Raw genomic sequence first — 144,179 nt, 5'->3', positions numbered from 1 at the left:
GTTAATGATGTAGCATATTATAAAAAGTCTCTACAGAGAGATACTCATTCCACTTGTTTACGCACCACAGGAATGAACCTCATTATGTTGTGGGGGAATTTTCAAATACCAAAAGGCTCTATTTTTTATATATATATATATATATATATTTATTTATTTATTTATTTATTTTTTCTCAAAGTATTGTTCAGATTCTGTTTCTCTGACAAGTCCCAGACAGAATCCCTGGGTGCGGATATTGTTTCCCTTGTGCCTCAGTTTGGTGTGGAGACTAGCAGTGGCTCCCAATCTGGCCCTTTAGAATGAAATACTGAAGGGGGCTTCACAATGGATCTTTGTGGCTGAAAAACAGTGATGTCATAGTTTCCCAGGCTTTCCCCCCTGAGATGCCTAGCAATGAGGGGGAGAGGAGAGGTGGGGCTAGGCTCCAACTTTTTTATGGTAAACAAAGGAGCAGAATCCATCGTGGTATTACTCTGGCCTTCTAGGGGTCTTCTTCTCTAAGTCTGGCAGCGCTCCAACACAGCTGGTCAGCGTCACAGGTGAATTACGGGTATCCCTCTCTTCTTTTCCTTGTTTCCCCCATATCAGATTGAGCAGTTAAGTTTAGAAGCTGTTTTTAGAGAACAACCTCACTTTCTTCATGATGAAGGTGTCTGCCCTACGAGGTAAGTACAGTGCATTCGGAAGGTATTCTGACCCCTTGACTTTTTACACATTTTGTTACATTACAGCCTTATTCTAAAATGGATTTCAAATATAATAATCCTCAGCATTCTACACACAATACATAATAAGGTAAAAACAGGTTTTCAGACATTTTTGCAAATGTATTAAAAAACAGAAAAACGTTATTTACATAAATATTCAGACCCTTTGCTATGAGACTAGAAATTGAGCTCAGGTGCATCCTGTTTCCATTTCTACAACTTAATTGGAGTTCACCTGGGGTAAATTCAATTGATTGGACATGATTTGGAAAGGAACACACCTGTCTATATAAGGTTCCACAGTTGTCAGTGCATGTCAGAGCAAAAACCAAGCCATGAGGTCGAAGGAATTGTCCGTAGAGCTCTGAGACAGGAATGTGTCGAGGCACAGATCTGGGGAAGGGTACCAAAACATTTCTGCAACATTGAAGGTCCCCAGGAATACAGTGGCCTCCATCATTCTTAAATGCAAGAAGTTTGGAACCACCAAAACTCTTCCTATAGCTGGCTGCCCAGCCAAACTGAGCAATTGGGGGAGAAGGGCCTTAGTCAGGGAGGTGACCAAGAACCCGATGGTCGCTCTGACAGAGCTCTAGAATTCCTCTGTGGAGATAGGAGAACCTTCCAGAAGGGCAACCATCTCTGCAGCACTCCACCAATCAGGCCTTTATGGTAGAGTGGCCAGATGGAAGTCACTCCTCAGTAAAAGGCACATGACAGCCAGCTTGGAGTTTGCCAAAAGACACCTAAAGACTCTCAGACCATGAGAAACAAGATTCTCTGGTCTGATGAAACCAATATTGAACTCTTTGGCCTGAATGCCAAGCTTCACGTCTTGAAGAAACCTGGCACCATCCCTACAGTGAAGCGTGGTGGCAGCATCGTGCTGTGGGGATGTTTTTCAGCGGCAGGGACTGGGAGACTAGTCGAGATCGAGGGAAAGATGAACGGAGCCAAGTACAGAGAGATCCTTGATGAAAACCTGCTCTAGAGGGCAGGGGCGAAAATCTGATATCAACTTTGGAGGGGACAATTACATGAAATTTTCTCAAGAGCAATTCCTGAGGGGGACACCAAAAGTAGTGCTGTAACACATAGCCTACATTGTAATATGGTAAATGTATATTGAGGAACCAAAGAAATAAGTACTCCTAACTCCATACTCCTAACTACCGGTCCCCAAAACTACACAACTAATCACAACAGCAATACCATTGCCTTTAACAAATCTTAGTTCAGTCACCAGTTTAAGTTGAGAGTGGGGGTATCCATGGCATTTTCCAATTATGTTCCTATTTTACAAGTTAAAAAAATGGAGAACCTTTCATAATGTTGCCAAACAAAGACTCAACAAACTTACCTGAGACTCCCTGTCTCTGCCAGTCTGTCCCTGCATATCTGTCCCCAACTCTTATGTCTGTGTGCCATCTGTTGCCTGCTCTGCCTAATGACATCATTGTGAAACATTTCCATTAGAATTTCATTTCTTTCTTATGAACATTTTATCAACTAGTCTTTGAGATATTAGGCTACTAGGGTTCTTACTTAATGAAAAATACTCTGATGTCCGTCTTTTATTTTTCTGCCATTTTTCTACCTGGCTGGCTGGCTACACACACACACACAGTGTGTAGGTTATTTACAGTAGGAGATGGGCTTCTATCATCTTATCTTTTATCATTCTATTTGGGCTTCGATCTAAAAGGTAGCTAGCAAATGTGAAACAGATTAAAATGACAAGAGTTGACAGCTGTATGAGTTCACCATTTACACAACATATGCTGCAACCTTTTGTAATTTTAATAGTTTGTTTCATATTGGCTGGCTTCCAACAATAGCTGAATTTGCAAAGCTAGCGAGCACCAATTCCGTTTCAGTGGTGTTTGCTATAATCTTTGCTACCCGGGTTAAATAAAGGTGAAATAAAATAAATAAATAAAAGTTCCCTTGCGACAATTTAGCTTTTGTACCGAGACCATTAAATATATTTAAGACAATGGTAGAAGAGAGTGTAGTTCTGTTCAGTTTGGACTTCAGTTTATCGCTAACATTATCACAGGGACTTTGAAGCACTAATTTACATCATCTGCATGCTGATCTTGGAATAAATTGACGATAGAAAAGATTCCATCTTTGACGAGGCCACATAAATGAAATAGGTACTAGCTAGCTTAATAGTTAATATTTGCGCGCTAGCTATGCATATTCAGCTAGTGTGTGTGCGCGATTGACTGGATTAACCTCACGTCAGTTACGTTCATTGAGCGCCTTTCAGACAGTAGACACGACCCCTCTGTTACCTTGCCAACTAAGGAACTGGCAGTGGATCAAACCATTGTGAGGCAAAGGGTGGGGGGGTCGCAATCTTTTGAAACTTAAAAACGCGCTATTAAGTGTCTATAATCAGCACAATTGCTTTCATTGCGTATTATTAATATTATTTAAATTACATAGTTATGTTTCAGTGATATATTGGGGGGGACAAATCATATTTTTCCCAGGATGGGGGGGTCGTGTCCCCCCCGTCCCCCCCGGGATTTCCGCCCCTGCTAAAGGGCTCACCTCAGACTGGGGCGAAGTTTCACCTTCCAACAGGACAATGACCCTAAGCACACAGCCAAGACAACGCAGGAGTGGCTTTGGGACAAGTCTTTGAATGTCCTTGAGTGGCCCAGCCAGAGCTCGGACTAGAACCTGATCAAACATCCCTGGAGAGACCTGAAAATAGCTGTGCAGCAACATTCCCCATCCAACCTGACAGAGCATGACAGGATCTGCAGAGAAGAATGGGTGATACTCCCCAAATACAGGTGTGCCAAGCTTGTAGCGTCATACCAAACAAGACTCGAGGCTGTAATCGCTGCCAAAGGTGCTTCAACAAAGTACTGAGTAAAGGGTCTGAATACTTATGTAAATGTAATATTTCATTTTTATTTATTTTTTCAAAAAAAAGAAGCCTTTGACATTATGGGGTATTGTTTGTAGATTGTTGATTTTTTTTAAATATCTTTTTTTAAATACATTTTAGAATAAGGCTGTAACCTAACAAAATGTGGAGAAAGTCAAAAGGTCTGAATACTTGCCAAAGGCACTGTATATCTTTAACCATTATCATTCACATATTTTTCATTCAGACACTACTGTGTGGTAGAAGGTTAAAGGTCGCAATTATGTTTATGCATCAGCTAATACACTATGGCTAACATCTCCACTGAAAGGTTAATCCAGGGAGACTCTTAGGCCCTCCACTGGAGATGCAGTACAACACAGGTACAGTAGACCGTAACAATTTCAGATGGGCAGATATTATACAACGACAGAGGGTACACACACACACACACTGGGAACCGTGCTGTGTATTCTCCTTAGGCAGGTAGGTGTTCATCAGCCAGGAAATGTCTTCAGACAGCACTGGGCTGGCCAGTCGGGCGGAGGGAGAAACCACATCCTATTTTTAGTCATTATTCCTGGGGAGGCATCAGGGTCATGTTAAGAGTGTGCCTAGATGAGTGGGAATTTATGTTCTGGGGCTTAGAGAGACACTTTCTGTCTCATCTCCACAACAGATCAATTAGACTCTCCAGACTGACTGTTTTATCTCCACGCCTCATTTATGCACTAGAATGTCCTTATAGATGGAAGCACTGTGCCAAACCTACTCCCACACCCACTGACATAAGGCTCAGGCACAATTATGAGCTTTACTTTCGAGTGCCATCAGGGTAATCTAAAAACCATTAGCTAACTATATTCCAAGAATCAATGGAGGGTGATACGTAAACAATTTGTGCACCTGCTAAGACAACCTCGGACAATCTTGTGGGTTGGTAAAGCGATTAGCGAGGTGAAGAACAATGGACATTGTTTTCCATTTCAAAGTGTCTAGAGAGGAGGTTCTTGAATCATTATAAAATCCCATTTTTACTGTACCTTACATTGGTCTGCAGAATCCATATCTAGAAAAATTGCTGCATAAAATCGAATATATTTCAAGATGTAAGACACTAACACTAGACACTAAATACTATGGAAATTAAACCCCTACACCAAACTTTGCACCTCCAAACTGGGCATGAATAGTCACCTAATCAGTTACATAGTCATCCCCGAGAACAGGGGTGGGCAATAATTTTGGCTTGAGGGCCACATCGGTATTTCGAAACTCAATGGAGGGCCGCGTAGTTTTCTTCAGACTGATTTGTTTGTCAAAATCTATTTGTGGGCCAGAAAAAAAGGACAGTTATTTCTAAATGTATAGGTCCATTATCATTTCTACATAGTGTTTTTTAAGCATAGCCTGGAGTAATTTTTTAATTCCAAAATAAACATTTGTAGTGATGGTTTATTTTATGGCCTTTTAAACCATTCTAGCACAGATACAAACTGCAACCAAGTTTCTACGTTCATAATGGTAATAAGTCACAAAAATGTTGCTTCTCATATTCCCAGAATCATCTGCTTGTCTGATGCACCCAAAGAAGACATTGATAACGATGAATGAGGAGGAGATGAAAACAGAAGGAACCACCCAGAACAGAGTTCGCTGGAGATGCACCGTTGAAGACCTTTGCTTCACTAGGAACTGAAAGGAATAATACAAGTAAGTACATTATACTGTACCACCGCCATCCCCAAGTTAACATAGCAGAGGTGTGCAGGAAGCCTAACATACAAACATAACTAATTTTGGCACTACTGTAACAGATGATTTAGAAGGCTGCAAATGTTGTGGACAGTGCAAATGTGGTATAGCTTTAATTGGCTACGAACAGTTGAACCAAAAGTGAGAATCAGACGTGTGTGAATGATTTAGAATGGAGGACTGTTACTTTTCATTGTATTGTTTAGAACACTAAGAGGACTTTATATTTTTTGCTGTCTCTAATGAGAGTTTTGAGTTCCATCAATCCTACATTCTTTTGTTTCTACTGTGTTCTAGAGCATTTTTCACACTCGGGTCCTGCGCCAGCACAATGTTTAGGGCTCAGTTACAATAACATTGGCACAGCAAGCATTACATTCACATCTCTGGTGCCATGCCTAAAGCCAATATTCTGCTGTGTAACCCATTGCATAATTTGTGTCTATAATATCTCTATTTAGCAAAACAACAGCAAGGAAACTACAGATCCAACATACGTTGAGTGTGTGTTTATGTGTCCTTCATTTGATGATTGCTTTCCATCTAACATTTATTTGTATTTATTTTTCCATCTAACCAGAGAAAGATTGACTACTCCTGGAATGAGAAGGAGAAGACTGCCCAAAGTCAAGTTTGCTAGAGGCATAGTTGATGGCCTATGTTCCTCATAGGGCGATTGGCCTAAGTAAGTAAGCAATTAACCTTTATTTAAAGCAGGAAGTACCATGAAGATAAATAATGAGTTTTCCAACAGAGACTTGGAATGGAGTTTCATTGGTATTAAACTGGTGTAGAGGGTGTTAATGAATAATCCCAGTCACAGTGAATTATTGACATGATGGGCCCTCATATCTCCCATGGCTGTGCAGACCTCTGGAACAAAAAGCACCAGTCCACATAAGGATCGAAGACTTTTTTTCAATTTTTGCCTAAAATAACAAGGATATGCATATTCTTGATACCATTTGAAAGTAAACACTTTGAAGTTTGTAGAAATGTGAAATAAATGTGGGAGAATATAAAACATTAGATCTGGTAAAAGATAATACAAAGAAAAAAAAACTGCATTTTCTATTTATTTTTTTGTTCCATAATCTTTGAAATGCAAGAGAAAGGCCATTATATACCATAGGAGTCCAGGCGCAATTTACATTTTGGCCACTAGATGGCAGCAGTGTATGTGCAACGTTTTAGACTGATCCAATTAACCATTGCATTACTGTTCAAAATGTTGTATCAAGTCTGCCCAAATGCGCCAAATTGGTCAATTGATACATTTTCATGCTTTCCATCTGGCTACCCCTAACCTGGCCAACAGCTCGCAACAGCAACTTGCCCAAGCCTCCCCCCGCTTCTCCTTCACCCAAATCCCGATAGTGGATGTTCTGAAAGCGCTGCAAAATCTGGACCCCTACAAATCAGCTGGGCTAGACAATCTGGACCCTCTCTTTCTAAAATGATCCGCCGAAATTGTTGCAACCCCTATTACTAGCCTGTTCAACCTCTCTTTTGTATCGTCTGAGAGCCCTAAAGATTGGAAAGCTGCCGCGGTCATCCCCCTCTTCAAAGGAGGAGACACTCTAGACCCAAACTGTTACAGACCCATATTCATCCTGCCCTGCCTTTCTAAAGTCTTCAAAAGACAAGTTAACAAACAGATCACCATACATTTCGAATCCCACCGTAACTTCTTCGCTTAGCAATCTGGTTTCCGAGCTGGTCATGGGTGCACCTCAGCCACGCTCAAGGTCCTAAACGATATCATAACCTCCATCGATAAAAGACAGTACTGTGCAGTCGTCTTCATCGACTTGACCAAGGCTTTCGACTCTGTCAATCAACGCAATCACTCTGTCAATTATCGGCAGACTCGGTTTCTCAAAGCCTTGGTTTCTCAAATGACTGCCTCGCCTGGTTCACCAACTACTTCTCAGATAGAGTTCAGTGTGTGAAATCGGAGGGCCTGTCCGGACCTCTGGCAGTCTCTATGGGGGTGTGACAGGGTTCAATTCTCGGGCCGACTCTTTTCTCTGTATATATCAATGATGTCGCCCTTGCTGCTGATGATTCTCTGATTCACCTCTACGCAGACGACACAGTGTTAACAAACCTCCAAACAAGCTTCAATGCCATACAACTCTCCTTCCGTGGCCTCCAACTGCTCTTAAATGCTAGTAAAACTAAATGTATACTCTTCAACAGATCGCTGCCTGCACCAGCCCGCCCGACTAGCATCATTACTCTGGACGGTTCTTACTTAGAATATGTGGACAACTATAAATACCTACCGTAATGTCCGGACTATTAAGCGCACCTGAATATAAGCCGCACCCACTGAATGTCACAACATCCACAGAAGGGGGCGCCTCTCCTCGGTCGAGCGGCGCTCGGCGGTCGTCGTCGCCGGCCTACTAGCTGCCACCGATCTGTGTTTCAGTGTCTATTAGTTATGTCTGGTTTTTGTTTGCACCTGTTTTGTGTTTTGTCATTAGTGGGGGGGTTATTTAGTCTGTCTGTGTTTAGCTAGGATTTTGTGCGGGATTGTTCGTTGTTACATGTGGTGTTACTTATATTATCTAGGCATTAGGGTTGCCGGGCTGCGCCCCATCTGCCTTTTGAACGGAGCTTATTTTTGTCAATTTTTCTAACTGTTATGCTCCCAGCCGTATGTGAAACTTACCCGTGGATTTATTAAATTAAGATTGTTCCAACGGACCTCAGTCTCCTGCGTTTGACTCACTCCTTAAACTGTTCATTCCGCTCGTGACAGAATCCCGCACCAAAATGGAGTCGGCAGGGACAGGAACATTGTCAATGGAGGAACAAGTCGGCCAACATGCCAGTCTCCTCCAGCGACTGGGCACGGCCATGGACCAGGTGCTGACCCGATTGGAGAGCTGGGAGCGAGTCGCTCCATCACCCCCACCAGGACCAATTCATCGCCCTGCGCCCCTACCGAATCCAACCGAACCCAGTACAAGCGGGATACGGATAATGGCTCCCAGGGAGTTCGATGGGACGGCCGCTGGGTGCAAGGGGTTTTTGCTCCAGTTGGACCTGTACCTGGCGACCGTCCGGCCCTCTCCCTCCGATGAAGAGAGGGTGAGCGTCCTCGTCTCGTGCCTCAAGGGTAGAGCCCTGGAATGGGCCAACGCCATCTGGGAGGGCCCAGACTCAGCAAAGGACAACTACCCAGAGTTCGCTCGCAGCTTCAGGGCGGTATTCGATCATCCCCCGGAGGGCAAGGCGGCGGGGGAGCGATTATTTCATCTGAGGCAGGAGACGAGGAGCGCTCAGGACTTTGCGCTGGAGTTTCGGACTCTAGCCGCCGGATCGGGGTGGAATGAGCGGGCCCTGATTGACCACTACAGGTGTAGTCTACGTGAGGACGTCCGCCGGGAACTGGCTTGCCGGGACCATACCATCACTCTGGACCAGTTGTTTGATTTGTCCATCAGGCTGGACAACCTGCTAACTGCCCGGGGACGTTCCGATCGGGGCCTATTCATTCCACCTCCCATCCCTCCTGCTCCAACGCCCATGGAGCTTGGAGGGACCGCTGCTAGGAGGACCGGGGGGGGGCCTCTCCTGCACCCACTGTGGCCGTAGAGGACACACTGCGGACCGGTGCTGGAGAGGTTCTCCCGGGAACTCAGATAGCAGGCAGAGCACTCCATCGACCTCCCAGGTGAGTCCGCACCAGCCTCACCCAGACCCCCCTGTCGACCACATGTATGTCTCTGTTTTCTTCCCTGGTTTTTCCCCTCACTCCCAGTATAAGGCACTAGTCGATTCAGGCGCAGCTGGGAGTTTCATGGACCGAAGTGTTGCTGATAAGTTAGGGATCCCCCTGGTTAAACTGGACAAACCCTTCCCCGTGCACGCGTTAGATAGTCGACCACTAGGGTCTGGCCAAGTGAGGGAGGAAACAGTGCCACTGGTCATGGTAACGCAGGGGGGTCATGAAGAACGTATCAGCCTGTTCCTTATTGATTCCCCGGCGTTTCCGGTGGTGCTGGGACTTCCCTGGCTAGCCTCGCACCATCCTCTGATTTCGTGGGGGCAGAGGGCTCTTAAGGGGTGGTCGAGGGAGTGCTCAGGTAGGTGTATAGGAGTTTCCATCGGTGCAACCACGGTGGAGAGTCCAGACCAAGTCTCCACTGTACACATTCCCTCTGAATATGCCGATTTGGCTATCGCCTTCAGTAAAATGAAGGCGACTCAATTACCACCCCATCGACAAGGGGATTCTGTGATAAACCTCCAGGCTGGCGCGGGCCTTCCTAAAAGTCACGTGTATCCTCTGTCGCAGGAGGAGACAGTGGCAATGGAGACATACGTCACTGAATCCTTGAGACAGGGATACATTCGGCCATCTAAATCACCCGTCTCCTCGAGTTTCTTTTTTGTGAAGAAGAAGGGGGAGGCCTGCGCCCGTGCATTGACTATAGAGGTCTAAATTCTATCACAGTGGGGTTCAGTTACCCACTACCTCTCATTGCTACGGCCGTGGAGTCATTTCACGGGGCGCGCTTTTTCACCAAATTAGATCTCAGGAGCGCTTATAACTTGGTGCGTATCCGAGATGGAGACGAGTGGAAGACCGCATTTAGTACCACATCGGGCCATTATGAGTACCTCGTCATGCCATATGGGTTAAAGAATGCTCCCGCTGTCTTCCAATCCTTTGTGGACGAGGTTCTCAGGGACATGCTCGGGCAGGAGGTGGTGGTGTACATCGATGACATCTTGATCTACTCCGCCACTCGCGCGCGCATGTGGCTCTGGTGCGTAAAGTGCTTGGGCGGCTGCTGGAGCATGACCTATATGTCAAGGCTGAGAAAAGTGAGTTCTTCCAACAAGCCGTTTCTTTTCTGGGATATCGCATTTCCACCACAGGGGTGGTGATGGAAGATGACCGCGTTACGGCTGTGCGTAATTGGCCGACCCCTACCACTGTGAAGGAGGTGCAGCGGTTCTTGGGGTTCGCCAATTATTACCGGAGGTTTATCCGGGGTTTTGGCCAGGTGGCAGCTCCCATTACCTCACTGATGAAGGGGGTCCGGTGCAATTGCGGTGGTCGGCAGAGGCGGACAGAGCCTTCCGTCGTCTGAAGGTTCTGTTTACCAACGCTCCGGTGCTGGCGCATCCGGATCCCTCTTTGCCATTCATAGTGGAGGTGGACGCGTCCGAGGCTGGGGTGGGAGCTGTGCTTTCGCAGCGTTCGGGCGCTCCTCCGAAGCTCTGCCCCTGCGCTTTCTTTTCTAAGAAGCTGAGCCCGGCGGAGCGCAACTATGATGTGGGGGACAGGGAGTTGTTAGCCGTGGTCAAGGCTTTGACAGTGTGGAGACATTGGCTTGAGGGGGCACGTCATCCTTTTCTCATCTGGACCGACCACCGTAACCTGGAGTACATCCGAGCAGCGAGGAGACTTAATCCTCGTCAAGCCAGGTGGGCCATGTTCTTTATGAGGTTTCAGTTCACCCTTTCGTACATCCCGGGTTCTCGGAACCGGAAGGCCGACGCACTGTCACGTCTCTACGACACCGAGGAGCGGACCATCGATCCCACTCCCATACTCCCTGCGTCCTGTCTGGTGGCGCCGGTGGTGTGGGAGGTGGATGCGGACATCGAGCGGGCGGGTCGGCTCGAACCCACTCCACCTCAATGTCCCGCGGGTCAGAAGTTCGTTCCGCTGGGTTTTTGCGATTGTTTGATCCGATGGGCCCACACTCTACCCTCCTCGGGTCACCCTGGGGTGGAACGGACAGTGCGAGGCCTGAGGGGGAAGTACTGGTGGCCCACCTTGGTAGAGGATGTAACACAATATGTCTCTTCCTGTTCGGTGTGCGCCCAGTGAAAGGCTCCTAGGCACCTGCCTCGAGGGAAATTACAGCCCCTCCCTGTTCCACAACGACCTTGGTCTCACCTCTCGGTGGATTTCCTTACGGATCTCCCGCCATCTCAGGGAAATACTACGATCCTGGTTGTTGTGGATCGGTTCTCGAAGTCCTGCCGTCTGATTCCGTTGCCCGGTCTTCCTACGGCCCTACAGACCGCGGAGGCCCTATTCACCCACGTCTTCCGGCACTACGGGGTGCCCGAGGATATCGTATCTGATCGGGGTCCCCAGTTCACGTCCAGGGTGTGGAGGTCGTTTATGGAGAGGCTGGGGGTCTCGGTCAGCCTGACCTCGGGTTTCCACCCCGAGAGTAATGGGCAGGTAGAGTGCATTAACCAGGATGTAGGCAGGTTCCTGCGGTCATATTGCCAGGACCGGCCAGGGGAGTGGGCGCGGTTCGTACCCTGGGCCGAGATGGCCCAGAATTCTCAGCGCCACTCCTCTACTAACCTGTCACCCTTCCAGGTCGTGTTGGGGTATCAGCCGGTCCTGGTGCCATGGCAACAGAGCCAGACAGAGGCTCCTGCGGTGGAGGAATGGGTCCAGCGCTCTAGGGAGACCTGGCAGGCGGTCCAGGAGTGTATAAAGAAGGCTGGAGAACGACACAAAGAGAGCGCTGACCGCCACCGCAGTGAAGCCCCCGTGTTTAACCCGGGAGATAGAGTCTGGCTCTCGACCCGGAACCTGCCCCTCCGCCTGCCCTGCCGGAAGCTGGGTCCGCGATTTGTGGGGCCATTCAAAGTCCTGAGGAGAATAAACGAGGTGTGTTATAGGTTACAACTTCCTACATATTACCGTATTAACCCCTCGTTTCATGTGTCTCTCCTCAGGCCGGTGGTAGCTGGTCCGCTGCAGGACGCTGAGGTGCGGGAGGCCCCCCCCCCCCTGGACATCGGAGGGGCCCCGGCGTACACAGTCCAGGCCATCTTGGACTCCCGACGTCGGGTGGGGGGCCTGCAGTACCTCGTGGACTGGGAGGGGTACGGTCCGGAGGAGAGGTGCTGGGTCCCGGCAAGGGACATTCTGGATCCAGCCATGTTGCGGAATTTCCACAACCTCCGCCCGGATCGCCCAGCGCCTCGCCCTCCGGGTCGTCCTCGAGGCCGGCGTCGGCGCGCTGCGGGACCCGCGCGTCAGGGGAGGGGTACTGTCACAACATCCACAGAAGGGGGCGCCTCTCCTCGGTCGAGCGGCGCTCGGTGGTCGTCGTCGCCGGCCTACTAGCTGCCACCGATCTGTGTTTCAGTGTCTATTAGTTATGTCTGGTTTTTGTTTGCACCTGTTTTGTGTTTTGTCATTAGTGGGGGGGTTATTTAGTCTGTCTGTGTTTAGCTAGGATTTTGTGCGGTATTGTTCGTTGTTACGTGTGGTGTTACTTATATTATCTAGGCATTAGGGTTGCCGGGCTGCGCCCCGTCTGCCTTTTGAACGGAGCTTCTTTTTGTCAATTTTTCTGACTGTTATGCTCCCAGCCGTATGTGAAACTTACCCGTGGATTTATTAAATTAAGATTGTTCCAACGGACCTCAGTCTCCTGCGTTTGACTCACTCCTTAAACTGTTCATTCCGCTCGTGACACTGAATTTAAAAAAAAAGTATTATTTTGAACATAAATAAGCCGCAAATGAACTTTACACAGGCTTTAACGAAACACGGCTTGTAACAAAAATAAATAGGCTTTAACGAAACACGGCTTGTAACAAAAATAAATAGGCTTTAACGAAACACGGCTTGTAACAAAAATAAATAGGCTTTAACGAAACACGGCTTGTAACAACAACAAAAAAAAATTGCAGTAAGCTTTAGTTGTCTTTTTGCACTGAGTCAATTCCTCACAATGCTGTTTCCAACGTCTTATCACCGACTCATTAAGACCAAGCTCCCGTGCAGCAGCTCTATTTCCTTTTCCAAACCCAGATCAATCGCCTTCAACTTGAAAGCTGCATCATATGCATTTCTCCGTGTCTTTGCCATGATGAGGGTGACAAAATGACTACCGTAATCAGAATGATGGGAAGTTTGAGAGCGCTCGATTTAATCTAAACAGTAAACAATAAAGTTGTTTGACCTTAACCCGTTCGGCAATTTCATTAGTCTAATGAATGCTTCATGCCGCCAAAAAACTGTGTTTTTTTTGAGAAAAAAAAATTGAAAGCGAGAAAAATCCATATATTAGCCGCGTCATTGTTTAAGCCGCGAGGTTCAAAGCTGGGAAAAAAGTTGCAGCTTATAGTCCGGAATTTACGGTAGGTGTCTGGTTAGACTGTAAACTCTCCTTCCAGACTCACATTAAGCATTTCCAATCCAAAATTAAATCTAGAATTGGCTTCCTATTTCGCAACAAAGCCTCCTTCACTCATGCTGCTAAACATACCCTCGTAAAACTGACTATCCTACCGATCCTTGACTTCGGCGATGTCATTTACAAACTAGCCTCCAACACTCTATTCAAGCAAATTGGAAGTAGTCTATCACAGTGCCATCCGTTTTGTCACCAAAGCCCCATATATTACCCACCACTGTGACCTGTATGCTCTCGTTGGCTGGCCCTTGTTACATATTCGTCGCCAAACCCACTGGCTCCAAGTCATCTATAAGTCTTTTCTAGGTAAAGCCCTGCCTTATCTCAGCTCACTGGTCACCATAGCAACACCCACCCGTAGCATGCACTCCAACAGGTATATTTCTGGTCATCCCCAAAGCCAACACCACATTTGGCCACCTTTCCTTCCAGTTCTCTGCTGCCAATGACTGGAACAAATTGCAAAAATCACTGAAGCTGGAGACTTATATCTCCCTCACTAACTTTAAGCATCCGCTGGAAGAGCAGCTTACCGATCACTGCACCTGTACACAGCCCATCTGTAAATAGCCCACCCAACTACCTCATCCCCATATTGTTATTTACTTTTTGCTCTTTTGCACCCCAGTATGCCTTCTTGCACATCATCTACACATCTATCACTCCCGTGTTAATGCTAAATTGAAATTATTTCGCCACTATGGCCTATTTATTACCTTACCTCCCTAATCTTACTACATTTGCACACACTGTATATAGAATTTTCTATTGTGTTATTGACCGTACGTTTGTTTATCCCATGTGTAACTCTGTGTTGTTTTTGTCTAACAGCTTTGCTTTATCTTGGCCAGGTCGCAGTTGTAATGAGAACTTGTTCTCAACTGGTCTACCTGGTTAAATTAAGGTGAAATAAAAAAATAAAAAAATAACATTTTCCAGTACATAACTATAGAGAACATACAAAAATGATATGGTAATATAAAATGTAAGTTTACTCAGTCCTATCTAGATGGGGGGGGGGTCAGACACAGCAGGGGTTCAAACAGTAGAACCCAGTTCCTACATTTGAATATAAAATTAGATTTGATAAAACAAAACTATGCTACATTTCATCTCTGGGACCCTCAGGATGACAAATCAATGCAATATTACTGAATGTAAGTACATTATTTACCTCAGAGGTGAATGTATCAAACCAGTTGCCGTGATAAAAGTTGTTGTTGTTGTTGTGCACTCTCCTCAAACAATAGCATGGTATTTTTTCACTGTAATAATCCTTTATGGGTTCTTCAAATTGAAACTGTGGGGGAACCCCTATAAGTTCTTCGAAGAACCCTTGGAAAAGGTTATTCGAAGAACCCCTTATAATGGTTCCTCAAATAACCTTTTGGGGTTCACTGTTTAACTCCTTGTCCCCCCTCCCTCCATTATAAAACAAATATTTTAATAATAATAATAATATTGACAATACTGTTGTTAAATAATTCATAGTTTATTTAGTGGCACCACAAATGCGAATTCATTTTACAAAACAATTTACCAAACCAAACACATTACAAAATTGCAACATTTGTGCAGACATGTCAGACCAAAATAAATAATACATTTACTTTGTATAGTGCTTTTCTTTACAATAAGAAATAAGTTTGGGGTCACTTAGAAATGTTCTTGTTTTCCATGAAAACATACATGAAATGAGTTGCAAAATGAATAGGAAATATAGTCAAGACGTTGACAAGGCTATAACGATTTTTAATTGAAATAATAATTGTGTCCAAACTTTGCTTTCATCAAAGAATCCTCTATTTGCAGCAATTACAGCCTTGCAGACCTTTGGCATTCTAGTTGTCAATTTGTTGAGGTAATCTGAAGAGATTTCACCCCATGCTTCCTAAAGCACCTCCCACAAATTGGATTGGCTTGATGGGCACTTCTTACGTACCATACGGTCAAGCTGCTCCCACAATAGCTCAATAGGGTTGAGATCCGATGACTGTGCTGGCCACTCCATTATAGACAGAATACCAGCTGACTGATTCTTCCCTATATAGCTTTTGCATCGTTTGGAGCTGTGCTTTGTTGTAGGAGGAAATTGGCTCCAATTAAGTGCTGTCCACAGGGTATGGCATGGCGTTGCAAAATGGAGTGATAGCCTTCCTTCTTCAAGATCCCTTTTACCCTGTACAAATATCCAACTTTACCACCACCCAAGCACCCCCAGACATCACATTGCCTCCACCATGCTTGACAGATGGCGTCAAGCACTGTTCCAGCATCTTAAAATATTTTCTGCATCTTACAAATGTTCTTCTTTGTGATCCAAACACCTCAAACTTAGATTCGTCTGTCCATAACATTTTTTTCCAATCTTCCTCTGTCCAGTGTCTTTTCTTCTGCCCATCTTAATCTTTTCTTTTTATTGGCCAGTCTGAGATATGGCTTTTTCTGTCACGATTCCCACCGACGGTGGCGCCCCCTCCTGCTCGGGTGGCGCTCGGCGGTCGTCGTCACCGGCCTATTAGCTACCACTGATTCCCTTTTTGGTTTTCCCTTCTTTTTGGTTTTGTGCACCTGTGTTTAGTTTGGTTAATTAGCGGGGCTATTTATGTTAGCTGGTCCGCTTCCGTGTTGTGCGGGATTATTTCTATTGTGACGGCTCATGTTCGTGTCGGCGCTATTTTACGCCGTGTGTATTTTCTCCCCTGTGTTTGGGAGTATTTTGTTTGATGAGTGAGTGTACATTAAATACGCCACTACCCTGTGCTCGCTGCTTCCTGTGCCTCATTCCTTCACCACGACTGCCAATCCGTTACAGAACGCGTCCTCCACCACACTACGGTCCTCCACCGCATGGGATCCGCGATGGACCAGATGATGGAGAGGATGGACCGATGGGAGAGAAGTGGTCTCCTCTCTCCACCTCCGGCTCCTCCGATGCAGCCACCTCCTCCTCCCACTACGTCTGGCTCAGGCGCGCTTCGTTTGGCGCTCCCGAGGGAGTATGATGGGGCGGCGGCTGGGTGCCAGGGATTTCAGCTCCAGCTTGAGCTGTACCTGGCCACCGTCAGACCTGCTCCCTCAGGAGAGGAGAGCGTGAGTGCCCTCGTTTCCTGCCTGACGGGCCGAGCTCTGGAGTGGGCTAATGCGGTCTGGAATGGCCCAGACTCGGCGAGGGACCATTATCCAGAGTTCACCCGCCGCATTCGGGCCGTGTTCGACCACCCTCCGGAAGGAAGAGCGGCGAGTGAACAGCTGTTCCACCTCAGGCAGGAGACGAGGAGCGCTCAGGACTTCGCGTTGGAGTTCAGGACCTTGGCTGCTGGGGCGGGGTGGAACGACAGGGCCCTCATAGACCACTATAGATGCAGTCTCCGGGCGGACGTCCGCTGGGAGCTGGCCTGTCGAGATGCCGCTCTATCCCTGGACGAGCTCATCGACATGTCCATTCGTTTGGACAATCTGCTGGCTGCCCGCGGGCGTTCGGAGAGGGTCCTGCCCGTTCCACCTCCATGCACCCCCGCCCCTACCCCTATGGAGGTAGGGGGGGCCGTGCCAAGGGGCACCGGAGGAGCTGGCTCCTCCTGCACCAGCTGTGGTCGGAGAGGACACACGGCCGACCGGTGCTGGAGGAGCCAGTCTGGGAGTCGAGAGGGCAGGCAGAACACTTCTCGGTCACCCCAGGTGAGTCAGCACCAGATTCACCCAGAACCCCCTGTTGGCCACGTGTTCTTACCTGTTTTGTTTTCTAAATTTTTCCCTCTTCCAAGCATAGGGCGCTAGTCGATTCAGGCGCAGCTGGGAACTTTATGGATCGTGGACTTGCCATTAAGCTGGGCATTCCGCGGGTTCCGATAGATCCCCCCTTCCCCGTGCACTCCCTAGATAGCCGACCATTAGGGTCAGGGCTAGTCAGGGAGTCTACGGTGCCACTGGACATGGTAACGCAGGGGAATCATAAGGAACGCATTAGTTTTTTCCTTATTGATTCGCCTGCGTTTCCGGTGGTGCTGGGGGTCCCCTGGCTGGCTGGTCACAAGCCCCGTATTTCGTGGAAACAGGGGGTTCTCCAGGGGTGGTCAGAGGAGTGTTCAGGGAGGTGTCTAGGAGTTTCCATAGGTGCCACGTCGGTGGAGAGTCCAGACCAGGTGTCCCCCGTGCGCATTCCCCCCGAGTACGCCGATTTGGCGATTGCCTTCTGTAAAAAGAGGGCGACTAAATTACCACCCCATCGACAGGGGGGATTGTGCGATAGACCTCCAGGTTAACGCTGCGCTTCCCAAGAGTCACGTGTACCCCTTGTCACAGGAGGAGACAGCGGCTATGGAGACATATGTCACTGAATCCCTGGGACAGGGGTACATTCGGCCCTCCATCTCACCCGCCTCCTCGAGTTTCTTTTTTTGTGAAGAAAAAGGAGGGAGGTCTGCGTCCGTGCATTGATTACAGAGGTCTAAACGCTATCACGGTGGGGTTTAGTTACCCACTACCTCTCATCGCTACGGCGGTGGAATCATTTCACGGAGCAAAGTTCTTCACGAAACTGGATCTCAGGAGCGCGTATAACCTGGTGCGTATCAAGAAGGGAGACGAGTTGAAAACATCCTTTAGTACCACATCGGGCCATTATGAGTACCTTGTCATGCCGTATGGGTTGAAAAATGCTCCAGCCGTCTTTTAATCCTTTGTTGACGAGATTCTCAGGGACCTGCACAGGCAGGGCGTGATTGTCTATATCGATGACATTCTGATATATTCCGCCACCCGCTCCGCGCATGTGTCCCTGGTGCGCAAGGTGCTTGGTAGACTGCTGGAGCATGACCTATACGTTAAGGCTGAGAAATGTGTGTTTTCCAAACGAGCCGTTTCCTTTCTGGGTTATCGCATTTCCACCACGGGGGTGGTGATGGAGTGTGACCGCGTTAAGGCCGTGCTTATTCGGCCGACTCCAACTACGGTGAAGGAAGTGCAGCGGTTCTTAGGCTTTGCCAATTACTACCGGAGGTTTATCCGGGGTTTTGGCCAGGTAGCGGCTCCCATTAACTCACTGCTGAAGGGGGGGCCGGTGCGTTTGCGATGGTCGACGGAGGCGGAAGGAGCCTTCAAGAAGTTGAAGACCCTGTTCACCGACGCACCCGTGTTGGCGCACCCGGACCCGTCTCTAGCATTCATAGTGGAGGTGGACGCATCCGAGGCTGGGGTGGGTGCCGTGCTATCACAGCGCTCGGGTACGCCATCGAAACTCCGCCCCTGCGCTTTCTTTTCGAAGAAGCTCAGTTCGGCGGAGCGTAACTATGATGTGGGGGACAGGGAGTTGCTAGCGGTGGTAAAAGCTTTGAGGGTGTGGCGGCACTGGCTTGAGGGGGCTAAACACCCCTTTCTCATCTGGACTGACCACCGAAACCTGGAGTACATCCGGGCAGCGAGGAGACTGAATCCGCGTCAGGCAAGGTGGGCCATGTTCTTCGCCCGGTTTAGGTTCACTATATCCTATAGACCGGGTTCCTTTAACACTAGAGCCGACGCGCTATCCCGTCTCTATGACACGGAGGACCGGCCCATCGATCCAACTCCCATCATTCCAGCGTCTAGGCTGGTGGCACCGGTGGTATTGGAGGTGGACGCGGACATTGAGCGGGCATTAGTGTTGGAACCTGCGCCTGCGCACGTTCCCGTGGGTCGCATGTATGTGCCGCTCGGTGTTCGTGATCGTTTGATTCGATGGGCGCACACGCTACCTACTGCGGGTCATCCTGGTGTGGCGAGGACAGTGCGGAGTCTCAGGGGGAAGTACTGGTGGCCCACCTTGGCTAAGGACGTGAGGTCCTATGTCTCTTCCTGTTCGGTGTGCGCTCAGAGTAAGGCTCCTAGGCATCTACCGAGAGAGGGTGAACCAGGAGGTGGGCAGGTTTCTGAGGTCGTATTGCCAGGACCGGCCAGGGGAGTGGGCGAGGTACATTCCCTGGGCTGAGTTAGCCCAGAACTCACTTCGCCACTCCTCTACTAACATGTCACCCTTTCAGTGTGTTTTGGGTTACCAGCCGGTCCTGGCACCGGAGCCAGACCGAGGCTCCTGCGGTGGAGGACTGGGTACAGCACTCCAAGGAGACCTGGAGAGCCATCCAGGACTCCCTGAAGGAGGCCAGTGGACGGCAGAAGAGGAGTGCTGACCGCCACCGCAGTGAGGCACCCGTGTTCGTACCGGGAGACAGGGTCTGGCTCTCGACCCGGAACCTGCCCCTCCGCGTGCCCTGCCGGAAGCTGGGGCCGCAGTGTGTGGGGCCCTTTAAAGTCCTGAGGAGGATAAACGAGGTGTGTTATCGGTTACAACTCCCTTCCTATTACCGTATTAACCCCTCGTTTCATGTGTCTCTCCTCAGGCCGGTGGTAGCTGGTCCGCTGCAGGACGCTGAGGTGCGGGAGGCCCCCCCGCCCCCTCTGGACATCGGGGGGTCCCCGGCGTACAGCATACGGGCCATTCTGGACTCGAGATGCCGGGCGAGGGGCCTGCAGTACCTCGTGGACTGGGAGGGGTACGGCCCGGAGGAGAGGTGCTGGGTGCCGGCGGAGGACGTCTTGGACCCATTCAAGTTGATGGATTTCCATCGCCTCCGTCCCGATCCCCCATTCGCCTCGCCCTCCGGGTCGTCCTCGAGGCCGGTGTCGGCGCGCTGCGGGAGCCGCGCGTCAGGAGGGGGATACTGTCACGATTCCCACCGACGGTGGCGCCCCCTCCTGCTCGGGTGGCGCTCGGCGGTCGTCGTCACCGGCCTATTAGCTACCACTGATTCCCTTTTTGGTTTTCCCTTCTTTTTGGTTTTGTGCACCTGTGTTTAGTTTGGTTAATTAGCGGGGATATTTATGTTAGCTGGTCCGCTTCCGTGTTGTGCGGGATTATTTCTATTGTGACGGCTCATGTTCGTGTCGGCGCTATTTTACGCCGTGTGTATTTTCTCCCCTGTGTTTGGGAGTATTTTGTTTGATGAGTGAGTGTACATTAAATACGCCACTACCCTGTGCTCGCTGCTTCCTGTGCCTCATTCCTTCACCACGACTGCCAATCCATTAAATTTTCATTGCAACTCTGCCTAGAAGGCCAGCATCCCGGAGTCGCCTCTTCACTGTTGACGTTGAGACGGTGTTTTGCGGGTAGTATTTAATGAAGCTGCCAGTTGAGGACTTGTGAGGCGTCTGTTTATCAAACTAGACACTCTAATGTACTTGTCCTCTAGCTCAGTTGTGCACCGGGGCCTCCCAATCCTCTTTCTGTTCTGGTTAGAGACAGTTTGAGCTGTTCTGTGAAGGGCGTAGTACACAGCGTTGTACGAGATCTTCTGTTTCTTGGCAATTTCTCGCATGGACTAGCCATCATTTCTCCGAACTAGACTGACGAGTTTCAGAAGAAAGTTCTTTGTTCCTGGCCATTTTGAGCCTGTAATCGAACCCACAAATGCTGATGCTCCAGATACTCAAATAGTCTAAGGAAGGCCAGTTTTATTGCTTCTTTAATCAGCACAACAGTTTTCAGCTGTGCTAACATAATTGCAAAAGGGTTTTCTAATGATCAATTAGAATTTAAAATGATAAACTTGGATTAGCTAACACAACGTGCCATCGGAACACAGGAGTGATAGTTGCTGATAATGGGCCTCTGTACGCCTATGTTGTTGCGCTGGTATAAAGGATTTTGGAGACAGGCGCAGGAATACACAATAGGGGTTTTTAATACACCCAAAACAAACATGTATACAAAACACTGGGCTGTACCCAAACAAAAGAGCGAGGGTAAACCTCATTGAATGCCACGGGACGATACCCGTAATATACAATACATATAGCACACAGCATAACAGATGCACCAACGCATAGGTACTCACACCACCAACGGACATGGGAACAATAACAGACAAAGACAAAGGGAACAGAGGGCACATATATAACATACTAATCAGGGGAAATGGGAATCAGGTGTGTATGTAATCAGACAAGACATTCCGGGATTGATGATAATGAATCCCGTTCAGTGAAGCCTAGAAAGCCGTTGACATAGACCTCTGGAACTGGTGAACAGAATGAGCAGCAGTACCGGGGGATCCGTGACATATGTAGATATTCCATAAAAAATCTGCCGTTTCCAGCTACAATAGTCATTTACTACATTAACAATGTCTGCACTGTATTTCTGATCAATTTGATGTTATTTTAATGGACCAAAAAAATTGCTTTTCTTTCAAAAACAAGGACATTTCTAAGTGGCCCCAAACTTTTGAACGGTAGTGTACATTAAAAATGAATCATAGGTAAACTAACAATATTGTAGGCTTTTCTTGCTTTTGTGTGTGTGTGTGTGTGTGTGTGTGTGTGTGTGTGTGTGTGTGTGTGTGTGTGTGTGTGTGTGTGTGTGTGTGTGTGTGTGTGTGTGTCCAACAACCACTTAGTTATGTTAGGAAGTTTGCCATCTTTATAACTGGCCCTGGTAATTTCATCCCAACTTCTCTTATCCCCAGAACACAGTAACTTAAGAACATAAGTGTTTTTCTGACATTTTGGGGAAATTTAACTGAAAATAAAGAATACAGCCCAAGCAGAGCCCCAAGTCCCATGGGGACGTCCTCTAGGGCGTGGATGTTCCCCCCATCAAAGGCCAGCGTGATTTCACTCTCATGGTGAAATGGATTTCCGCCGATGTGCAATAAAGGAGTGGGGAGCGGTGAAATCTGTGTCAACAAAAGTAAAAAAAAGATTAATGCACATACAATTAACAAATAACATAAATGTTCAGCTGTAGTTTTATATAAGCATGCACACTTATGTTGATGAATAGGCATACCTTGTCACGGACATAAAGGCCACTCGGGTACTCATTGAAGAGGTAGGGCAAGAGCAGGATCGCTGCTGTGGTCTCGAGTCTTGCTAATTTTATTACAAGATACATTAGAGAAAGAGAAGGATTAAGAGCAAATACCCCTGTGTGCCTCTTCTGTATTGTCCTTCAGGGACTGCCGAAATAGCAGGATGATGTCCTCACCCCTGCCTCGCCTCTCTACCTCTGCTAGTCCTTGAATTATCTTTTTGTCTATATCCATTCCATGGACTTGATTAATTTATGAGAAGATCTGAAAAGGTAATTTGCACATATTTGTATGCTAATAGATTTCCGTTTGGATTGACTGCTATGTAGGTTAAATGTACACTTCAAATGCAGCATATCCTTACCGACTTCTTGATCTCAATTGCATTTTTTTTTTTGTCCTATAAGAATTTCAAAGGAAGAGAAAATGTGTCAAAGAATAGTCTTACAAGCATTTAAATATATATATATATATATAAATAAATGCCATCGACATACAATTGAATGCAAAATAGAAGAACCTGTTGGAGAAGGCACAAGCCAATACAGTACTGCTATACAATAAAAGTACTGCCATACAGGCCTAATATCAAATTTCAAGCTATCTTTGCACACAAATTGTTCAATATTTTATCAGGCTGACTTGAAAGATTATACACAACATTTTGCTGCGTGGCAATACTGTGTTTGGATTCTGAAGGGCATGCATGTATACAAAAGAGGTCTAGTCACTGTAATAATACCATTATGCATTTGAATCCCATCTATAGCTACCATCAAAGCTATTCATTTCCTTCCACGAGGGGACATACATGTAATGTTTCCAAAATGGGATAGTATTGTACATGTGATGTTATGCCCCCCTTGGGAGTTCATAATAGTATTGCATGCTCTGGCAGGCTAAATAAAGAGGAAACCCTCCATTGCCCATTCAGTTCGTTGTAACATCGCGTCTGGACAGGTCACCATCCTTAGTTAGTTATTTAGCTAGCGTCAACAAAGCTAACGTTAGCTAGTTCATTCTCTCAAAAGTGAGAACTGCTATAGATTGGAAAGTTACGTTAATGAGTGTGAAACTATGTTGGCTTTATGGAAACGATATACAATATATGGGACAGAATATATACTGCTCAAAAAAATAAAGGGAACACTAAAATAACACATCCTAGATCTGAATGAATGAAATAATCTTATTAAATACTTTTTTCTTTACATAGTTGAATGTGCTGACAACAAAATCACACAAAAATAATCAATGGAAATCCAATTTATCAACCCATGGAGGTCTGGATTTGGAGTCACACTCAAAATTAAATTGGAAAACCACACTACAGGCTGATCCAACTTTGATATAATGTCCTTAAAACAAGTCAAAATGAGGCTCAGTAGTGTGTGTGGCCTCCACGTGCCTGTATGACCTCCCTACAACGCCTGGGCATGCTCCTGATGAGGTGGCGGATGGTCTCCTGAGGGATCTCCTCCCAGACCTGGACTAAAGCATCCGCCAACTCCTGGACAGTCTGTGGTGCAACGTGGCGTTGGTGGATGGAGCGAGACATGATGTCCCGGATGTGCTCAATTGGATTCAGGTCTGGGGAACGGGCGGGCCAGTCCATAGCATCAATGCCTTCCTCTTGCAGGAACTGCTGACACACTCCAGCCACATGAGGTCTTGCATTAGGAGGAACCCAGGGCCAACCGCACCAGCATATGGTCTCATAAGGGGTCTGAGGATCTCATCTCGGGACCTAATGGCAGTCAGGCTACCTCTGGCGAGCACATGGAGGGCTGTCCAGCCCCCCAAAGAAATGCCACCCCACACCATGACTGACCCACCGCCAAACCGGTCATGCTGGAGGATGTTGCAGGCAGCAGAACGTTCTCCACGGCGTCTCCAGACTCTGTCACGTCTGTCACGTGCTCAGTGTGAACCTGCTTTCATCTGTGAAGAGCACAGGGCGCCAGTGGCGAATTTGCCAATCTTGGTGTTCTCTGGCAAATGCCAAACGTCCTGCACGGTGTTGGGCTGTAAGCACAACCCCCACCTGTGGACGTCGGGCCCTCATACCACCCTCATGGAGTCTGTTTCTGACCGTTTGAACAGACACATGCACATTTGTGGTTTGCTGGAGGTCATTTTGCAGGGCTCTGGCAGTGCTCCTCCTGCTCCTCCTTGCACAAAGGCGGAGGTAGCGGTCCTGCTGCTGGGTTGTTGCCCTCCTACGGCCTCCTCCACGTCTCCTGATGTATTGGCCTGTCTCCTGGTAGAGCCTCCATGCTCTGGACACTACGCTGACAGACACAGCAAACCTTCTTGCCACAGCTCGCATTGATGTGCCATCCTGGATGAGTTGCACTACCTGAGCCACTTGTGTGGGTTGTAGACTCCGTCTCATGCTACCACTAGAGTGAAAGCACCGCCAGCATTCAAAAGTGACCAAAACATCAGCCAGGAAGCATAGGAACTGAGAAGTGGTCTGTGGTCCCCACCTGCAGAACCACTCCTTTATTGGGGGTGTCTTGCTAATTGCCTATAGTTTCCACCTGTTGTCTATTCCATTTGCACAACAGCATGTGACATTTATTGTCAATCAGTGTTGCTTCCTAAGTGGACAGTTTGATTTCACAGAAGTGTGATTGACTGTGTGTTGTGTTGTTTAAGTGTTCCCTTTTATTTTTTTGAGCAGTGTAGTTCAGGAAATAATACAAACGTAGTTCTGCCTAGTTAGGACATAACGTCAGCTCATGTTAGCTAGCTAGCTAACGTTACTGTACTGTAGCTCATACAACGCCAACAGTCAAACCCAGCTTTGTAATATTTACGTTAAATCTTCTGAACTACAGCTAACTAACGTGACAGTTAACGTTATGGAAGCTATTCACAGAAGATCATAATTGTCTTCAGTATTCATTAGTATTTTATATTACTATATCAATAATTTCGATACATATTCAGAGCCAAACATCAACCCAACTTACCTTTTTAACTGTTGTCGCATTCAGACTTGGCACGAGCGTTTGCAAAGTTCCCTGAAGAACTCCAGCAACAATGGGGGTTCCTCGATGAACCCCACCTCCTAAGAAGTTTGTTGAAGAACCTTTTGGAGCTGTTTTTCTTTGCCAAGAACCCTAAGGTTCTTTGAGGATCTTAGAAGAACTCCAGTTGAACCGCACATTTTTAGAGTGTAGCTACTGTAAATTGGACAGTGCAGTTAGATTAACAATAATTTAAGCTTTCTGTCCATATGACACTGGCCTTGCATAACTATGTCCCCCTCACACACACACACACACACACACACACACACACACACACACACACACACACACACACACACACACACACACACACACACACACACACACACACACACACACACACACACACACACATATTGCATATCCAAGCAACATGCAGTCGTGCACACTGACCTATATACCTCCAGGCAGGCATTTTCCCCTCACATCCCGCCCCCAGTACATGACTGCTGCCCTCCCACCCCGCTACAGGACCTGCATATCAAGTGTGTGTGATATAACAGTGTGTGGTGTCTGCACACATTAACCTGATAGTCAAAAGACAGCAAAGGCTCTCCCTTGCCACAAAGGAGGAACTTTAGTGCTGTTGATATTAATGTGAGTTAGTACTGCTGGAGGTGGGTTGCCATGGCAGTGAACACTAAAAAGGGTTTTTGCTATGTTTCTCTCTGAATAGATGATTATCAATATGTTTGGAGCAATGTACCTTCAAATAAAAACATGAATGTGAAAAACCAAAGCAGGATACCATTGAAAAATGTACTGACTGGGAGCTTTTAATAGCAGCGCCTGTCACCTAATCATGACCATTGATTACATTTAAATGATTACAGGATAATAAACAACCATTTATGACAGAATAAGACTCCAGAATGAAAGAATAAGACACGATTTAGCCAATATTGAAGAATATGCAAGATATATCAAATTCAAGAAAAAGATACCACATTTCATGCAGAAAAATGTGTGAGTGTGTGTGATTGAGAGAGAGATAGAGAGCGAGAGCTTCAGGGAGGGGGTTCTACAATGGGAGGAGACTCGTATGATGTTCGACTCAATTCATCTTTCCCAGCAGCGCAAATTTTCAGAGCGCGCACAGCTAATCATAGAATGATCGGTGTCGACTGCGCACGCTCAAAAATTCATTTTTGGGCACTCTAGAAAACCCCAACCACCGGAATGAGTGAACGACTTGCCTACACTACCATCATTTTATGTCCATTCTTTTATTGCTTTGAGTAGAATGATTTTGCTTTTCTCCGCTGCAGCTTTTGCTTTGGATGGCATGCTATCTTAAGAAAGGACGAGCCCCTCTTCTCTCACAGAAGCATAGCGTTTCTCTGCAAGAGAGAGACATACAAGCCCTATGCAGGTGAGCATTAGGCGAGCTAACTATAGAATGTTGCATTTCTTTATTTAGTGTCTAGTGTTACTTGAAAAGTTAGTTTTTTGTTGTTGTTGCATTGAGCAAATCGGACACAAAGAATACGGAGAAAAACGCTGCAAGGGTCGAGAATCATAAAAGGACCTCTCGCGCAAGCCTCAACATCTCACCGAGTCTCACCCTCATACCTCAGGAAAAATGTCATCTCAAACGAGAGTCAAGAAGGACAAGGAGATCATAGGAGAATATGAAACGCAAGTCAAAGGTGGGTAATAAAGGATATGCAAATTAGGAATTGCTTTGATCTTGTGTATGCATAAATAGCCGTGCTAGCCAAATGACACATGGAACACAAGTGGAGACGCATATAGGCTACTGTATTTTGAAACAAATAGTTGCAATACTACATTTCAATGAATCACAAGTAAATAACGTTTTGCTTTTGTGACTTTGCCTGCTTTGTCCCCTTACCAGTTCTGAGTGCAGTAGACTGAGAGTCCATCACTAGTTGGATATTTTATGCCTGCTATAAGTTAGGTTACTCATTGGGTCAACCTAGTCTCAGAGCATTTCATATTATTCTGTATGTAAATCCGATCTCTCCATTTAGTATGATATGTTACGTTTCATATGGTATGTATTCATTTGTGGATTTCCAAATCTATTTTGTATGATATGTTACGAATTACAATTCATATGATATGTTACAGTTTGAAAAATGTACAATATGTTAAGAATTTGCAAAACGTCTGATATGTTATGAATTACAATTTGTTGTTACTAACATTGACTAGGTGATTAATGCAAATGTTAGCTAGCGGGCTAACGTTAGCTAGGCTAGGGGTTAGTGTTAAGGTTAGGGTTAGGTTAAAGAGTTAAGGGAAGGGTTAGATAAAATAATTAGGGGAAGGGTTAGTTAACATGCTAAGTAGTTGCAATGAAGCTAAAAAGTGGTAAGAAGTTGCTAAAATGCTAAAGTTGTCCGTGATGAGATTTGAACAAGCAACCTTTTGGTTGTTAGACGTTCGCGTTATATTCCTACCCATCCACCCCGACCAACCACCCTACTTTAGTTTTTGCCTTAAGTAACCTTCTGTCTTATGTAACCCTACCAAACATGAAATATATTGTAACGACCCTGGGTTTATAAGAGCGGAAATAGACTCTGCCGCATGAGCATGCTTTTGCAGCACAGTCGATAGCGCGCTGGACTTCGGGCTAGAAGGTCGAGGGTTCGAGACCTGCTCCCTGCCTGTTTCATTACAATATTACTAATTTGAGTGTTCAAAATGTATGTTTACTATGTTACGTCTAGTCTATGAGACCAGGCAGATTGGGTTGGCATTGGTGGTTGGTTTGGTCACCTTCATCATCAGCATCACTATTCTTTGTAGCTATTTTGCAGGTGATATGTCAATGATCTTCTGTCGGACTATTGATTAGGGCCCATTAATAATGCCAGTGGACATGTGGGAGAGACCACAAATGTTTGAATGTTTCCTCCTTATGATCACGGCCGGTTCTGATACAGCCTGGATTTGAACCAGGGTGTCTGTAGTGATGCCTTAAGCACTGAGATGCAGTACCTTAGACCGCTGCACCACTCGGGAGCCAGATATGACAGCTATGATGTTATGAGGGCCAGATTGGGAATATAGCCATGACACCTGGGTTACACCCCTACTCTTACGATAATTGCCATGGGATCTTTAGTGACCACAGAGATTCAGGACACCCATTTAATGTCCCATCTGAAAGACAGCACCCTACACAGGGTAATGCCCCCAATCACTGACCTGGGGCATTCAAATATTTTTGGACCTGAGAAAAAAGTGCCTCCTACTGGCCCTCCAACACCACTTCCAGCAGCATCTGGTCTCCCATTTAGGATACAACCCTGCTTAGCTTCAGAGGCAAGAAAGCAGTGGTATGCAGTGTGACACACACACACACACACACACACACACACACACACACACACACAACAACACACACACACACACACACACACACACACACACACACACACACACACACACACACACACACACACACACACACACACACACACACACACACACACACACACACACACACACACACACACACACACACACACACACACACACACACACACACACACACACACACACACACACACACACACACAGATGAATGATTAGTAAAGTAATCTACATTATATTGCATGTGTCACCTTCGGAATAGGGTACAAACAAATATCCCTGCTCTGAGTGTCATTATAATTAATATAGCTACCACTGGATTAAATATAAACATACATACCCCTACAGTATGTGTTTTTCAGCAATCTGGCTGATGTTTATGAGGTGACAGAGCACCCTCGGAGCATCAAGCTAGTGTGTGTGTGTGTGTGTGTGTGTGTGTGTGTGTGTGTGTGCGAGAGAGAGGTGGAGGGGAAGGGGGTCTTTGCTATCTGTGCTGTGACTGAACAGCATGGCAGGTCTTGTGGGGTCTGTATTCAGGCTTATGTGGCTTCTGCTCTGAACAGATGTTTTACCCTATCAGGGCATCTAACACATCTCCCCAGAGACCAGGCAGCTGACACTCACAGGGGACATATCTAGGTCTGGCTGATGGGTCTTCTCATGTGGATAATAGGCTCTTAAGGTGTTATGAAATAAAAAGATACAGATGTTATTTTTCATGCCGCTTATAGTGAAATGTTATGATCATTTCTTTGAATCTTTATGCCCTGTTGTGTTTTTGCCTCTTGGTTCTTTTGACCAATCACATCAGATCTTTTCACGTAAGCACTTTTTCAGAACTGATCTGACTGGTCAAAAGACCAATTAGTGAAAAAAATATCCAATTTGGGCTGCCTGTCTAAACACAGCGTTAGAGAATCTATATATATTTTATTGTCACATACACCAGGTAGGTGCAGGTATTGTTTTACAAGCTCAGCCATAATAGTAGAGCACCCCTGGAGCAAATTAGGGTTAAGTGCCTTGCACAAGGGCACATCAGCAGATTTTTCACCTTGTCGGCTCAGGTTTTTGAACCAATGACTTTTCTGTAACTTGCCCAATGCTCTAACCACTAGGCTACCTACCGCACTAAACCCTAATTAGGCAAAAGTAGGTTTAGTTTATTTGACAGAACGTCTTACTCTGGGCCATACAGTATTAAAGGCCTGGTGACAATACTGTAGCTGTTCATATGATCTGTGATCAATTAGACTGAATGTGTTTACTCTCACTGTTCACACCCTATAATAGTGTGGATGAACACACTTTGGCTTATTATTAAATATAATTAATTAAATATACCTTCCGGTAACCCGCCTCACTCAATGTGACACGGATCCGCTTTTGTTTTTTTAGACCTTATAGCCAAAACTTTCATCAGAAGCTAGGCAGCTAATAGCTACTAATTATTTAGTCATTGTTAGCCACTGCTAGCGGCCTTTACCCTCTGTTCAGGCAGCAGCCGTTTTTTAGCCTGGATAATACCTGCCAGCCTCGGACTGTTTTTCTCCACTACAACGCCGGTTTCCTGCTGTAAATCCTGGACCATTACTCCTGATCATCACAGCTAGCTAGCTGCCACTGAGTGACCTAGTCCCGAAGCTAGCCCTGAGCCAGGCGCATCTCCCGGCTAGCAAACGAAATTACCACAACTACAATACCACAACTCTTTCGCCATCTGGCCCGGTCCCTTCGTCAACACGGCGCCCCGCCGCACCACCACGACTGGTCCGCAGACGTAATTCCATCACTTGTGCCTTCAACCGGCCTTTGCTGGACGTCGGAGCAGACGCTCCTACTTACCCCGGCCTGCTAACTTTAAACGCCGTGTCTCCCACGTCCTAGCGTAGCAAAGACTACTCCGCGGCTTCCCTGTTCCATCTATTGCTGTACACTGGACCCTATGATCACTTGGCTACAGCAGCTGATGCCTGCTGGACTGTTCATTTATCACGGTACTCCACTTTGTTTACCTTTGTTTATCTGTCGGCCCTAGCCCCGAACTCAGGCCCTGTGTGTTGTTAACCAACCCTCTCTGCCCATTCGTCGCCATTTTACCTGTTGTTGTTGTCTTAGCTGATTAGCTGTTGTTGTCTTACCCGTTGTTGTCTTAGCTAGCTCTCCCAATCAACACCTGTGATTGCTTTTTGCCTCGCTTTATGTCTCTCTCAAATGTCAATATGCCTTGTATACTGTTGGTTAGGATAGTTATCATTGTTTTAGTTTACTGCGGAGCCCCTAGTCCCACTGTACATGCCTCAGATACCTCCTTTGTCCCACCTCCCACACATGCGGTGATCTCACCCAGTATAACCATTGTGTCCAGAGATGCAACATCTCTTATCATCACTCAGTGCCTGTGCTTACCTCCACTGTACCCGCACCCCACCATACCCCTGTCTGCACATTATGCCCTGAATCAATTCTACCACAGCCAGAAATCTGGTCCTTTTATTCTCTGTCCCCAACGCACTAGACGACCAGTTTTGCTAGCCTTTAGCTGTAACCTCATCCTACTCCTCCTCTGTTCCTCGGGTGATGTGGAGGTTAACCCAGGCCCTGCGTGTCCCCAGGCACTCTCATTTGTTGACTTCTGTAACTGAAAAAGCCTTGGTTTCATGCATGTTAACATCAGAAGCCTCCTCCCTAAGTTTGTTTTACTCATTGCTTTAGCACACTTTGCCAAGCCTGATGTCCTCACCGTGTCTGAATCCTGGCTTAGGAAGGCCACCAAAAATTCAGAAATTTATATTCCCAACTACAACATTTTTGTCAAGATAGAACTGCCAAAAGGGAGGAGTTGCAATCTACTGCAGAGATAGCTTGCAAAGTTCTGTCATACTTTCCAGGTCTATGCCCAAACAGTTCGAGCTTCTAATTTAAAAAATGATTCTCTCCAGAAATAAGTCTCTCACTGTTGACGCCTGTTATAGACCCCCCTCAGCTCCCAGCTGTGCCCTGGACACCATATGTGAATTGATTGCCGCTCATCTATCTTCAGAGTTCGTTCTGTTAGGTGACCTAAACTGGGATATGCTTAACACCCCAGCAGTCCCACAATCTAAGCTAGATGCCCTCAATCTCACACAAATTATCAAGGAAACCACCAGGTACAACCCTAAATCCGTAAACATGTGCACCCTCATAGATATTATCCTGACCAACTTGCCCTCCAAATACACCTCTGCTGTTTTCAATCAGGATCTCAGCGATCACTGCCTCATTGCCTGCATCCGCTATGGGTCTGCGGTCAAACGACCCATAGCGAGCAGGCCTTTCTAATCGACCTGGCCCGGGTATCCTGGAAGGATATTGACCTTATCCCGTCAGTTGAGGATGCCTGGTCGTTCTTTAAAAGTAATTTCCTCACCATCTTAAATAAGCATGCACGTTTCAAAAAATGTAGAACTAAGAACAGATATAGCCCTTGGTTCACTCCAGACCTGACTGCCCTTGACCAGCACAAAAACATCCTGTGGCGGACTGCAATAGCATCGAGTAGTCCCCGCGATATGCAACTGTTCAGGGAAGTCAGGAACCAATACACACAGTCAGTCAGGAAAGCAATGGCTAGCTTTTTCAAACAAAAATTTGCATCCTGTAGCTCTAACTCCCAAAAAGTCTTGGGACACTGTAAAGTCCATGGAGAACAAGAGCACCTCCTCCCAGCTGCCCACTGCACTGAGGCTAGGTGACACGGTTACCAAAGATAAATCCATGATAACCAAAAATGTCAATAAGCAATGCTCTACGGCTGGCCATGCTTTCCTCCTGGCTACCCCAACCCTGGCCAACAGCTCTGCACCCCCTGCAGCTACTTGCCCGAGTCTCCCCAGCTTCTCCTTCACCCAAATCCAGATAGCAGATGTTCTGAAAGAGCTGCAAAACCTGGACCCCAACAAATCAGCTGGGCTAGACAATCTGGACCCTCTCTTTCTGCCGCCATTGTTGCAACCCCTATTACCAGTCTGTTCAACCTCTCTTATTGTCCGAGATCCCTAAAGATTGGAAAGCTGCCCTCTTCAAAGGGGGTAACACTCTAGACCCAAACTGTTATAGACCTATATCCATCCTGCCCTGCCTTTCTAAAGTCTTCGAAAGCCAAGTTAATAAACAGATCACTGACCATTTCGAATCCCACCGTACCTTCTCCGCTGTGCAATCCGGTTTCCGAGCTGGTCATGGGTGCACCTCAGCCACGCTCAAGGTACTAAACGACATCATAACCGCCATCGATTAAAAGACAGTACTGTGCAGCCGTCTTCATTGACCTGGCCAAGGCTTTCGACTCTGTCAATCACCGTATTCTTATCGGCAGACTCAATAGCCTTGGTTTCTCAAATGACTGCCTCGCCTGGTTCACCATCTACTTCGCAGACAGAGTTCAGTGTGTCAAATCGGAGGGCCTGTTGTCCAGACCTCTGGCAGTCTCTATGGGGGTAGCACAGGGTTCAATTCTCGGGCCGACTCTTTTCTCTGTATATATCAATGATGTTGCTCTTGCCGCGGGTGATTCTCTGAAAACCTCTACGCAGGCGACACCATTCTGTATACATCTGGCCCTTCTTTGGACACTGTGTTAACTAACCTCCAAACGAGCTTCAATGCCATACAACAATCCTTCCGTGGCCTCCAACTGCTCTTAAATGCTAGTAAAACCAAATTAATGCTTTTCAACCGTTCGCTGCCCGCACCCCCCCACCCGACTAACATCACTAGTCTGGAGGGTTCTGACCTAGAATACGTGGACAGCTACAAATACCTAGGTGTCTGGCTAGACTGTAAACTCACCTTCCAGACTCATATCAAACGTCTCCAATCCAAAAAACATATCTAGAATCGGCTTTCTATTTCGCAACAAAGCCTCCTTCACTCACGCCGCCAAACTTACCCTAGTAAAACTGACTATCCTACCGATCCTCGACTTCGCCGATGTCATCTACAAAATAGCTTCCAATACTCTCCTCAGCAAACTGGATGCAGTCTATCACAGTGCCATCCGTTTTGTTACCAAAGCGCCTTATACCACCCACCGCTGCCACCTGTATGCTCTAGTCGGCTGGCCCTTGCTACATATTCGTCGCCAGACCCACTGGCTCCAGGTCATCTATAAGTCTATGCTAGGTAAAGCTTCGCCTTATCTCAGCTCACTGGTCACGATAACAACACTCACCCGTAGCACGCGCTCCAGCAGATATATCTCACTGGTCACCCCCAAAGCCAACACATCCTTTGGCCGCCGTTCCTTCCAGTTCTCTGCTGCCAGTGACTGGAAGAAATTGCAAAAATCGCTGAAGCTGGAGACTTACATTTCCCTCACTAACTTTAAACATCAGCTATCTGAGCAGCTAACCGATCGCTGCAGCTGTACATAGTCCATCTGTAAAAAGCCCACCCAATCTACCTACCTCATCCCCCATATTGTTTTTATTTACTTTGCTGCTCTTTTGCACACCAGTATCATCATCATCATCTGCTCATCTATCACTCCAGTGTTAATCTGCTAAATTGTAATTACTTTGCTACTATGGCCTATTTATTGCCTCCTTGTGCCATTTGCACACACTGTATATAGACATTCTTTTTTTTCTATTGTTTTATTGACTGTACGCTTGTTTATTCCATGTGTAACTCTGTTGTTGTTTCTGTCGCACTGCTTTGCTTTATCTTGGCCAGGTCGCATTTGTAAATGAGAACTTGTTCTCAACTAGCTTACCTGGTTAAATAAAGGTGATTGTTTTTTGTTATAAACTGGCCTTCTGTTGCCTGGACCTGCCTCACTGCACCTTTCTGTACATTGTTCTGTTTCATTGATTTCAAAGTCTGGGATTATCTCTAATTTAGTAATTGATCACTGACTGAGAGATTGGATTTGTGATTTAGGCCTGAGATAAAGGTTATTAGGGAATTCTGTTGGGGTTGACGCTGGGGATTTGTATCTTATTATTGTCAAGCATGTCAATCTGTTATTCACCATGTTTATCGCTGGGCTGGGCGAGACATGTTTTCAATGATGATAATATCAATGATGCAATTTCACCCAGTGCCGTCCTAGATAATCCAGCCCTGTGCTGCTGTCTCTGTGTTCCTATGCATTTCAGGGTAGTGGCCGTGGGGTGTGAAATTCAAAGGAGGCAAATAAGAGATGGAGCTAGATCATTAAGAATAATGAAGAGCGAGAGAGAGAGAGAGAATCCGTCTTGATCAATGTGAACTGTATTCTACTACTGTAAAAATGGGAAGACAGGGAATATTTTAGCATGCTTCATGAAATGCTGTAAATAATGTAAGCCATCCAAATGAACCATGAAAGGAGAGAGGCTGCAGGTTGCCTAGCAGTTAGAGCACCAAAAGGTTGCTTGTTCGAATCCCCAAGTTTTTTTTTTTTTAACAACTCATATAGCACTGTAACAGTAATCAAAATGAAATAAATATATATGTACACTGGAAGAATTTAAACACGATATACTAAGAATGATATACAGCACTAGATACAGTATATTAGGTGAGCTTCGTATGTCCAGAATCCAGTATATAAATAAATATCTGGTGTGTATAAACAGTGTAACTGAATACAAAGAACAGTGGTAGAAATATTAGAATGATGGAAGCCTTGCTCTTGTTCCATAAAGCCTGGCTGTGTGTAAGACAAGAGAGTAAGGGAGAGACTGATGCTAATTTATGGAGAAATCCTCCTCATCACTCTTTCTCAGCTGCTCAAACACACGGAGGGTCTCCAGCCACTCTGACATCAGTTGGTTAACAATGGCAGCTTTCTCTTTCTCTAGTGCCCAGCCACTGTTTGCTACCATGATTAGATTCAGTTTGTGAAGTGGCACATGTCATATGGTGAGTTACTGCACTTTGGGGTTGGATGATGTATACAAGAAAGAGAGAGGATTGATGATCAGTGGTGCCTTTCTGATAGGCCATGGCAAAGCACCGCTGGCTCCTGCAAGGTTGCTTGGTTTGTATTGCTAGAACATTGCTAGAATGTTTTCAGTGAATCAGTGAATGACTTTAATAGTCATTTGAGCTCACGAGGATGAACATGTTTGATTTCAATCACTTTTTGACTGCATCCATTTTCATTTGAACGAAACTTTCCACACATGTTTTCCCATGGTAGAAGTGGTCAGAAAGTTACTTTGCCAAAACAGTTAAGAGAGAGATGCTCAAAGTTGACCTATTTTGCATACCCCACTCTACCATGAGACATCCATGTAAAAATATTAACGGTTGAGATTTATTTAATTTGAAAGCTTACCAACAGGGTTGTCAAATTATTTTATAATTTATTTTAAAACCTTTTTTTCAAAGAAAACTTGTCATTTTTTTAACCTTGTGAATGTCAATTATCTAAACTTTTTCATATTTGCATATGTTGTAGTTTAGAGCCTATTTTACATAATCTGAGGTGTTTGTGTTGTGCCCACCATCGGGTGAGACACAACATACTATAATCTCAGCTCCTTCTTGTTCATCCATTACTGCTTACATGGAAGCTTCTCTCTGCTTCCTACTCTGTTAGATTGGCTTGATAAAAACGGAATTTCTGCCGCATTTCTACCGCTTGTTCTCTCCCCTTTCATAATTCCTTCTAAACCACTCAGTTGTGTAGCCGGGCCTTACGGCGCCGCTCCCGTGGCATGGTTGTCTTGTGAATGGTCCATTTTTATTAGATTTGTCTGTTACTTATCATGGGCTGTTCTCTTTCCCTCTCCCCCCTACGCCCAGCCCTAGCTATGGGGCAGTAGGTTGCCTGTCCTGTTGGCAGCCTTCCACACATGCGCACACACTCTGCAGAGGAAACAGGGTCATGTTGCTGCAGGCAGGCAGCACTCTGTGGTCTGGTCAAGTTAGTTTTCACACCTTTGGGCTCAGGTTTCTACTGCTGGGCTGTTGAGAAGCCATTCTCTGCAGGTTCTCCTCAGCCAGACCAAAAGCAAACAAACTCAACCTGCTCTGCAGATTCAATAAAAACCTGAGTGGGATTTAATGAACATCTCATGTAGCAGGTATACCCAACAGCACTCTGTCTGTGTAATTTCAATGTTACCCAGAGGTCTGCTAAACATCCCTGGGATATTTGGAGTCAACCCTAGTGATCACACCATTACTATTACTGAGATCCAGTCAGAGATGTGTACTGTACTTACTGTACTGCACAGGTACATGTAGTCTTCAGCCTTTCAGTAAAATTATGTGAATGGTTAGAGAATAAATACTATTTTGCATGTCTGACAATAATTCCCTATTAAGAACTTTAGTAAGTTTAGCTTGGAACAGAACACCACTATGCCTATATATTTTTCTGATTGTCCCTCTGTGTTCTTCTGTTTTGCCTCAGCAAATTACTTTTAAAGTAACTGTCCAGTAAAAATCTCACTTTTAAAAGTTAATATATTCTGTTTACTCATACCCAAATAATGTTGTTGACTCATCCTATACTCGTATTTGTGGACAAAGCATAAATTGAAGAAAAAAACACTTTAAAATAACCCACTCTCAAACAGAGCGTTTTAAAAATGCTTGCTATTTCCTCATGGAGGATGAGCTGGCCAATCAGCGTTCTACTCTCATGAATATTATTAATGACCGGTATACACCCAATGTAAAGGACGTCACGCTGCTTTCCTATCGACTACCACTTCCTCCTGATTTGGCACACACAGAGGCTCGAACCCAGGCCCTCTGTCTTGCTAGCACACGTGACCTGGTAAATAATTGGTCTAGCCTAAATGAAACAAATTCAGATAGTGGATTTGTATCTGATTTTGAATAGCTTAGAAATAGGACATTTTTTTGTATTTTCATAATTAATAGGCTGACACATTGCCTTTAGCTACAGAATATCTCACCACAGTGAGTTTCCATCTCCTCCTTTCTCTCCTTCATTCCTTTCTCCAGCGGGCAGAGGGGCTGTCAACAGTGTTTTGTTGTGAAAACATGTTACTATTGATGTACCAAACAGATTTCCCAAATGAAGCACTGGGTAGCTGTAGGAATAAGGTTGGAGAGCCCATGGCATACAGAATTTGGGCGGAATATCACCTGTCGCTACCTGACATGAGTGAAAAACATACCTGCGTGAAAGTGGCCTCCGCTATTCCAGTGCTTATGGATGACATGTCTTTTTTGACTTGCCCTTGTTCTTGCCCATTTGATAATAGGCCAGTCTATATCTAAACAAATTTTACATAGCCTACTAGTAAAGACAAGATTACATTTAGAATAGTCTGACTGGTGAAAATATCATCACTTGATGAGAGAACAGTGTGTCTAGCCTGAGGCAAGGAACAGAGCGCAAACTTTTTTTGCGACTTTCTCAAAACATCAGTAGCCTGTAGTTGCACCATGCAGCACATATATGTTTTGATTTCTAAGACATTATAAGGTTTGTATCATTCTCAACTGAAGTTGCCAAATAACTCTAAATCTACATGTAATATAAAATAATGGCACAGGACACGGGACATATCTTGTGTGCTAAATGAACAAGCCTACTGCCTATGGCATGGCACATAGCCAGATAACATACAGTAGGTCAACTCATATTCTGTTATTCTGAAATACATTTTCATCATATCATAATGTTTTTTTTAGACCTGCCTAAAATAAATAATGGATTTATTGTGACGGTGTATATTCAATTGATTTATTAGACTGTAGATATCATGACACAAGGCGAGTCCCAGATGCAGACAGAGGAGGCAGATGGTTGGAGTCTTACAATATTTATTAATTCAATAGGGGAAGACAGGAGAATGGTTGTGGACAGGCAAAAGGGTCAAAACCAGTTCAGAGTCCAAAAGGTACCGAAGGGCAGGCAGAATCAAGGTCAGGCCAGGCAGGATGATCAGGCAGGTGGGAAAGAAGTCTAGAGTCAGGCAGGGGTCAAAACCGGGAGGACTATCAAAAGAGAATAGCAAAAGGAGTATGAGAAAAACACACTGGTTGACTTGACTAACGTACAAGACGAACTGGCACAGAGAGACAGGAAACACAGGGATAAATACACTGGGGAAAACAAGTGGCACCTGGAGGGGGTGGAGACAATAATGAGGACAGGTGAAACTGATCAGGATGTGACAGTAGATGTTCGAAAGGCGCTCATCAGTGGCTTGTGCAGCTGTATGCGTGGAGGCCTGCAGATGCTAAATGTCTTTGTTTATTAATGGTCAATTACTGTGAGACGGGCAGTCTTTTGCATGACAAAAATCGGCTGACAAAATGTATTGACCACCACAGCCCTAGGTACACCCACACCATTCCAACACAGAAAAGTTGCTTTTAAACATACCCAATTACAATTTTTTTGGAAGGAAAACTATTTCCCTCCTATTGTAATTAATGATTGGTCATATTTAATAGAAATCTGGAAACATTGGACAGTTACTTTAAAGCTTTATTGTATTACAATAAAGCATAGAATAATTTGAAGTCTTTGACATGGAATAATTGTTTACAGCGCAGCCAAATTTGTCATGGCTGTGCTGCTGGCACATGTACAAAGTTAATGTGCTTAACAAGGCATGTGCTTTGTTATTTCATATCACACCGTCTCAATCTTAGTTTTAGGCTTGCTGAATTTATTGACTACGAGCTTTGGTTTAACAATGATGACATTCAATTTGAAATATGCGAAGTTGGGAGTGTCTGTATGTTTTGCTAAGGACAGATTTCCACCGGTCTAATGTCCATTACTCATGTTTCTTGGCCCAAGAAAGTCTATTCTTCTTATTGGTGTCCTTTAGTAGTGGTTTCTTTGCAGAAATTCGACCATGAAGTCCTGATTCACGCAGTCTCTGAACAGTTGATGTTGAAATGTGTCTGTTACTTGAACTCTGGAACATTTATTTGGGCTGCAATTTCTGAGGCTGGTAACTCTAATGCACGTATCCTCTGCAGCAGAGGTAACTCTGGGTCTTCCTTTCCTGTGGCATTCCTCATGAGAGCCATTTTCATCATTGCGCTTGATGGTTTTTGCGACTGCATTTGAAGAAATAGATTAACTGACCTTCATGTCTTAAAGTAATAATGGACTGTTGTTTGTCTTTTCTTATTTGAACTGTTCTTGCCATAATATGAACTTGGTCTTTTACCAAATAGGGCTATCGTCTGTATACCAACCCTACCTTGTCACAACACAGCTGATTGTCTCAGACGCATTAAGAAGGAAAGAAATTCCACAAATGAACTTTTAGCAAGGCACACCTGTTAATTGAAATGCATTCCAGGTGACTACCTCATGAAGCTGGTTGAGAGAATTCCAAGAGTGTGCAAAGCTCTCATCAAGGCAAAGGGTGGCTACTTTGAAGAATCTCAAATATAAAATATATTTTGATTTGTATAAAACTTTTTTGGTTACTACATGATTCCATGTGTTATTTCATAGTTTTGATGTCTTCACTATTATTCTACAATGTAGAAAATAGTAAAAATAAAGAAAAACCCTTTAATGGGTAGGTGTGGCACTGTATATACTTTTTATATTTTCCTTTATTATTTTCCCCTAACCCTACCACCCCTCCCCTAATTGGAGTAAACTAATGGACAAAAACACTTCGACTTCCAGCTTATACGTACTATAAACATTTTACGGACACAGAATAGTTGTCTTTTGTTTGTTTTGGTTTTTACTTGAGTAATTTTCTATTAAGATATCTTTACTTTTACTCAAGTACGACAATTGGGTACTTTTTCCACCACTGATTATGTATCTGGGTAAACCCAAGAAGACTTGCTTCTTATTTCCCTTTGTTGATAACCAACCATAATCAACAGTATGAATATTTGGCATTAATAATTATTCTAGATGAGTTGTCATTAGTTTTCTGTGCCATGATCCACTTAATAATCAAAACATGATTTCTGGCCTCAGCGTACTGAGCATAGTGTGAAGGAATTGGCCCGTGAGTACCAACCAGTGGGTCCCAACTATGTGGTTTATATGATGTCTATGGTCCCCAAGTTCCAAACCACCATCGTGAAGCACTGGTCTACATTAGATCACTGTAACTATGATAAGGCCCTGCCTCACTATAAAGGTCAATGTGTTGGCCAACTTAGCCAATGCAATCAGTGTTTGCTGTACTGTAGTTGTCCTGGTCCCAATTGGCCAAATCTGAAGTGACTGCAGCTGCTCACAACAAATTGCTAGTTTGTAGACATTTTCCATGGATTACAGAAATAATCAGGCCTTTGTTGAAAAGCAAAGGCTTCTGCTTAATGTGTGATCTGCAAGGTATTACTTTCTCATTTGTCTGTTACAATAACAGATTAGTCCCTAGGTTCAAGCGTTATGTTTGCCTCGGCATTGATGTAGTACACATTGGCCTACAGTCAGTATACGACTGGAATGAGATTGAATTTTCCTTAATACTTACTGCCATTTCAATACATGATCTCACACAACTCAGCGTGCAGTCAGTTTTATGTGCTCGAAAGAATTGTAAGTGAGACAAAAGCCCCAAAAACCATTACAGAAAGGGAAGGAAAAAAATCCTAAATAAAGTGTGTGCTCCGGGAGCACGGCCAGGCAGGGGAAATGATTGCATGGTCTTGAGGCCACATTAGTTCCTAGCCAAGGAATTTCCATGGAGGACACAGCGGGGCCACTCTACTTTTCAGATGATTTAACCTCTCTGTCTCTGAGATGGCCAGCGGTGAGGAGTGCTAAAATAACACTGACCTACAACCAGTGACATTGGCAACAGCAAACTACCAACTCTTAGCTAGACCTACTGCACTTCACAACATTTACATTTAGTCATTTAGCAGAATAGGAAAAGAGAAAAAGTACAAAAAATTGTAATTAATAAACTCCTAATATGATATAGCAATAAAGCACGTGCCATAAAACATTGATAATTAATGATAAAACCAATTAGCTGAGACAGCTATTAGCAGCACAGAAGAGATGTACTGTAGCATCGCAGCAAAGACTCCCATTATACATTACTGAAGATCTAGAAGAGCACATTTGTCAAGTGACTAAACATAGGTGGTGTTACTGCTAGCAGTCTACTCTAGATAGATGTATTACATCAAGAGCACTGTAGAGCTAAATCATCTTCTTGGCCTATGAGCCCATTCAATCCGGCCTGTGGGTTGTTTGAGTAAAACAAGTATTATAATCGACATTGAAATTACTAAAACCACATCGAAACTCTGTAGAAATGATAATGGACCTACTTTTATTGTCATTTCACTCTGTCCAGCTTGCTAACAGTCATCAAAACGAAGGCTACATACTCAGGGAGCATCGAAAATTGCAAAAGCAATGGTTAGAGAACTAATGGCTAATTTTGACGACCAGGAAATATCATCAATTTTAAGTGTGGCTCTACGGATCTCAGTGAAGACCGAATACGGCCTGCGGGAAAAATGAGTTTGACACCCCTGGCTTATACATTCACTTAACATCACACATACATTATACTGCACTATGGCTCAATGATGAATCCATGTGTAGAGAGGATTGTTTTAACAAGTAGCCCCATGGAATGTCTGAGGCTCATGACTGTGGAGCAAAGGGGAGACGTTAGGCTGTGTTTTGTGAATTGCTCCATTGTGCTCCACAGGTGAGCCCCACAGCAGAACAGATCCCAGCACTGACATTAAGACACAATCCAGTCTGTCTATGGACAGGTTCTCCAGGGTCCTGCTCTGCTCTCTTATACTGTCTCAACTGGCAATACTGTCTGGTTCCAGTGGCCTCAGTAGTGTATTCCCAATTATAGGTATTCATGATTCCCAGCTTTTCACACTGGCCCAGGACTCACAGCACAGCAGGATATTATTACATGACTATGCCCTGGTCTTGTTTCTCATCACCACTGTACTCTCTCTGATCTGGACCTACAAGTCAGTCTTGGCAAACACTGAGAAGGATTGCAGTGAATAATTGATGACTCTTTCTGGATGAGAGACGCACGAGAGAGAAACTCATCTGTTGAGGGTGTCTAAGTAAGTGCTTTCAGATCTCAAAATCAAATCAAATTTTGTTTATCACATGTGCCGAATACAACAGGTGTAGACCTTACCGTGAAATGCTTACTTACAAGCCCTTAACCAACAATGCAGTTCAAGAAATAGAGTTAAGGAAATATTTACTAAATAAACTAAAGTAAAAAATAAAATAAAAGTAACACAATAAAATAACAATAACGAGGCTATAAACAGGGGATACAGGGGTATGTGAGGGGGTATAGGTTAGTCCAGGTAATTTGTACATGTAGGTTGGGTTAAAGTGACTATGCATAGATAATAAATAGTCTGGGTGGCTATTTGATTAATTGCTCAGCAGTCTTATGGCTCTGGGGTAAAATCTGTTAGGGAGCCTTTTGGACCTAGACTTGGCGTTCTGGTACCGCTTGCTGTGCAGTAGCAGAGAGAATAGTCTATGACTTGGGTGACTGGAGTCTTTGACAATTTTTTGGGGCCTTCCTCTGACACCGCTGAGTATATAGGTCCTGGATGGCCGGAAGCTTGGCAGTGATGTACTGGGCCATACGCACTACCTTCTGTAGCGCCTTGCGGTCGGATGCTGAGCATTTGCCATAGCAGGCGGTGATGTAACCAGTCACGATACTCTCAATGGTGCAGCTGTAGAACTGTTTGAGGATCTGGGGACCCATGCCAAATCTATGGGGCTATGGGAGCCGTAGGAAGTGTCACGTTACAGCAAAGATCCTCAGTCTTCAATAAACAGAGCCAAGATGAACAAGAACTTGTCAGACAGGCCACTTCCTGTAAGGAATCTTCTCAGGTTTTTGCCTGCCATATGAGTTCTGTTATACTCACAGACACCATTCAAACAGTTTTAGAAACTTTAGGGTGTTTTCTATCCAAAGCCAATAATTATATGCATATTCTAGTTACTGGGCAGGAGTAGTAACCAGATTAAATCGGGTACGTTTTTTATCCGGCCGTGTAAATACTGCCCCCTATCCCCAACAGCTTAAAACGAAATGCATGCTCTTCAACCGATAGCTACCCGCCCGCCCGACTGGCATCACTACTCTGGACGGTTCTGACTTAGAATATGTGGACAACTACAAATACCTAGGTGTCTGGCTAGACTGTAAACTCTCCTTCCAGACTCACATTAAGCATCTCCAATCCAAAGTTAAATCTAGAATCGGCTTTCTATTTCGCAACAAAGCCTCCTTCACGCATGCTGCCAAACTAACTGCTAGCATCGGAGGCTCTACAGTGAAATAAGACAGTAATCACTAACCAGGACAGTAATGGACGAGACATATTGATATTAGAGAGAGACATGCGTAGCCAAGTGAACATATGGGTCCAGTGAGTGGTTGGGCTGACTGGGGACATGGCGATTTAGACAGTTAACAGGCCGATGCTAGCAGTTAGTAGGCCGGGGCTAAACAAGCTAGCAGTTAACAAACCGGGGCTGGCAAGCTAGCAGTTAGCAACCGGGTTAGCAAGCAAGCAGTTAGCAGACCGGGGCTAGCAGTTAGCAGACTGGGGCAGGCAAGCTAGCAGTTAGCAGCATATAGTACCCACCACTGCGACCTGTATGCTCTCGTTGGCTGGTCTTCGCTACATATTCATCGCCATACCCACTTGCTCCTGGTCAACTATAAGTCTTGTTAGGTAAAGCTATTCCTTATCTCAGCTCACTGGTCACCATAGCAACACCCACCCATAGCACGCTCCAGCAGGAAAATTTCACTGGTCATCCCCAAAGCCAATTCTTCCTTTGGCCGCCTTTCCTTCCAGTTCTCTGCTGCCAATGACTGGAACGAATTGCAAAAATCACTGAAGTTGGAGACTTATATCTCCCTCACTAACTTTAAGCGTCAGCTGTCAGAGCAGCTTACCGATCGCTGCAGCTGTACACAGCCCATCTGTAAATAGCACATCCAACCAACTACCTACCTCATCCCCATATTTGTTTTTGTTTTTCTGCTCTTTTGCACACCAGTATTTCTACTTGCACAGCCTCATCTGCACATATATCACTCAAGTGTAAATTGCTAAATTGTAATTACTTCGCCACTATTGGCCTATTTATTGCCTTACCTCCTTACTTCATTTGCACACACTGTACATATGTTTTTCTACTGTGTTATTGACTGTCAGTTTGTTTATCCCATGCGTAACTCTGTGTTGTTGTTTTTGTCACACTGCATTGCTTTATCTTGGCCAGGTCGCAGTTTTAAGTTCTCAACTGGCCTACCTGGTTAAATAAAGGTGGAATTAAATAAAGAAAATTCTACAATGTAGAAAATAGTAAAAATGAAGAAAAACCCTTGAATGAGTATTTGTGTCCAGACGTTTGACCTGTACATAACAGTAGACAGTACTGTATTGCTCCAAATTATGTTCAGGGTTAATGCTAGGGTGATATAAAGCCATTGTATTTACTAGCTCTGCTAAGGGATGTGTTTCAGAGCAGTAATAATACAAAGGAATAACACAAGATTATGTTTTATATTGACATTATTTGATACATCAAACGCCTCAGCTGCTACACACCCAGAAACAGAAAGAGAGAATAACATTAATGTCATGTCACAAGAAGTAAACCTACACGTGCCTTCTCACCCCATTCCTGCACCTATCCGCATTCCCCCACCCTGTTCTCCTCCAATCAGCTGCTCCCAAGAGACACGTGCACGCCTGCGTTGCCATGGAGACACCATGTGGCCCATTCTCCGTAGTCCTCCATGGCAGCTGTTGCCTGGATACGGCTGTGATTGATGGGTTGTGTTGTGAAAGGACGTGTCTGGTGCGCCAGGGTCTTTGCTTCCGTGAGCTTCAGCCCTGTGTAGCATACTGACATTGTGATGATGATACTCAGGAAGGAGAGAAAATCAATGGTTAGGAAAGATGAGAGGGCGAAAGAGGCTGGCCGTGATTTCTCTCTCACTGTGAAGTGGTCTGTCTGACTCTGAACTTCTGGACTTGTGATGTGGAGATGACATTTACAGTCTAAAGGTCCTATTTATTTTCCTTCATGTTTCCTTCCTTTTAGATATTTCACGGTGTTCCACTCGACAGGTAACTGTTTGAAGAAATCGAGATAGAAAGAATTGGCAATTGAAATGGAATAAGATATCACCTAGCAAATAATAATTTACTAAAGCAATCTTAACATAATATTATGACTATGATTTGCAAATCTCCACCATAACATGTGTAACCGGTGTGAAATGGTTAGCTAGTTAGTGGTGCACACTAGTAGCGCTTCAATCAGTGGCGTCACTCGCTCTGAGACCTTGAAATAGTTGTTTCCCTTGCTCTGTAATGGCCGTGGCTTTTGTGGAGCGATAGGTAACGATGCTTTTTGGTTCAAGCCCAGGTTGGGGTGAGGAGAGGGACAGAATTAATACTGTTACACATGCAAGAAGACACAGGGCTACTTCACCTTTTATTTAATTTATTTTTATTTAACCTTTACTTAACTAGGCAAGTCAGTTAAGAACAAATTCTTATTTACCATGACAGCCTACCCCAGCCAAAAGCACCTATAAGCATGTTACAAATGTTTATTCAATTCAGAGGGAATATTTATCCCTCCCTAGGTTGAACTGTATCAATCTCATTTCAACATGAGTTCCTAATAAGAACCAAAAGGTAATGACCAGGGATACATGATTAACAGGCTGACAGACACACGGCTCTCTGCTTTAGGATGCTCCATCAGTTGGGTCCTGGCCAGCCATTGATCAGCCTCTGCTGCTACTGCCTTATCATGTGGTAACAGAGCAGAGAGGCTGTGCCATGCTGCAGTGGTTTGGGGGAATCAGCCACTGGAGAGAGAGGGCAGACAGACAGAGAGGGCTGGCACTAGGGAGAGACAGACAGACAGACAGACAGACAGACAGACAGACAGACAGACAGACAGACAGACAGACAGACAGACAGACAGACAGACAGACAGACAGACAGACAGACAGACAGACAGACAGACAGACAGACAGACAGACAGAGAGGGCTGGCACTAGGGAGAGACAGACAGACAGAGAGGGCTGGCACTAGGGAGAGACAGACAGACAGAGAGGGCTGGCACTAGGGAGAGACAGACAGACAGAGAGGGCTGGCACTAGGGAGAGACAGACAGACAGAGAGGGCTGGCACTTGGGAGAGACAGACAGACAGACAGAGAGGGCTGGCACTTGGGAGAGACAGACAGAGCCCTACAGCAGGGATAGACACAGAGGAAGAGGGGAAAACTGAGCCTGGAGGAGGGAGAGAAGGTTACACAGACAGGGATACTATGTCTACCACACCTACCTAAAGCTGGCAATGGAAGAGCATATGAGTGCAATGATGAGGTTAGGCTATTGCCATCAGGCATGTGCAGTATGAGAGTCTACTCCAAGCTGAATTTCATGAGCATTTTGCAAGGAGACCGTAAACTCTGCAGTAGAGAGACCAGATATTGCAAAGTTGTGTAGGGGATTAGATGAGTGAATTTGGCTCGGAGGCAGACACACAAACGTGTGTGTGTGTGTGTTCTGTGTGTGTGTGCTCCGTGTGTGTGTAATGCATGTGTGTGTGTGTGTTATCCCACAGTGGTATGGCAGGCCTGGGATATTGTTGCCAAGGAGGCTAATTCCTTATGAGGCTGTTTATTTTTCATGTGGCGCACCCAGATGTTACACAAACCCATGAACCTCCTGTGTTTCCCTTTACATCCATGACTCTCCGACTCATTCATACTCATATTCATATCGGCTGTGTTATTTCTCACCTCCTTTGTCACAACGCATGGCAGAGGCTCAGTGTCTGTTACTAATGCCCCTCTTTACAATGGAGTATTCACAGATGCACTGCAAACGTTTTGATCTCGCTCACACACTCACACACGCCTCCCCAGGATCCGCATTTGGATTCCTGCATCTCTCCTCCTCATGTGGGAGCCAGCCAACATGAAGGATCAGAAATGATCTGTTGAGATGATGCGCTCCACTCACCATAACAGGCCACAGTGTTTGAGGTGGTAATGGGGGACTGTAGTGCTCTGTGGCGACCGCAATAAAAATCCATGTGACCGTTGAATCACGGTAATCTCCTTTTATGCACTTAGGACATGCATTGGTACTGCAGGTCACTAATGGCCTGGTTCTCAGGGCTCTAGTTTCCCTCAAACCACTCTCACATCAATGCAAATGCAATCGAAAATCACATCAAACACAGTAGCCCTATAGTACTTTTAAAACTCACCTCACTGTGATGGTCAATTTGAAGAAATAAGTACAACAGTTGGTTGAAACATGGTTGTTGTGGATGTTGTTTCAAAGCCTAACAAAACGAAATGGACAACGCTTTCTAAGGTGATGATTAACGGATAGGCATAGTGGTTAAGAGTGTTGGACCAGTAACCGAAAGGTCGTTGGTTTGAATCCCTGAGATGACAATAAAAATCTGTTGATGTCCCCTTGAACAAGGCATTTAACCCTAATTGCTCCTGTATGTCACTCTGGATAAGAGTGTCTGCTAAATGAGCCCAAGCCTGATTATTCTTTTTTCAATTAAAATAATAATTGTGCCGTTATACAATACATAGCCTACCGCATTTTTCGCAAGGCGGAATAAAGAAAAAAAAGAAGCTGATTGGAGATGTCTTTGGTGCATAATTGGTCGAGCTAGCCTATACTCCTAAATTAAACACATTCTAACCTTTAAGTGTAGACTGAATTGTTATGCATACTGGATGGACTGGTTATTTTATGCTACACTCCAAACTTTCTATCTATGAGTATTGGAGAGAAAGTATAGGCCTATGAGATGCTGTTGGTTCATTAATTGTGCAGGGCAGCTTACAGTTTATAGGGAATTATTACATAGTAATAAGGCACTTTTTATATTTCCATAATTAAAAGGCTGACACATTACCTTTAACTACAGAATATCTCACCACCGTGTGTTTCAATCTCCTCCTCGCTCTCATTCATTCCTTTCTTGATCGTGCAGAGAAAGGGGCTATCAACAGGTTAATGAAATATGTCTAGTTGTGAAAACATGTTATTATCAATGTTCCCGAACTGATTTTACTTGATTTCCCAAATGAAGCACTGGGTAGCTGCAGGAACAGGGTTGGAGAGCCTGTGGCATACAGAGTTTGGGAGGAATATCACCTGTCACGTAGCAAGAGGCTGCATGCTACTCAAACAGTGGTGGATGCTTGAAGTGAAATAACCAGAGTATGCATTTATTAAAATGTTATTTTAATTGAACCTTTATTTAGCTAGGCAAGTCAGTTAAGAACAAGTTATTGTTTACAATGACGGCCTACCAAAAGGCAAAAGACTTCTTGCGGGTACAGGGGCTGGGATAAAATATATTTTTAAATATATATATATATAGGACAAAACTACCCATGATTGAAAAACGAACCTGAGAGAACAGCATGTGTAGCTTGAGTCAAGGAACAGAGCGCAAGTTTTTTTGCGACTTTCTCAAAACATCAATAGCCTGTAGTCGCACCATGCAGCACATATAAACTCAGCAAAAAAGTAAACGTCCTCTCACTGTCAACTGCGTTTATTTTCAGCAAACTTAGCATGTGTAAATATTTGTATTAACATAACAAGATTCAACAACTGAGACATAAACTGAACAAGTTCCACAGACATGTGACTAACAGAAATGGAATAATGTGTCCCTGAACAAAGGGGGGTAAAATTGTAAAGTAACAGTCAGTATCTTATGTGGCCACCAGCTGCATTAAGTATTGCAGTGCATCTCCTCCTCATGGACTGCACCAGATTTGCCAGTTCTTGCTGTGAGATGTTACCCCACTCTTCCACCAAGGCACCTGCAAGTTCCCGGACATTTCTGTGAGGAATGGCCCTAGCCCTCACCCTCCGATCCAACAGGTCCCAGGCGTGCTCAATGGGATAGTTTTTTGTGCCAGTCCTGTCTGGTCCAGCGACGGTGGGTTTTGTGCCCATAGGCGACGTTGTTGCCGGTGATGTCTGGTGAGGACCTGCCTAACAACAGGCCTACAAGCCCTTAGTCCATCCTCTCTCAGCCTATTGCGGACAGTCTGAGCACTGATGGATTGTGCATTCCTGGTGTAACTCGGGCAGTTGTTATTGCCATCCTGTACCTGTCCCGCAGGTGTGATGTTCGGATATACAAATCCTGTGCAGGTGTTGTTACACGTGGCCTGCCACTGCGAGGACGATCAGCTATCCGTCCTGTCTCTCTGTAGCGCTGTCTTAGGCATCTCACAGTATGGACATTGCAATTTATTGCCCTGGCCACATCTGCAGTCCTCATGCCTCCTTGCAGCATGCCTAACACAGTAGCAGGGACCATGGTCATCTTTGTTTTGGTGTTTTTCCAGAGTCAGTAGAAAGGCCTCTTTAGTGTCCTAAGTATTCATAACTGTGACGTTAATTGCCTACCGTCTGTAAGCTGTTAGTGTCTTAACGACCGTTCCACAGGTGCATTTTCATTAATTTGTTATGGTTCATTGAACAAGCATGGGAAAGAGTTTTAAACCTTTTACAATGAAGATTTGTGAAATTATTTTCATTTTTACAAATTATCTTTGAAAGACAGGGTCCTGAAAAAGTGACGTTTCTTGTTTTGCTGAGTTTATGTTTTGATTTCTAAGACATTCTAAAGTTTGTATCATTCACAACTAATGTTGCCAAATAACTCTGAATTTAGCCTAATGGACCTGTTTCAAATGATCACTTTTATGCTCAGCCACTTCATATGCGCACTTGCTCTGGAATGGGGAAAATATATTTTCTGTTCAGTTATTCTTCTTACTATAAAATCATATAATATAAAAAATAATAATGTCTGCTAAATGAACAAGCCTATGGCATGGCCATAGCCAGATAGCATACAGTAGGCCAACTCCTATTCTGTTCTTACGAAATACATTTTCATCATATCATAATGTTTCTTTAGACCTATCTAAAATAAATCATGGATTTATTGTGATGGTACATATTCAATTGATTTATTCGACTGTAGATGTTCGAAAGGCGCACATCAGTGGTTTGTATGCAGCGGTATGCGTGGGGCCGGGAGATGCTAAACGTGTTTATCTTAATTAACGGTCAATTACTGTGAGACCGGCAGTCTTTTGCATGACAAAAACCAGCTGACAACATTTTATAACCGCCACAGCCCTAGGTGAAACCAACCATGTTTACAGCTGCATCTTGTGAGAGTGTGGCATGGGGATGATTCTGCTCTGCTCTGCTCCTGTCTGTCTGTCTGTCTGTCTGTCTGTCTGTCTGTCTGTCTGTCTGTCTGTCTGTCTGTCTGTCTGTCTGTCTGTCTGTCTGTCTGTCTGTCTGTCTGTCTGTCTGTCTGTCTGTCTGTCTGTCTGTCTGTCTGTCTGTCTGTCTGTCTGTCTGTCTGTCTGTCTGTCTGTCTGTCTGTCTGTCTGTCTGTCTGTGATGAGATGAGATGACCAGGGCTATCAGGCTAAAGCAGTCTGCTCCACTGCACACTGACTGCACAGGCTGGCTCACACCGTGCCTCTCTCCCCATTCCACAGCCAAGCCACACTGAGGATGCTCTGTAGAACACACACTCCAGGACACACCAGTTTGTGTGTTGACGTTTCCTCTCATTTGTGCACTGTTCCTCACCACAACGTTTTTCCTTTAACCCCCCTACCCCTCACCCCTTTCCAGACCTGCTCAGGTCCGTGGTGGTAATGAAGTGACATTAATGCAGCCGCAGGAGGTTAATCAATTCTGTTTCAACTTAATTGCCTGGAGAAGTCGTTATATAACCTTCCAAAATGGCAGCCGTACACAAAACTACTGCATTGGCGCTTCAGTAGTGTCCTGGAACAACTTCTAGGAAGCACAGGTTGAGCTTAATGACTGTAGGGTAATGACGTACCCTCTGATGTCTGTGATGTCTTTATTACTGCTTTAAAGATTGTACATCCATACTAGAGACTGTCTATCAGAAGCCAGGATTCATGCATTTGTGAATGCTATTTCCATTAACCTTCAATAAAGCTTTGGTTGAAATTCCTGAACAATATGGTGCTTGTGCTGCGTTTCCATGCTGCAGCTGTGGGCCCTTTTCCTGATTTTCGGTAGGAAATCACAGAGGAAGATAAAAACATCTCAGATTAAGTGAGATTTATGACTTGAGGGAGCTAAAACATGGAGTTATTGAGCAGGTCCTCTCTCTAACCTGGGCCTGGCCTGGTCTGGGCTGACTGTTCAATTTCACTCTCTCTTTCCCCCGGCCCTGAGGGCCGGCTGCAGTCCTGCTCAGCACACATTACTACAACACCCTGCAGCTACCATTATGGGATTTTTTTCTGTGGCGAGGTCAAAGTTCAGGGATCTCCTACATCCTGGTATTGTTCTCGGAGGTCATTCTGCTCTCTGGTGAGACTGACAGACATAGTCCACTGACTTTATAATTCCTGTCCTGTCCTGGGACTTTGTAGTGGTCTTATTGAGCAGGTGCCTTGTGGGGGTTTAGGCTAGCTGGTGATAATGTTGATGTATCATCCCAAGGTCAGGGTTCAAGTGGTCCATCCTTATTAAGGATCGGCATGAGGACGTCAAAAATCTGTCTTTAACCAGAGATCACATTTTATACAAATACTGTAAAACTAGACATCGTTAATGTGCTTTAACTGTAGTGTTCCATTTGTATGTGTGCATTTGTGGGACACAACAAAAAATAAACCAAGCCTAGCATCACACAGTTCTGCTCCCTAAATTTCCTTTCCCTTTCGTGTTTAACTCACTCAATTGCTTTACGACCTCTCCTTCTACACATGCGTGCTGTGTGCGCCTACAGAAATAAATGCCTATAAAATCGTATCTAACTGATGGGATATACAAGCTACATTCCTTGCCAAATGCCAACATTTTTATCACAAATTCAAATGGACTGGTTAACTGAAGTATGGAAATATGTGTTCTGACAATGAGATGCAGTTCTGGAATCATTTTTGCTTAGGCTACGTTGCGGTTATCACTAGTTACCACAGCCACAAAGTCAACATTGGCTATGCATTAGTTTGATAAAGACAGAGTGTATTTTCATCAGAATCACTATGCCTAGGCCTAACAGATGTCCTGGCCATAATTCATCCACATGCAGTGTTCAATTTAGAATTGTTAATCCATTCCAAGGACACGGGATAATAAACTCAATCGATCGTCTGTATATCGAAAAGAAGACAGATTTTGGTTTGTAACCTTGAAAAATGTGTCTTTCAACATGCCAAATTGAGCCCTGTTTCATATGATCACCTTTTAAGAATAACTGTTCCAGGTGCAGTGGTCTAAGGCAGCTGTGCCACTAGAGATTCTGGTTCGAGTCCAGGCTCTGTCGCAGCCGGCTGTGACCGGGAGACCCATGGGGTGGTGCACAATTGGCCCAGCGTCGTCTGGGTTAGGGGAGGGTTTGACCGGCAGGGATGTTCTTGTCCCATCGCGCTCTAGCGATTCCTGTGGTGGGCCGGGCGCAGTGCACGCTGACACGATCGCCAGGTGTATGGTGTTTCCTCCGACACATTGGTGTGGCTGGCTTTTGGGTTAAGTGGGCGTTGTGTCAAGAAACAGTGCGGACACAAGGTTGGCAGCTTCATTAAATAGTACCCGCAAAACACCAGTCTCAACATCAACAGTGAAGAGGCGACGCCAGGATGCTGGCCTTCTAGGCAGAGTTGCAAAGAAAAAGCCAAATCTCAGACTGGCCAATAAAAAGAAAAGATTAAGATGGGCAGAAGAACAGACACTGGACAGAGGAACTCTGCCTAGAAGGCCAGCATCCTGGAATCGCCTCTTCACTGTTGACGTTGAGACTGGTGTTTTGCGGGTACCAGTTGAAGACATGTGAGGCGTCTGTTTCTCAAACTTTAATCAGCACAACAGTTTTCAGTTGTGCTAAAATAATTGCAAAAGGGTTTTCTAATGATGAATTAGCCTTTTAAAATTATAAACTTGGATTAGCTAACACAACGTGCCATTGGAACACAGGAGTGATGGTTGCTGATAATGGGCCTCTGTACACCTATGTAAATATTGGATTAAAAATCAGCTGATTCCAGCTACTATAGTCATTTACAACATTAACAATGTCTACACTGTATTTCTGATCAATTTGATGTTATTTTAATGGACACATTTTTTTGCTTTTCTTTCAAAAACAAGGACATTTCTAACTGACCCCAAACTTTTGATGGTAGTGTACATATTTTTTTAATCCCCCAACAATGCAGGATGCCTTTTGGTAGGCCATCATTGTAAATAAGAATTGTTTTCTTAACTGACTTGCCTAGTTAAATAAAGGTTAAATATATATATTTTAAATAAGTACAGTTTCTGTACCATACATACCAAGGTATACGGTATTACCGGAAGTGCACAAATAAATAGATGTATTTATTCTTATTTTTGATGCACAAAACAATTTAGGCAACAGGGATCTTGGTCCAGGAGGGGATTGAATGTCTCTGCTGTAACCAAGAAGCTTGATCTTGACATCTAGCCTCTTAGCTAGCAAGTTAGCCAACCAAATGCATAGCTTGAGCCCTAAACAGGAAATAATTTATTTCACACATCTTAGATTTCTTATAGTTATACTTAAGTTATAGTTATAAGCAGTGGCTGTAGCCCCCAACCCTCCCAATAATTAAAAAAAACATTATTTTTAACAGTCAAATCATACCGTCGGTATTTCAAAATACCCGGGTATACGGTATAAGTGGTATATCGCCCAAGCCTGTACTGTACTGTACAGAGTGCATTCTCTATTGCAGACTTATTCACTGTACACACAAGTTACAGCCACACAGACCTACAGATTCATCAATACAGAGAAGGCTGTTCAGGGATAAACAAGTGCTTGTGGATTGTTGCCTCTCCACAAAGGCCCATCTGTCTGCATGCTTAACTGCATAATGAATGAAGCCTGTGACTCCAATAACTTTCAGGGAGAGACAGTAATACTGCCTCATCACTTTGGCTTGCCAGAAAAGTCACATTATTTTAAAGTGCAGTAGTTACTGGATTGGATTTGTACAATCATTTGACATCGATTTATGCTGTGGAGACGCACGATAGTTGATGATCAACTCAAAGATTGCAGCAAATGTGCAGAGCTAAAAATAAAATGGCATTCTTGACACTGTTTGTTTGAAAAAAACATTTACTAGAGTACTGATTGCTGAACTTGAATGTAATGTATAATGTGGCCTGCTGTCAGTAAATGCTAGGAGTGGTGGTAGGAGTCAGGCGCAGAGAGCAGAGGTAAGGAAATAATGTGTTTATTCCGTAAAACACAAAAACGGTCGACGCCAACACAACCGGCGTGAAATGCGAAGTGCCCAGAACAACAGGTACACAGCACGCACATAAAATAACACTAGTCGATCGCCAGCACATCCAATAACAAAACACACTCTGACGCAAATAATCCCGCACAAACCTGGGCGGGCTACACAGGCTTAAATAACCATAAATCAAGAGAACCAAATGAGGAACAGGTGCAAACAATAAGACATACGAAACGAAAAGGAAAAAGGGATCAGCGGCGGCTAGTAGGCCGGTGACGACGACCGCCGAGCGCCGCCCGAGCAGGCAGGGGAGCCACCTTCGGTGGGATTCGTGACACCTGCATCCGGCACTGATGATCTTACTGTTAGGTATTTGTGCTGAATTGGAATATTTGCTCAAGTATCAAACTCAGACAGTGTATGGTAGTTAACCCCCAGATGAAGTGGTGTAAATAGACAAAAGGGCTACTCTGCTGTAGGATAAATGTTGTTCAGTAAGTAGCTTCTCTCCCTCATATGTAATTGTGGTAGAATTGCCTCATCAAGCTATTTCTGTCTCAGCCCTATCTCCACAAATGGAAACACGTGTAGAGAAGAAATGCTGCGCGCTTGCCGTGTGTAATTGCTGCATTGCCTAATCAAACAACAGTGTTAAAGCCAATAAAATTGTACCCTTCAATTAAAGGTTGTTCTTATGGCCTACATCTAATTAGTAGAGCTCTTGTTCATTTTGGGGACTTGAATTACCTCCATCTCCGCTTGAATTACCGCTATCTTCCCTCTCCCTATCCCCAACACTGGGTGTAGTCTGTGCTTATTATCCATACAAACGCTTGAACAAGTAAACCAAAAACACTGTTTGAAATTCAAATTTTAATTTCAAATAGGGTGCTCACAGACTCAAACAAGCTCCTTTTTTTCTAATAACTTGATTGCTTTCAGAATTGGGCCATAGCCAATAATAAAGCAGTTTACATTTGATCTCATGGATTCCTTTTCATTCCATAAACCATTGATGTTAACACATAATCCAGAATGTTTAATTTTTGAATATGTTAAAAGGTCCATTTTGAAAAAGTTTCTTTGAACTGATGTCATGCTGGCTACAATACTTGTTTTGGTTCTGTTCAAAAGGGCAAAGCATCGTCTGTAACTGCAGGCCTAAATTCACAGTATTCCTCCTCTTCACAGATTGAAAAGAACCACTGAGGGTACAGACACTTTAAATAAACCACAGCGGAGGTGCAAAATGAGGAATCGGGAATACACGGGAATAATTGTGCAATTGCTCATGGTTTCTAAGAGGCGAGGACACACTTCTGGCATGCGTGACCAATTTTTTTTCAATCGTCTGTCAAATCCACCACTGCAGCTGCTGGTTCACAGTCCCCCGTTTTTCATGAGAGTGTTTTAAAAAGTGCTCCCTGCCATTCATGCGAATGGGTATCAGCTTTTTCTGGGGCGTTTCTCCCGGCTTTGCTTGTTTTGCCACTGGATAGCATGTGCTGAGAGGGAAAACGAGAGAACGATAAAAAATAATGGAAAGAAAGGAGGAAAAGCTGTCTGTCATTTGGTCTGGGAAAGGCTCACAGTCCCTGGAAGTATGGATTGGAATGTGTGTGTTGTAGTAGTAGTAGTAGTAGTAGTAGTAGTAGCCGGGCATCTCCAGGGATGGTACTAGTTATAGGAGACCTCTATGAAGGCCCTTGCAGGCTGAAGTCACAGAAGCTAGGAGGGAGAGGGAGGGAGGCACCTGGGTAAAATTGTCATCCCATATTTCTGTTCTTTAAGCTTACAGTCAACCTTGGCCCAGGAATCCCCCCCTCCCCCCCCAAAAAGAACACTGCCCTTTTTAATGCCGCCATATAAAGAGCCTTTAATACATACCGTATGACACATGAAAAAGCTTTGATCCCGCATGCTGAATACAGGATACTCATGAGGTCAAGCCTTTCTCTTTCTGTTGGCTAGTGATACCACCTTTCAATCCAGTAGCTAGTTAGTATTACTTTGCTTTCATAGAATATTTCCCTTTTATTCCATTTGTTTATTGTAGCTCTTTTATTCAGATCAGAAAGAGGAATCTCAGGTTTGCTGGTTTGTTCTGTAAAATAGGTCAGTCTTTGTTCTTTTGTCGAGGCAGAGTTGGATCTCAATGACAACACTACAAAGCCGATGAAGACTCAGGTTTCGCTCCTGGCTACAGACCAGCATCAAGGATCTGCAGGGAGACTGCTAGTGTCAGGTTCCCCTCATAGATGCTAGTTGCTTCTGATTCAGGATTTAGTCCAAGCGAGGGTTTGATGCACCTACTCATTGACAACAGTTTGATTATAGGTCCACTGCTGTAGGAATTCCTGAAGCCAGTTCTCACACAACTCATCTTAGTTCAGCTCAGCTCTGGAGCCATTACACTACATTACATTCAGCAGGCAGTCGGGTCTCATCTTCCTAAAGAGATGTTCAATAGCCCAGGGTGGAACTAGGGTTAACACAGTCTGTTTGAAAACAGAAAAGACTACTACACTACAACTCAGGGACCAACAACATTAAGCTTACAGCTCTTTCAGACATGTGTGGTGCTGATTGACAGCTTTGCCTGAGGGTTGTTAGAGAGAGAAACACTTTGTTAACACAGTGAGCTGCTTGGAAATATGTGACCAGACATTTCATGGTTGTTAGGTGTGCAAGGTGAAAACTGTTATTTTTCAGCCAACTTTTGGTATTTTATTAGGATCCCCATTAGCTGTTGCAAAAGCAGCAGCTACTCTTCCTGGGGTCCACACAAAACATGAAACATAATACAGAATGACATAATACAGAACATCAATAGACAGAACAGCTCAAAGACAGAACTACATACATTTAAAAAACGGCACACATAGCCTACATATCAATACATAAACACAAAATATCTAGGTCAAATAGGGGAGAATAACGGCGTTGTGTTGTTGCTTTATCTGTTTTTTGTAACAAGGTTTCCTGTTCATGGGGGGGGGGGGGTGTAAGTGTGTGTGTCAGAGCTGTGTGTAAGTTGACTATGTAAACAATTTGGAATTTTCAACACATTAATGTTTCTTATAAAAGGAAGAAGTGATACAGTTAGCCAAGAGAGACTGGCATGCATAGTATTTATATCAGCCCTCTGATTACAATAAAGAGCAAGACGTGCCGCTCTGTTCTGGGCCAGCTGCAGCTTAACTAGGTCTTTCTTTTCAGCACTGGACCACATGACTGGACAATAATCAAGATTAGACAAAATTAGAGCCTGCAGGACTTGCTTCTTGGAGTGTGGTGTCAAAACAGCAGAGCATCTCTTTATTATGGACAGACCTCTCTCTCTATTGAATCTATATATTTTGAATTCTAATCTGACTTTGGTGCAGGTCATGTTGATCTTCACCTTACTGTCTTAAGGTAAACACACACTATTTCAAATAAAATCAACGTTTATTTGTCACATGCACAGGATACAGAAAGTGTAAACGGTACAGTGAAATGGTTACTTGCATATGTACATAGTAGCAATATCAAAAATAGACTACATGACCAAAAGTATGTGGACACCTGCTCTTCAAACATCTCATTCCAAAATCATGGGCATTAATATGGAGTTGGTCCACTCTTTGCTGCTATTACAGCCTCCACTCTTCTGGGAAGGCTTTCCACTAGATGTTGGAACATTGCTGCAGAGACTTGCTTCCATTCAGTCACAAGAGTATCAGTGAGGTCAGATTGGTCTGCCATGTGGCAGACCAATCCAAACTCATCTCTCAGCATGTCCAGTTCATCCATTATCTCAGCCAATCACAGCTAGCGGGACACTTCCTTTCTTTTTCCATGGCTAAACCAACTGGGCTTGAAATTCTTATGCTTTGAAGTAATGACGTGCGCCATACGCCTAGTGTCTTGAAACAGGTCACATTTTGTCAAACCCAATTTTTTTCCAACAGTTTGCTAAGAGCTGGCAACAAGCTGATAGGTCTGCTGTTAGAACCAGTAAAGGCCACTTTACCACTCTTGGGTAGCGGAATTACTTTGGCTTCCCTCCAGGCCTGAGGGAAAACACCTTTCTCTTGACTCAGATTAAATACATGACAGATAAGAGTGGGCATAGAGTCAGCTACCATGCTCAGTAGCTTTCCATCTAAGTTGTCAATGCCAGGTTTGTCATTATTGATCGATAACAATCATTTCTCCACCTCTCCCACACTAACTTTACAAAATATTCACTTACAAAGCTATTGGCAGCAATTTGAGGGAAAACATGCCCGGTTTAAAAAATAAGAAACTGTGAGTGTTAATGAGATTTCACTGCCATCCGTAACCTATTTCACAGTTGGAAAATAATCCTTTGCACAAATATCATAACAGATTTATTATAAACCCATAATAAGATAAAGTATTAAATGTCTCTTTTGCACTTTTTTTTATCCCTTTTGAATAAATCCACAGCAAATACATGAACTCTTCTCAGATAGATGGTTTCAGAGACGTTTGTGGAGCACGTGTCAACAAAGATAGAAAACATAGCGAAGGAAGGGTTGATTGAATCCCTCCCCATACCTTGATCTGTTGGAGATGATGACCCTGTTATGACTGATTGACTCTTGCCAACTTTCTGTTTTGTGTTTTGATACACAGAGATCCGTAACCAGCTGGTGGAGCAGTTCAAATGCCTGGAGCAGCAGTCCGAGTCTCGTATCCAGCTGCTGCAGGACCTGCAGGACTTCTTCCGCCGCAAGGCTGAGATCCAGCTGGAGTACTCCCGCAGCCTGGAGAAACTGGCCGAGCGATTCTCCAACAAGATCCGCAGCTCCAGAGAACACCACCAGTTCAAGTGAGTTTCATCCCTGCAGAGATGAGACGACGACATGGCTAGAGACCACTGAGCTTCAAACTGAGACAAACATTTAAACTGTATCTGAGGCAGCGAGGGAGAGAGTGTGTGTGTGTGCGAGTGTGTGTTTGTGGGTCTACTTGCCTCATAAACACGTGTTTACTCTGTTTGTGTGCTTGGGTGGGCAGAATTTATTTTTCAATTGCCTGAGCGTGTGAACTTATTGAGTGCACATGAAGTTACCCTGAACAAAAATATAAACGCAACATGCAACAATTTAATTTCATGTAAGGAAATCAGTCAATTAAAATAAATTCATTAGGCCCTTATCTATGGATTTCACTTGACTGGGAATACAGATATGCATCTGTTGGTCACAGATACCTTAAGTAGGAGCGTGGATCAGAAAACCAGTCAGTATCTTGTGTGACCACCATTTGCCTCATGCAGCGCAATACATCTCCTTCGCATAGAGTTGATCAGGCTGTTGATTGTGGCTTGTGGAATGTTGTCCCACTCCTCTTCAATGGCTGTGCGAAGTTGCTGGCTATTGGAGAGAACTGGAACATGCTGTCGTACACGTCGACCCAGAGCATCCCAAACATGCTCAATGGGTGACATGCACAGGAGGTTGGTAGCACCTTAATTGGGGAGGACGGGCTTGTGGTATTGGCTGGAGCGGAATAGGGGAATGGTATCAAATACATCAAACACATGGTTTGATGCCATTCCATTGACTCCATTCCAGACATTATTATGAGCCGTCTTCCCCTCAGCAGTCTCCACTGGTGACATGTCTGGTCAGTGTGCAGGCCATGGAAGAACTGGGACATTTTCAGCTTCCAGGAATTGTGTACAGATCCATTCAACATGGGGCAGAGCATTATCATGCTGAAATATGAGGTGATTGTGGCGGATGAATGGCACGACAATGGGCCTCAGGATCTCGTCATTAAAATAGCCATCGATAAAATGCGATAGTGTTCATTTTCCGTAGCTTATGCCTGCCCATACCATAACGCCACCACCGTCATGAGGCACTCTGTTCACAACGTTAACATCAGCAAACTGCTTGCCCACACGACGCCATGCACGCTGTCTGCCATCTGCCCGGTACAGTTGAAACTGGGATTCATCTGTGAAGAGCACACTTCTCCAGCGTGCCAGTGGCCATCGAAGGTGAGCATTTTCCCACTGAAGTCAGTTACGACGCTGAACTGCAGTCAGGTCAAGACCCTGGTGAGGACGACGAGCACGCAGATGAGCTTCCATGAGATGGTTTCTGCCAGTTTGTGCAGTAATTCTATAGTTTCATCAGCTGTCTGGGTGGCTTGTCTCAGACGATCCTGCAGATGAAGAAGCCGGATGTGGAGGTCCTAGACTGGCGTGGTTCCACATGGTCTGTGGTGTGTTAGGTCAGTTGGACGTACTGCCAAATTCTCTAAAATTACATTGGAGGCGGCTTATGGTAGAGAAATGAAATCCTGCAGTCAGCATTCCAATTGCACGCTCCCTCAAAACTTGAGACATCTGTGTTGTGTGACAAAACTGCACAATTTAGAGTGGCCTTTTATTTTCTCCAGCACAAGGTGCACACTTTTTTTTTAAGGGGTAGATCAGCTTTAATATTGCAGATAGATTATGGATTCCATCAATATTGTTGTCTGCGTCATTTTCAATCCCCCATATATTTTGGGGTAAATATATATATATATATATATATATTTTTTTTTACTATTTTCTACATTGTAGAATAATACTGAAGACATCAGAACTATGAAAGAACACAAATGGAATCATGTAGTAACCAAAAAAGTGTTAAACAAATAAAAATATATTTTATATTTGAGATTCTTCAAAGTAGCCACCCTTTGCCTTGATGACTGCTTTGCACAAGGCGGGGGTTTACCTAGTAGATGACCTGGAGCCAGTGGGTTTGGCGACGAGTACGAAGCGAGGGCCAGCCAACGAGAGCGCACAGGTCGCAGTGGTGGGTAGTAAATGGGGCTTTGGTGACAAAATGGATGGCACTGTGATAGACTGCATCCAATTTGTTGAGTAGAGTGTTGGAGGCTATTTTGTAAATGACATCGCCGAAGTCGAGGATCGGCAGGATAGTCAGTTTTACGAGGGTATGTTGGCAGCATGAGTCAAGGATGCTTTGTTGCGAAATAGGAAGGCGATTCTAGATTTAAGTTTGGATTGGAGATGTTTAATGTGAGTCTGGAAGGAGAGTTTACAGTCTAACCAGACACCTAGGTATTTGTAGTTTTCCACATATTCTAAGTCAGAACCGTCCAGAGTAGTGATGCAAGACGGGCGGGCAGGAGCGGGCAGTGATCGGTTGAAGAGCATGCATTTAGTTTTATTTGCATTTAAGGGCAGTTGGAGGCCACGGAAGGAGAGTTGTATGGCATTGAAGCTTGTCTGGAGGTTAGTTAACACAGTGTCTAAAGAAGGGCCAGACAGAATGGTGTCGTCTGCGTAGAGGTGAATCAGAGAATCACCAGCAGCAAGAGCGACATCATTGATGTATACAGAGAAGAGAGTCGGCCCGAGAATTGAACCCTGGGGCACCCTCATAGAGACTGCCAGAGGTCTGGACAACAGGCCCTCCAATTTGACACACTGAACTCTATCAGAGAAGTAGTTTGTGAACCAGGCGAGGCAGTCATTTGAGAATCCAAGGCTGTTGAGTATGCCGATAAGAATGTGGTGATTGACAGAGTCGAAAGCCTTGGCCAGGTCGATGAATATGGCTGCACAGTATTGTCTCTTATCGATGGTGGTTATGATATCGTTTAGGACCTTGAGCGTGGCTGAGGTGCACCCATGACCAGCTCTGAAACCAGATTGCATAGCGGAGAAGGTACTTTGGGATTCAAAATGGTCGGTAATCTGTTTGTTAACTTGGTTTACGAAGACCTTAGAAAGGCAGGGTAGGATAGATATAGGTCTGTAGAAGTTTGGGTCTAGAGTGTATCCCCCTTTGAAGAGGGGGATGACCGCGGCAGCTTTCCAATCTTTGGGAATCTCAGACGATACGAAAGAGGTTGAACAGGCTAGTAATAGGGTTGCAACAATTTCGGCAGATAATTTTAGAAAGAGAGGGTCCAGATTGTATAGCCCGGCTGATTTGTAGGGGTCCAGATTTTGCAGCTCTTTCAGAACATCAACTATCTGGATTTGGGTGAAGGAGAAATGGGTAAGGCTTGGGCGAGTTGCTGTGGGGGGTGCAGGGCTGTTGACCGGGTAGGGGGAGCCAGGTGGAAAGCATGGCCAGCCGTAGAAAAATGCTTATTGAAATTCTCCATTATCGTGGATTTATCGGTGGTGACAGTGTTTCCTAGCCTCAGTGCAGTGGGCAGCTGGGAGGAGGTGCTCTTGTTCTCCATGGACTTTACAGTGTCCCAGAACTTTTTAGAGTTTGTGCTAAAGGATGCAAATTTCTGTTTGAAAAAGCTAGCCTTAGCTTTCCTAACTGCCTGTGTATATTGGTTCCTAACTTCCCTGAAAAGTTGCATATCACGGGTGCTATCACGATGCTAATGCAGTATGCCACAGGATGTTTTTGTGCTGGTCAAGGGCAGTCAGGTCTGGAGTGAACCAAGGGCTATGTCTTTTTCCACTCTGCTGTGATTTCACAGAAGTTCTGAACCTTTCTATTCTCATAAATTCTACAGATTGTAAATTAAAGATAAACATTTTTGCTAAGAGTATTATTATATTATTTTTTGATTTGACTATTACTTTTTATATCACCCAGCAGTGCTTTTTAAAGAGTTAGCTCCAGGTAAATGTTGCAATTCTTCAGCCATTCCTGAACCTGCGACCAAAAACAAGCTACATATGGACAGTACCAAAACAAATGATCTAATGCTTCTGTCTCTTCACAGCAAAATCTGCATTTCTGGGATGATTGTATCCCCATATATATAACATTCTATACGTTTCAAGAATTTTGTATAATATTTTAAATATAAAAACTCAACATTTTGAATTCAGCGTAGTTTTGTGTATCAGTTCATGGAATCGGTACATCAAAAATCGCTTCCCAACTATTTTGCTATCTATATGGCATAGCTGTCATTTCTTTTGGTCCTTAAATGAAACGGATATACTTTTTTATTTATTACAATTTTCTTTAACCAATTTTGGTCTTTAATGCAGGGCCGACAGACAAGTTCCATACTTTCTCCCACTTCCAAAGGCCCCTTCCATTTTTGCAGTAATGCTGCAAATAGTTGGTTGTAATTTTGAGTAGAGCAGACATTTCCATATATTTTTATTAGTTGCATGTGTGACATAACTACACCAGTCCTATTTATGATATAATTTACAAAGATTATACCGTTTTTTTTCTAGGAATATATTTTTTTTAATCAATTAGCATATTTGAGTTTAACCATAATATTTGTTGTAATATTTGTTCTGTCTTTTCTGGTGGATTAAACTGAAATTGCTACCAACTTTCTATGGCTGTTTTAAAAATAGCAATATTTTTGGGATTATTTCATTTTCAAATAACCGAAAGTGAAAGGTTGTAATCTGAATAAAGGGAAAAAAGGCCATTCTTGAACATGGGGTGAGACATTCTTACTAATATGCTTGGGAACCTGTTCGGACTTAAGTATAACTTTTGAATGACTGAAGGTCAATGCTTTCATATTTAATCATTTCTGCCCTCCTATTTCATATTAATTATATAAATAGGCCCATTTAATTTTGTCTGGCTTACCGTTCCAAATAAAATTTAATATTTTTTGCTCATATCATTTAGAAAACAAGTCACTAGGTGTAGACAAGGCCCTAAGCAAATAGGTAAACTGGGATATGACTAAAGAGTTAATCAGGGTGATTTTTCCACAAATAGACAGGTATTTTCCTTTCTATAGTAGCAAGATCTTATCTATTTTCTATTAAAATGTATTGTAGTGAGAACATTTCTTTCTTTTGGGATATGTACACAGAATATGTCCGCTTCACCGTCAGACCATTTTATTAGTAAACTACACTGTAATATGAAAGTTGTATTTTTTGTGATCCAATACGTAATGTAGTACACTCATAATTTGGTTGTAATCCAGAGAAGTTAGAAAAATTATCTAGATCCTCTATGAGGCTGTGGAGGGATCCTTATTGTGTATTTAAAAGAAAAAACATGAATCATCAGCGTACAATGACACCTTTGTTTTTAAGCCTTGGATTTCTAGCCCTTGATATTATTGTTGGATCTGATTTTAATAGCTAACATTTCGATGGCCATATCAAATAGATATGACGATAGAGGTCAACCATGTTTTACTCCTCTTGACACTTTAATACTTTCTGAGAAGTAGCCATTATTTCCTATTTTTCACCTAGGGTTACTATGCATAACTTTAACCCATTGTATGACATATTCTCCAAAATTGAAATATTCCAGTCGTACTTTATCAAAAGTATTTTCAAAGTCAGCTATGAATACCAGGCATGGTTTCCTAGATTTTTCATAGTGTTCTATTGTTTCCAGTATTTATCTTGAATTAAGATGAATAATAATCCAACCATACCTTTTTAATTCTTAGCTTTTTGTGTGTATGGAACATTTCTGTGATCTTTTATTTCAGCTCATGAAACACGGGACCAACACTTCACATGTTGTGTTTATATTTTTGTTCAGTACCCATCCATTCTTGCCAAGTTTTTATTCCCAGATCTTATACTACTCCATCCTGTCTCTTTCTCACCGTAATCTTTCCAAAACCGACTCCTACTGCGTTTTAGGTTCACTCTCTGATTGGATAGCCTTAGGATATAAACATCCTTCTTAGAATATGCAAGCGAAAAAGATTTTTCCTCTTTACTCCTTAGAAATCTCCAACCATCCAAAGGCGATAAAAAAGGAATTTCATTCTGGATGAAACCTCCATTTTAATTGGCACTCCAGAATCTCCACATATAATGCTCCTCTTCCTGTAGTTCTGGGCTGAAGAGGGAGTCACAGCCAGCCATGCCTTCACCGGTATTATCCTATAGGTTCCAGGCACGGCCGCGGCCATGCATGCTAAGAGAATGGGCCTTGTTTCCCATTACATCAATGGATAACTTGATTATTCTCTGCCATGGTGGGCTGCCAGTGATAGATTTGCAGCTTGCTAGCCAGCCCCAGCGTTCACACTGCAGCATTTCATTACAGTGCAGTCGTATGCTGCAAAATGTACTCCTCATCCTCTATCTATACAGTATGAACTGTACTCCCAGCTTTTGAATATAATAGCAAGCTACACTTTAACACATTCTAAAGGTTAACTAGGTTAATATGATAACAGTGATCATAACAGTAGTTATGAAGCTTTGCATGTCAGTGCAGGCAGTAGAGTAGAGGGTGTGTTTCAGAGGGCTTTGTATCATCCATTGAGTTCAGGCCCTGTGGAATTGGATGGGGATTTGACTCAGTAATTGAGGCCAGCTGTTCTAGAGGAGGCAGCCTGCACCAGGGTCCCCAAGGCCAGGCAGACAGTAAACAGGCCTGTACTGCTGCAGACACTTTGGCTTAACCAACACACTTGCACTGACTGTACAGTAGATCTTCTAGTAGACCAATCCAAACAGTTGTTGAAGAGCAGGCAGCAGCCACACAGTTCTGACCAGACTCTGCATCTCATCTCCCTCTGCCACCTCAATGCCTTCGCCAAGGCTGCCTCAACCACTGTACTCACTCATAGGGCTGCAGTGTAAAGCATCCATCTACAAGTCTGTAGCCGCAGAGTCTTTGGCTGTGTGTAGTTATCTGGCAAGACACACACACACACACACACACACACTGGATATTTGTGTGTTGACACTTTGATTAAACACACTTCTTTATGAGGGCCACATCTGACTCTACTGATAGCTACTTTATTAAGGAAAACATTGACTTTCTATGCCTGTGATATGTGGTTGTCCCAGCTAGTTATCTTACAATGAATTCACTAAGTGTAATTCACTCTGGATATAAGTGTCTGCTAAATGACTGAAATGTAAAATGGCTTCATTTAGACTCCATTAAGCCAACCAAAGTCAACCATAAAAACATTTGACCAATTAGCATTGACAGTGGCCTTGTTAAAGACCCTCACATCGTAAGTAAACTCTGGGCACAACATCTACTGTATATACAGTTACATTATTTATCACCCACGTATGTAATATGGATACTTGTTTTTTACCCTGTTCTTACTGTCTCATTAGTTTAAACACAAGCAAGCTCCAACTCTCAGTTTTTGTCTCTCTGTGGATATTTCCGAGTTGTGAGGTCACCCCAGCAGCCCAGCTCTCTGTGGAAGGATAGGTCATGAACAGCATAACCCCTCCGCTGCCTAGCATCTCATGTATGGCAGTCCGCTGCCTCTACTCTGCACTGCACAACACTATGGGAAATGAAAACTGGACAGTTAAAGACTCTGGTTGGCCTGGCCAAGGCAGACGTCCACATTGAGCTGCTGGGTCGCTGCCCCTGTCCTGTTGGTTTAACCCACACTGTACAAACGCGGCTTTATGAGCCGAGTTTATGAAAGCAGTCACTGATACAATGCCCAACACCAACACCACTGTAGTTTACAGCTGCTCTGCCATGGGGCTGTCTGCTCGGTCTGATCTTGGCTCGTCTACATTAACAAATCAGGCAGCTCTAGTATCTCTCGTTAGACTAATTAAGATGAGGGTGAAGTATCCCATCACTCCCCCTCTGATTGGACCACATGAAAGGAGAAGCTGAGGGCATAAGTATGCAAGAGATCCCTGCAGCTCAGCTAAACTCAGACCTACACTCTTTGAAAAAGGGTTCCAAAAGTGTTCTTCGGTTGTCCCTATAGGATAACCCATTTTGGTTCCAGATAGAACCCTTTTTGGATCTGTGGAAAGGGTTCTACATGGAGAAAAAAATTGTTCTTCAAAGGGTTCTTCTATGGGGACAGCCGAAGAACACTTTTAGGTTTTAGATAGCACCTTTTTTTCTGAGAGTACTGCTCCAGCCTACCTGGGTCTCTGCTTGAGATCTGTCAGTCTGGTCCCAGTCAACCCACCCAACCCACACCAAAACACCAACCACCAGAAATCTATTTGCTATTCCATTAAATGGTGGCCTCACTGTAAGAGAGTGTGTGAGGGCTTGTTGGTGCCGATCTTTTTCATTTTTTGCATGTAGCTAGATCTACACAACAGATGACATGGGATTTGGACTCATCTTGACATTAGACCATTTAGAGATCAAATCAACTTTGATTGTGGAGTGAACTATCACTTTAAAACACTGTCTGTGGGGCTTCAGGCACTTCCTATTGCTCATTGAATGGTCTTCAATGTCTATGAGACAGACAAAAGACATTGATTGAGGAAACGTTTCAGGGTTAATCATTAAATGGGGATTTTAATCACACCCTATTAAATTAAAATGGCTGAATATGGTCAGTCAAAACAGGTATTAGAAATAATCAACAGCAAGCAAGCCATTAGAAAGCAGCTCATGTAATATTGAAAGGAAACATAACCTGTCTGAGAGAGATAAGATAAAGCTTCCATTAACATCCAATCCTGTGTGTTCTTGTGTGACCGTGTGTGTGTCTGTGTGTGTGACCGTGTGTGTGCCTGCCTGCGTATGTGTGTTAGTGCACGTGTTGTGTGTATGTGTGTCTGTCTGTGTGTGTGTGGGGGTATAAGAGGTCATCATTAATGATTGCCCTGGTATCGCGCTGAGCCAGGCTGTCTCCTCCATGCTTGTTCTGCTTAACTACAATCACTCTGGTGGCCTCTTATTTGTCTTAACCCTGTTCCATCTGATGTTGCTGCCTGCCATCTCTGTCCAGCTGCCTGTCTGTCTGCAAAACACAAAACATGTACCAGTTACTGCAAAACATGAAAGACTGACTTTACATGATTTTTCATTTTAAACAAGAACTGTACTGTTTCGTATTAAAAACCAAACCATCCTGCAATGTATTATGTAGCTACATACTATGGGCTACAGCCCTAACTCTATGTTCTATTGATTGTCTTTGACATTTAATCTAATATCAAATTTCTTAATTGGTCCAAATGCCGACCCCCTTCAGCAATGTAAAAATATCCTACGTCTTTATGGATGTTATTTGATAAAAGGATTTCAGATAACTCAATCAGCAAGGAAGCCTGATTAAGCTTTAGCCTGAACGGCTGATAATTCATGTGCTGTATTCATGATCATGTGCCAGTGATTCCTTCACTAATTATTCAAAAGCTTATGAGTATCAGAGGGCATCAACTTCCCAGTGACTCCCAGAAGAATGCTATGCGTTATGCATGGGGTTGCTAGGTTGGCATACTTGCCTTTGGGTCAGAGGCAGCCCCAGGGCTGCCCATCTGCATTCCCCCAAATGGCTTAGAATGAATATTCCTTAATATAGACTCCAGTATGTTCTGTACATCAAATTCTGTCTATACAGATAGTATTGAACCAGTGCATTTCTAACCTCCGGACATAAATGAGAACCATACGTCCTCTGATCTGTGTGCCCACCAGTCCTACTCAGCACACTGACTGTACAGCCCCTCATCATCTGTACAGCGCCCATCACTGAGTTTTTCTCCGGTGGTGTAGTGGGGTCAGAGCAGGACAGGGGTTAAATGTTAAACTATGTCCCTGTCAGAGAAAGGCTAGGTGTGTTCAGAGCAAACATCAAACTCCTCTCCAAGGGAAAGTGGGAGAGGCCTGTAGTCGCATATCCCTTAGGTTTACAGCTGGATGAGGTAACTATCTGCAGCACCAGGTAGGGTGTGTGTGTGTGTGTGTGTTTCATACCCTATTCCCTATATAGTGCACTACATTTGACCAGAGTTCTTAGCCCTGGTCAAAAGTAGCGCACTAGATATGGAATAGGGTGCCATTTGGGACGAAGCCCTGGTGTGATTAATAATGCGTACTTCCTTGTGGAAGTCCTCTGAAAGGTCCTATGTGTTCTATACATGCGTGACTAAAGAGTGAGCATTCTTCTACACATCACCTCAACTTGTTAAGGGTATAGACTACATTATGGAGACAGCTTATCAGTTATTCATCCTTGAATGAAATGATTAGCGAGGCATCTTCAGATTCTAAAGACGCGCGCACACACACACACACGAATACACATGGATACACACACACACACACGGATACACACACACACACACACGGATACACACACACACACACACACACACTTTAGTTTGTTCTTAACTGACTTGCCCAGTTAAATAAAGGTTAAATAACAAAAGTTGAGAGAGCATGGTGGTGAAAGACAGAGCAGTGTCCTAACACAGTGGTTCCCAAATTGAACTCACTCAGTCTTTAAACTTACTCTTGAAAGTTGTAATAGTAGAATGCACAAGGTGCAATTTCTAAATTGGGTAGTGCATCATCAGTTCCTCTTGTCATGTTAGTCACTGCATACCTTAGAGAGCTATTTAGAACTTGTCAGAAATGTCCAGATGTTCTCCAATGCAGTAAGGGGCGCCTTGAAAAAGTTTAGGAACCATTGTCCTAACAGATGAGCCTGATGCTGTAGAGAGGCTCTCCTCTCCTCTCCTCTCCTCTCCTCTCCTCTCCTCTCCTCTCCTCTCCTCTCCTCTCCTCTCCTCTCCTCTCCTCTCCTCTCCTCTCCTCTCCTCTCCTCTCCTCTCCTCTCCTCTCTCCTTACCCCTCACTCCTATTGAGTCTCAGGGAGCTCATCCTCCACCCTCTCCATGTTAATGATATCGAACTCCATAATGGCTGGGGGGACAGAAGGAACCCTGGGAAAACTGAACCTTTTGAAGCTTTGTATTACCCTGCAGTAAGGCTGCTGACTGACACTCAACCATCCAGAGAGACAGGAAGGAGAGCTGGCTGCTGCCGACCTGGAGACACAGGGAGGACTTATAGTTTCAGGTGTGAGGTCTGAGGATGAGGAGGCCCTTTTATGACTTATACTAGGGCTGTGACCTGTGGATCTGCCACCCTGTGCTCCAGTACTATAAAACCAGGGCCACTGTGGGCTGCATCTACAGTATCACTGGTTGAAAATATTCAGCTCTCTCCCTCCCTCTCAGAGAAGAGATGGGTCCTGCTGCAGCCACACAGCCACACAGGTCTAATTGCCTGCCTTCTGCTCCCACTTCCTGTGAAATGAGGACAGCAGCTGGGGAGAAGAGAGCCTGCTTGCTTTTGTCTGTTTCCTCAGGAAAAGGGTTTAACCCAGGGCCCAGAGAAACAGTGACAGGCCTGGCCGGATTCTCAGATGTCTCTTTTCGGAGGCTCTACTTATAGTTATGGTCTAGTGGTGTGGGTGGGGTTTTGCAGCGTTGGCAGTTTCAATGGTGCATTGAAAGTCACAATGAATAGGCAGCTAAGGTATTGTATGTATATAGCTCAAACCTCTGTACTTGTTCTAGTGAATAATAATAATAAGGCTCAGGCTGTGGACCCAGATGCCCAAATACCTCAGCACCCTTTGAACACACAGTTGCTTTGTCACAGAGCGTTGGAACTCCCTCTCCCTCTTGCTCTCTCCCAGGCAACACCCTACTAGCGCTGAGCTGCTGTCACGCTAAACAGCTGACTTTATTTTAATAATCAGGGAAAACAGTGATTTTACGGGCAGATTAATATTTTATCAGCGATTACAGGGGCTTGGAGATGCCTGCTCAGCGTTTCTGCCTAGCCGAGCAGAGGAGGAGTGCAATACTACAGACAGGGAGCCCTGTAAATAGAGCCTTGTTGTTTGGATGGCTAGGGACTTGCTTGGCAATGTTAACATGTGTTTCCTATGCCAATAAAGCCCTTGAATTGAATTGAGAGAGGGACTGGGAGTGGGGAGAGAGAGAGACTGGGAGTGGGGAGAGAGAGAGAGACTGGGAGTGGGGAGAGAGAGAGAGACTGGGAGTGGGGGAGAGAGAGAGAGACTGGGAGTGGGGGGAGAGAGAGAGAGACTGGGAGTGGGGGGAGAGAGAGAGAGACTGGGAGCGGGGAGAGAGAGAGAGAGAGACTGGGAGCGGGTAGAGAGAGAGAGACTGGGAGCGGGGAGAGAGAGAGAGACTGGGAGCGGGGAGAGAGAGAGAGACTGGGAGTGGGGAGAGAGAGAGAGAGACTGGCAGTGGGGACAGAGAGAGAGAGACAGAGTGGGGACAGAGAGAGAGAGACTGGGAGTGGGGACAGAGAGAGAGAGAGACTGGGAGTGGGGACAGAGAGAGAGAGAGACTGGGAGTGGGGACAGAGAGAGAGAGAGACTGGGAGTGGGGACAGAGAGAGAGAGACTGGGAGTGGGGACAGAGAGAGAGAGAGACTGGGAGTGGGGACAGAGAGAGAGAGAGACTGGGAGTGGGGACAGAGAGAGAGAGACTGGGAGTGGGGACAGAGAGAGAGACTGGGAGTGGGGACAGAGAGAGAGAGACTGGGAGTGGGGGAGAGAGAGAGAGAGACTGGGAGTGGGGGGAGAGAGAGAGAGAGACTGGGAGTGGGGACAGAGAGAGAGAGAGACTGGGAGTGGGGACAGAGAGAGAGAGAGACTGGGAGTGGGGACAGAGAGAGACTGGGAGTGGGGACAGAGAGAGAGACTGGGAGTGGGGACAGAGAGAGAGAGACTGGGAGTGGGGGAGAGAGAGAGAGAGACTGGGAGTGGGGGGAGAGAGAGAGTGTGTTTGTGAGCCTGGTTGTGCTTAAGGAGGTGATTAAGCATCTCAGGCCTCTCATCCACAAACACCAATTACACAGTGATGAGCTGCAGCTCTCGTAGCCAGATGGGTAATAGGTAAGATAGGTAAGAATAAGGTGATGACATAATAAGGTGCCGAGACAGGAAATAGGTCATCCCAGAAGACAAGGAGAACATGTTTTCACCCCATTGAGTTTGTATTGTGGTTAGAGAGTCATCTACAGGCCTAATGTTTCCTCTATCTAGTCTATCTGAGACTGTTAATCCCTTTGCCATAGCAACGCAAAGTTCAATTTACTCGTCCCATTATTACTAGTGACCTCTTGATTATTGAACTGGCCCATATTGTAATTTGGGTTGATTGGAGAATTACTTCTCCGATTCCTCTTGATTCCAAATCAACGTGTTTTGGCTTGCTTCCCTGACAAAGTCCCCCTGTAAAAGTCATTTTTAAACCGTGATCCGATGGACAATGCTCAATCAGACCTTTTCAAATGCACAAGTCTGAATTCTTGCTTTCAAAGTATAATATGATTCTCTGCCCAACTTCTTCTTCACAGCAAGCATCCTTCTTCCTCTTCCTCAAATGGTGAGATTCATCTTGGCTCAGCTGAGTTGACCTGCATTAGCATCTCACCAGTCATAGACTGTCAGTATGTATGGCTGTGGTAGAACCATATGACTGTATAGCATGTTAACTGTGTACATTGTGGTGTCTTGCTGTGGGGGTAAGTGGGAGAATACTGGTAGCAGCACTCTGGGACAGATAACAGCTTGATTAGAAGTGATTAACATTGCGGAAGCTCTCTGTAGAGGGGAACCTTTGATGTTAGCACTGATCCCAGTTTTCACCCAGGCTCAGTGAAACCCTATCCTGCTATCTCTCTCACTCTGCCTCACACCCCTCTCTCGTCTTTGTCCTTTTCCCCAGAGTTTGAGATAGGGTTTAGATGGAGGGACAGGGGTGTGTGTGTGTGTGTGTGTGTGTGTGTGTGTGTGTGTGTGTGTGTGTGTGTGTGTGTGTGTGTGTGTGTGTGTGTGTGTGTGTGTGTGTGTGTGTGTGTGTGTGTGTGTGTGTGTGTGTGTGTGTGTGTGTGTGTGTGTGTGAGAGAGAGAGTTAACCTACACTGGAGGGGGATGCGTGAAAGCGGATTAGGCTTCAGTCAGAGCCCATGCCTCTCAGGGTCATTATGGTTACCAGCGTTAAGGAATTAAACAATCGATGCCGTGTCAGACTGGAGCGCTGCAAGAGAAACTAATGGCATCTGTTCTGGCCTAGTGCCATCACTATAGAGGGATCGAGATAGTGAGGGAGGGAAGGATGGAGAGAGGAAGAGAGATAGGGTCGGTGGGAGAGAGGTAGAGAGAGATGGAGAGAAAGAGTTGGGAGAGACAGGCAGAGAGAGAGTGCTGTGATGTATAATGTCAGTGTGGTTGTCTCTGCAGTCAGCCAACAATGGGATCATGCAGCAGCTGTATTGTTTAGTGTGAACAGGAATCAGCCTTAGTAGCCCTCATGTTTTACTCCAACAAAAGCTGTCAAAGAGAAAAACATAATGCATGTGTGGGTGTTGTCTACCCAGAGCAACCTTGGGCAACGTACTCACTCACATTTACTGGGGATGGGCTATGCTCAACATAATGGCAAGTCATCAACCTTCTGCGGGAGTTCAGATATTTGCTCTGACCATCACTTTTGGTCTGTTGCCTGTTGAATAGACACCCTAATCCGATAGTAGGTCTTAGAAATATTGAAATGATAAAAGCAGAGACAAACGGCAGGTATGTACTGTATGTTACAGTAACACTTGCATTACTAATCCCTCTAACGTCACCTCCTCTCTGTGTTGTGTTCAGGAAGGACCAGCACCTGCTGTCCAGTGTGAACTGCTGGTACCTGGTACTGAACCAGACCAGGAGAGAGAGCAGGGACCACGCCACCCTCAATGACATCTATACCAACAACGTTATCGTCCGCCTCGCCCAGATCAGCGAGGACGTCATCCGCCTCTTCAAGAAGGTCAGTTAATACGTCAGTCATCCCTCTGTCCGTCCATCCGTCTATCCCTCTGTTTACACCTTTCCTTATCACCAGTGCCCATGTGGTCAGAGAGCTCTGGCTTTTTTCGTGAGTTTGCTGAGCAGTAATGGGCAGCATGTCGATTGATCTTTCTCTAAGATCGTGATCATACACAATTAATACCAGGCCTCATTGTTTTTGTTGGTTAGAACCGCATTCAAACCTGCTTTCAAACCAGCGCTTTTGAAATGAGTCTGAAAGAAAGCAAATTGCCTCCATCCTTTCCATCCTCCAACGTTAGTATACAGATTGATGGTAGGCTACCGTGAGACTGTGTGAGCAGTGCTGTTTTTTGAGCAGCTACATCACCAGCTGACCCGTGTGTCAGCACATTGTATACCTCCGTCTGTTCCCTGTGGCCTGTGGAGTAGTAGTAGAGTAGCAGGGTTGAGGTAAAGCAGGCTAGGGTACCCTCCTGAGCCCCTACCCCTCCCCCTGGGCCCCTACCCCTGCTCACAACAGTCCCTGCTGTTGTGAGCAGTGTCTTGCCCTGTGTCAGCAGAGATGACTGAGGTCTAACCCACACACCAGACCCCTGTTTACACCTGGCAGGACTTCCTGGAGGTGAGACCCAGCCTGCACTGCCATCCTCCATTCACACACTACTGTGTGTGTGTGTGTGTGTGTCGGCAGGAATGTGAATGGGGGGAAAAGCAACGCTGTAGAGAGCACCAGCCTGGGCTGAAAACAGAACAACCTCCTGTCAGTCAGTGAAGTGTCCTCAAGTAGCTTTTCCTCTGGCTGGTAATATGAACGGCGCTATGTGCGCTCGCTGGCAGGCCTAGAGGTGACAATGAATAACATGTTAAAGAAATATGCTGTGTAGTTTTGTAGCTGTCAAGAAAATTAATGGAGCAGAGAGCTGAGTAGGCTACAAGTGAATCAAGCAGCCCATGAAAGAAAGACCCAGGGATGCCCAAGATTTCTGATATCCAGACAGTCATAAATGAATACATAGATAGTTCCATTTTCATGCGATCTGACCTTTTGACTTGACCAGGAAAAACTCTGGGCCTTTTCTAGGCCTGATCTGTCCAGAGAAAAAGACACAGGTCTTTGTTGTAGTATCTCTCCTCAGTGAGGTGTTCTCTGTTGGAGGTTTAGTAGCCTCTGAGTCTGGTTAGAGCTTGATAGCTACTTCGGTGGATGTTGAACACATTTCTAGCAGCAAATGTGTTGAAATATAGGCATGGTATAAAAGGGATAATCAACTCAGGTCTCTATGCGGCAACTCAGAAGGTCAGTTGAATTACTCTAGTGCGTCGTAGAACACACCTTCTCTGCCATTCATTATTTTCCATAGAACGCACAGCCCCTTGTTGATTATCCCTTACGTATATCACCGGTATGACAAATAAATACACATTTTCACCTAGTCGGCTCAGGGATTCAAACCAGCAACCTTTTGGTTACTGGTCCATCATTGTTAATCGCTAGGCTACCCGGGTGTATGGTATAGGCTACGGTATAGGCTGCTATACAACACCCCCTCGTGCTATGGCTCAGTCAAGAACTGCAAAGTCTCAGTGGGTTGCACAGTTCAAAATCCGGTCAAGATAAATGGAACAAACAATAGAATTTGGCTGCACTGTGTTCTCCCCCCCTTTTTTTTTTAGAGAGAAGAGAGTATTTCATGAATGTATTATTTGTAGGCCAGCACAATCTGACTTGTCACATCTATATTCTTACTGTGTGTTGCATCAGGATTGTCCACTCCCTGCTCTGCTCCACATTGTCTCCCTCTGCAGTGTCTGACATCAGAGCCACGATGCATACAAATGCCATTCAACTGCTGCCAGGAGGCTTTCACATATTTCTCACAAAAAGAGCTTGTCACTTATCACATTCAGGCCAAGGCTCTTTCATATCTGATTTAAAAAGACATGTTCCCTGTACTCCCTGGGAGGTCTGATGATGAAGGTAAAATAAAATAACAATTTGGCTACCTCTTTCTCTCTCTCTTTCTCTCTGTCTTTTCTCAGTATATTTTAAAGGGTGGAGGGAGACACAATTATTGTCCAAAGCTCAGAAAATTCCATCTCAGCTGGCCCCTCCTGTTGCTATGAGCCCCTCCCTCCGGGATTGATTCCACGGTCCAGTTTTGACTCGTCATCAGCCTGCGTACGTTAGGGCTTGGTTGTTATGGTTAAACCTGTTTTGCGTAACCCATACAAAAATAGATGATGTGCGTTCAAGTATGAACAGGGTGTAAGTGTGCCTGCGTGCAGGCTTACGTGCATCTACCTGTGTGTGTGTGTGTGTGTGTGTGTGTGTGTGTGTGTGTGTGTGTGTGTGTGTGTGTGTGTGTGTGTGTGTGGCCTGGTGCTTGGCTCTGTGCTGTAGAGTCAGAGAGTAGCAGCGCTGCTGACTATCGATCCCACAGTATTACCCTCCACTATGATTTATGTCCACAGAGGGCCACCTTAGCAGGCAGAACCATAACTCCTAGCAGACATGGACATATAGGGACCATATATCAGTTTCGATATACACAAAGCTAGGACCTGGAACAGTAGGGACTCATAGACAGTGGAGGCTTTGGGGACAATATGGGAGTGTGAAACGTCCTATATATGTGTGAGGGTCGTTATGAAAGATACTGTTAGCCGTGAGGTAGAGTTTGAGAGTAATTACTCATGGTTTCTGCTATAGAAAAACTTTTCTGAGAAAAGGTTAGTCAGTCATACTTCTGTGAAGTTAGTAAAGGTGTTATTTCCTTTGTGTGCCTACTTTGTTTTCTGTGAATACAGTAATGTGTGGTGTGGGTGGATTCACACACCCCTGTAGTCTCAATCTAGGAACAGATTGCTTTCTGTCGCACGTACAGCCATGCTAGCAATTACTTTCTCTCACTGAGCTCCCACAATACCAGGTGTGTTCCCACTCTCATCATCACTAGCTAGGTTGTGTAGGATGGCTGTAAATGCTGCAGTGTGCCAGGGAAACATTCCCACACCATTATACCACCGCCATCAACCTGTAGCGTTGACTCCAGACAGGATGGTGTCATGGACTCATGCTGCTCACGCTAAATCCTGACTCTGCCATCAGCATGACACAACAGGAACTGGGTTCGTCGGACCAGGTGATGTTTTTCCACTCCTCAATTGTCCAGTGTTGGTGATCACGTGTCCACTGGAGCCACTTCTTGTTTTTAGCTGATAGGAGTGGAACCCGGTGTGGTTGTCTGTGGCAGTAGCCCATCTGTGACAAGGACGAACGAGTTGTGCGTTCTGCGATGACGTTCTGCACACCACTGTTGTACTGCGCCGTTATTTGTCTGTTTGTGGCCTGCCTGTTAGCTTGCACGATTCTTGCCATTCTCCTTTGACCTCTCATCAACGAGCTGTTTTCGCCCACAGGACTACCGCTGACTGGATGTTTTTTGTTTGTCGCACCATTCTCTGTAAACCTTAGACACTGTCGTACGTGAAAAGGAGCAGGCCGTTTCTGAGATACTGGACCGGTGTCTGGCACAGACGATCCAGTCACTTAGGTCACTCGTTTTGCCCATTCTAACGTTCAATCGAACTGTAACTGGATGCTTCGGTGCCAGTCTGCCACGGCCAGGTCACTCACTGTCTGTAGGAGGGAACCATTTTCGTGAACGGGGTGGTGAACCTAATAAACTGGCCACTAAGTGTTTGTCCTTTGTAAAAACACATTACTCAGAGTCCTGGTCCATCTTGAAAGCTGTTAGAAGAACTCAACGTCATTGACAAGTCAAGCTTCCATCAGTTACAACATATTTCTCAAGGCTCCTTTTGAAAAACAACACTGTACATGACATGACAGAATGGCAGTCTGGACATTGGTTGACACCAGGGAAAGATGAAACAGCTGATTGTGCCTTTTCTCAGCTTGAGTCATTACTGATGTCATCTACTTGCATGAGAAATGGAAAGACCTCAATGAACTGCATGATTGTGTGTGACCACATCATATAGGCAAGTAAGTGGTAACACTATAACTGCTGATTGGGGGTGTTTCCCCATCCACTCAGTACAGAGCAGAAGTGGCAGTTCATCAGGTGAAGGATGGGACATTTACCCATCAAGCACCACAACTTAACAGCAGCTTTAACAATCAGCACCTAAACATCAGTAGCTAAACATACGCCACGGAGAGCGGCAGAGCATGAAACCACACGCACTCCAGCACTCTTCAGACAGAGAGAGCGAGGCCAGAGGGGATGTAGTTAATTCACTAGTCTAGTGGTTGATTGTGTTCCACTGGCTGGTCTGGCTGGAAGTCTCTCTTTTGGAATGATGTATGTTTCTGTCCATCCATCACATCTTTATACTCTACGCTCATTCTCAGGGTGTCTCTCTCTGTACTGTATGTACACCTCCTTAAAGTGCTGTCAAGATTCAAATTGATCCAGACAGTGTCTCATCACCACCCACACACTGAAAAACCTTGCCTACCAGTTTGTTGGTACAGGATATTCATCACAATTGTAGCTATTTGTTAATATATGACAGTACATTGATTGATGTGCATTGGCCCTAACTGTTTTCCAACCCCTTGTTTTTCAGAGTAAGGACATTGGGATTCAGATGCATGAGGAGCTGGTGAAAGTGACAAACGAACTCTACACTGTGAGTACAACAAAACCAATCTCCTCCCCCCCGTCAGAATCAAACTAACTCTACACTGTGAGTACAACAAAACCAATCTCCTCCCCCCTGTCAGAATCAAACTAACTCTACACTGTGAGTACAACAAAACCCATCTCCTCCCCCCCTGTCAGAATCAAACTAACTCTACACTGTGAGTACAACAAAACCAATCTCCTCCCCCGTCAGAATCAAACTAACTCTACACTGTGAGTACAACAAAACCAATCTCCTCCCCCCCGTCAGAATCAAACTAACTCTACACTGTGAGTACAACAAAACCAATCTCCTCCCCCCGTCAGAATCCATCCCTCTCGATGCATCCCTTCATCCAAACACAGCCAGTATCAAGGCCTCTACTGAGAGCAATGTGATGAGACTAGCGCTCCTCTCTCTCTGTCTCTCTGTCTCTCTCTCTGTCTCTCTCTCTGTCTCTCTCTCGCTGTCTCTCTCTCGCTGTCTCTCTCTCGCTGTCTCTCTCTCTCTGTCTCTCTTGCTGTCTCTCTCTCGCTGTCTCTCTCGCTGTCTCTCTCGCTGTCTCTCTCTCTGTCTCTCTCTTTCTCTGTCTCTCTCTCGCTGTCTCTCTCTCGCTGTCTCTCTCTCGCTGTCTCTCTCTCGCTGTCTCTCTCTGTCTCTCTCTGTCTCTCTCTGTCTCTCTGTCTCTCTCGCTGTCTCTCACTGTCTCTCTCTCTCTGTCTCTCTCGCTGTCTCTCTCTATGTCTCTCTGTCTCTCTCTCTGTCTCTCTCTGTCTCTCTCTCTGTCTCTGTCTCTCTGTCTCTCTCTGTCTCTCTGTCTCTCTGTCTCTGTCTCTCTCTTTCTCTCTCTCTATGTCTCTCTCGCTGTCTCTCTCGCTGTCTCTCTCGCTGTCTCTCTGTCTCTCTCTGTCTGTCTCTCTCTCTGTCTCTCTCTCTGCTCTCTCTCTCTCTCTCTCTCTCTCTGTCTCTCTCTCTGTTCTCTCTCTCTCTCTCTCTCTCTCTCTCTCTCTCTCTCTCTTTCTGTCTCTCACTCTCTCTTTGTCTCTCTCTCTCTCTGTGTCTCTCTCTCTCTCTCTCTCTCTCTCTCTCTCTCTCTCTCTGTCTCTCTGTGTCTCTGTCTCTCGGTGTTTCTCTCTCTCTCTCTCTCTCTGTCTCTCTCTCCAACTGTGGTGTTTAGCTTAGATGGAGGGGATGATAAGGAGAAGGAGGAGGAGGGTGATTGTTATGATGATGGAATGGAACATTGCATTTCTCTCCAAGTCAACCAGCTGCAGGCTGCAGCTCAAATCACATCCACATTGCAGGCTGTTCTGATGTTAGTGGCTGGGCCCACAGTAACAGGAATGTAAACTCTTTAACCACCATTTGCTCTACCATCAGGTCTACTGTCTTTGTGTCCATCAGGGCTTCTCTCTGTGCCTTATTGACTCTTCTATAAACTTTCCATTGTTACCAGGGAGAAATGAAGGGCATACTGTGTGACACTGTGCTTGTACCCGCCTATAGCATTGTGAAGTTGATACTGAAGGTGCCCATGTCTGGAGAGGCTCCAGGCAACTTCAGCAGTCCTCTAGCTACCCCCTAAGTACAGCAGACTGGATGAGTTATTCATCTGATGTCATGAGTGACAGCCTATCAAAGGACATGTCCACCACAACACGGTGAAAAGAAAGGGGTTATAGTGAGTTACAAATAGGTGACTAATTTTAACGAGAAACAGAAAGATCATCAACCAAGATCAAGGCCAAAGGACTAAAGACAGACGTTCACCTATAATACGCTATAGCCCTTACCCAGTAATGTAAAATATACACTGAGTGTACAAAGCATTAAGAACACCTTCCTAATATTGAGTTACACCCTGCCCTTTTGCCTCGTTATTGTTATTTTGTGTTACTTTTTATAATGTTTTACATTCGTTTACTTGGTAAATATTTTCTTAACTCTTCTTGAACTGCACTGTTGGTTAAGGGCTTGTAATTAAGCATTTCACGGTAAGGTCTACACTTGTATTCGGCGCATGTGTCAAATAAAGTTTGATTTGATTCTTAATGTTTTATATACTCAGTGTATGACTGCATAATAATGACATTAGTATCTGTCTAAATGTGGTATATGTTACAGTAAATAAACTCATGCATTCTCTCCACCACAGACTATATTTTATTGACTGATCATTTCTAAAGCTCCATGTCCAATCACACTCTCTAGTCTACACTAAAGGATCCACTCTCACCCTGCACATGTACTCAGCACCCCCAACACACTAAAGGATCCACTGTCACCCTGCACATGTACTCAGCACCCCCAACACACTAAAGGATCCACTGTCACCCTGCACATGTACTCAGCACCCCCTACACACTAAAGGATCTACTCTCACCCTGCACATGTACTCAGCACCCCCTACACACTAAAGGATCCACTCTCACCCTGCACATGTACTCAGCACCCCCTACACACTAAAGGATCTACTCTCACCCTGCACATGTACTCAGCACCCCCTACACACTAAAGGATCCACTCTCACCCTGCACATGTACTCAGCACCCCCTACACACTAAAGGATCCTCTCTCACCCTGCACATGTACTCAGCACCCCCTACACACTAAAGGATCCACTCTCACCCTGCACATGTACTCAGCACCCCCTACACACTAAAGGATCCTCTCTCACCCTGCACATGTACTCAGCACCCCCAACACACTAAAGGATCCACTCTCACCCTGCACATGTACTCAGCACCCCCTACACACTAAAGGATCCACTCTCACCCTGCACATGTACTCAGCACCCCCTACACACTAAAGGATCCACTGTCACCCTGCACATGTACTCAGCACCCCCTACACACTAAAGGATCCACTCTCACCCTGCACATGTACTCAGCACCCCCTACACACTAAAGGATCCACTCTCACCCTGCACATGTACTCAGCACCCCCTACACACTAAAGGATCTACTCTCACCCTGCACATGTACTCAGCACCCCCTACACACTAAAGGATCCACTCTCACCCTGCACATGTACTCAGCACCCCCTACACACTAAAGGATCCACTCTCACCCTGCACATGTACTCAGCACCCCCTACACACTAAAGGAAAGGATATGAGAGCTCACAGCTCCATCAGCACCCCCTAAACACTAAAGGAAAGGATATGAGAGCTCACAGCTCCATCAGCACCCCCTACACACTAAAGGAAAGGATATGAGAGCTCACAGCTCCATCAGCACCACCTCTGTCTGCCCTTGAGTCTGCCAGGCTTTCCCCACGAGCACAGAGAGATGATATGTTTATGAATGAGACGAGATTGTTTTTCCTCTTAAGCGGCTGGTGTCCAAGCCGCTACCCTGTGTGGGGTAAGGCTCAGGGGGGTCGCTCCGCTACCCTGCGTGGGGTAAGGCTCAGGGGGGTCGCTCCGCTACCCTGTGTGGGGTAAGGCTCAGGGGGGTCGCTCCGCTACCCTGTGTGGGGTAAGGCTCAGGGGGGTCGCTCCGCTACCCTGTGTGGGGTAAGGCTCAGGGGGGTCGCTCCGCTACCCTGTGTGGGGTAAGGCTCAGGGGGTCGCTCCGCTACCCTGTGTGGGGTAAGGCTCAGGGGGTCGCTCCGCTACCCTGTGTGGGGTAAGGCTCAGGGGGCGCTCCGCTACCCTGTGTGGGGTAAGGCTCAGGGGGGTCGCTCCGCTACCCTGTGTGGGGTAAGGCTCAGGGGGGGCGCTCCGCTACCCTGTGTGGGGTAAGGCTCAGGGGGGTCGCTCCAGCAGTGGTGTGCATTTGAAGGTCACAGCCAGAAGAGTCCAAATGCATCAGGGAGCAGACAGTTGAATAGATCATTATTACCCTGCTCCCCCTGCTCTTTAACAGCTAGGCCCAGCCCAGCCATGGCTTGGCTAAATATGTCGGTGGAATAGAATAGCCATGATAATGTTTTATGATAACAGGGAGAGGCTCTCAAATGATCCCCCTCGTCTTCAAGCCCCATCTGCATCAAGTGGTGGCCAATCAAAAATCTAACTAATCACTAACCTACAGCAGTGACATTTCCCGAAAGTCTCTGATGGCGATGATAATGATGATTATGGTTTCCACTATTGTTATAGTTTTTCTCCGTATAAAATTGCAAAAAACACCGGGCGGCAAAAAACAAGTGGAGCAATTTAGCTCCTAGAACATTTGACACTATTAGCTAATTGGTAATCAGATGACAGATCTTATGGACTGCAAACAACTATGTATTTAGTCAGAAGTAGAATTGCAGAAATCCCTTGTGAATGCCTTTCACATGCACTAACACAGAGGGGAGTGATTTAAGAGTGTTGGGCTTAAGCTATTGTTCAAACATTGTTAAAAGTATCTGCTGCGGCTGCCACTGAGACAGATATTGATTTGAGGGCGCGAGGCTTGATGCCCGTGGCTTGAATTATATGTAGTGAATCTGAAATGAGAAATGAGAGCAAAGACCTGCAATCTCTTTAGTGGATCACAGAGTCAATTACTCACCTGGCTGTGTTGATCCAAACAGTACAGAACAAAAAGTCATGCTGCAGTTCACTTGGTTCATTTGTTATTTAACTCTGTCCCACTAGAGGCTGTTTGTCTAATGAATGCAGCAGCACACTACCCGGGTAGGAAGTTTGTTTAAACAAATGATGGCGATGATATGCTCTCTGTCTCCAACCTGGGTCTGAGATGAGCAGAACAGTCTGATACAGACCGTCTCAGTGTTACAACAGGCCCAGTTTCTCCATCTCTCTCCTGTTTCATTCCAGGGTGCTCCTCTGACTGTCATGGTAATTGTTATCCATAATGGACATGTTTATTGTGACAGGTCTCCTCACACAACACATTCATATTTTCCAGTTGACAAACTACAGAAAAACAATTTGGCTTTAATTCAAAGGCTCATAGAACACAGAATAAAATATCAAAGTGCCACATTTGTGGCAACATTTTAGGTTGGGTGAGGTCTCTTTAATGCTGCAGCCATAGTTTACTTTAAGTGGAAATTGCAATGCTAGGCAATTCAGAAAGTAAACAAAATTCAAATTCTAAAAGTTAGACCCACTGTTCTGTGTTGTCTGTCTGTCTGAGGGTTAGACCCACTGTTCTGTGTTGTCTGTCTGTCTGAGGGTTAGACCCACTGTTCTGTGTTGTCTGTCTGTCTCTGTCTGTCTGAGGGTTAGACCCACTGTTCTGTGTTGTCTGTCTGTCTCTGTCTGTCTGAGGGTTAGACCCACTGTTCTGTGTTGTCGGTCTGTCTCTGTCTGTCTGAGGGTTAGACCCACTGTTCTGTGTTGTCGGTCTGTCTCTGTCTGTCTGAGGGTTAGACCCACTGTTCTGTGTTGTCGGTCTGTCTCTGTCTGTCTGAGGGTTAGACCCACTGTTCTGTGCTGTCTGTGCTGTGCTATCTGTCTGTCATGTTAGGTTGGGTGAGGTCTCTGCATTAACATTTAAATGCTGCAGCCACGGTTCCCTTTAAGTGGAAATCACGTCTGTCTGTATTTCCACATTGGAATATGTTCCTGGTAGCTTTCATCAGTGCAAAAACAGAGAGCGTGTTTTTAAGTCAAATAGCCTCAGGGTATTGTCTGAGTGGAGACATACCGTAACCACACACAGCTCCTGGAAGGGAGACCCTGCCTCACCTCAATGTTCCTGCAAATGTCTTTGTCTTTAGCTGCAGGTCTTTTAGTTGTGCTGCTCAAAGTTGACTGGAAACCCTGTTTTCTTTTCACGCTGTTGGAGAACTGGGTTGCCAACTTAAGGAGATACACACTGCTGACCTAGTTTCTCAAAACACTGAAGTGACTTCTTTCTACTGTGAGCTCTGTCACATACCAGAGTAGATAATCGTTTTTTTTGCTTCGTTTTTTTTTCTTTGACGTGTTTGCCTTTCAAATCTTTGTCTTTTGTTTTTATTCTCCTAAGACTTGTAGCACCTTGTGCAGTGGAGCTCTGTTGATGGAAGCATAGGCTAGATGACGAATATATGCTGTTCTTCTGACTAAGAAACCTTACTATCATACAGTAGCAGTCAGCTGGAAGTAGTAGAGATTCTGCCTGTGTGTTTGAGTTGACATAACCCGAACTAACCCATTAACCCTGTGGTGGCCACACCATCCAGTCACATGATGCCACACAAAGTGAGCATTAACTACTGGAAGAGAACAAACTAGCGTTAACGTCAGGCTCTCAGTCAGTCTAACATCCTGGGGTGTATCCAGTTATAGTACTGGGTCTCACTCACTGTCGAGTCAAACGCACAGGAGGCGTTTCAAGATGCTGCACACATCAGGGCTCTACTTTACAAGGGTTCTGTCTGTCTGTCTGTCTGTCTGTCTGTCTGTCTGTCTGTCTGTCTGTCTGTCTGTCTGTCTGTCTGTCTGTCTGTCTGTCTGTCTGTCTGTCTGTCTGTCTGTCTGTCTGTCTGTCTGTCTGTCTGTCTGTCTGTCTCTGAGGGTTAGACCCACTATGAGATGCTGTGCTGTCTGTCTGTCTGCCAGTCATGCTCCATTGAAAACATTATCTGACTGGCATCCGCTGGCTATATGGGGGACACGAGCACTGAAGTAGAAACACACACCCTGCTGTGTGTGTGTGTGTGTGTGTGTGTGTGTGTGTGTGTGTGTGTGTGTGTGTGTGTGTGTGTGTGTGTGTGTGTGTGTGTGTGTGTGTGTGTGTGTGTGTGTGTGTGTGTGTGTGTGTGTGTGTGTGCATGTCTGTGTCTGTCTGTGTGTGCGCACGCACGTATGCTTGCGTGTGTGTATGCTCACTGAGCTTAGGCCAACAAAGGGGCAAATAACAGCTTCCACATGCCAACGTTGGAGGGAATATATCATGCAGCTTGATGTTAGTATAGCAGAGATTCAAACTATGTGTCACCTCAGGTCACCCATTTGTTCGCTCTATGTCCAGTTTTTGTTCCACCCTCCTCATCCTGTCCTGCTCCTCCAGGTGATGAAGACCTACCACATGTACCACACAGAGAGCATCAGCGCTGAGAGCAAGCTGAAGGACGCTGAGAAGCAGGAGGAGAAGCAGTTCAGTAAGTCTGCTGACCTCAACGTCCACCTGCTGCGCCACGAGGACCGGCCCCAGAGACGAAGCTCCGTTAGGAAGATCGAGAAGATGAAGGAGAAGGTGAGGCTGACACCAAGGCTTGATGACCATAATAATATCTATAACAGCTGTTGGCTGGGACTGCTGCCAGTACTGTACGTTTTCAGCCTAGTCACTTCCATAAGTGGTATTTTGTGCCAGAGGGATCCTCTCAGTAGTATGTGAATGAGAAGATAGTAAGGCTTTGTGAGAGTGGGTGCAGGTGTGTAAGCTCACCGCTCTGAGAGAGAGAGCCGACCGCCCGGAGCATGGGTCCACAGCTAGACACACATGCACTCTGAAAGCTGTGTTGTTGGGAAGGGCTCATTTCATGGTAAAGTCTACACCTGTTGTATTCGGCGCATGTGACAAATACAATTTGATATGATTTTCAGGGGGAATTTCTGCAATGCAAATGCATCTCCATTATCAGTGCAGCTCAGGGAATCAAAAGGCTGTCAGGCCGACAGCTTTCCTCCCTCCTCAGGCTGCCATCTCTACAGAGCTGCTGCCAGGAGAACCATACCAACCCCACTCACTATTTATAACTTGCTGTAGCTATGAACGTTATTTCTCTCCACGCTGCCTGGTAACTTAATTTTGCAGGCTACAGTGGCAGTCTCATTCAAAATCCTTCTAGCTACCTCCGAACAAAGGAGAGGAGACAAGAAGGAGAAGAGACAAGAATATGAGACAATCAAGCCATAATCCCCTTTTCTCCAATGTTTCATTTGCATGATAATGGACATGTGCAATTTGAGTTAGTGAATCATGTCTATTTGAAGTACATGTGTATGTATTTGAAGTACATGTTATCCAGTATTGTCCATCTGGAAGAGGATAAGGAGTGGTTTCAAACACACACAGACACAAGTCAAGTTTTGGCTGTTAAATTGTCTCTCTCTTTAGTCCTGCTTGTGAGCCAAGTCTCAATGATTCTGTGCCGCTGCTTTCCATTTAAGTCAATTATTTTTGTCAATACCATTATGTATCGGTCTACTAGCATCCATTAGTGATGCTATGTGAACAGCAGACGACTACTTCTTCCGTTTTATGAATCATTGAATGTTTCCCAGCTGGATGCCTTAAGCAGACGCAGCATGTCCAGTTAACCATAGCAACAAAGCCGGTGCATCATCTAGAGCTGTGTGTATTTCTGCAATGAGAAATATAAACCGTTTAAATACAGCATATTTCTATAGATTTAATTCTCGTAGATGACTTGTCATTGACACATTGTAAACATGACTTGTTTTATGTGTGAGCACAATTGGAGAACACTAGAGTGACTGTTTGTGTTAGTCTGTTTTTGTTTGCAAGCACACTGGACCGAAACAATATTTTATGGCTATTTCATTGTTCACATCTGGGCTGTGCAGATTGTTGTGCCAAGTGTTAGCAGACAGACAGAATGGCTGTGAGGGAGTGATTGAAGGACCAGCCTGGGTAGACCACTTATGATATTGTCTACATGCAGCTTCTTAAAAAACATCTCTTACAGTGGACCTCTCTGACCTCTTTCCTGACAACACTAAGCCAAGCCATCAGGCTGCACAGCAACCCTCCTATGTTATTGTGCAAATACCATTTAGCCCACTCAACGTTGCTTCATTTCATGGACTGTTTTCCCCCTCTTTGTCTGCTCTCCATTTCTCTCTCCCTCTCTCTTTCTCCCCTCTCCTTCCCCCAGAGGCAAGCCAAGTACTCCGAAAACAAGCTGAAGTGCACTAAAGCCCGCAACGACTATTTGTTGAACCTGGCAGCAACGAATGCCGTTGTGGCGAAATACTACATCCACGATGTCTCTGATATGATTGATGTAAGTATGCGATAGACACACAGGCTGGTTTGTGTCTCACAGCTGGGATTGTCTAACGTTGGTCTAACGTTGGTCTAACGTTGGTCTAACGTTGGTCTAATGTTGGTCTAACATTGGTCTAATGTTGGTCTAATGTTGGTCTAATGTTGGTCTAACGTTGGTCTGACATTGGTCTAACGTTGGTCTAATGTTGCTACACTATATATTCTCACCATCTGTTTCACGGTTCTTAGCTCATTTGCTGTATTGCTTCAAGCTGTTCTGTTGGTTTGACTAAAAGTGTTTACCTCCAATTTGTGTCTCTTAATCTCAAACACAACAGTTTTGTTTTAAGCCCTCCAGTAGTACTGTTGTTATATGTCTAACTGAATGGCTTTGCCAGGTATACATTACACCCCGACTGTATGTTACCACCCTAAAGGCATTGTTATGATTCTTCTGGAATATGAATGATGACTTCCTGTCAAGGGAATGGTTCAATGTTGACAATCAGAATACCTTCCTCCTGGTCTTCTCTTCCCTCTCTTACCCCTGTTCTCCTCTCCTCCCTCTGTCATGCCCTCATCTATCTGTGAGGGCTTGGAGTGCTGTCAGGGCTAAGGCCCCTTTGGAAGCTGTGCTGAGAGACTTGGAGCGGAGCGTGGCCGTTACTGTCACACACCACACTCTCCCAGGGAGCCAACCAAAACACACTGATGGTGAAACATGACCCTGGGTGACACACACAGACACATACATACACACACACACACACACACACACACACACACACACACATACACACACAGAAACTAATCTGATCCTATGTGCTTCCTGCTTCAAAACAAAACACTTCCCTTTTCTTTTACTTCATTCCTCAAATCTACAGTACAGCCAGGGTTTTCACCCTCTTTTGTTGGTCCACTTCTAATAAATAATGTGTTACGTTGAACTGTATCCATTGGATTATAGAAATAGAGAGTAATACACAGTTACATGACAGAAAAGACCATACCTAGGTGAACCACCATCATAATTCAAAATGCAAAGCCAATGCAGCCCAGCAGCAAGCCTGCCTGAGAAGTCTGTGATTACGGTTGGTGAACAGGATGAGTTTGCTTTGTGGACCACTAATGGCTGGAGGAATGAAACCCTAGCCAGGGTCTGGGTGCAGGCTCTGTGTATACAGGCAGCAGTGTGGCCAGTGTGGTTGGCAGGGTTCATTCAGCCCCGGGTTACCTGGTGGTTGTGGCAGGGATCATTCAGCCGCAGGTTACCTGTTGTTTCTACAACCAGATGTTCCTCCTCTCTCCCACCTCCGTGCCAGTCTACTGCTGGGTGGTTACTGTGGTATTGCCCCAGGCCTGCCTGGCCTCTTCTGATACTCTGAACAGGTCAGGGAGTTGGATACAGAGATCCTGCATATGTAAAGTACTGTATGCCTAGAAACATATAATGCAATTGAACTGAGAGGCTTGATGCTAGACAGACTTTTGGCAATGAGAGAGATTGCATCCAGGATTTTTCTCTTTAAAATGTTCTAAACATCAACTGTGTGAAGTGTGAAGGAGCTAGCCAGTGTAACCGATGTGAAATGGCTAGTTAGTTAGCGGTGGTGCGCGCTAATAGCGTTTCAATCGGTGATGTCACTCGCTCTGAGACTTGAAGTAGGTTTTCCCCTTGCGTTGCAAGGGCCGCGGCTTTTGTGGCGCGATGGGAAACAATGCTTCGTGGGGTGTCAGTTGGAGATGTGTGCAAGGGTCCCTGGTTCGAGCCCAGGTTGGGGCGAAGAGAGGGACGGAACCTACACTGTTACACCAGGAGCTGTAGGCTACTCAGGGGTCTGCCAGACGGAGACCTCTGATTGGTGGTTGTGTCTCTGTGCTGGGCCACTTTGTTGGAGCTGCTTCCTGTGTCTGGCAAGCAAAAGGGGCCATGTCATCCCAAATCCGGCCCCGCTGCAGGGAAAGGGATTGTGAGCATGACTCGCTGTGCTTTGCTGCCACAAGCTTTGCAGAGGATAAGTGCCTGTTTGTCATACCACACAGAAACAGTCACTAGCAGCCAGCCATCAAAACAGACATCCACACTGCAAGTCAGCCCTGTCCACCCGAATCAATGGAAATAAAATACATGCATGCAAATAAACAATGTCATCAGTTCTGCAGTACCAGTATTCTGCCTGTCAGCACTCCTGCTACAGTCTACACACGATAGCACCATGATTCAATCAGAGCATGGAACTCATTAGAGCCAGGCAGTGTGTTTCTTATGGGATGTGGCTGTTGAAATACAACTCTGTACCATAACGAGCTCTGTGCTCCCATTTCCTTACTCATTTTACACTGACCCTGCTATAAAACAACCACAGATATGGGGGTTTATCATTGGAGTCGAGCGCAACTTCCTGTGTGTTTATTAAAGAGCGTTTAGTGAATCACTAAGCAGTCAGACTCGGGCCCCCCGAAGCCTCTTAGAAACCCACTTGGCTATAGTAATGAGGTTAGTTTATGCAGCTCCATGGTTGAGCTAATTATCTTAGGTGTCCTACTGTACTTGCTTTTCTAATTCGGTGTATTCTATTATTCTATTTCTGCCCGTTAACCCCCAACAGTGTCTAATTTGGAATTTAGTTAATGTTGGAGGTCAGGTTAGTAACATGCTCGTAGGAAATGAGCGGAATTGTGTAACTGAATCGTGTGCATGCTAAAGACTGAGTTCATCACATTGACTTGTGTATAATGAGGGCATGGATTCAGACTGGTTTGTCAGGTTGTTCATAATTAGGGCCAGTATGTTCTTAGACACGTGACCTGAGCTGGAAAACTCTGGACCCTAGGCGTATGCTTCCAGTCAGGTCATGATCAACTCCTTTATTATATTCTACTCCTCTGTTAGTTATTGTATTATACTATACTATAATGACTGTATCTCTATAGTGCTGCGACCTGGGTTACCACGCCAGCCTGGCACGTACCTTCAGGACCTACCTGTCAGCTGAGTACAACCTGGAGACTAGTCGCCACGAGGGCCTGGACATCATGGAGAACGCCGTGGACAACCTGGACTCCCGCAGCGACAAGCACAAGATCATGGACATGCACAACCAGGTGTTCTGCCCTCCCATGCGCTTCGAGTACCTGCCCCACATGGGGGACGAGGTGAGAGGTGTTAAATGACTGATACATTTGGTACATTTATAGATTCATACTATATCTTTATCGAAATGTATCCAAGTTACAAGTACAACCAATACATTTGTTAAACCATGGAAACCACATTCATGCCAGCAGAAACAGCAAGCATGTTTTTTTCCAATCCTGTGAGACAGTTTGTGAAAAACCAAGTTGCCCAGCCCTCTCTGTCTGTGTCCTCTCAGGTGTGCCAGGTGAGTGCCCAGCAGCCAGTGCAGACTGAGCTCCTGATGCGCTACCACCAGCTGCAGTCCCGCCTGGCCACGCTCAAGATCGAGAACGAGGAGGTGAAGGCTTTTTTTAAATGTACCTTTATTTAACTTGGCAAGTCCGTTCAAATTCTTATTCACAATGACGGCCTACCCCGGCCAAACCCTAACCCGGACGACGCTGGGCCAATTGTGCACCACCCTACGGTACTCCCAATCTCGGCCGGTTGTGATACAGCCTGGAATTTAACCAGGGTCTGTAGTGATGCCTCTAGCACTGAGATGCAGTGCCTTAGACCGCTGTGCCACTCGGGAGTCCACGATAGCGTCCCCCCCAGTGTGTCTGTTGCTTCCCCACACTGAGACCGCTCTGTAGCCTCTGTTCCTCTGTCACCTCTCTCTCTGACACGCCCAAACTCACCCGGTCTTTAGAGACCATCAGCTCTCATCGAAATTTCATTTCAGTGGCCCACACACACTCCTTGTGAGCAGAGTGTATATTCAGCTTGTGATATGAACGTGTGTGATAACACTAATGGGTGCATGTTCCATGTAGATACAGTACATCACTGCTGATTGTGTGTTGTGATGACTGGTTCTTCTCAGTGGGAGCAGCAGGCGCGCACACACACACACACACACACACACACACACACACACACACACACACACACACACACACACACACACACACACACAGACAAACACACCTCTCACCCTCTGAGTAGATGCAAGTGCTAACGGAGGTGCTAATGACCTTGGCTGGCTAGCTACAGCCTGCCCTGATGGCTATGCCTCCGTCTCATAACATCTCATATAACTGACGGGTAATCTCAGCGCTGTAGAGAAAGACCCCGCAGCCCTTTTACATCCAGCCAGACCAGACGCTCTTCATATTCTGCTGTTATTCTGATGGATGGCTGACCCGGTGGGTCATCTGGTACACTGCCTAGGAATGAGCCCTGTACCTGCTTTAGGGTAGAGGAAGGCTGCCAGCTGTCATGCAGCTATAGTCAAAGGTCATCAGTTTTTATTCAGGGTCGATTTGTCTTTGAAATGGGATATGCCAGTGATCACTCACACTTGACCTTGCACGTGTCGTAGGGAACCCTGAAGTAAAAAAAATCTTACTGGCCTATTATGTTACAAAGGACCTGGATCAGATGACTGAGGAGGAAATGCTGTTTCGTTTGTCACCATTTCATTTTTTGTGGTTGAAATTCTTCCCTTTCTTGTTGTTCTGAAGGACCTGGATCAGATGACTGAGTAGGAAATCCTAGTTCATTTGTCATTGTTTCAGTTGTTGAATTGTTCCCTTTGCTGTAGGTGAGGAAGACACTGGACGCCACCATGCAGACCATGCAGGACATGCTGACTGTGGAGGACTTTGATGTGTCCGATGCCTTCCAGCATAGCCGCTCCACTGAGTCCATCAAGTCTGTGGCCTCTGAGACCTACATGAGCAAACTGAACGTGGCCAAGAGACGGGCCAACCAGCAGGAGACAGAGGTCTTCTACTTCACTGTGAGTACCTGCCTGCTATACATAGCCTTCATACCTGCCTGTTATACATAGCCTTCATACCTGCCTGCTATACATAGCCATCATACCTGCCTGTTATGCATAGCCTTCATACCTGCCTGTTATACATAGCCTTCATACCTGCCTGCTATACATAGCCTTCATACCTGCCTGCTATACATAGCCTTCATACCTGCCTGTTTTTCCCTGAGATATGCAGCCATGCCTCAGGGCAACTGCCTGTTAAATTTGTTTCACACTTAAGGAATAAACCTGGCTGTACTGCCGTAGCCTTTACTCCCTGACTAAAAGGGCCTTGATTGTCAGCTTAGTGCGGGGCACTGCAGTGTACAGTACTGCACATCAACATCAAGCCATCTGCCATCACACTATTCCATAAAACACATATGACAAGCCCCATGCTATGGAAATCACATGGAAATCCAATTATCCCAGGAACAGATTGAGTTTGTTCCGTACAGAGTGAAACTGACTGAATGTGTTCTCTGGCCTCTGTGGTGGATGGCAGGCGTCTCCGCCTGTTCCAGTCACATCCCATTAGCGCTGTTCACTCACTGACGCCTTCATCTGGTCTGTTTGGGTTCACAGAAATTCAAGGAGTTCCTGAACGGCAGCAACCTCATCATTAAACTGCAGGCCAAGCATGACCTCCTGAAGCAGACACTGGGAGAAGGTAAGGCCCCTCGGTCTCTCCACCAATGACATCATATCTATTTAAATCAATGTTAGTTTGACACCCCTTCTCGTAATGCTCCTACTTCCTTCTGGTCACAGTGGTGTTAATGGCAGGTGCCAGGCCTTGCGTGTCAACACCTAGCTCAGTATGAGCAAGAAATCCCTATGTGATAGGTGATGGGTGTGTAAAATGGCCGCCATCAGGCCCAGTAGTGTTGTGGAGCTCTTATCTAATGAGCAAAGCTGAACCAGGCAGAGGAAGCGGGAGGAGACCACATGAACTTGTTTCTTCTCAAGGGGCAGAAGGGAACCAGGGAAGAGGAATTAAGTTCATATTCAAAGGCGAGTTGCATCAAAGGTATCACAAGAAAACACTAAAGCACCATCGATCCCCACTCCTCTCTTCTCATTTGCACGATTGAGACATTGCACTGGTTGGTTCCTGTATGTTGTAGCCTCTAGGAGGATCCTGGAGGAGTATGGGTAATAGAAACCCCCGCCTTTCTCGCAGAGGCCCCTCCCAGGGGGACCTTTGTCACCTCAACCCTGAGTAGTTTACGCCCAATCAGTCAGGATGTCCCAGCTCCCAGCAGCACCATCTCAGCAGCTGCTACTGCACCAGGGGTTCACCTAGTAGAGAGGGACAGCAGGCACAACCAGCTGAGGCCATGCACACACACACACACACACACACACACACACACACACACACACACACACACACACACACACACACACACACACACACACACACAATTTCACCCCATACACACATACAGTGCACAAACTTGGTCGACATGGATTTGTCTAGTCAGTTTAGGCATCCCTAATGTTCCTCTGTCATCTTCAGATCTCTATGAACTGATACCTCAGACTGCTTGAATGTGTTTTCATGTGAACATAGCCCACAGCTGGTTTGTTTGTGTGATCGTGGCTCAGTGCTGCTGTCTGTGTAGGGACATACCAACCATGTTTAATTATTCAGGTGATCAATCTAGCCTGCTCATTAAGCGTGTGTGTGTGTGTGTGTGTGTGTGTGTGTGTGTGTGTGTGTGTGTGTGTGTGTGTGTGTGTGTGAATGTGTTATTAGTGACCATGGAGAAATACCACATGGTGCACACATCAGACCTAGCTGTATAGATTACTACAGCACTATGTCAACATGAAACTAGTCAATGTGACTGGGATAGCTACAGATCTTCTGTATTAGATACTTTAGAGAGGTTCACCATGAATATCTCCAGTTAACGCAGGTAGAACTCACAGCTAGTCACACAAAATACACCAGCGTAATGATTCATTGCCTATTGTTAGATTATGGCACTGTATTTGAAATGTAGGTTTAGAATATTGAGACCTCAACTTTACAGGTTTACATAAAGCACTCGGCTCATTGAACAAAAGTACTTCAGTCACCAATTACTGATGTATTCTTGTAGTTACAATGAAACACTTAACCCTTTACACTTATACCAATATACGGGTTGAAAATGGCAGTTTTGGGCACTAATAAGCACCTAAATTGGATGTCAGAGCTCTGACTGCGCTTCACAGCGCTGTATGGGTTTTGACTGACAGCCGTTCTGAACACCACGTGCGACAAGAAGCTGCACCAATCTCTCCCGGTAATTGGGCTACTTTTGCAATTTTTTTGTTGTTAGAGTGAGGGAAATGCTATAAATGAAGATGACTTGATATATTTTAAAAGATGAGATGTTGAGGATTATAATAAATACCACTTTGATGTAATAAAGCAAGCCAAACACAAAGTGCACTTAATGTTTATTCAACTAGGCAAGTCAGTTAAGAACAAATTCTTATTTACAATGACTGCCTACTTGTAAAGCCCTCCCGGCCAAACCCTCCCCTAACCCGGACGATGCTGGGCCAATCATAAAACTCATGTCCTATACAGGGTCAACGTTTATGATCACTAAGTTTGATGTACAGTTACAAGATGACATGACGTCATACCCTGGGTTGTTCTGAACACAATGAGCTAATGTTTGTTTATTCTTGAAGAGAATCTGCTGCAGCACACGAACCTGAATGCACACATGACTCCTTTCTATGCCCACCAACATTACCATCTGTTTCTCTGAACTGCCTTGTGAAAGCCTAACACTGTAAGATCATGTTTTATAACTTCGCTAGTCATGTTGGAAATAGAACAAGCTTTCAAATCATGCTCATCTGACCCAGATTGCGATTTATATTGGACAGTTTTGGGATTGCGTAAAGAACATCTTATATATACATATGTACAAAATGACCAACTGGAGACCTGGATGGCAGGACAAATCAACATAACATTAAGATAGGGCATCTGTACTGCCAACATTATGTATAGAGAAATGGGTCATTCATCACTATAGTCTCTCATTCAATTCTCAATGGATTCTATATAAAAGACAAAGGGCTTTTCTCTACCCTAGCTAATAAACCCTTGATTAACTATTGGCTTTGAAATGAGTTCATAGATGCAGCAGTTAGAGCTGTGGTTAGTGGGAGAGCCCTTCTGATGGATACGGATTACAGTCATAACAATTAACTGACTTCTTCACTGCCTAACCTACACTCAATGTCTTGTGTTTACCTGATATTAGAAAAGGTTTATTGTGTGTGTGTGTGTGTGTGTGTGTGTGTGTGTGTGTGTGTGTGTGTGTGTGTGTGTGTGTGTGTGTGTGTGTGTGTGTGTGTGTGTGTGTGTGTGTGTGTGTGTGTGTGTGTGTGTGTGTGAGAGAGAGAGGTGCTGTCTGTGTGTGTGTGTTTTTGGTGAAAGTTTGAAAGAAAGTGAAACTATTTGAATATTTGGGTTTGGTGTTTTTGCTTGCACATGTGTCTCTGTGTGTGTTGAGACATGCACAGGGCTTTGGGACAAAGGGCTCAGTGAGCTGGCACTGACATTGCACAGTGTCACCAGTGTGAGATGACCCCCCCTGTACCCCCAGTCTTCCCCCTCCCACCCAGAGCCCTTTTCTTCCCTCGGGCAGCGGGCCTGCACCACACAGGGTCCTCTCTGAGGTTTCTACGGCGACAGCTCAATGCCTTTGTCTCAGGGATGCTGTTGTTGCTAGACCATTCAGCTCTCCCTCAATAGCTTTGACTATTCCCATGAAATCCTTCACTGAGCCCTGGTAGAGGAGCAGGAGTTAGCCTGCGCACTGTGCATAACATGCCCTCATATTCTTAATGACATTTCTCTCTTCTGTGTTTGCAGGAGAAAGGGCTGAATGTGGGACTACGAGGTAAGATGTCTTAAGATAACTAAACCATTTCAAATCCCCTGCCTTTGTTCCAAGACGCCTTTTCAACTGAACTTATAGAAATTGGATTTAACATGCACAGTCATTGGGTAGAGTAATAATGATTATTGTATGATGTATATAAAAATCTAACTGTAAAATATACACAGTCCTACACAATCAAGTCTGCAGCCAAATAAACAAAGTCCCTAATGAATGATAACCTAAGTCTATGTATGTATCCAAAGATCATGGTGCATATTTAAGGTTATTTGATGTCAGTGGGTGTCTGATACTTCTCAGATAGAGTTCAGTGTGTCAAATTGGAGGGCCTGTTGTCCGGAACTCTGGCAGTCTCTATGGGGGTGCCACAGGGTTCAATTCTCGGGTTGACTCTTTTCTCTGTATACATCAATGATGTCGCTCTTGCTGCTGGTGATTCTCTGATCCACCTGTACGCAGACGACACCATTCTGTATACTTCTGGCCCTTTTTTGGACACTGTGTTATCAATCCTCCAGATGAGCTTCAATGCCATACAACACTCCTTTCGTGGCCTCCAACTGCTCTTAAATGCAAGTAAAACTAAATGCATGCTCTTCAACCGATCGCTGCCCGCACCTGCCCGCCCGTCTAGCATCACTACTTTGGACGGTTCTGACTTAGAATATGTGTACAACTACAAATACCTAGGTGTCTGGTTAGACTGTAAACTCTCCTTCCAGACTCACATTAACCATCTCCAATCCAAAATTAAATCTAGAATTAGCTTCCTATTTCGCAACAAAGCATCCTTCACTCATGCTGCCAAACATACCCTCGTAAAACTGACTATCCTACCGATCCTTGACTTCGGCGATGTCATTTACAAAATAGCCTCCAGCACTCTACTCAGCAAATTGTATGTAGTCTATCACAGTACCATCCGTTTTGTCACCAAAGCCCCATATAGTACCCAACACTGCGAACTGTATGCTCTCGTTGGCTGGCCTTCGCTTCATATTCGTCGCCAAACCAATTGGCTCCAGGTCATCTATAAGTCTTTGCTAGGTAAAGCCCCGCCTTATCTCAGCTCACTGGTCACCATAGCAGCACCCACCCATAGCACGCTCTCCAGCAGGTATATTTCACTGGTCATCCCCAAAGCCAACTCCTCCTTTGGCTGCCTTTCCTTCCAGTTCTCTGCTGCCAATGACTGGAACGAATTGCAAAAATCACTGAAGCTGGAGTCTTACATCTCCCTCACTAACTTTAAGCATCAGCTGTCAGAGCAGCTTACCGATCATTGCAACTGTACACACCCCATCTGTAAATAGCCCACCCAACTACCTCATCCCCATATTGTTATTTATTTTTTGCTCTTTTGCACCCCAGTATCTCTACTTGCACATTCATCTTCTGCACATCTATCACTCCAGTGTTAATGCTAAATTGTAATTATTTCGCCACAATGGCCTATTTATTGCCTTACCTCCCTAATCTTACTACATTTGCACACCCTTTATATAGATTTTTCTGTTGTGTTATTGACTGTACATTTATCCCACGTGTAACTCTGTGTTGTTTGTGTCACACTGCTTTGCTTTATCTTGGCCAGGTCGCAGTTGTAAATGAGAACTTGTTCTCAACTGGCCTACCTGGTTAAATAAAGTTGAAATTAATAAAAATGTAAATAAAAAACAAAGGAACAAGCTACTGCAGGTCATACAGGATGGAGTTCTCAGAGCATCTTGTTCACATACAACCATTATTTTCTGCTCCATTTACCTTATTGCCAGGAGTTAATACATTTTACATTTTAGTAATTTAATTAATGGGTACATATCATTCATTTATAAGTCACAAAATGGATGTAACAAGTACAGATTGAGTTATTCAGAACGGGGCTGACTCCAACAACAAATACAAGCATTGCACCCTATGCAAGTTAGTTACGGTACATTGAATATTGAGCGATGGATACATTTCATATATTTTTTTAACATTTTTTCTTCTGTACTGGTCCCCCATGGGAATCGAACCCACAACCCTGGCGTTGCAAACACCATGCTCTACCAACTGAGCCACACGGGACCATACAAACCTACACATCATGTGATGCAAAGCCACAATGAGCAGAATGGTTGAGTTCCGTCTGGATGGCAGAGAGGAGTGTGTCACTGCTCTCTGTCTCTGGGAAGGGCTCCAGGACTGCAGTGCAGATGGAGCAGGCATGCTGTTAGTATGTGTGCTGTTAGTGTGTGTGCGCGCACGTGTGTGTGTGATATTAATGAAGTAAATTCCTAGGTGTATTTTAATGTTTTGTTTGGATAAGACTTAAATATCTTTTAGGAATGCTACTTTGGTTGAGGCTGACGACTCTTCCACTGCTCTGTCGATCGCTACAATCTTTAGTCTGAGATTGCCATTGAAGTCGTTTGTGGCGATAAGGGGCATTGTACAAAACAAAGTAATCAGCGATTGGATCATCTCTAGCCAATCAGAGCATCAATGTCAATCACCGCCGCTTCACCCACGTGTGTTCTGGCTCTGACCCAACCCAAAGTTTCTGGACCAATCAGACGGCCCCAAATGTGTTCGTATTCGGTGAAGGGTCGGGGAGGTACTCAGATCCAGACTCATTGTGGAGAAGAAACTAACGTCCGTGGGCGTGGCGTAGCATTTGGCCATAGCAAGGAGTCTGGGTAGCCAGGCAAACTTTAGTTTGCCCTGTCCATGACCGGCCTTGCCGAAGTACCATCGGTCTGCTAACCACACTGTACTGAGTGTACAAACCATTAGGAACACCTGCTCTTTCCATGACATAGACTGACCTGGTTAATCCAGGTGAAAGCTATGATCCCTTATTGATATCACCTGATAAATTCACTTCAATCAGTGTAGATGAAGGGGAGGAGACAGGTTAAAGAAGGATTTTTAAATCTTGAGACATTTGAGACATGGATTGTGTATGTGTGCTATTTAGAGGGTGAATGGGCAAGACAAAATATTTAAGTGCCTTTGAACAGGGTATGGTAGTAGGTGACAGGCCCACCAGTTTGTTTCAAGAACTGCAACGCTGCTGGGTTTTTCACGCTTCAGTTTCCCGTGTGTATCAAGAATGGTCCACCACCCAAAGGACATCCAGCCAACTTCACACAACTGTGGGAAGCATTGGAGTCAACATGGGCCAGCATCCCTGTGGAGGGCTTTCGACACCTTGAAGTCCATTCCCCGACGATTTGAGGCTGTTCTGAGGGCAAAAGAGGGGGTGCAAATAAATATTAGGAAGGTGTTCCCAATGTTTGGTACACTCAGTGTATATGTGAGGGGTAACCTGAACTATCAGCAGGTGTACTTGATTTTATAAGCTCTGATTTAATAATGTTTACATTCAGCTATATATTGGGAATCATTAACCTCTCTTATGTTTTGGTCCCGTGTGGCTCAGTTGGTAGAGCATGGTATTTGCAACGCCAGGGTTGTGGGTTCGTTTCCCACGGGGGACCAGTATGGAAAAAAAATGTATGCAATGTATGCATTCACTACTGTAAGTCGCTCTGGATAAGAGCGTCTGCTAAATGACTAAAATGTAAAAATATAATGTTTTCAATAAGTCAGTCAGAGTGGGTTTTATGAAGGGGCCCCCAGCCCTCGAGACACTCAGGGACCCAACACTCCCAGCAGCCCAGCCTAGTGCTGCCTAAGGGTTAATTACAGGGCAGAGCCATCAGGTTTAAATAACACACACCAGTAAGTGATAAAACGTCTCGTTTTGGTCGATTTTTCAAGATTTGGATATGGATCACTTCCTCCTGCACATAAAAAAAAAAAAATAGAGCAGAGGGGGATATTTGGGAAGGTGGAAGTCAGGACTATTGAGAGATGTTTTCATAACTGCATTTCAGCCTTGCGTGTTCGTTCAACTGTTTCACAGCATATGGTGTTTTTGTTCCCTTCCTCACCCGTCATCTCCCCAGGCCCCCCACTCTACCCCCTAAACCACAGAAAATGCGGAAGCCTAGGCCGCGCTCCATCTATAACCATAAACTGTTTAACGGCAATATGGAGACCTTCATCAAGGTACCCACCCATGGCTGGGGTGTGTGAATTAGTGCCCTCTGTGGGGCTGGAGGGAGAGGGCAGCTAGGGTCCTCCTTTCTCTCCCTTGCTCTCTCCTCCTGCTCACTGCTCAACCTCATCCTGTAACCACTGTCTTTAACCTCCTCTTCCTCTCTTCCCATGGCTCTGACGATGCACACAGACAGGGTGAAGGAGGATTAGTGTCTCCCTATCCTTTTAGATGTAGTAGTAGCACAGACCTCTAACCTCGGCTAATCCTCAGACGTGAGGATACCGTGTCTCATAGTCCCCATAGTGGCTCTGTAGAAAGCCCTGTGCTAGTTGGTTCTGTCCCTCACTGCACCCCGTCTCACTGCATCTCAAGCCATCCCAGCGGCCCCTGACCTGTGCTTATCCTCCAGGCCTCCGGGGGGGGCTCTTTCTGTCTGTCATCTGTGCTTCTCTAACTGTGTTGCCTCTCTGCCTCCTTCCCTCTGCACCTCCTTGCTGCGTTACTTTCTGCCCCAGGGGAAGACGGAATGCCCATACCCGCAATCAGGTACTATCAGTGGGGAGTGGTAGGATGGGAGGTAGCGCGCATGGCACGGTGCTGTAGAGTGGGGCCACCTGAAAACTATTACACTAATAGTTCTACATGCTGATTTCTGCCTTCTGCTCCACACGCAGTCGTACTAATGAGCTCCAATAGCATGTCACTGCTACTCCACTTGTTTCATGACTGTTTGCTTGCTGTAATGAGGGGCTGTGAATAGCAATGGTTTATATCTGTCACTTTAATGGTGCTCATATGAATGTTGGTGGACACTGCTGTTTATGAAGCCATCAAGAAGAGGCATTTATTTCCTTATGGCGGGGTGCAGGGCAGGCCTAGAATACTCTGTGCTCTGATTAATAGAATACACAGTATGCTGAAATGTATTTTATTATACATAAACAACAGAATCTTTCAATATGGACAGTATAGTATTTGTGGTTAATCATTTTCTTGTCACCTTATTAGTGTCAGTCATCCATGCTTTACTCTCACTATTGCCATGATTTACTCTCAGGATTCAGGTCAACCTATTCCTCTTGTGGTTGAGAGCTGTATTCGCCACATCAATTTGTATGGTAAGTCTACTAAAATGACACCTTTACTGTATTGACTGTATAGAAGGGTATTCAAAACACCAGTAGAAAGCTATGAACTCCACTGTGAACATAACAGATGATATATCCTACTACTTTCCACATTGTATACTAATAGTGAAGACATCAAAACTAGGAAATAGCACATATGCAATCATGTAGTAACCAAAAAAGTGTTAAACAAATCAAAATATTTTTTATATTTTATGTTTTCAAAGTAGCCACCTTTTGCCTTGATGACAGCTTTGCACGTTTTACATTCTCTCAACCAGCTTCATGAGGTAGTCACCTGGAATGCATTTCAATTAACATGTGTGCCTTGTTAAAAGTTAATTTGTGGAATTTTTTCCTCCTTAATGCATTTGAGCCAATCAGTTGTGTTGTGACAAGGTAAGGGTGGTATACAGAAGATAGCCCTATTTGGTAAAAGACCATATGTCAAGAACCGCTCAAATAAGCAAAGAGAAATGACATGTCTTCAAGACATGAAGGTCAGTCAATCTGGAAAATGTCAAGAACTTTGAAAGTTTCTTCAAGTGCAGTCGCAAAAACCATCAAGCGCTATGATGAAACTGGCTCTCATGAGGACCGCAACTGGAAAGGAAGACCCAGAGTTACCACTGCTGCAGAGGATAAGTTCATTCGAGTTACCAGCCTCAGATGGCAGCCCAAATAAATGCTTCACAGAGTTCAAGTAACAGACACATCTCAACATCAACTGTTCAGAGGAGACCACCATAATCAGGCCTTCATGGTCGAATTGCTGCAAAGAAACCACTACTAAAGGACACCAATAAGAAGAAGAGACCTGCGTGGGCCAAGAGACATAAGCAATGGACATTAGACCGGTGGAAATCTGTCATTTGGTCTGATGAGTCCAAATTTGAGATTTTTGGTTCCAACCCCTGTGTCTGTGAGATGCAGAGTAGGTGAATGGATGATCTCCGTATGTGTGGTTCCCACCATGAAGCATGGGGGAGGAGGTGGGATGGTGTTGGGGGTGCTTTGCTCGTGACACTGTGATTTATTTAGAATTCAAGGCACACTTAACCAGCATGGCTACCACAGTATTCTGCAGTGATACGCCATCCCATGTGGTTTACGCTTAGTGGGACTATCATTTGTTTTTCAACAGGACAATGACCCAAAACACACCTCCAGGCTGTGTAAGGGCTATTTGGTGATGGAGTGTTGCATCAGATGACCTGGCCTCCACAATCACCCGACCTCAACCCAATTGAGATGGTTTGGGATGAGTTGGACCGCAGAGTGAAGGAAAAGCAGCCAACAAGTGCTCAGCATATGTGGGAATTTCTTCAAGGCTGTTGGAAAAGCATTCCAGGTGAAGCTGGTTGAGAGAATGCCAAGAGTGGGCAATGCTGTCATCAAGGCAAAGGGTGGCTACTTTGAAGAACCTAAAATCTTAACACTTTTGGTTACTACATGATTCCATATGTGTTATTTCATAGTTTTGATATCTTCACTATTATTTTTACAATGTAGAAAGTAGTAAAAATAAAGAAAAACCCTGTAGGTCTATCCAAACTTTTGACTGGTACTATACCTGCTATGATTTAACACCTCAGCCCCTAGTGAATAACGTGACAGGAGCATGGTAACACATCACGTGGCAGCACATCACGCATAGGGACTGACAGGTCCCTTGGTCTTTGTTTACTAATCACTTCAACCTTCCCTCCTCATATCTTCATCCTTCTGTCCACCTCCACATCTGACTCCAGCCAGAGTGGTGTAGCCTCAAAGCCTGTACCCCCCCTCCTGACCCCTCCTTCCCCTACCCCCCGAGACCTAATGAAACCCCCACAAACTGATTAGGGGTTCTCTAACAGAAACCATATGCAGCAGACCAACCAAGGGGCCCTCACCTGGAAGAAGAAACAACATGTCCCTTTATGACAAGATTACATTTCCTGCTCTCTGTTGTGTGTTTGCAGTTGGTCTTTCATGTAGTCGGCCGTCTGGGTGTGGGGATAATGGTGGGCTCAGGCTCAGCCTTGGACTCAGTATGATGTTTCTATGTGTTGTTGCAGGGCTCCAGCAGCAGGGCATATTCCGTGTGCCTGGTTCCCAGGTGGAGGTTAATGATATTAAAAACTCATTTGAGAGAGGTAGGTCCCTGGCGAGACTGGGGGTAAATGGTGATAGATTAGCTTTTAGTTTTTCCTCTACAGCTCAGGATCAATAACACCACAAACCCATTGAACTAAAGACATACAGTAGATTTCTTCACATTATTTTCTACATGTAACAAGTAAGAATTTGTAAGCCCACTTTAATAAAAATGATGTACAGTAATGAAGTATTTATTGGTTAATCTTTTTAGTGATTCAGTTCTGTTGCAGTGGTCAGATACTCCAAAATAATAACTCTACTCTATTGTTTTACTAGGTGAAGACCCATTGATTGAAGACCAGAATGAACATGACATCAACTCAGTGGCAGGGGTCCTCAAGCTGTACTTCAGGGGCCTGGAGAACCCTCTGTTCCCCAAGGAACGCTTCCTGGATCTCATGTCTACTATAAGTGAGTACACTCTACACTGTTGATCAATGTAGTAAATGTGTTGAGGGTAACTGAAATTATACCATATTCCTACCCATCTGGGTGGTGAAATAACACAATTGGGGCTACGATACAGTGGATTATTCACACACTATCTAGTAGAGATAGAATCAGAATAGAAGAGAGAAAAGTCACCCTCCTGGTCCACAGATACATCATCACTCCCCAACCTCTACACCCTGCACACACTGCTTTATGGTATAGCAGGGTAGGGTCGAAAGGCACGCAGTGGAACACATGGAAACAATCTCAACACCATGGCTGTCTGCCTGCCTGTGATTCAATAGAAACCCAATAGGAAGGGAGGAGAGAGGGGACCACATCAGTCTACTAACTCAGCACAGCTTTGCAGTGTTTTCCCCTGCTCCAGATAGCCCAGTCACTCAAATCACCATATCCTCTGATTTAAATGAGGGGTTATCTATTAATAATAGGAGTGTTTGTGTTGTCATTACTGTACCCTTAGTATGACTGCCAGCCTGATAAAGTCTGCTCATTCTGTATATTCAATAGATCATGGTGTTGTTATGGAGCATCATGTCTTTATTTTCCCTCCCATTAATCTCAGTGCCAGGTGGTGTTATGACTCTGGCCTTCTTCTGTTTCAGAACTGGAGTCTGGAGCTGAGAGAGCGCATCACGTCCAGCAGATTGTTGTGACTCTTCCTCGCACCGTCATCATCGTCATGAGATACCTGTTCGCTTTCCTCAATCAGTAAGTTGGCCACATTGACATAACAACTCACATATCACAGTCCTCTGTTGTTGAATAGAGTTGTCCCTATACCAGAGAACCTATACACTAAGGGCATACAGTATAACAGGATGAAGTAAAGGTCTGAAATTATAACTTTTATACACATTTCGGAGTATTTGGGGAATTGAAAAATCCCTGTACTGCACTAAATCAACAAAACTAGTGAGTCTCTGCTGCAGTATTCAGAGAGGAAAATACATTGATTTCCAGAGTTATTGAACAGCCCTACTGTTCACCTGCTATTTATTACCGCGTCTGCCAGCAGAGCTTTAGAAGTTATTTACGGGCCTGCTCAGAAACAGATCCATCAACCCAGTAATATACCTGTCCTGTTTTATTGGGCTGTTATTGATGCTCCCTTTGCTTGGTTCCACTGCAGAACAAAACGTTTGATTCCACATTCTGACTTTTACCTCTGTGTTTTATGCCCCCCTCAGACAGAGTTAGGCTCTGGGCCAGTTGTAGTTCTTTACTGCTCCAGCTCCACACCAAAGCTCCACACCACTCTGTTCTGATTATGAGCCCCCCTTAAAGCAGATGGGTGTGAGGATAGGCCGTTTGCCTGACTAGGCTGCTGCTGGAAGGGAGGATGGGCTTACTGCCCCCTAAACCAGGATGGCTTATTAATAGGCCTGTTAAACTGTGAAGTTTTAAAGGCAGGCTTGTTAAGGTTGGATGGGTGTGGGAATCTAAGCTAAACAGGGAGACTGAGGAATGTGCTAGCTAAGTTGGGATGTTGGGGGTTAATGTAACTAAAGGTAGGGGGTTTAAGGATTTTCTTATACTGAGATGTGGTGGAGGGCCAAAATGGATCTCAACTCATGTAGTAAAGGACATGTTGCTACTTCAGTGAAGTTGTAGATCTCAACTCACTGTAGAGTCTACAGTTACAGCCATACTCAACCCTCTTTATATTAGAGGTAATCAAATGGCTACCCGGACAAATGGCTACCCGGACAAATGCCCCCCCCCCAACCCCTCTTTTTACGCTGCTGCTACTCTCTGTTTATCATATATGCATAGTCACTTTCACTATACATACATACTACCTCAATTGGGCCGACCAACCAGTGCTCCCGCACATTGGCTAACCGGGCTATCTGCATTGTGTCACGCCACCCGCCAACCCCTCTTTTACGCTACTGCTACTCTCTGTTCAATCTTTTATATACATAGTCACTTTAACTATATCTACATGTACATACTACCTCAATCAGCCTGACTAACCGGTGTCTGTACGTAGCCTCGCTATTTTTATAGACTCGCTACTATATATAGCCTGTCTTTTTACTGTTGTTTTATTTCTTTACTTACCTATTGTTCACCTAATACCTTTTTTGCACTATTGGTTAGAGCCTGTAAGTTAGCATTTCACTGTTGTATTCGGCGCACGTGACAAATAAACTTTGATTTGATTTGGGAAACAGATAGGCCTCACTTTTATTGGCAAACGCAGGTCTTTGAGTATGTTTTAATGGATCCACCCATCAATTCACCTCATAATGTAAATATGAAGTTCATTGGTTCATCTCTCTCTCTCTTCCCCTCCAGTCTATCCCAGTACAGTGATGAGAACATGATGGATCCCTATAACCTGGCCATCTGCTTCGGCCCCACCCTGATGCCCATCCCCGACGGACAGGACCCTGTAGCCATCCAGGCACATGTCAATGAGGTCATCAAGACCATCATCATCCACAACGAGGTCATCTTTCCCAGCCACCGTGAGCTGGACGGGCCAGTCTATGAGAAGTGCATGACTGGAGGAGAGGAGTACTGGTGAGAAGTAGCTAGACCTGGGAGGTCACCATCTTTAAGACAAGCACTGAAGACATACCGTATGGCTAAGGCTAAAGCAGTAATACTGTTACTTGTGTAACCCTGGGTTTAGCACCAGTACAGTTAGACTGTTCTTCTGGCCTCTCCAGCATATGGCATGGTCACTCACAGACTACATTACCATCCTGCTTGATAATGTGGTGAGAAGAGCAGAATTTGGAGTGTGTAGTAGAGATGAGGATGCTAGGCTCATTTATGTAAAGCATGAGTGCAATTCCTATGGGGGTGGTATTTTCTTAAGCACATGCTTTTATAGACAGTGCTTGGATATAATACCTAAGATAATTCATTTTATCTAGTTGCTAGAAATGTAGAATGGTATTTAGTTAAAGAGCAGGTCTGCATGGAAGGATACATTATGTAACTGTACAAATGGCCTTTTCTCGTTGTTGCGTTTTATCCCAATATTCATGATACAGATACTCTAAAGTTCATGTAGAAATAATTATTCAAATCAAAATCAAATCAAAGTACATTTGTTATGTGCACAGGATACAACAGGTTTAAACAGTGCAGTGAAATGCTTACTTGCAGGCTCTTTCTCAGCAATGCTATATTCAATATCAAGGTAAAGAAATAGAAAAGTGTCAAATCCAGAATAGATTATTTTAAAAAGAGCTCCGAATTAATACTAAATCAGGGAAAATAAGAACACACAAGAAATAATATAGACCGGAGAATGCAAGGCCAGGACCATAGCAATGGGCAGGGATACTGGTGATAGTTGAGGTAGATACTGTACAGTGCATTCACAAAGTATTCAGACTCCTTGATTTTTTTCCCACATTTTGTTACTTTACAGCCTTATTCTAAAATGTATACAATTTTTTTTCCCCTTATCAATCTACACACAGTATCCAATAATGACAAAGCAAAAACAGTTGTTTTTTTGTGTGCAAATTTATAAAAAATAAATAACTGAAATATCACATTTACATAAGTATTCAGACCCTTTACTCAGTACTTTGTTGAAGCACCTTTGGCAGCGATTACAGCCTTCGAGTGCCAGGTTTCCTCCAGACGTGACGTTTGGCATTCAGGCTAAAGAGTTCAATCTTGGTTTCATCAGACCAGAGAATCTTGTTTTTCATGGTCTGAGAGTCTTTTAAGGTCCCTTTTGGCAAACTCCAAGCGGGCTGTCATGTGCCTTTTACTGAGGAGTGGCTTCCGTCTGCCCACTCGACCATAAAGGCCTGATTGGTTGGTGAAGTGCTGCAGAGATGGTTGTCCTTCTGAAAGGTTCTCCCATCTCCACAGGCCAAGGCCCTTCTCCCCTGATTGCTCAGTTTGGCCGGGCAGCCAGCTCTAGGAAGAGTCTTGGTGGTTCCAAACTTCTTCCATTTAAGAATGATGGAGGCCACCGTGTTCTTGGGGACCTTCAATGCTGCAGACATTTTTTGGTACCCTTCCCCAGATCTGTACCTCGACTGTCTCAAATCAAATAACATTTTATTAGTCACATGTGCCGAATACAAAAGGTGTAGACCTTACAGTGAAATGCTTATTTAAAAATATGGATAAGAATAAGAGATAAAAGTAACAAGTAATTAAAGAGCAGCAGTAAAATAACAATAGCGAGACTATATACAGGCGGGTACCGATACAGAGTCAATGTGCGGGGGCACCGGTTAGTTGAGGTAATATGTACATGTAGGTAGAGTTATTAAAGCGACTATGCATAGATTATAACAGAGAGTAGTAGTGGTGTAAAAAGGGGGGGGGGAGGGCACTGCAAATAGTCTGGGTAGCCATTTGACTAGATGTTCATGAGTCTTATGGCTTCGGGGTAGAAGCTGTTTAGAAGCCTCTTGGACCTAGACTTGGCGCTCCTGTACTGCTTGCCGTGCGGTAGCAGAGAGAACATTCTATGACTACGGTGGCTGGAGTCTTAGACAATTTCTAGGGCCTTCCTCTGACACCGCCTGGTATAGAGGTCCTGGATGGCAGGAAGCTTGGTCCCAGTGATGTACTGGGCCATTCGCACTACCCTCTGTAGTGCCTTGCGGTCGGAGGCCGAGCAGTTGCCATACCAGGCAGTGATGCAACCAGTCAGGATGCTCTCGATGGTGCAGCTGTAGAACCTTTTTAGGATCTGAGGACCCATGCCAAATCTAATAGGTTTTGTCGTGCCCTCTTCACAACTGTCTTGGTGTGCTTGAACCATGTTAGTTTGTTGGGGATGTGGACACCAAGGAACTTGAAGCTCTCAACCTGCTCCACTGCAGCTCCGTCGATGAGAATGGGGGCGTGCTTTGTCTGTTTTTTTCCTGTAGTCCACAATCATCTCCTTTGTCTTGATCACATTGTCCTGGCACCACACGGCCAGGTCTCTGACCTCCTCCCTATAGGCTGTCTCATTGTTGTCGGTGATCAGGCCTACCACTGTTGTCCCATCTGCAAATTTAATGATGGTGTTGGAGTCGTGGCTGGCCGTGCAGTCATGAGTGAACAGGGAGTACAGGAGAGGATTGTGCATGCACCCCTGAGGGGCCCCTGTGTTGAGGATTAGCATGGCGGATGTGTTGTTACCTACCCTTACCACCTGGGGGCGGCCCGTCAGGAAGTCCAGGATCCAGTTACAGAGGGAGGTGTTTAGTCCCAGGGTCCTTAGCTTATTGATGAGCTTTGAGGGCACTATGGTGTTGAACGCTGAGCTCTAGTCAATGAATAGCATTCTCACACAGGTGTTCCTTTTGTCCAGGTGGGAAAGTGCAGTGTGGAGTAATAATCATCTGTGGATCTTTTGGGGCGGTATGCAAATTGGAGTGATTTGAGCCATGACCAGCCTTTCAAAGCACTTCATAGCTACAGACGTGAGTGCTACAGGCCAATAGTTGTTTAGGTAGGTTACCTTAGTGTTCTTGGGCACAGGGACTATGGTGGTCTGCTTAAAACATGTTGGTATTACAGACTCGGACAGGGAGAGGTTGAAAATGTCAGTGAAGACACTTGCCAGTTGGTCAGCGCATGCTCACAGTACACATCCTGGCAATCTGTCTGGCCCTGCGGCCTTGTGAATGTTGACCTGTTTAAAGGTCTTACTCACATCGGCTGCGGAGAGCGTGATCACACAGTCTTCCGGAACAGCTGGTTCTCTCATGCATGTTTCAGTGTTATTTGCCTCAAAGCGAGCATAGAAGTAGTTTAGCTCGTCTGGTAGGCTCGTGTCACTAGGTAGCTCTCGGCTGTGCTTCCCTTTGTAGTCTGTAATGGTTTGCAAGCCCTACCACATCCGACGAGCGTCAGAGCTGGTGTAGTACGATTCGATCTTAGTCCTGTATTGACGCATTGCCTGTTTGATGGTTCGTCGGAGGGCATAGCGGGATTTCTTATAAACTAGCCTTTAGCTCAGTGCGGATCCTGCCTGTAATCCATGGCTTCTGGTTGGGGTATGTACTTACGGTCACTGTGATGACGACGTCATCGATACACTTATTGATGAAGCCAATGACTGATGTGGTGTACTCCTCAATGCCATCAGAGGAATCCCGGAACATATTCCAGTCTGTGCTAGCAAAATAGTCCTGTAGCTTAGCATCTGCTTCCTCTGACCACTTTTTTATTGATCTAGTCACTGGTGCTTCCTGCTTTAATTTTTGCTTATAAGCAGGAATTAGGAGGTAAGAATTATGGTCAGATTTGCCAAATGGAGGGCGAGGGAGAGCTTTATATGCGTCTCTGTGTGTGGAGTATAGGTATTCCAGAGTTCTTTTTCCTCTGGTTGCACATTTAACATGCTGAAATTTGGTAAAACAGACTTAAGTTTCCCTGTATTAAAGTCCCCGGCTACTCGGAGCGCCACCTCTGGGTAAGCATTTTCTTGTTTGCTTATGACGGAATACAGCTTATTCAATGCTGTCTTAGTGCCAGCCTCTGACTGTGGTCGTATGTAAACAGCTACAAATAATAGAGATAAACTCTCTCGGTAGGTAGCGTTGTCTGCAGCTTATCATGAGATACTCTACCTCATCATGAGATACTTTCTTAGATATCGTGCACCAGCTGTTGTTTACAAAAATACATAGACCGCCGACCCTTGTCTCACCAGACGCCGCTGTTCTATCCTGCCGGTACATCATATAACCAGCCAGCTGTATGTTGATGTTGTCGTCGTTCAGCCACGACTCCGTGAAGCATAAGATGTTACCGTTTTTAATGTCCCGTTGGTCGTTTAATCTTCTGCTTAACTCGTCAATTTAATTGTCCAAAGATTGCTAGCAGAATGGAGGGAAGTGGGGGTTTATTCGATTGTCTACGAATTCTCAGAAGGCAGCCCGATCTTCGGCCTCTCCTTCTCCGCCTTCTCTTCGCGCAGATCACGGGGATCGGGCCTGTTCCCGAGGAAGCGGTGCATCCTTCGCGTCGGGCTCGTCAGAGTCGTGAAAGGAAAAAAAGGATTCTGCTAGTGGTGGTGATTGTGTGTGTGCATGTGTGAGTGTGTGTATGTGGGGGTGTCAATATGTGTGTGTATGTCTGTGTACTATATTTCTATTACACAGATGCCAATAATACTGCTTGGGAATGGTTCGCATATCAAAACTCCCATAGATGGCTTACAAGCTAGCGTGCATCAATATGCATATTTTTCTTAGTTAAATTAATCACTTACCTGGAGCTGGTCCAACTATAACATGTACTACTTCCTAGAGAAATATGCTGATATAAATTTCCCCTACTTCAATTAATCCCTCACTTGGTACTGATCCAAGTATGACCTGTAACTCATCTTTCCTGGAGAAGGCATTAGTTTAGACCCTGTAACCTATGCAAGTGTTGTGGGTGTGTGTGAGTTGACTGACTGTCCATCTCTCTCTCTGTGTCCACAGTGACAGCCCCCACAGTGAGCCAGGCACCATCGACGAGGCTGACAACGGTACTGAGCCACACACCAGTGATGACGGTCAGTAACATGGGGTTCCTTCACTCCTTCAGACACGCTGTAGAGGAACGGTTTGGGTGATTGATTAAGATAAAATGTGTTGTAGCTAGCTGGCTACACAGCTAATTGGAATTAGCCAATTGGTTGTTGAAAAACTCCTGAAGCTTGTGCTGTTTCCCTTGCTTTCCTGCTGTTGTCTTAAGTTTCATTACTCTCTGGGTTGTGTTTGTTTTTGTAACTGAACTGCTGTTTATCCTGCTGTGGTTCTTACATGCTGACTAGACCGGGCGTGAGCATGCGTCCGCCATTAATGTTGATTTTGTCCACCCACACAAGACACGATCAGGACACAAAGGTTGAAATATCAAAACGAACTCTGAACCAACTATATTAATTTGGGGACAGGTCGAAAAGCATTAAACATTTATGGCATTTTAGCTAGCTAGCATGCTGTTGCTAGCTAATTTGTCCTGGGATATAAACATTGGGTTGATATTTTACCTGAAATGCAGAAGGTCCTCTACTTTGACAATTCATCCACAGATAAAAGGGTAAATCAAGTTCGTATCTAGTAATCTCTCCTCCTTCAGGCTTCTTCTTCTTCTTCTTCTTTGGATTTTATAGGGCAGTTGGCAACCAACTTTAACCTCACTAGGCTATTTTCACCTCCGGATGAAAAGCATGCCCAAAGTGAACTGCCTGCTACTCAGGCCCAGAAGCTAGGATATGCATATCATTGGTAGATGTGGATAGAAAACACTCTAAGTTTCCAAAACTGTTAAAATAATGTCTGTGCGTATAACAGAACTGATATGGCAGGCGACGACCTGAGAAAAATCCATCCAGGAAGTGGGATTTTTTATTTTTTGTAGTTTTCTATTGAATGCCATTACAGTATCCATTGACTTAGGACTCAAATTGCACTTCCTATGGTTCCCACTAGATGTCAAAAGTCTTTAGAAATTGTTTCAGGCTTGTATTCTGAAAAAATGAGGGAGTAAGACCATTCTGAATGAGTGGACACTGCAGTGGCCCAGAGGTTTTTCATGCTTTCTTGTTTTCCTTTTATATTGACGAAGCTATTGTCCGGTTGAAATGTTATTGATTATTATGACTAAAAACAACCTGAGGATTGATTATAAACATCGTTTGACATGTTTCTACAAACTTTACTGATACTTTTCAGATTTTTCGTCTGTCTGTTGTGACTGCCTTTGAGCCTGTGGATTACTGAACAAAACGCACGAACAAAACGGAGGTTTTTGGATATAAAGAGGGACTTTATCGAACAAAATGAACATTTATTGAGTAAATGGGAGTCTTGTGAGTGCAACCATATGCAGATCATCAAAGGTAAGTGATTAATTTTATCACTATTTCTGACTTGTGTAACTCCTCTACTTGGCTGGTAACTGTTTGTAATGATTTGTCTGCTGGGCGCTGTTCTCAGATAATCGCATTGTGTGCTTTCGCCGTAAAGCCTTTTTGAAATCTGACACACCGTGGTTGGATTAACAAGAAGTTAATCTTTAAACTGATGTATAACACTTGTATGTTTTATGAATTTTTATAATGAGTATTTCTGTTTTTGAATTTGGCGCTCTGCAATTTCACTGGATGTTGGCCAGGTGGGACAGTAGCATCCCACACCCCCTAGAGAGGTTAAAGTGCATTACCACCACCAACTGGACTGGAGTGTGTACCTCAGTTCATCTTTTAATCACCCACATGGGTAAATGCTCCTAAAAACCAATGAGGAGATGGGAGAGGCGGGACTTTCAGCGCATCAAGCTTCACAAATAGAACCAAGTTCTATTTTAGCGCCTGGCTATGCAGACGCTCATTGACGCGCGCGAGCAGTATGGATGCAATGATTGAATAACATGTATGTGTACATTTATTTTGCAACTCTCTTCCACGTAACACTCGTGTGGTCATCATGTTAGTTATGGTGCTAGTCATGATTATAGTCTACTAAAGTATGACATAACAGCATAGCCTGTGCTGTCTATGTTAAAGATGGAAGGTTGGTTGTGTCTGGTAGCAATTCTGTCTGTCTGTCTGTCTGTCTGTCTGTCTGTCTGTCTGTCTGTCTGTCTGTCTGTCTGTCTGTCTGTCTGTCTGTCTGTCTGTCTGTCTGTCTGTCTGTCTGTCTGTCTGTCTGTCTGTCTGTCTGTCTGCCTCCCCAGGCAGCAGTGGCTCTGCTGTGTACTGCAGCATTGCAGCTCAGTGTGTCTGGATTGGACCTCCCATTATAATTGAGATCAGATGCATAAACCGCCAATGTACTGTAGCCGTGGTATATAGAGGATGTAATTCATGTAATGAGATATTCAGTATTAAAGTGGTTAGACAGACCAGGGGCAGTGATTTATCTATGGACCACAATGTCCCCCATAGAGATGGACAGATTGATCTGTAATATCAATTACAACAGCAGATGTATTGTAGATTTTATAGAGCCGATGAGCAGTTGATATAAGGTTATAAAAGGTTGTTTTAACCCTTTACACTCACAGACCCTTTCATCCCGTATACGGGTTGAAAATGGCAGATTTAGTCATTGATAAGCGCCTCAATTGGAACTCAGTGGCTGTACATTAACATACTATATATGACATCAGAACTCAGGCTGTCCACTTTACAGTGCTGAATGGGATTCAACTGACAGCTGTCCACTTTACAGTGCTGTATGGGATTCAACTGACAGCTGTTCTAAATGTGTGTACTACCAAGCGCTATAAACTCGGACATGAATGCACTCACGACTCCATTCAATGCTAACCAAAATTACAATCTGTTGGTCTGCAGTGCCTTGTGAAGCCTAACACTGTAAGATTGTATTTTATAACTTAGCTAGTCATGTTGGGAATAGAACAAGCTTTCTAATAATGCCCTCCATCAGTTTTGTGTCAGTTGAACTGTTGTGTCCTCACCTTTGGTCAGATAATTTCCCCATAATCTACAAACTGCTCTCTTTGAATTGCTACCATGGTCATGTGTATGCTTTTTATAGTTCTTTGTTAGAAACATTTCAATTTCCACGAGGGTAAAGGGTTAAGGTTGTATGTGGTTGTTTCGAAGCTGTGATAGATATACACTACCGGTCAAAAGTGTTAGAACACCTACTCATTCAAGGGTTTTTCTTTATTTTTACTATTTTTTACATTGTATAATAATAGTGAATTCATCAAAACTATGAAATAACAAATATGTAATCATGTACTAACCAAAAAAGTGTTAAACGAATCAAAATATCTTTTATATTTGAGATTCTTCAAATAGCCACCCTTTGCCTTTATGCCAGCTTTGCACACTCTTGGCATTCTCTCAACCAGCTTCATGAGGTAGTCACCTGGAATGCATTTCAATTATGGACATTAGACCGGTGGAAATGTATTTTTTGGTCTGGAGTCCAAATTGGAGATTTTTGGTTCCAACCGTCGTCTTTGTGAGACACGGTGTGGGTGAACGGAGGATCTCCGCATGTGTATTTTCCACCGTAAAGTATGTAGGAGGAGGTGTTATGGTTCGGGGGTGGTTTGCTGGTGATACTGTCTGTGATTTATTTAGAATTCAAGGCACACTTAACCAGCATGGCTACCACAGCATTCTGCAGCGATATGCCATCCCATGTGGTTTGCGCTTAGTGGGACTATCATTTGTTTTTCAACAGGACAATGACCCAACACACCCACATGCTGTGTAAGGGCCATTTTACCAAGAAGGAGAGTGATGGAGTGCTGCATCAGATGACCTGGCCTCCACAATCCCCTGACCTCAACCAAATTGAAATGGTTTGGGATGAGTCGAACCGCAGAATGAAGGAAAAGCAGCCAACAAGTGCTCAGCATATGTGGGAACTCCTTCAAGACTGTTGGAAAAGCATTCCAGGTGAAGATGGTTGAGAGAATGCCAAGAGTGTGCAAAGCTGTCATCAAGGCAAAGGGTGGCGATTTGAAGAGAATCTTTGATTTGTTTAACCTGTTTAGGATAGGGGGCAGTATTTTCACGGACGGATAAAAAACGTACCCGATTTAATTTGGTTATTACTCCTACCCAGAAACTAGAATATGCATATAATTATTTGATTTGGATAGAAAACACCCTAAAGTTTCTAAAACTGTTTGAATGGTGTCTGTGAGTATAACAGAACTCATATGGCAGGCCAAACCCTGAGAAGATTCCATACAGGAAGTGCCCTGTCTGACCATTTCTTGTCCTTCTATAGCCTCTTTATCGAAAATAGAGGATCTCTGCTGTAACGTGACATTTTCTAAGGCTCTCAGAAGGCGCCAGAACGGGGAATGATGACTCTGCAGTCCCTGGGCGAAAAACAATAGGGCTTTTGGAAAGTGGTCGTTCTGAGAACAATGACACGGGCGTGCGCGTGCATATGAAGACTCCATTTTCTATTTTCAGTGTTTGAACAAAAACAAGGTCTCCCGGTCGGAATATTATCGCTATTTTACGAGAAAAATCGCATAAAAATGTATTTTAAACAGCGTTTGACATGCTTCGAAGTACGGTAATGGAATATTTTGAAATTTTTTGTCACGATACGCGCCGGCGCGTCACCCTTCGGATAGTGTCTTGAACGCAAGAACAAAACGCAGCTATTTGGATATAACTATGGATTATTTGGAACAAAAACAACATTTGGTGTTGAAGTAGAAGTCCTGGGAGTGCATTCTGATGAAGAACAGCAAAGGTAATCCAATTTTTCTTATAGTAAATCGGAGTTTGGTGAGTGCCAAACTTGGTGGGTGTCAAAATAGCTAGCCATGATGGCCGGGCTATCTACTCAGAATATTGCAAAATGTGCTTTCACCGAAAAGCTATTTTATAATCGGACAGCGCGATTGCATAAAGGAGTTCGGTATCTATAATTCTTAAAATAATTGTTATGTTTTTTGTGAACGTTTATCGTGAGTAATTTAGTAAATTCACCAGAAGTTTTCGGTGGGTATGCTAGTTCTGAACGTCACATGCTAATGTAAAAAGCTGTTTTTTGATATAAATATGAACTTGATTGAACAAAACATGCATGTATTGTATAACATAATGTCCTAGGAGTGTCATCTGATGAAGATCATCAAAGGTTAGTGCTGCATTTAGCTGTGGTTTTGGTTTTTGTGACATTATATGCTAACTTGAAAAATGGGTGTGTGATTATTTCTGGCTGGGTACTCTCCTGACATAATCTAATGTTTTGCTTTCGTTGTAAAGCCTTTTTGAAATCGGACAATGTGGTTAGATAAAGGAGAGTCTTGTCTTTAAAATGCTGTAAAATAGTCATATGTTTGAAAAATTGACGTTTTTGGATTTCTGAGGTGTTTGTAATTCGCGCCACGCTCTATCATTGGATATTGGCGAGGCGGTCCGCTAGCGGCACATCTAGATGTAAGAGGTTAACACTTTTTTGGTTACTACATGATTCCATATGTGTTATTTCATAGTTTTGATGTCTTCATTATTATTCTACTATGTAGAAAATAGTAAAAAATAAAGAACAACCCTTGAATGAGTAGGTGTTCTAAAACCTTTGACTGGTAGCGTAGACTCTGTTGGTATTTGGACAGGAAAGGTATTGCGTGTGATGATTGGGTGTGCTCAGTATGAATGTGATCTGGCGTGTAAGAAGGCTGTGTAGATAGAGTTGCCCTACATGCTGACTGACCTTATTCTGTGTTTTCTTTAGACTGAAGGAGAGAACTAGGCACAGCTCAGATAGACTGTGACAAGATTTAATAATAAATAGACATGAAACAAAGCAAAAACAGCATCTGGACAAGAGAAACAAAACAACAGAAAATGTAGACATGGGGATGAATCTGAGGATAGGACAGGTATAGGGGAGGCAATCAATGATTTGATGGAGTCCAGGTGAGTCCGATGAAGCGCTGGTGCGCGTAACGATGGTGACAGGTGTGCATAATGATGAGCAGCCTGGCGACCTCGAGCGCCAGAGAGGGGGAGCGGTAGCAGACGTGACATAGGGATGCACAGGAACACATCGTGCTTCAAACCTGAGACAAGGTTGTGTGTTGGCAACCACCATCTCTCTCTTATTCTCTCTCTTTCGCTCTCTCCCTCTCTCTCCCTCCCTGTGTAGCTATCTCTATATATATCCCTCTCTCTCCCGACCTTTGCTCTCTCTTTGTTCAGCGATAGTAAACGGGTCCCTGTCACGTCCTGACCATAGTAAGCTGTTATTTTCTATGGTAGAGTAGGTCAGGGCGTGACAGGGGGGTTTTCTAGTTTAGTTTTTCTATGTTGTTATGTTCTAGTTTTGTATTTCTATGTTGGGTTGTTCTAGTTTTGTATTTCTATGTTGGGCTTTGTTTGGGGTGATCTCCAATTAGAGGCAGCTGGTCATCGTTGTCTCTAATTGGAGGTCATATTTAAGTTGGTGTTTGTCCCACCTGGGGTTGTTGGAGAATAATTTTGAGTAGTGTATGTTTCACCTCTGCGTCACGGTTTGTTGTTTTGTCATTCAGTTTATTTATGTATTGCATAGTTTCACAGTATATATAAAATGTGGAACGACACGCACGCTGCACTTTGGTCCGCTCCTCCTTATGACAACCGTGACAGTCCCATCGGACTCCTTTGTGCCTTTTTGTATTTTCCTTTTTCTGCTCAGAGCCCTGACAGAATAATTGGGCTAAATGCACTCGGAAAACCAAAACACGAGTAACAACACCAGAGATGCTATCTGCTAGCTCTCAATGGGGAGGCCCATACTGTACTACTCTTGGCTAAGCTAGGCTAGGGTAACCCTATCGGGAAAGAGGGATACCTAGTCAGTTATACAACTGAATTGCATTCAACTGAAATTTGTCTTCCACATTTAAACCAACCCCTCTGAATCAGAGAGGTGCGGGAGGCTGCCTTAATCGACATCCATGTCATCAGCGCCCGGGGAACAGCCCCATCTGTAGTGATGGGTGTGTTGGTAATGAGTGCCGACACCCTCCCCAGCCCTCTGAACCAAACAGCAGGACAAAGGCTGACTGCCCCCCACAGCTCCGTCCTGCAGAGAGGTGGGAGGAGAGGAGAGTACAGAGGCACAGCCAGACAGGCTAGGCAGGGCATGGCTCTTGGCGTTGGATCGTGATCTCCCGCTGTTTAATTAGTGTGCTTGGAGGGAATGAGAGTCCCTTTATCCTGTCTTGGCTCTTCTCAGACCTGAGGCGATGCCGCCCTCCACATTCTGGCCCTCACACTGGGCCTAGAGACATGGTCCTACAGCCCGACACAGCAACACTTTCTAGCTGAATCTCGAACATGAGATCATTAGAAATGCTATAAAGCCACATTGTGGGCCTAGTTTTACTGTTGTGGCCATCAGCTTGGGTTTTTATTCTGAGTATTTGCTCTTGTTTGGCGAGAAACTGTTATATTGTGATGATCACAGGGATCTTACCCTCACTGCAGACAGGCAGACATGTTATTTTGTTGCTGAGGAAGGAGGGGGAACGAGGGGGACAAAGATAGACAATGTTACCCTGCCATGTTCTTCTGTCTCTCTCCCCCTCTTCCTCTCTCCTCCTCCTTATCCTCAACCTCCTCCTACTCAATCTCCTCTACCTCCTCCTACTCCATCTCATCTTCCTCCTATTTTCTCCTTATCCTCCCCCTCTTCCTCCTTTTATATCCATGTCACTGTAGGTCATTTCACCCCTGGATGGAGCTCCTAATGGAATTGATTGGGCTTTCTGGTTGACTTGGAAATCTCCTACTGGGAGACAATTGATTTTATACACGTGTTTAACCCCGACTGACCCCTGGTCTCAGTCTGTTTGGTCTGGCCCATAGATACACAAATCAAATGTATTTATATAGCCCTTCTTACATCAGCTGATATCTCAAAGTGCTGTACAGAAACCCAGCCTAAAACCCCAAACAGCAAGTAATGCAGGTGTAGAAGCACGGCGGCTAGGAAAAACTCCCTAGAAAGGCCAAAACCTAGGATGAAACCTAGAGAGGAAGAGGAACCAGGCTATGAGGGGTGGCCAGTCCTCTTCTGGCTGTGCAAGGTGGAGATTATAACAGAACATGGCCAAGATGTTCAAATGTTCATAAATGACCAGCATGATCAAATAATAATAATCACAGTAGTTGTCGAGGTGCAACAAGTCAGCACCTCAAGAGTAAATGTCAGTTGGCTTTTCATAGCCGATCATTGAGAGCATCTCTACCGCGCCTGCTGTCTCTAGAGAGTTGAAAACAGCAGGTCTGGGACAGGTAGCACGTCCGGTGAACAGGTCAGGGTTCCATAGCCGCAGGCAGAACAGTTGAAACTGGAGCAGCAGCACGGCCAGGTGGACTGGGAACAGCAAGGAGTCATCATGCCAGGTAGTCCTGAGGCATGGTCCTAGGGCTCAGGTCCTCCGAGAGAGAGAGAGAAAGAAAGAAAGAGAGAATTAGAGAGAGCATACTTAAATTCACACAGGACACAGGATAAGACAGGAGAAATACTCCAGATATAACAGACTGACCCTAGCCCCCCGACACAAACTACTGCAGCATAAATACTGGAGGCTGAGACAGGAGGGGTCGGGAGACACTGTGGCCCCATCCGATGATACCCCCGGACAGGGCCAAACAGGTAGGATATAACCCCACCCTTTTTGCCAAAGCACAGCCCCCACACCACTAGAGGGATATCTTCAACCACCAACTTACCATCCTGAGACAAGGCTGAGTATAGCCCACAAAGATCTCTGCCACAGTGAGCTGTGGCTGTAGTACCAGTGGTCAAGGGCAGTCCTGCCATGTACACACACACCCTCCTCCCTAACAGGGAAATCTAGATGGGAAATCTGACAGCCTAGAGACTAGCACCTCTGGTGGCATGTCTTGTGAGGTGTGCATGGGTGTCTGAGCTGTGTGCTAGTAGGTCAAACAGACAGTTCGGTCCATTCAGGTTGCCAACACTTCTTACAAATCCAAGTAGTGATGAAGTCTCTCCTCTATGGGATGTCACCAAGGTTGGGCGTGTCCCAAGTCATCAGGCTCTTTGTTTGATTGATATCAGCCTGGTCCCAGGGTGTGTGTGTTTGTGTGATTGATATCAGCCTGGTCCCAGGGTGTGTGTGTTTGTGTGATTGATATCAGCCTGGTCCCAGGGTGTGTGTGTTTGTGTGATTGATATCAGCCTGGTCCCAGGGTGTGTGTGTTTGTGTGATTGATATCAGCCTGGCCCCAGGGTGTGTGTGTTTGTGTGATTGATATCAGCCTGGTCCCAGGGTGTGTGTGTTTGTGTGATTGATATCAGCCTGGTCCCAGGGTGTGTGTGTTTGTGTGATTGATATCAGCCTGGTCCCAGGGTGTGTGTGTTTGTGTGATTGATATCAGCCTGGCCCCAGGGTGTGTGTGTTTGATATCAGCCTGGTCCCAGGGTGTGTGTGTTTGTGTGTTTGATATCAGCCTGGTCCCAGGGTGTGTGTGTTTGTGTGATTGATATCAGCCTGGTCCCAGGGTGTGTGTGTTTGTGTGATTGATATCAGCCTGGTCCCAGGGTGTGTGTGTTTGTGTGATTGATATCAGCCTGGCCCTAGGGTGTGGTGTGTGTGTTTGTGTGATTGATATCAGCCTGGCCCCAGGGTGTGTGTGTTTGTGTGAGAGACAGGTCCTCTAATGTTCTCTGGTCCAGGGTTGAATGGTGACTGGTGTTTGCTTACAGACAAATAGAGCCTCTGCCTTTGTGCATCTGTTCTCTCAGGAGGCTGTGTATAGCATGAATGTTGTTTCTTCTGGCTATTGGTGTGTGAGTAGGTTGGGACCCATAATGTCATTAAAGGACCAAGTCATTGGATTGAATGTGTTGTCAACCAGTTTACTAGCTGCTGGGATAGTAGTGTTCCCTGATCAGACTACAGTGTTAGCATAGAGCAGAGTTGTGTATCTGCTCATTGGTGGCACTGGTGTTGATTGGTACTCAATGACCGGTGCTCTTCAACTCACAACAATGCTTGGAATCGAAGTGTATCACTCAAACAGTAACCATCCTCTCTATTAGAGAATAGAGTTTATATCATAATGCTGCCTCTCGCTTTCTTTTTCTTCAACTCAGACATTTCCTATTTTCCCTCTCACTCTTTGTCTCTTAGAGACTCTTGTGTCTGATTTGAGGGTCTGAAGAACAAAACCACCATTAAATAGATTCCCGCTGTCCTCTTGGCTATTATCGGCCCTCACCGGGTCTTTGCAATCACAACTCTGTCTGGAGAAGTAGTTTAGTGTACTCTACAGTTCTCTGGACTTATGCCCAGACCAGAGGCCTGAGGCCATTGTCCGAGAACATGAAGACATGCTCTCATTGTTTAGGTCTTAGTAATTAGAGCAAGGGGCTCCTTATTTATATTAATGAACTCAGTGAAGCAGTTGGATTGGGCCACACACACACACACAGGCCAGAGTAGGGTAGGCTACTCAGTCCCCACATCTCAATGGGGTGTGAGTTATGTCATTACATCAGGAAATGAAGGTGGTCCAGGTTATGACTATGTTTCTCTCCTGCTGTTCTTTATGTCCACAGAGATGGAGCAGATTGAGGCCATCGCTAAGTTTGACTATGTGGGGCGCACCCCCAGGGAGCTATCCTTTAAGAAGGGAGCCTCACTACTGCTATATCACCGCGCCTCCGAGGACTGGTGGGAGGGGCGGCACAACGGTGTGGACGGACTGATCCCACACCAGTACATTGTGGTGCAGGACCTGTGAGTAACACCAATTCATAAACATGAAGCTTCAGCAATGGACGAAGAGCAGTCTGACAATAAATCAGTCAGGCAGGCAGGAAACAGTCAGTCTTACAGTAATCAAGTGTTTTCCTCAACAAATCTCCCTCTTTAAAGTGATAGAAACCTGAGAGTAATTACACATGGCAGGTGTACCTAAAGCTTAGCTACACATCAGTAACACTAATGGAAGATCCTTGACTGAATATCACAAAGGGAAGGCACAGATAAATAATTAAAATCATGCATGATGTGTTCGCTCAAAGACACCTCACTGACAAGTGCACCTTAAGTGGTAACACAATGAAATGTGGATTTGATGTCAGTCAATCAGGCTAAGAGGCAGGAGTAAAGATGCTAAAGAGAAGGCCAGAGCATGGTTTAAGTTTTTCATGAATGAATTAAATACACCCTCAGATATGAATTCCCGTTATAAATGTACACAATCATTTGAAAGATGAGCCGCGTAGTCTCGAATTATAGTGTGACTAATCATCGCTGGTGTCTGTTTGATTAATCCATTTGGATGTTGAGTCAACAGTAAGGTAAGAATTTTATATCGTATTGCTCCTTTCTGTGTTAGGAATACTTTGGAATGATCAATGTTCAAAAGGAGTCAGTGAAGTGGCTCCCCCATCTGTCTGGATCCTATAAACTGACTGCAGATTGAAAACCAGAGCCTGCTGTAAATATGGACCAATTAGTTTGAATAAACAACAATCTAAATAAGATCTCTACCACACTCTATCATCTCTCCTCTCTTTCTCTCTCTCCTTTCAGGGATGATGCGTTCTCAGATAATCTCAGTCAGAAGGCGGACAGCGAGGCGAGCAGCGGACCACTGCTGGATGACAAGGCCTCATCTAAAAACGACGTCCCATCACCGTGTGAACACTCCCCCGACTGCAACTTTGGAGGAGTCATGGGGAGGTGGGTAACGACTGGGAAGGAATACCCATTGAAATGTTTTTTTTTTAGATCAGTGTCCAGGGCCAACCTAATACTACTCTTTGTGACTGTGATGTTGTCTCTCTCCTCAGGGTGAGGCTACGTTCTGACGGGGCCGCCATCCCTCAGCGCCGCAGCGGAGAGACCCACAGCCCTCCCCGGGGCACAGACACACCCCCGCGGGCCGCAGCCTGTCCCAGTAGCCCCCACAAGGTGGCAGTGAGCAGGAGTCGCATGGAGAGCCCGGAGAAGAGGCGCCTGGGAACATTTGGCAGTGCGGGCAGCATCAACTATGCTGACAGGAAGGTCTACCCCGAGGGCCACCCCCTGAGGCACGTACCAGGGGCCACACGCCACAGCAGCCTGGGGGACCACAAGTCACTGGAGGCTGATGCGCTGGCAGAGGTATGACCCTCACTGACCTAACAGACCCAGGTTCTAAAGTATTACCTCTGCCCAATGTATAACTGCATAACCTCTTTTCCCCATGCCATGTAACCTTATCAGTCATAGAACCTCACACAATATGGAATGGAATCACCTGTCCATTTAAAAAATATATATATATAATTTATTTTTTTCTCCACAATTTCGATTTTGTCTCATCGCTGCAACTCCCCAACAGCCTCAGGAAGCAGAATGCATTTCATGTCGATGCTGAAATGAGTACTAATGATCATTGATAATGGCAGCACAAGCCCTGCGTCGGCTAACTGGAAAAGGAATAGAGGCAGATTTTGAAATGGAAAAGTTCTGATCAGCTAATGTGTGTGTGTGTGGGTGTGGGTGGGTGGGCGGGTGGGTGGGTGGGATGGTTCTTCTATCCTTGTGGAGATCTAAAATCCCCAAAAGCCTCCACAAGGATAGTAAAACAAGTAAAATGCTCGCTCGTGGGGACCTTTCTCATGTCCCCATGAGGGCAAAGGTTATTTTAAGCTTAGGGGTTAGGGTTAGAATTGGGGTAAGAGTTAAGGTTAGGGGTTAAGGAAAATAGGATTTTGAATGGAAATACATTTTAGGTCCCCACGAGAATAGAAGAACAAAATGTGTGTGTGTGTGTGTGTGTGTGTGTGTGTGTGTGTGTGTGTGTGTGTGTGTGTGTGTGTGTGTGTGTGTGTGTGAGTGTGTGTGTGTGTGTGTGTGATAGTGTGTGTGTGTGTGTGTGTGATAGTGTGTGTGTGTGATTGTGTGAGAGAGTGTGTGCGATTGTGACTGTGTTAATGAGTGTCAGCCATTAAAAGGGGATGTTCATCTCTTCATTTGGTGCCGTTGCTTTGGGCTGTACTGCGTGAGGAGAGGGAGCAGAGAGAGGTGGTGTCTGGGAGAGCAGAGGCAGATGTCCTGCTGTTCTGTCTGTCTATGTGTCTGGGTGAAGCAGCCCTGTCTCAGTGTAAATGTTAGAGACAGTCTGGCGCTGAAAGATGGACACACCTATGTCACGGGGGAATGGAGCTGAATAAAAAGCACAGAAAGTTCTGCATTAGACTCTCAGCATCAGTGGCTACTGCCATTGCTAAACTTAACTTAGCCTAGCTTGGCATAGCAATTATATCAAATTAATTATCTCCTTTCACATTTTCTGTGTACTTTGTGTATGTCAGGACATAGAGAAGACCATGACCACGGCCCTACATGAGCTGCGTGAGCTGGAGCGCCAAAACATGGGCAAGCAGGCACCAGACGTGGTGCTGGATACCCTCGACACCACCATGAAGAAGCCTGTGAACTCGGAGCCCGGCAGCCCCCTCCACACCATCATGATCCGCGACCCGGACGCCGCCATGCGCCGCAGCAGCAGCTCCACCTCTGAAATGATGTCCACCTTTAAGCCCGCCTTGTCGGCCCGTCTGGCCGGAGCCCAGCTGCGCCCCCCGCCCATGAGGCCTGTCCGCCCGCCCCCCACAGGGCACCGCTCCTCCAGCTCCAGTTCCTCCGGGGTAGGAAGCCCTGCTGTCACCCCCACTGAGAAGATCTTCCCCAACAGCACTGCCGCGGCTAGCTCCGCAGCTAATGCAGCCGGGGACAAGTCAGGCACAATGTAACTCTGAGGGAGACTCAGGGTTTTCATGTTGCAACAGCTTGAGGGGGAGAGGAAAGCCCATAGAAATGCGATGATGTGTTGTCAATATGTTCTCGGAGAACAGGTGTGGATTTTCCCTCTCCTTGTTTTGAGTTTCACTTTATTTCTTGAATTCAGAAAGCTCATGGAGTGAGCCTGAGTTGCCATAGTGATGGCAGGTGGAGAGCCTGTAGGGGTTTGATAGCATATTAACTCAACACTCTGAAGCTTGATGTGAAAACGGACTTGAAAAGAATGAATAAAATCACCTCAAAGTAAAAGTAATTTTTTTGTTTTCGTTTTTATCTCAAAATTAAATGTCTGTGGCCAGGCCCCGCTTTTTAGAGATTCATTGACTGCAAGACGTGAAGAAGTACTTGTGTAATTTTGCCAATGGTTTTCATCCTGCACTGGTTGTCCAGATGATGTCTGATCCGTCCTTACTGGTGTGTATGGACTGGACACTCAGTCTACCAGACTGCTTCTAAGAGACTGAAACCAAGATGGCCATCTGCCTTTTGGCTGTAAATAGAGACTTACTTGAAGTTGTTATGCCTTTTGTTTGTACTGTAGTATAAGGGATGTTCAACAAAGTAACAACATGTCAACATTGTATACGTATATGAGATGCAGAAACTTGAACCAATATACCAACTAATTGTAAGAAACCTGTGGTCAAAATGTAGTTTAACTTGTATATAGTTATTGATCAGTATGTATATAGTTATTGATCAGTATGTATTTTTGTGTCTGTTAATCTTGTACAGGCCAAGACGGAACAGGCAAGTAGATGTGAATGGCATTGTCAAAAAACAAACCCAAATAATCAACCAGCAAACAACGCAAAAATATCAAAAGGGTTCCGCTTCCTTTGTTATTTTCTTCCCTTTGTCATACACATCACAGCACTGACAGTTGTGTTTAGAGTATGTGGACATGTGGATGTCATCATACCACACATTGTATTTATGAGTTAAAACTACATTTGTGCTTCTCTACTCAAATGGATCCTGATGTTCTGTCTTCTGCCCACAGCAGTTCTGCATGCACTGAAAATAAGGCCAAGTCAGTCTCCAGTTGAGTCCAGTCTGCTTTTATTTCATTTGTATTGTTGTTGAAATGCTTTATCGTTCCTCATATAAATACTTCCAAGATATTATTCAGATTTAAGACAGTAAAACGAGTGTATTATACCATAGTTTGCCATGGTAAGGTTTGAGCCCTGTTTTCTGAGTTTGTAATACTGTGAGAATACTGTTGACCATGGCCCTTTACCCCATAGCCCCTCACTGTTCCAACAGCTCTAGAGGTCAACACAAGAGCCTGTCTTCTGCTGACACTGTAACCTGTGTGAAGTCAGTCCACAACTAGACACTAATTTGTGTTCCTTAGACGCACCCGATTTCATACTATACACACTTTGCCATCTTTAAAGCAACCTCTTGCCTGTTCGAGTCTGATTTATGTAATACTTTCTACGCGCAAAATATGTTGCAAAGTACTGTTACAATATTCCTTTTGATCTGAAATGTGATACCTTCCCTAGACAACTCCAGTGTTGCCTGAGAATTGAACCGTAAATGTTGTGATATAATAACAGCGGAACAGTGGTTTTACCTTCCTTACCTCTCCTCCCCTTGGTTATAACATCCTCACTGTCATGTTCCAGTGTCTCATCCCACTTCTTGTTTTCAGTCCTTTGTAGCGAGGAAATATAAGTGCGTACTGAAAGAAGATGACACTGTAGCATATGCTGTAGCTGCCATGTTAAATTGTAGCCTGAGCTGGCCCAAGCCCGCTCCTGCCTCTGCTCAGTCCTATAGTTGTGTGTTTGGACTGCCTTATATACCGCATGCCCTGCCCTGCATGTTTTATGCTGTACCATTTGACACAAACAATGTGACAATTGAACAATGACTGTTTGCGGTGCCTTTCCTCTGTAAAACGCACAAGTGACTTAATGTTTAGGCCTTTTCCTTTCGAGGGTTGGGCTATACCCTAGTAGTTAACCATTTTGGAATATGTGACTACCTGTTGTCACTAACATGTAGCAGTAACATGTGGGCAATGGAAGTGTATTGGCAGCCAAGGTGGAACAAAAAATCAAGGACAGATATATCAACCTGAATCTCATGCTGTGATTCCAATATCAATCATATGTACATTATTCAGCCACTGTTATGTGTGCAAAATCTTGATTTCATACACATAGTTTCCTATGAGATACATACATACTTTCACTGGAAAAAGTTGTCATGATCCCATCCCAGTCATTTGCTTGCCATGTGCATTTTGTTTACAGCAAACATTACAGTCAATTCTGTCCTCCTCCATCTGTTATAGTGCCCCCTGCTGGATAGATTCTAGCCTACAGGCAGGGCACACAGACAATTCAAACAACAGAAGTTATACACGTACACCCTCTGCTGGTCATATATGGTATTGCTTTAACTAGAAGTACTGTGATTCTGGTCAGGTATGCGTAAACAGATGGCACTCTCCATCAATAGGAACTGTCACTGATGACAACCAAATCATGTTTTTTTTCAGTCCCGTTGAACTACAAGAATTACATAACATTTTTGTATTAACCACAGTTCTCATCGGTATAACTGAAGAGTCCATTCAAGTTCATTTTTCTCAAACATACATAAGCTGTATTTTCAAAGATAAAGTAAAACACATACTAAATGTTGATTTGCAAAAGTAAAATGTATATATTTGTTTATTAGTATTTAGTTTATTTATGTCTAAAATGAGTAAGTGCCTTTTGTGCACATCATCAGTTTTTAATGAACTTGTATAATTACCTTTTTTAACAATATAGTAAGTCAGTCATGTTTGATATTCACTCATATTTTCCCCTTCCCAAAACATTATTTCATCTGAGGAATATCAAGAAAACAAGTGATGTAAATATGTACTGTACTCATTGCTATAGAGGAATTACTATGAACCCTTCAGATGTCATACTACCAGAATGACTGAAATGTAGTATTTACTTGTATGATTGATTGTCTAATATGCTCTAGTTGATTCCTGGAGGGGTAAGAGATTTATAAAGAAGACTTGGACTGCTGTACATTGACTCATTTATGGCATCGTTCAGTGAAATCATCTCTGATAGTCATTTCATCCTTTCTTTCTGTTTTCTGTCTCTGTGAACTGTCTCTGCTGTGGTTGAACCTTTACTTCTTCTACTCATATACTCATCACCCTCCTACAAAGTGAACGCACCATTGCAGTGTTACTCCTCTACTTGCATGGTTTATAAGGCACATGGTGAACTCTCTTCTTCTATGAGCTGTATATGATGTTCTCTTCAAGGAAGTGTTTTGATTTCTGGAATGTATGCTAAACCTGGGTAATGGATGTTGTATGTTGGCTAATAACAATGCTTATGAAGTAACATTCAGAGACCAAACTGGCTGAGTGCCTGTGGTGGTGAGTGTCAGTTCTCGCCATACTGTTTACCATCTCGCTCTCTCTCTCTCTCTCATGTCTCTCTCTCTCTCGTCTCTCTCTCTCTCTCTCTCATGTCTCTCTCTCTCGCATGTCTCTCTCTCTCGCATGTCTCTCTCTCTCTCGCATGTCTCTCTCTCTCTCGCATGTCTCTCTCTCTCTCGCATGTCTCTCTCTCTCTCGCATGTCTCTCTCTCTCTCGCATGTCTCTCTCTCTCGCATGTCTCTCTCTCTCTCATGTCTCTCTCTCTCTCATGTCTCTCTCTCTCTCATGTCTCTCTCTCTCTCATGTCTCTCTCTCTCGTCTGTCTCTCTCGCATGTCTCTCTCGCATGTCTCATGTCTCTCTCATGTCTCTCTCTCTCTGTCTTTCTTATGTCTCTCTCTTTCTGTCTCTCTTATGTCTCTCTCTCTCATGTCTCTCTCTCTCATGTCTCTCTCTCTGTTTCTCATGTCTCTCTCTGTTTCTCATGTCTCTCTCTGTCTCTCATGTCTCTCTCTGTCTCTCATGTCTCTCTCATGTCTCTCTCTCATGTCTCTCTCTCTCTCTCGCATGTCTCTCTCTCTCTCATGTCTCTCTCTCTCTCTCTCATGTCTCTCTGTTCATGAGTGCTGACTGGTTAAATCCCTTGTAATGTACACCATGCCACTGTTTGGATGTTGAGAACCTTTATGTCGAAATAAAAAAACGAATGTTGCCCTCTGATATTGGGCTTTTCCGACCTTTTATCCAGCAGATAAAACAAATTAATTAACTATACTATACTAGCAAATACACATGCCTTGCCTTAGCCTAGTTCACTAATTACCTTGGTACCCGCAGTCGTTCATGAATCTCTATGAATTGACAGGCTAATAGACAGGCAATACCTAACAAATTCTGCCATTTTGGAATACTGAACTATATAATGCTCAGCTATCTTAGACACCATGTTATCTTACAGGATGTGTATAAATACTCCAGCTATCTAGCTCACATATCTCTATACAGGGTGATCAAGCCCCAAACTTCTTGTGACTGAGACTGCAGCTCCATCTAAGGCCACATGATGGAGAAACTGCAGCACAAACATTCTGCTGTATTACTTATAGGCACGATGTCCATTGAGAGAGAGAGGAGATCTTAGTGGTAGAGTGTGCAGATATTTGAGAACAATCTCTATTGCATGTAGGGTATGCTATACAATTAGTACAAAGTATGTGACCTTTGAGGTTGATTATTATGTGGGGAAAAACATAAAATAAATAAGTTATGTCAGAGATATATTACTGGTGTATTGTTGTGACACCTAAGATATCTGTATCATTTCCTGTTGACTGTCTCTGGAAATAACCTGGGATTCTATTAGTGGCAAGCTCCGGTTTATCAGCAAACAACCCACCATGTACACGCACAAATAGGAGACACACAGAATTCAATTTGTTCCAACCCAGAGCCTTTTAATCATCAGACATAATACAAACATACACAATCATGCTCACAGAGCACTGAGGAAGTGACACTATTTTTGTCCACCAATTGGAAGTGTTGTTGACTTAAGCTTTTTATGCTTCTTTTTACAATTAAGGTCATTACAACCTGCCATTCATCAACCCCCCAAAAGTTATATTGTCACATACACTGGATAGGTGCAGTGAAATGTGTTGTTTTACAGGGTCAGCCTATAGTATTACGGTGACCCTGGAGCAAATTATGGTTAAGTGCCTTGCTCAAGGGCACATTGACCGATTTTTCATCTCGTTGGCTCGAGTATTCGTGGTCCAACGCGCTAACCGCTAGGCTACCTGCCACCCTATCACCAAGTTATGAATTTTTTGAAGTGACTTTATGTATTTGGTATTTATTAGTTGTTGCAGCTGTATATTTTTTTTTACAGTTATGCATTCTGATCATGTCAGTTGGTTGGATGGACATTGTTAGTCCTAATTGTTATGTTCATCATGTTCTGCCAAACTGCATTCTTGATTCATCTCACTACGTAGCGCTGACTGTGTTTTTTTTCTCACAAATTATGTTTTATAATTATACAAATTACCGGTACACACTATTATAATATTTAGAAGTCTCAGAGAGAGAAAGACCTTGGATCTAAGGACTGTGAATGCTTTGCAAAAGCACCAGTGCTTGTTGAGATGAGGGAGTTGAAACCCAGGGGAAGTGGGTGATAAGACACAAAGTGCAGGAGTGGATTACTGCAGCAGAAGTGTTCAAAGCCTGGAGTAATGTAACCATTTCTCTCCAGAAATATTGGGGCTAAGTGTGACAAGTGGGGCACCAGGATGTTACTGAGGCCCTGCTTAGTCAGAGAAAAAGTTATCAAAATTCAACCTTGCACCTTAAATTCCCTTTCTGATCCTTTCTGCCAGGCAAATTGACATCCATTCACAAAACAACCCAATTAAGTCTGATCAAATGTGATATATTGTGTGCTAATTATCTTATTAATTTGGCAATTAGGGTTGAGAGAGAGACCGACAAAGAGATCAAGGAGGAAATAGCTTGTTATCAGACAAAGCCCCATGGATGCAGCAGTCACACCTGCTTACCAGATGAGACAACTTCTACGTGACCCTCTACTGTGCATGGAAAGAGAATGGCTCCACAGGCCTCAACAGGGTAGCGGATGTTCAAAATCCCAGATCGGTGAAAGGGGACAAATAAACTCAGGTCACAAATTATACGGAGTTGTTCCCTTATACCCTCTCTCACTGCAGGGGGTAGAGACAAGAGAAAGATGATTCAGGAGAGATAACATCTCCAATACTGTAGGAAAACAAACATCAACCCCACCTACATGAATATAATGTGTATAGGAAATGCAGGGAGTACAGGTAAATAAATCAGAATAATTAGGAAGATAAGAAAGAGGGCATACAGTACATTGACACAGTTTACAGAGGGCAGTGTCAATAGACCCTGCAAAGCCCATTCTCCTGTCACAGTGTATTTATATGAAACTGTTTGTGGTCCCACACAAGCATACAAATAAAGGCACATTTTCAGACTTTCATCTTTAGGTTTATCTCTGTTTTCCAGAGCCTTGTGTTTAAAGCCCTAAAATGAACTCTAGAAAGAGACTGAACTTCAGATGTATTTCTTTGCATTCTTTAAACAAGTTTGCTTTGTATTAACTTCTACTTTCCTCAAAGTTTGTTTAAAGACAGAGTTTCTGTAATTTTAATGAAGGTGACAAGGTTTTGGAATATCTGTGGGATTCTGCTGATAAAGAACCGTCATGGATTAGTTGGAGATACAATGTGCCTTGTTCAGCATTTCCCCTCACCCCTGTTTGAATTAAACGTGCTCAAACTTGAAAAGTTTTGAATTGTTAATGCTTTTGACAAGACTGACCAAATCTGGAAAAGCTAGAAAAACAGGTTGTGTAAGTGAGAACTCTCCAAAGGCTTAATTTGGCATATATTCCATAACAATTAGCGAGCAAACGAAAGCACGATATTCAATTATGTATAATTTTCTTTGTGTATGTCAGAACAGGACAACATTATTGTAATTTCCCCCCTCCAACCTGAACCATCCTCTGTCTTCAGCTTTACCACATTGGAGAGATGAACTGACAAGTGATTACTCTGTTAGCTAAATCCTCTTGAGGACTGAAGTGATGTGCAATACATAATTCATCTGCAACTTCATTCTAATCTAATCTGGATATATAGGTGAACTTGACATCTGGATGTCCTATTTTCTGGAGCTTATACTCTTAAGCCTTGTGTTATTTTAAAGGTAAAAAAAATACCTGCCACTATGTTTAACAACAGAGAAAACTCCCTAAATGATATTTGTTTTGAATTTGAACTTTGATTACTTTTCCTAGAGTGATGCCAACATTAGGAAAAGTGAAACATCGCCTTTGTTCATATTTCCATGGAAGCTGTACACCACCAGGGTGCAAAGATTGTCTTAGGGTCATTTTTGACCCGGCATTTATAAAATCATTTACACACCACAAAAACCACAAAGAGACACACACACACACACACACACACACACACACACACACACACACAATGAGAAATTGAGATTATGTGTGCTACTGATTGAACTCAGCCAGCAGCTCCTGAAGAGGAAGGTCACCATGGTTGGACAGTTAGAAAGAACAAGCTTGAGCTCCCCTCTGCACTCCTTGCAACAAGGCGGAGAGAGGCCTTCTCATCAAAGTTTGCCTTCACCCCCACCACCACTCTAGTTTCTTACCTCCCAAAGAGGAACAAGAATTTTGTCCTTCTGACCACACTGCACAAAACGGCTGAGATCAGTGATCGTGAGGACTGGAAGCCAGCCATCATCCTGGGCTACAACCACAACAAAGGAGACGTGGACAATCTGGACAAGGTGATTGGAACTTACAGCTGCAGGAAGATGACTGCCCGCTGGCCCCTGGTCATATTCCATAACATCATTGATGTGTCCTCATACAATGCCTTTGTGATATGGAACAAGATCAACCCTACCTTGATGCCTGATAAGCGGAACAAGAGGAGGGTGTTCCTGCAGCAGCTGGGAAAGGCACTTGTAACCTCACACATTCAAAGAAGGGAGTGCCTCCCCCGCACAGCAGCCTCTGCAGCACTTGTGAAAGCTGTTCAGGCTGAATCTTGTCCTGATCCACCTGCGCTGCAGCTGGGGCAGGCACGAGGAGGAGATGCCAATTCTGCCCCCCAAAGAAGGACTGTAAAACAATTACTATGTGCTGCACATGTGAGAAATACATCTGCAAAGTCCATGCACACACACTTACATACTGTCCTACATGTGCTGGTGCATGGTGTCATTTTTGTTTTGTATCATCTTATTTTATTCTTATTTATGATTGTTGTTTATACACCTTGTGGGTGGGGGCAATGGTTAAAAAAATGGGAGAAGACTAGTATTTTGTAGTTGAATTCCTCATTGTACAGTATATAAGAATACTGCCCATGTTGCCAAAAAAGTTGAAGACTGTTATTGTTTCCCTTCAATAAAATGCATTCAAAACTACTTTCTGCCCATTTCTGCTACTGATTTAATGCAGTCTTTCTGCATTGTGAAGAGGGAAAACCCAGATATTCACAAAGTTTGTGATGAATGACAGGTTGTTTCTTCATGTAAAATAAAATTCAATTAAGCTGCTTTATTTTAGGGGTTTAGTGAAGGCGGGTCATTTTTTACCCTTAGGACAAGGGGAGTATACAGAATGTTAAGACTACACAAGGGTTAATAGATGTCTGTGTAAATGTTTAACAACTGAATCGGCCAGCCCGTCAGTACTTTTAATATGCTCCTGCCATGTCAATAGTATTCATTTCACTAGTGTATCCTTCAAGACAGCCGTATTTGAGGAGGCATGGGGATGTCGGGTGATTCGGTTCTACTTATATTCTGTCCATTTTATCTCTATCCTCCCCTCTGCTTGGTGAAGTATTTGATGATTACACATTTTGGATAGCCAACAAAAAAATTAACTCAGCAAAAAAAGAAACGTCCTCTCACTGTCAGCTGCGTTTATTTTCAGCAAACTTTAACATCTGTAAATATTTGTATGAACACAAGATTCAACAACTGAGACAAACTGAACAAGTTCCACAGACATGTGACTAACAGAAATGGAATAATGTGTTCCTGAACAAAGAGGGTGTCAAAATCAAAAGTAACAGTCAGTATCTGGTGTGGCCACCAGCTTCATTAAGTACTGCAGTGCATCTCCTCCTCATGGACTGCACCAGATTTGCCAGTTCTTGCTGTGAGATCTTACCCCACTCTTTCACCCAGGCACCTGCAAGTTTCCAGACATTTCTGGGAGGAATGGCCCTAGCCCTCACCCTCCGATCCAACAGGTCCCAGACGTGCTCAATGGTATTGAGATCCGGGCTCTTCGCTGGCCATGGCAGAACACTGACATTCCTGTCTTGCAGGAAATCATGCACAGAACGAGCAGTATGGCTGGTGGCATTGTCATGCTGGAGGGTCACGTCAGCATGAGCCTGCAGGAAGGGTACCACATGAGGGAAGAGGATGTCTTCCCTGTAATGCACAGCGTTGAGGTTGCCTGCAATGACAACAAACTCAGTCCGATGATGCGGTGACACATCGCCCCAGACCATGATGGACTCTCCACCTCCAAATCGATCCTGCTCCAGAGTACAGGCCTCGATGTAATGCTCATTCCTTCGACGATAAACGCGAATCCGACCATCACCCTTGGTGAGACAAAACCTAACTTTTTGCCAGTCCTGTCTGGTCCAGCGACAGTGGTTTTGTGCCCATACGTGACGTTGTTGCCGGTGATGTCTGGTGAGGACCTGCCTTACAACAGGCATACAAGCCCTCAGTCCAGCCTCTCTCAGCCTATTGCGGACAGTCTGAGCACTGATGGAGGGATTGTGTGTTCCTGGTGTAACTTAGGCAGTTGTTGTTGCCATCCTGTACCTGTCCCGCAGGTGTGATCGGAATAGTGATTAATGACATTAATTTGTGCTTGAAGTTAGAACAAACCTGCCAGATGTAATAACTGCGTGATGTCCCTCAAGAAGTTGTGAAAACATTGTTATCATATCAGTCAATAGGACACACCATATTACATTCTAAGGCTGCATCGCGGTTGTCCACCCTTCACCCAAAGTGTGCACTGTCCTACTTCCCATTATAGATTCAAAAACATTGGATTTGTGTAATCATTGGCTAGAGGGAGTTTCCACCATAGTTAGGAAAAGGGTGGAGAATTGGGATTCAGCCTAATACTGGCAAAGAGAGGGAGTCTGATGTTTACTTGGCCACTTTCAGGTGACAATGAGATAATTTCTCACCTGGGATTTTACTTCATTTTAATGTGTCTGATGTTTTTCACAGGAGGTTCCAACTGGCAAGCGCTCATCATCTCCTGCTGGTGCTTTGTCGTCCTCGGTGGTGAGTATGGGACAAGATGAAGGGGGTGTGTTGCTCTTGTTCCGTTTCAACATCTTTAAGTGGATCAGAGCAGTGGCCCATTCAAAATACTCTACATATTCTTTATGGATGTCTACAGTCAATATTACAGTTTTTCCCAATTGTTGACACACATTTGCTGAAACTACATCTCAGGTACTCAAACCCTAAACATAAAACACAAAAAAGCTAACCAATTTCCACAAACCCTACAGACATCTTGCAAAATGAAACACCATGTACTCCCTGCTTAAAATGAAACTCTGCATACAAATGAGACACACACATCAAATTAATCTGACTTAGTGACAACCGAGATCACACTAGTGTGAAGACTAAGATTGAGCTATTGTGCTGTATATTGTTTGTGCGTACTCAAACAACAAAGTTTTATATTTCAACATGACTTAATACATGTCAAAGAGCATACTGTAAGCACACATACAGTATAAATGTAAACATACAGTTACAGTTTTTCCCAATTGTTACACACTAAAACTGGCCCATGAGGCACAATGACCCAAACCTGTAACTCATTTAGCAGAACCATACACCACATTTGCAATACTACTGGCACATGTGTTGCATTACACTCAGATTGCAATTCTATAACAAACATTTTGCAAAACACAACACAAAATTCACTACCTTTGGCACAACCTTCACAACTACAATCTATTGTGCAAAAGAAAAACGACACTTCAACAAGCTAAGCTCAATTACCAATTGATCACTTTCCCTCTTCACATGTGCGGACACTAATTGTATAAATGCTCACTTTGAAATCAGACTTTGGTATGGATAAAAAGGCTACAGGTGAGTACTCCTGTGTTTGAAAACAATGGAAGCAAACTTAGCAGGTGGAGGTGGAGGAAGACCAAGAACAAGGAGAAACCAATAATCCACTGTGAAAACAAAATGTCATGTCTGTTGTTTAGGTCCAGCCACAGATTTTCATCAACATCACAGGCGATATTCTCCTTGGCCAGACAGTGGGGGAAATATCTTCTGGCATGACGCATGCAGCCCTGACAGGACTCTGATAGAATGCCACCACAGGCCTTGCCTGGAGAAGGGCCATATATTCATGGAGTTTATAATCATACACCTTCCACCTCCATGCTGAAAACAACTCCTCAATGGGGTTGAAAAAGGGGGAATATGATGGGAGATAGAGAATTGTAAACCTGGGATGGTCATCGAACCAGTTGTGGACCTGAGCAGCCCGATGGAAACTCACGTTGTCCCAAATTAGAACGCACATTTGCTGCTCAGAATTACCTGTCCCTCTCTGCTTTGGCTGAAGAAGATTGTCATGTAAGGTGTTTCAGGAAATTAAGGAGATGGGCAGTGTTGTATGGTCCAAGGGTGGCATGGTGGTGGAGGACCCCATTGTGGCTCATAGCAGCGCATATGGTGACATTTCCCCCATTCTGGCCAGGTACCTCAATGATGACTCGTTGACCAATGATGTTCCTTCCTCTCCTCCTCGTCTTTGCTACATTTAATCCAGCCTCATCTATGAATATGAGTTCCTGGGGGATGGGATTTGCATTCTCTGAAATGACTGTAAAAACTGTAATTGCTGTATAGTAAAGTTCACTAGCGACATCAATGAGTCTCTAATGTTTCAAGAGTGTAATACCAGTACATGACTTACTTGCACATATTCATACCGTTTATCCTCCACTCTTTGGGAATTCCTTTCAAATGGGACTCTAGATTTCTTTCATCAAGAGACGGTGTTTCGGATGCGGTCTATGGTTGATAAGCTCACTCTGATGTTATGGAAGATGGCAGGGTTTTCAATTATCGGTTGTTGGATTTCCCGCAGTCATATGAGATTATTTTCAACTACCATTTGCATAATGGCAGCCTCCTGTTAGTCTGTAAAAAGACGCGTTCTACCACCACGTGGTGGTCATCTTTCAGTTCTACAAACACAAAATAGCAAACAGTACAGTAAACACTACAGTAATACAGTATACAAGATAAACATGTTCCCAATTACATACATACAGTAATACATTAAACATTTACTTTGTTTCCCCTTAGACTATGTATTGGAATCTACAGTCTTTACTGTACTTTATGTTGTACTAAATCAAATCAAATTTTATTGGTCACATACACATGGTTAGCAGATGTTAATGCGAGTGGACCACGGACCGTCGCTGGAGACTCCGGACCGTCGCTGGAGACTCCGGACTGTCGCTGGAGACTCCGGACCGTCGCTGGAGACTCCGGACCGCGGACCGTCGCTGGAGACTCCGGACCGCGGACCGTCGCTGGAGACTCCGGACCGCGGACCGTCGCTGGAGACTCCGGACCGCGGACCGTCGCTGGAGACTCCGGACTGTGGACTGTCTCAGGAGGTTCCGGACTGTGGTCCGTCTCAGGAGGTTCCGGACTGCGGAACGTCTCAGGAGATTCTGGACTGCGAAACGTCGCTGGAGGCTCTGGACTGGGAAACGTCGCCGGAAGCTCTGGACTGGGAAACGTCGCCGGAAGCTCTGGACTGGGAACTGTTGCCGGAAGCTCTGGACTGGGAACTGTCGCTGGAAGCTCTGGAACGGGAAGGCGCACTGGAGGCCTGATGCGTGGGGCTGGCACAGGTGGCGCCAGACTGGTAACACGCACCTCAGGGCGAGTGTGGATCTCTTCCCATGTCCATTCCTGGCCACGCTGCTTAGTCCTTTGGTGGTGGGAGATTCAGGTCCGTCATATGAAGGAGACCAAGGCGCAGCGTGGGTATCGTTCCACATCTTTATTTATATGTGAAACTATGCAAGACATACAATAAACTATAAACAAAACAACAAACCATGATGAAGAGGTGCAACATGCACTAACTCAAAATAATCACAAATGGGAAAAACAACTACTTAAATATGATCCCCAATTAGAGACAACGATGACCAGCTGCTTCTAGTTGGGAATCATATGAAAACTCCAACATAGAAAAAAGAAACTAGAACATAACATAGAAAAATAAAACTAGACAAAACCCCCCAGTCACACCCTGACCTACTCTACCATAGAAAAATACGAGAATATCAGAATATCGATTTTACAACAGTCGCTAATTAATCAATTTCCTCTACAGTCTCATTCTGAACGTCGCATAATCCGGGAATCTGCACAAACCCGGGTCCCACCAATGAGTTTGTACCACACCAATTTTAGTTGATTATTTATTTACTAGAAAGCTAAAATGATGATAAAAGATACACATACACAAAACACAGTCTAGGCTATTGATTAGAACTTAGTATAAGGGGCCAACACACTATGGCGCGTGTTACCCAAAATGGGGATTAAAATAGGGAGAAAAAGAGAAAGTACACGAGAGAAATATACATTTGGGTGCATTTGTCAGCAATGCTTATTTAAACCTAGCCTTGCCCCGAACTGCCGCTCTTATGGGTCAGAATATAATGATGTAATTACGTGTTGGAGGTCTCAGATGGGAAGCTCCGCTTGGGTCGTTTAGGCTTCTCAATGACGCACTTCTCCGGCGCAACTCTCTGGTTGTCCTCACGATGTCAGTGTCCTTTTGGCTTAGTGGTCTGATTCCTCGCCCTTGCTCTGAAGGGGGTCTTCTGAGGACAGACAGCTCTGTAGCTCAGAGCTCACAGCGTAGGAATGAAACAGTGTAGATACCACGATTCAATGGAGAGTGGAAGCTAGGTGGTCCGGCTTGAATTCACCCGCTTAGACACAGCTACTCATCCGTAGCATGGGTAGAAAAAATATTTCTTTCTCTTCAACCTTGTGTTGCGTTTTGGGTTCGTTGACATTTTAGACCTTGGCTGCAGCTCGGGTCACTTAGTCTGATCTGTTAATTCTTAACTCACATGTCTTATACCCTCGGGTCAGAAGTGGGCGTAACTGCCTTTAGGGCAATTCTCTGGGCGTACCAAGTTAAGAGGCAAGGTCTAGATTTAACTCCAATCCAATTTTAGACAACTAACATCACATTTCATCTTTACCAAAACATGCTCTTTGATTTGAACATTTTCCACACAACGTACAATGTATAAACATCAAGCAAATACTAGGAAAACTCTTAACCTCTATGGGCTAGGTGGGACGCTTACTCAACAGCCAGTGTAATCCCGTGGCGCGTTATTCAAATACCTTAGAAATGCAAAACCTTCAATTTTTCAAAAATATGACTATTTTACACCATTTTAAAGATAAGACTCTGGTTAATCTAACCACACTGTCCGATTTCAAAAAGGCTTTACAACGAAAGCAAAACATTAGATGATTATGTCAGCAGAGTACCCAGCCAGAAATAATCAGACACCCATTTTTCAAGCTAGCATATAATGTCACATAAACCCAAACCACAGCTAAATGTAGCACTAACCTTTGATGATCTTAATCAGATGACAACCCTAGGACATTATGTTATACAATACATGCATGTTTTGTTCAATCAAGTTCATATTTATATCAAAAACCAGCTTTTTACATTAGCATGTGACTGGCATGTGACTAGCATTCCCACCGAACACTGCCGGTGAATTTACTAAATTACTCACGATAAACGTTCACAAAAAGCATAACAATTATTTTAAGAATTACAGATACAGAACTCCTCTATGCACTCGACATGTCCGATTTTAAAATAGCTTTTCGGTGAAAGCACATTTTGCAATATTCTCAGTAGATAGCCCGGCATCACAGGGCTAGCTATTTAGACACCCAGCAAGTTTAGCACTCATCAAAGTCAGATTTACTATAACAAAAATGTTATTACCTTTGCTGTCTTCATCAGAATGCACTCCCAGGACTTCTACTTCAATAACAAATGTTGGTTTGGTCCAAAATAATCCATCGTTATATCCAAACAGCGGCGTTTTGTTCGTGCGTTCAAGACACTATCCGAAAGGGTAAATAAGGGTGGCGAGCATGGCGCAATTCGTGACAAAAAAAATCTAAATATTCCATTACTGTACTTCGAAGCATGTCAACCGCTGTTTAAAATAAATTTTTATGCCATTTTTCTCATAAAAAAGCGATAATATTCCGACCGGGAATCTGCGTTTAGGTAAACAGACAAAAGAAAAGAAAGCATTCGGTCGACTCGGGCACGCGCCTAAGCCCATAGTACTCTGAGCGGCCACTTGCCAAAAGCGATAAAGTGTTTCAGCCAGAGCCTGCCTCGATATCGTTCAGCTTTTTCCCGGGCTCTGAGAGCCTATGGGAGCCGTATGAAGTGTCACGTTATTGCAAAGATCCTCAGTCTTCAATAAAAAGAGCCAAGATGAAACACTACTTCTCAGACAGGCCACTTCCTGCATGAAATCTTCTCAGGTTTTGGCCTGCCATATGAGTTCTGTTATACTCACAGACACCATTCAAACAGTTTTAGAAACTTTAGGGTGTTTTCTATCCAAAGCCAATACTTATATGCATATTCTAGTTACTGGGCAGGAGTAGTAACCAGATTAAATCGGGTACGTTTTTTATCCGGCTGTGTCAATACTGCCCCCTAGCCCTAACAGGTTAACCTCTCTGGGCCAGTGGGACGTTAGCATCCCACTCTATTCAACAGCCAGTGGAATCACGTGGCGCGAAATACAAATACCTCAAAAATGCTATAACTTAAATTTCTCAAACATATCACTATTTTACACCATTTTAAAGATAAGAGTCTCGTTAAAACCACCACGTTGTCCGATTTCAAAAAGGCTTTACAGCGAAAGCAAAGCATTACATTATGTCAGGAGAGTACCCAGCCAAAAATAATCACACAGCCATTTTCAAAGCAAGCATATATGTCACAAAAACCAAAACCACAGCTAAATGCAGCACTAACCTTTGATGATCTTCATCAGATGACACTCCTAGGACATTATGTTATACAATACATGCATGTTTTGTTTAATCAAGTTCATATTTATATAAAAAAACTGCTTTTTACATTAGCATGTGATGTTCAGAACTAGCATACCCACTGAAAACTTCCGGTGAATTTACTCAATTACTCATGATAAACATTGACAAAATACATAACAATTATTTTAAGAATTATAGATACAGAACTCCTTTATGCAAACGCTATGTCCGATTTTAAAATAGCTTTTTGGCGAAAGCACATTTTGCAATATTCTGAGTACATAGCTCGGCCATCACAGGCTAGCTAATTTGACACCCACCAAGTTTGGGGCAACCTAACCTCAGAATTACTATTAGAAAAATTGGATTACCTTTGCTGTTCTTCGTCAGAATGCACTCCCAGGACTTCCAGCACTTCTACTTCAACAACAAATGTTGTTTTGGTTCCAAATAATCCATAGTTATATCCAAATACCTCCGTTTTGTTCGTGCGTTCAGGTCACTGTCCGAAGGGTAACGCGCATGCGCATTTTGTGACAAAAAAAATTCAAAATATTCCATTACCGTACTTCGAAGCATGTCAAACGCTGTTTAAAATCAATTTTTATGCTATTTTTCTCGTAAAATAGCGATAATATTCCATCCGGACAACGTTGTATTCATTCAAAGAGTGAAAGAAAAAAATTGAGAAGTCTCGTGAACGCGCATCTCAGTCTCACTGTCCCCAGGCTGGCCACTTACAAACTCTGCTGCTGTACTTTGCCCAGAGACAGGAGACACGTCATTCCGCTTTCTGAACGCTTTAGAGAGCCAATGGAAGCCTTAGGTAACAGCACAGATGCAGTAATTTCGATAGAGATGCAACAGAAGGACTACAAATTGTCAGACAGGCCACTTCCTGCATGGAATCTTCTCAGGTTTTGGCCTGCCATATGAGTTCTGTTATACTCACAGACACCATTCAAACAGTTTTAGAAACTTCAGAGTGTTTTCTATTCAAATCTACTGGCCGTGAAAATACTGCCCCCTAGCCCCAACAGGTTAAAGTTACAATGTTTCCGTAATAACATCGTCCTTTAACCTTTAATAACCAGACAAAAATGACATTCATTTTCATATTCCATCTATCGTCATGACCACCATTGTGGTTGGCAGAAACCATTGAGGCTGGTTCTCCATAGTGAGAGGACAAAGGAATTTTGTCTGTTGCCTAAGATTTACCATGGGCGTGAGGGGTCATAAAACCCCCACATCTTCCTATCCCTTGAGATCCCTTCTCCTCTGGTGGGGATGAAATCTCTCTGCAGGATTGTGGTCATTGGTATCCTGAGCCGAGCAGGACAGTCATGACACTCTGCTGTTTCCTGAAGTCCACGAGCATCTCCTTTGTTTTGTTGACGTTGAGTGTGAGGTTATTTTCCTGACACCTCACTCCGAGGGCCCTCACCTCCTCCCTGTAGACCGTCTCGTCATTGTTGGTAATCAAGCCTACCACTGTAGAGTCGTCTGCAAAGTTGATGATTGAGTTGGAGGCGTGCATGGCCACGCAGTCATGGTACAGGAGAGAGTACAGGAGAGGGTTGAGAATGCACCCTTGTGGGGCCCCAGTGTTGAGGATCAGCGGGGTGGAGATGTTGTTTCCTACCCTCACCACCTGGGGCGGCCCGTCAGGATGTCCAGGACCCAGTTGCACAGGGCGGGGTCGAGACCCAGGGTTTTGAGCTTAATGACAAATTTGGAGGGTACTATGGTGTTAAATGCTGAGCTGTAATCGATGAACAGCATTCTTACATAGATATTCCTCTTGTCCAGATGGGTTAGGGCAGTGTGCAGTGTGATTGCGATTGCGTCGTCTGTGGACCTATTGGGGTGGTAAGCAAATTGGAGTGGGTC

At 44.6% G+C, this 144,179-nt stretch overlaps 1 protein-coding gene across 2 annotated transcripts; it reads left to right on the top strand.

The window, feature by feature from the left end:
• Positions 1-26,511: 26,511 nt before the first annotated feature.
• LOC106583180 (SLIT-ROBO Rho GTPase-activating protein 3) lies at positions 26,512-129,135 on the top strand. 2 transcript variants are annotated; one of them, XM_014167076.2, is made up of 22 exons: positions 26,512-27,092; positions 59,750-59,945; positions 74,471-74,633; positions 79,232-79,294; positions 86,248-86,433; positions 88,082-88,210; positions 91,129-91,350; positions 91,569-91,670; positions 92,919-93,116; positions 93,723-93,807; positions 97,030-97,057; positions 101,014-101,116; positions 102,166-102,226; positions 104,296-104,373; positions 104,654-104,788; positions 105,436-105,541; positions 107,135-107,362; positions 112,249-112,322; positions 122,848-123,028; positions 123,830-123,979; positions 124,090-124,402; positions 125,599-129,135. In XM_014167076.2, exons 1-22 carry the CDS (start codon positions 27,026-27,028, stop codon positions 126,037-126,039), a joined length of 3,309 nt encoding a protein of 1,102 aa, XP_014022551.1. In that variant the 5' UTR covers positions 26,512-27,025; the 3' UTR covers positions 126,040-129,135. The 2 variants fall into 2 exon arrangements, with proteins under 2 accessions (XP_014022551.1, XP_014022552.1); XM_014167077.2 differs by lacking the exon at positions 101,014-101,116 and adding an exon at positions 101,624-101,654 and having other exon boundaries at positions 26,513-27,092.
• Positions 129,136-144,179: the final 15,044 nt, after the last annotated feature.

The sequence above is a fragment of the Salmo salar genome, chromosome ssa22 (assembly GCF_905237065.1).
Source record: "Salmo salar chromosome ssa22, Ssal_v3.1, whole genome shotgun sequence".
NCBI classification, from domain to species: Eukaryota; Metazoa; Chordata; class Actinopteri; order Salmoniformes; family Salmonidae; genus Salmo; species Salmo salar.
This window is presented reverse-complemented; position numbering and strand designations above follow the sequence as displayed.

Excerpts from the sequence above, each read along its gene's own strand:
- LOC106583180 (XM_014167076.2), top strand. The coding sequence starts at position 27,026 with ATGTCATCTCAAACGAGAGTCAAGAAGGACAAGGAGATCATAGGAGAA. Across the intron at positions 104,789-105,435 it reads GGATCTCATGTCTACTATAA|AACTGGAGTCTGGAGCTGAG; the intron begins GTGAGTACACTC and ends CTTCTGTTTCAG. Across the intron at positions 123,980-124,089 it reads TTTGGAGGAGTCATGGGGAG|GGTGAGGCTACGTTCTGACG; the intron begins GTGGGTAACGAC and ends CTCTCTCCTCAG.